This window comes from Chamaea fasciata, unplaced genomic scaffold (assembly GCF_029207755.1).
Source record: "Chamaea fasciata isolate MVZ Bird 193981 ecotype frontalis unplaced genomic scaffold, bChaFas1.0.hap1 SCAF_10, whole genome shotgun sequence".
NCBI classification, from domain to species: domain Eukaryota; kingdom Metazoa; phylum Chordata; class Aves; order Passeriformes; family Sylviidae; genus Chamaea; species Chamaea fasciata.
Genome location: NW_027094095.1, coordinates 11,224,145 through 11,368,323, shown reverse-complemented (window position 1 = coordinate 11,368,323; position 144,179 = coordinate 11,224,145). Strand labels below are relative to the sequence as shown.

Here is a 144,179-nt window from a genome sequence, read left to right as displayed (position 1 = left end):
TTATTACAGAAATTATAACTTTCAGGTATTGCTTTAGAGTTGAGTTTGTGTCATTCAGATATTTTAATATTTAAATAATTCCATTTAATATGTATTTTGTAGAAATTATTACTTAGTTGTAATTTCAACTCTGTTTTTCTCATTCCTCAACTGAAAATGTTAGGGTTTTTTTTTTATTAGTAATTATAGAATGGTTGAAAGGTTGGAAGTGACCTTAAAAATCATTTACTTCCACCCCCCAATTACTTTTTCAGAATGTGCACAGTTTCTGCTCAGGTGTCTGGGGAGAAGCTGAACAGCTCTGGATGTTACAGCTTTCTGCCCTAGGTGAAGGAGAAGGAAATGTGCTCAGTATCTGGAGCAGCTGCAAAATGAACTGCAATGTTTGAAGAAGTGCAACGAACCTGGTAAATTATTGTCTTGATACCACTATATGTAAAGGTGAAGGAAAATCAAGAAAAAGGGGAAGCTCATTTAGCAGGGTGCATCTAAATGTGATTTCCAGCCTGCTGAGTGAAGAACCCCAATAAACCCAAATTGTTCTTAACCTCCCTCTGCTACTGAGGTTAGGAAATTGCAGCGAGGGAGATGTGATGATGGTGCTCATTAATTTTCCAGCAAATGAGCTGTTGCAGATAGGTAGGAAGTAACCCAGGACTTGGTTTTGTGTTTCTTTTTTTATCTTTAATAATGGCATTTGATCTTGTTTCTAGTAGCTATGGATGAAACTCACAAATGGTTCAAAAATTGCTTTTCTTTCTCTGAGCAGTACGATCTTCAAGCAAGGAACTTTTCTCTACTTTTTCTTTAATTTTTGGTTTTCCTTTTCTCTTTTTGACCTGAAGATGTGGGCCAGCTATCTGTTGTTTTGGCCTTCTAAACAATTTACAAAGGTGGTGTAGCTGTGCAATGTAAGTAAGCTGTGTGCCACAAGTTGAGAACAATTTTATTCCTGTATTAATTGGTTTATAATTCCTGCTAACTTCTGTAGAATTTAATTTAAAGTAATTAAAGTAAACGTATTATCATTTCCAAATGCGTCCTGCAGAGATGTGTAATATTGAGTATATATTCCCATGCATGAAAACTCCTGGAATCCTTTCAATCAAAACTGCCATTGGTTACAACATGAAGGTGGGGGGGAGGGCTTGTGGTTTTGTTTTGGTTTTGTTATTTGTTTTGTTTTTCATTTGGTGAAATTTGCAAGTTTCACTCAGCTTAAGAGACTGTTGTGGTGTTAATTTAAAAGGTGTAAATTATAGCCCTGAAAGGACTCATTTGAAAAGACTGTAAGTTAAATCAAATATTTACTATGAAGTTTTATTACTAGATGTTTAATCTTGGACAGATGGAAAAGTGGTGGCTGAGTAACCTGTTTGTCTGGTTTGTTTGATTCCTGAGTTAGGGAGCTGTCTTCCTTTTGCTAATTGTAGTGCTTAACACTTCATAACATTATGTGTTGTACTACTGTTGCAGAAAGCAAAACTGGAAATGGAGGGTAGTGGATCCTTTGCAGCTTCTGAGCAGATGATTCTCTAAATAAACCAGTGGTTAAAATAATTTGAAGCAAGCGCTGCTTCACTTCTACAGCCAAAGGAATGGTGGCTGTTGTCATGAGCATCACTGAAGAAGAGTTGTAATATGCCTGTGTTTGGGAGGTTTTCCAAAGATTCTAGAGCAGAAAATAGAAGTGGCCTAGAAACATTTTGTGTGGAGCCAAGTTTGGGTCCTGAAACACATTCTTTATGCCTGAGAAGTGTTGACATAATTTTCTTTTTTAATATTAAACATTGTTTAGACTAGTATTCAAGAATCATCCTTAATGGTGGTTTCTCTCCCTTTTGGATTATCAGACGTGAGGTAGACAAAATAGCTGCAAACATGTTCTCTGCTGTGCCTTTGCTGTGGATATTTGTGATTCACACACACACAGATCACTGTCTAATGTTTTGGTTTTTTTTTTTTTTCATCCTTTCCTTTTGCTGTAATAGATTTATAATTAGTTAAGAGTAAATGTAGAGATAACCTGTAGTGCCAATGGCAGCCTGTCACAGAGCCATTGCCCCTCACCTTTCCTCCTGGAAAGCTGCCTCCAAAAGCCACTGTCATGCTCTGTGCCTCAGGAAGTGACTCTCCATTCTGAACAAGTTGTATTGGCACTGTATGTGCCCCTGCGTTAAGTTATGCTGGCTCTGAAGTTAGATATTTTGTTAGATTAAGGTTTACTTGTTTCCTTCTTAGTGCCCCTGGCAGTTGTGTTTTATGAGACATGGATAAATCAGCCCCGTTGTGTTCGTGTGCTGTTTCAGGTATGGTTTTGCATCTGTATCAAAGCAGTGGGTAGTGAATCTTTGGATGAGCAAGAGTTTATCTGCTTCAGTAAACTGGAGTACTGGTCTCTTCCTTCGTGTTCTTGTTAAAATACCCATTTGCTTAATGACTGAAGACAAATGCATTAAGGATACTGTGACCTATGTCTGAAATCATTAAATAGGGTTGTGATGATGAAGAAAGAATCAGGAAAATTAGGTACTCTTTCAAGAATTTTTTATCATTATTATTTTTTATGCTGAGACCAGCTTAATTCACTAGTCTAACAGATCTTCTCTGGCTTTTCTTGTCCACAGGTTTTGGAAAAGATGCAAGCTGTTTTTCATTATTAAATATTATCTTTCTCACGTGTATCAGTGTAGTGGTGACCAGAGAAGAACTGACCAAAGCACAGATTATGTTGTTATGCAGTAATTACTTAAGACATGCAGTGATCATCAGCTGTTCCTATGATAGTTCCTATCAGCTGTGTAGCAGGTTCAGTTAACAGATCCACTCCCATGTTTGAAAGTGCCTTGCTTAATACAGGCTTTGGTGGTGCCTGCCCAGCCTGACTCAGAGGAGGCTCGAGGTTCTGGACTGTTTTCCTTGCTGTGAGTCATGCAGGCCAGTGTATTTTTGGTGCTGCAGTGTATTTATGTTCTTAGATTAGCAGCAGCCTCTCCTGGACTGGGCAGTCACACGTGGGCAAAGCTAAACCAGCTGGGAATGCCTGCACAGAAGATGGTGCTGGTGGCTCTTGCTGCTGATATTCTAGAGAGACTCTGAAGGAGTGTTATGTTATCCATCTGATATCTTAATAACCTTCAATGGTTTAGGTGCAAAACATATGAAAAGTTGTGAGTGCAAGGAGCAGTCCCAAAGTACCTTAATCCTTCTATCGATAGCAGCGCTATTGGGTTACACGGTTTTAATCCCAGAGGAGTTGTTGCCTGACATTAAACTGTCCAAATAGTATTTATATCTGCTGCTGCCCTGCAAGATCACTTAACCCTGCACAGCAGTTTAAAAGTAGTTAATGACAGACCCAGCATGACTTGCCCCTTATGAATGATCACATAAGTTCGACCTGTGCTGTCATGGTTTATGGAGGAAGGCAGTTTGTCCATAGCCTGCTTCAGCCACAGCAGGTAATTTGAAATGAAATGAGACAGTTTCTACAAGCAGATTGATTTGGGAATCTTGCCTGTTCTTCCCTTTGACCCTTGACAAGTTGACACTACAAAGATTGTGACTTTAAAAAATGATTGGGTGCAAATACATTTAGGTAGATGATTTACTATGTGTTAAAGCAAGGACAGTGCATTTAGAATGGAGCTGTGAGGGAAGGTAATTGTAAACTTTAACAACTCGTGTTTTATGTTTCTGTATCTTATTAATTATCTGAGTAGGTGAATCTTCTGATAACAGGAGACCAAGTATCTAATAAACTGTGTGTGAGAGTCCGCAGACTCTGCGTGCCAGTATTCGGTATTCTAGTTATGCAGAAATAAGTGTATGGGATTTAGAAATGTAACTGGAATGCTTTCTTTGAGCTGCAAGGGTTAAGTCTGAAAACGAACATCTGGATGTATAGGTTTCCCAATCCAAAGATGTCTTTATTTTGTTGTTTTTTTGTAAATGCAGTCATGCAAATACAAATATTGAAATAGCAAGTTCCAGCATACCATAGATAACTGGCAAATAGTGAAATAATGAAAGGATGCCAGAGAGAGAGAAAATCACAATTATGTGTCTATAAATACTCTGGTTTTGCAAAGCATACACCCTCTTAGTTAAAAAGATTTATGTAGAGTTTATAAGACACTAAATGGAGATTTTATTTGAGTACTTTTTTCTGATTTATGTAATTGGATTTTTCCCAAACTATTACGTGATTAATTATATCGTTTGCAAATAAATAGCTAAAGTGTATTGCTTCTGAAGAGTTACCCTACAATGATGCAGGTCAGTATGTAAAACACAAGTACAAATGTTGTTGAAGTATGTATCCTATGAATTTCATTATAATTTAAAATCGGATGTTTAATTAAATAACAGTCCTAGAAAGCATAAACTAATCTTTGATAAGCCACCTAGCATTAAATGTGCTATGAGTATGTAGTTGTAAAGGAATAATACAAAGTGAGTGTTTGCACAAAATTCATCTCTCTGCAGGTCTTTCTCCTACTGTCTGTTCAAAATGCTTTGTGTGAAGCATTATTTTGAAGATGCTTATAAAAAAATTCTTATTGCTCCAGGTTGAAATTGTTTAATACCTTTTTGACTGTGTCTTTACTGAAGAATATTAGAAGTATTTTGCTGAAATGTTTCTTTATGTTGTCCATTGGGTTTAATAGACGTGCCATTTAATAAGCTCTCTACCTGTAAGGATAGACTATTTGACCTTTGTGACCTGCCAGTGGTAGACATAGTATAAGATTGCTTTGTGAAATAAAGCTGTCGGTAACATCAACAAAATAAAAAATGATCGTATTCCAATACTCTCTGCTCAGTACTATGACAGCACTGAAATATGGAATAAAATTGAAAGTAGATTAGTTTTGGGTCCTAAGTCATGTTTTGACAAGATATAAGAGAGGAGAACATATCTTTGAACTTTTAGTTTTAAAGTTTTTTAATGAAAATATTTATCATTTTGTAAGGTTCCTTCTTTCTTTATCACAACGGGGCTGTATAACCTTAAAACAATCCATTCTCTTATTGTGAGGGATATAAATACTGTACTATCTTTTATATTAAACATCATAAAGGATACATGCACACTATGAGATTGCTTGACACTTGCAAGTAAAGGACTGTCATGTTAATAAAAAGCTTATTGGAGAGGTTGAAAAATCAGTCATTAATAAGCCACATATTTTTAAACTATGTAAAGCATGTAAATACTGCAGACAAGAAGGCAGGCTTTGCCATATTTTCTCCTCTCTTTTTGGAATACTTAAAGGTCTAAAGCAATAGCGTAAATGAAAATTATCCGATTGCCTCTTCTGTGTTTATTGTAAAATTTGTATGATTAGAAGAGAAATTAATACTTTTAGTTGCAGTTATTAATCAAATCAAATGAAGAGTTTGGGGGGAGCAATGATGACATGACTGTGAATGCTAGAATTTAGGCAACTTGCTTTCAGTCTTTTCTGAAGGAGAAAAACACAAACCAAAAGGAGAAACCTTTAAAGAGGGAGTGGGAAAACCCCCTCACCAAAATCCACTTTGTACTATTGCAGTGTGGGAAATGGAAGGGAAGGTATATTAAACAGTGGCCATAATCTGTCTTCATTTCTGTGTATCAAAAATAGAAATAAAATGAATTTTAACTTCTCAGTCCAGGGGTAACATCATTAGCTGTTTCTCCTTGTTTGTTTTTCTAATACTACCTTTTCTGAAAATGCCTTTTAGTTTGGTTGTTCTCATTTGTCTCTTCTATTCCTCTACATGCTCAATTGTTAGTCTTTTTAAAAAATGTTTTTAAGGTAGTGGAGTGGATTGGTTTGTGTGTTTTTTTTTTTTTTCATGGCAAACATATATTTTTGAAGCCAAAGGAATAAAATACCTTTCTTGAAAGAATTCACAGTATTTCTGCAAAGATACTAGTCTCAGCAAATTAGGATATTCTCTGAGGAAGTATGAGCTTTTTTTAAATGGTAACTCATAAACAAAAATATTAACAGAAAATCAGGTAGAAAATTCATATAGAATTTCTCTTACCCAGTGCCTCTAAGAGGACTGCAATGATGTGCTTTTAGCAGAAGTTTATCCTCCTGGAGCATGATGTAACTCCAAAGTTTAGTAGAATAATGTAAACCAGTAACAAAGGAATGTTGCCTATCCTCAAACTGTGCCTCAAGTTGTTTGAAATGCAGAGGAGAAAAGCTTGCAGGAAAATCTACCTGCTCTGCACTGGGCTGTACTGAAGGACAAATGCATCTGACTGTGCTATGCCTTGGTGGTTTTGCCCTTTCAGATGATGTGAAAGCAATGTGATTGGATTATCCTCAGCCCCACAGATGGCTGAGGTGCTGTGTTGCTGAGATCTTTGGTGGAAACTGTTCTCTCTGTCTTTGAATGAGGTTAATCCCCATTACTGTTGGTTTCTGTGACTGTGAGCCAGGAGTTCTGGTCCCAGTGGCATCTTTGCTGTTTGGAGTTCTCAGCACTGCAGGATCATTTCAATGCCAGTGGCCAGCGCTGCCCAGAAAGTGGGGCAGAGCTGGAGAGCATGGACTGTCAGTCCCAGCAAACCCTGAGGAGGAGTCTCCTGCTGCAAGTACCATGTGCCCCTTTTGCAGTGGTGAAAAGCTCCTGGAGAGAGTAAAAGCTTCCCGGCACACTGAGGTGTGGTTTCCACGTGTACTTGGCTGGGGTTGTCAGCAGCAAGAGGACGTGGCTTTTTTGTGGATTCACTTAAGCAAAAGGAAAACGCTTCCCTGCTTCCCCAGATTTTGCATCAGTAGTGTTTCTTGTGTCAGGAGTAGTTATTTTTTTTTCCTTTCAGACTTATGTGCATATTTAAAAATACAGTTTATGATGCTATTTTTCCTGCTTTGTGGTGATTCTGCAGAAGCCTGTTGTGTTGGAGGTGGGCTGTAAGGCAGTGAATGGCACAGTGATGAAGCACATGGTTTTGTCTGTAGCTATTCATTTACTGTTTCACTTCACCATGTGTCTTCTTTATCCTACCCTACCATTCCTTGCCCAAATCACAGTGATAGATAGAATTGCTCAGAAGATGGGTGAGAAAAAGTGGTGTCTAGCTGTCCAGGATTTGCCAGCAGTTCTTTTGGATTTGCACTCTTTGTCTATCTATGCCAGGCAATTTTTAAGTCATTACATTGCTGACTCCCTGAGATGAGCCATGTGGAGTCACAAATGGACTAATCCTAAATGAGTTTTTTATAAATCACTATTTGTCAGTGCTGAGAACTGTTACAAAGATGATCAGAAATTTGTTACTTTAAACTCAGATTTTTGGAAACCTTTACCTCAGTGTATTAAATGGAGACTGAGAACATTGAAACAATCAAGCAGGTTTTCTTCCCTTTCAACAGGAAATTTGGGATCTTATGCCTATTTGACATGGTATGTGTTTCTTAAAGCCTCTGACTTGTTTAAACAGCTGTGTAATCACATATCTTTTAATTTAATTGCTTTGCATCAAAAATCATAAAGATTTAAGCAGAAGCTCCAGATTCTCCATAATTGACCTGAATAATTGGCTTAAAAATGAAGTTGTAGAAAGTAACATCCTAAAACTTGATAGTAAACCAAAGGTAGAGGGGAGGACTGGGAAGGATCAAGAAAGGAGGAAGAGGCTAGCCCAGGAGGTGATGGTGTAACATACTCTGGCGCACAGATCCAGGTCACTCATAATGCTGCATTTTACATGGACAGTTGTGGGTGATTTTGAAATTAGTCTCAGTGTAGTCCGGACAGACTTGTGGAAGGCAGCTGTCTGTCGCTGTTGTGCTTGGTCTTGGAAGAGACTGAATGAAGTATGGGTAGATGGAAATTTTTGAGTATGGACCTATGAACCCTAAACAGGGAAGCTGCCAATTAGCCCATTATATCCTTTCTGAAAAGAAACCTCGCCTTTTAAGAATGCTAAGTTGCCTGTGAATCAACACTTGAAAAAGAAGTTATCCCACGGATCATATGGTGGGCTCTGACCTGGATTCCTTGGCTCAAGCGTGTTATGACTGGCATCGTGCAAAAAGCCTTTCTTGTAAGTTCAAACTCACTGCACACTGGCACTAGAAATTTACCCGAGATTTGCCCTTTTGAACAGACATGCAGGAGAGTGCAGATAGAAATGGTGAGCACGCTATAAAATACGTACAAATACAGAGTGTAAAATATATAAAAATTATTCACCACTAAGTATATTTCTTTGGAAACTCTCCCAGACTTTCTTTAAGCAATTGATCAACGTGTCTTTTCTTTCCCTTCCAACCCCATCTGTGAACATTCTCATTCCTTTTTAAGAAATGCATATTAGTTGCATTAAATAATGAATTTACTACTCATTGCTTGTTTTTGAACTTAGAGCTCAATTCTTTAGAACCTTTATTCAAAAATCCTCAAAAGATTTAAATTGCTCGAATAGGACTAATTCGAGAAGCAGTACAAACAGAGGACTTTTATATTTTTTTATTTCATAATATCCGTAGTCACGGGGGCCCCGGGGCGTTGTGTCGGTGTCGCGCTCGGGGTTTCGGGCGCAGCGGCGCCGATGGTTTTGTCGCGCAGTTCTCCGAGTGGCCGAGAGGTGGCAGCACCAGCCGCGCTGTCCGCTCGCCGTGCGGGGACAGGTGCGGGGGCCTGGTAAAGCGGAGATGCCGTGTGTTAACGCGGGAGGACTTCGTTAGAATGAAAACGTTTATTGTTGGAGCCGTGCTTTGCTGCCTGCTCTGTGCCAGTAGAGGCACCGAAAGTCGTGCTAATGATTCTGAGTGTCACATGCGGGCTCCGTGCTTGAATTTTCAGTGACTGAGCGAATGTCCGACTGTGTAAACCCAAATATTCTCTTCCCCAGGGCAGGGAGTAGCAGTTGATAACACAAGTCTCGGTCAGCTGCCTGAGGCCCTGGCACGCACTGCATCTGTGAGCTGCTGCTCCTGTCAGCCAGGGCTGCAGCAGAATCTGCGTGATCCATAACTGGTCGTCTGCTGTTCGCTGTAGGTTTTGATTAATAACTTCCAAGGGATGAAAACTAAAAGAATTTGCAATGGTGGTTTGTCTTCAGTTATTCTTGTAATTATTTTTATGAGTAGGACGCGCTAAAGAAATGTTCTGGATTTTGACTGGGACGGTTTGTTTTGGAGACCAACCTTTATAGCAGCTATTGCTGCTGCATGTCACTTTTATGATCAGAGTGAAATCATCTGAAATACAGCTTATTTGGGTTGTACTGAGGTTTTCTTCTTTTTGAAGATATATGTTGTTTTTTGTTTGTTTGGGATTTTTTTTTTGCCATATTGAGTTACAGTCAGTGATACTGTTTAAAAGCTGCACATTTTTTCCTTCTTTCTGCCTCTGCCAAATGCTTTTCCACTCACTCTTTCTTGACATTGTCTGCATGGTGCTTTTGGAGGAAGAGGACTTGATGTTATTCCCTTCAAGGGTTTCACCAACTGATTTTCAGTTTCTCTTGGTAATCTGTGATAGGTGAAATGCACCTCATTGTGTGTGTAATTCCATTCTGTCAGGCTCCAGAGTTTGTTTTGAAGTTAAATTTGCAAATAGAAGGCACATGCTGGAGCTTGTGGAGGTCTGTTAGCAGACTGTATTGCTCTTTCATTGTGTTCCTAATATGAACAAATGTTAAAGGGGCTTATAAAATACCTCCTATTTTCTCAGACACCAGAAAATGGTAATAGACTTGGGCACTGAGACACCCAGGAAAGCCCTTAGCAATGGGAGGCATGCTGCTTTCCCCGTGGATGAATGAGCTGTTCTCCACAGCAGTTCCAGTCCCAATTGACTTTGGGGAGAGAGACGGGAGACCATAATGATGAATGAAGCTGGGTGTCCCAGCTGACAGTGTTGTTCACTTATAAAGTACTCTAAGTTATTTAGTGATTTTTTCCCCCCCAAGGTTACACTGCTGTACATAACACAGGTCAGATCTGTATAAGAAATACTACAGTCTAAGGTGTTTCTGGTAGTTCTTTTTCTGCCCTTTCATCTCCTCACACTCTTCCTTCCTCCTCTTCTCCCCACCCCCTTCTGTTGGAGGTAGAGTTTAGATGATGACAAACCCCATCTATCTGACCAGCCCTGGGTCTGCCTGTACAGCTTTGTGTTCCTGCAGTGCACTGTGTAGCAATTGCGTGTCAGCTCTAAAACAAAGTTTATGATGTTTTTGAAGACTCTGTTAGTTTCTGTCAATGTTAACCTGGAAACAGCAACAGCAATTCACTACTCTACGAAGTTATTTTATGGATCTGGTGGTGCTTGCCAAGAGGACTGTAACCCAGAAATGGTGGCATCCTGCAGAGGAGAAATCAAAAAGGAGTGGGATGGATATTCAAGTGATTAAAGAGCTGGGATATTGCATGGCTTTGTCACTGCCACTATGGTCAAGCCTCCTGTGGAACTGCTCTTTCGTGCCACCAGTTAGCCAGGGGAGCTAAGATACAAATGCAGCATGAATAATAGTGGTTTCCTTGCCACATCTGTTTACCTGGGACTCATATCTCCTTAATTCTGAAAGGGGCTTTCATTGGTTGAATTACAAAAAACAGGCCAAAATATCAGTATTATGGAGCCTTATGATGTGTGCCAGCAAGGTTTTTTTCTTGTTTGTATTTTGAATATGACTCTTTTTTTTGGTAATTATGACTCTGTGTGTTACTTCTGCATTATCCCAGCTGCTGAAAAAACCCCCTGAGAAACATGATGTAATCCTCTCCTTGAATGTGTTATTTTTCTTTCTGCCTCATATGGCAACCCCATAATATGTGAGCACTATCAGTCATGCATAGGCTAATCTACAGTCCTTTGTGGAGGCAGGGAATACTATAGAATGACACCTAAAGTACAGGGTCTTTGGGGACTTCTGTGGCATCACATAGGGTGGTTGACCCTGGAGTTTCTGGCTGCAAGACCTATGCCCCATAAATCATCTTACTTCTCTAATATATAATAGAGGTAGAGGACTAAAACTGAAAAAAGAAACCCCAAATGCGTATCTTGAGTGTTGCTAAAGAACTCTGGATATTCACAATTTGAATAAATAACACACAAAAAAGATCATGTGCACAACAGTCTGTGCACGTAACAAAGAGCTGTTTTTACATGGAACTGTAACACCCTTCAAATGCTCCTCTGTGATATTTTAGCATAGTGCTTTCATAAGAAGATAAGACTTGACCAGTGTGCTATTAATTCTCTGTATTCAGAAGAAATGTAGTTAAGTGTTACTAGACTCGTTCCAGCTATTTCTGTGCAGGGAAGCTGGATGCAGCATTCTCCCTTGTCTCTCTCTGTGCCTTGTTGTAAATGCCTTTTTTGTAGTTTCTGCCACAAAATTCTGTGTTATATATATTTTTTTTTCTCTGAAAATTAGCACTGTGTTGTGGTAGCATGAGATCAGCTTCAACTATTTTGTTGCTCAGATTTATTTTGGACTCTCAGGCAAAGTTTCTGTCATGGGCATTGTGCTGCTGCAGGTGGCATCTCCTTGGCTTCTTATGGGGTGTATGATAAAATGTCGATCAGCCATTCATTTGTTCCTGCTTGTAGCTGAGAGGTTTTAGAGGTGAGGTGGGATGAGTGGGAGCTGTTCTGCGCTGACAGCTTTCTGGAGCTGCCATAGGGTACTGGTGACCTTTGGGAATTGGTCTAGGGATGGTGTTTGTTGGATGGTTGTTGCTGGTAGCAGGTCACAGTAAGCAATGACCTCATTCCATCATTGAGAGCACTGCCATGTGCTGTGCTGAGAGAAAGCCCATGTCCACTTCAGTGCCTCAAATGTCATGTGGCTGAATTTCTGCCATTTAGTGATCACTGTGGATCAAATCCTCTTGTCCTCAGGTAAATAAAGCTCCTCTGCAAGCTTTGGTGGATGTTTTGTGTTCCTTAATTTAGCTGGTGTGGGTTTTGAGGGACAAACTATGTCAGTGCACTGTAATTCCTGCTTGTCCTTCCTGTTTCGGGATAGCCCCATTGTGGGGGTATTTGGTGAGCTTAGAGTTGTCGTAGTGATTTGTGCCAAGATTGTGTGGTGCTGGGAATGTTTTATTGCTGTAATCCTTGTGTTGCAAGTTTTCAGGAGACCAGCAAAGGCTTGATCTTTGGTGAAAAGGTATCTCTGAAAAAAGTGTCCTTTCATGTGTGGTAATGAAACTCTTCTTTCCCAGAGGACCATGCCATTTTAGAAGTCCTGAATTACATGGCATTTTGATAGGGAGGTGATGATTTGGTTAAATCACAGACTATCTTAACCCTTTCTGAGGGGCATCATGTCCAGTTGGAGGATTTTTTTGGAAAACAAGTATATGTCTTTGTCAGCTGGCCTGTCCTGCAGGGTTCATACAAGCTGCTGCTGTCCTCATGTCCCCAAAACAAGGCTGAGGTGTTCTCTGCAGAGACACTGACTATCTTTGCTGATGCTCTGGACACACTGACAGTCACCTGCTTTGGAGTAGGGCAGAGCTACAAGCATTTCCTTCTAAACCTCTGTTTCTCTGCTGAGCCAGAATTTATTTTATGCATATAAAATGTTTCTAATAAAATGGAAAATCTATAATAATGTAAATGTAATACCACTGAAACTAAATTTATAAATATACAAGGTCTGTTCCTCATCCTGTACTGAGCAAATGTAATATTGAGATGGCCCTTTGTATTTCTTCCAAAAATACAACAAAAACAATTATGGAGTTGGCTCAGAAAAAAAAAATGTTTTATTTTTAAGCTATAAAGTAATATTCAGCTTCTTTGTCAGGGTTTAGAACCTACATGGTACATTTACGTTTTTTCAAACGTGTACTTTATTTTATTTTTAGATTGGATTTTCCTGTAATCTTGTCTCTCCATGAGCCTGATGTTAAAGTGCAAAATGAAATACTCTGCAGTTTGCAGTAATACTCTGTAGTCTGCTGTAGAAAGCAAGTGCATTATGTGATCCTAAATAAGAATTAGCTGATATTTTTCATGTCTTCTGTCTGAATTGTTTGCAGGCTCACTGTGGGGGTGTCCTTGCTCACACAGAATTAAACCACAACCCTATCTATTCTGTAGAAAATTGAATACAAAATAGCCTTTAATTCATGCTTGCTTTTTTTCTGGCAGAAGGAAAATGTAAGGATTTCAAGTTGGCATAACATTTGACTTAGTAGAAAAAGATTGGGCCAGTGGATCCCTGTACAAATACGTTATTAGAAGTATTTTTTTTGAAGTGAACTTCTGTATTTGGATTTTTTTTCAAATTTCCAAAGACATGGTGTAGGCCTGTAATATTTATTTATTGAATGAATGTGTTGAATGGCTCAAGAAGTACCATGTCTTGTTCTTGAGAATATTCATCTTAAGTTTGTTACCAGTGTGGGAAAGCTGGAAAATACTTAAGGCAATGCTTGAAATTGTAGGTGAAGGATGTAATTATATTCTGTAGGGTTATAAATGCTATGAAAAGACATCACAGAAAAATATGCAACTATTTAATGTCTGTTTAGTGTAGAAAAGGAGAAGCTTTTAAGAGAAAGATTTTAGGGCAGCTGCCTTGCTTTTCTGAGTGAGAAGAGAGGAAGCCCCTGGAGGCAGGAATGGGTATAGATTTTGGGAATTTGGGTTTGGGTTTTGTGTAAACATTGCTGCTGATCATGTAATGTATGTTATATGTTTTGCTAGAGCAAGCTTTGAAGTGTTTGGTGAGGCCAGAACTTCAGTGTAGTGATAGCTTTGAAGTGATGGGGATAAACAGGCCTCTCCTTGAGCACAAATGATGTGACTAGCTTCAGTGGAAGGAAAAAGCCTTATTTTTACAATAAAGCATTAATAGCACACATACATGCCACTAGCTATGGCTTAGGGATGCTGATATTGACAGGGGAGAGGAAAATTGCTTTGACAGTGGCCATGTTTGAGAGGACCTCTCTTTTATCTCCATCTGAAAAGGTTTTGCCAGGATAATGCCCTTTGGTTTTGCTTGAAGTGATGTCAGTATTTTCCATTGTAACAGGAGACCGTGCTCAATATTTAGGTGGCCTCCTTGTTGTTCATCTGTGCTGTGCTCATGCTGGCTGGCCACAGTGCTGTCCCCTCCTTTTGTTCCCTGCATGACTCTTTGAGACAGAGGACAGAGCAGTGTCCCATGCCTCTTTCCAGGAGAGCAGCTTCTCTCTGTCTGGGACATCCTTCCTCCCTTGCCCAGCGTACTGCAGCATGCTGCCTGACAAGCAGAGCGCCATGGGGGCCACACGTCTCCCTCTGAATCAAGGCTCAGACATGGTTAAGAGGTATTGACTAGCCAGCACTAGAAATCCCTTTGGGGTGTGTTTTGGGGAAAAGCAGGCAGCAGGTTGCCAGCATAAGTTCTTTTTTTTTTTTTCATAGTCTAACTAATCTGTCCTTCTGTCAGTGCTGCCGTGAGGGATTGCCTTGACCAGCTGAGTGCTGTGTGTCCCTGTGGCAGTGCGGGGCTGTAAGGAAGCTGGGAGGGTAGGAGTGCCTGTTTGCTTCCATCTGATGGTAGAGCTGTGCATCCTCCTCTGTGCTCCTGGCTACCCTGAAGTCCCGTTGAGGCAGTGCAGACTCCTCCTCTGGTCCACAGCCCCTGTAATGTTGTCCATGAATCCCAAGTGCAAAGGCTTTAATAGCTTTGCAGTAACGGGAGGTACAAATGCAGTGTCTGTTGCATTGCACAATCCTTGACAGCAAGACCCGGGCTGGGAATTGTAATTGAGGTCCTGTAGTGGGAGCAAGTTTCTGGATCGTGTCATGCAGGGGTAATAGGCTGATTCTGCAGCCCAAAGGGAGCAAACTCTGGAGGAAGGGGTTCCAGATGGCTGAACATGGTTCATTTGGCTCACTTTGTTGGAATTGCAGTGAGCAAATGACTCAACTCTACTCTAATAAAGCTTTGTGGATACCAGAACAAAGGAGTTGAGGAGACTATAAGGTATGACAAGACAATTGAGCCAGGCTACTTAGCTGCTTATAGACCCCAAGAGAATTGCTTCTTTTGCTGTGTCTGAAGGTATATCACTTACAAATTTATCGGGTGCTTATGCTTTAAATAAGGAGGTTCAAATATATTATTTTAGATGTTTTGTCTAGGTATATAAAATATACAATTATACATAATATCTATTTATATATAATGATATATATATATATATATGTATATGTATATAATGATACATATATTCTTTTTCTGGTGGGAAGCTGTATTAAAATTTGAAGTTGTAATAATCTCTATATATGTAGTCAGGTTTCAGATAATGACTCCATCCGTCAGGCTGAGAGACTGATCTTCATTTTCTCTTTGAAAATGGAGATCAGCTAGGCAATTTAAAATGTGTTGCTTTCTTGCAGGTCCTGATTCTGCCATCCTTATGTGGAACAGTATTTACCTGAATGAATAGTACCATTGTACTAATTTGCAGGAATAATTGCTCTTTGGTTTAGTAAGGGTGACAAAGTTGAGCTTTAATTTGCAACAGCTAAGACATGTGCTAGTGATTTTCTCTTTGCTGCATATAAACAAAGAGTCAGCACAGAAGTATACAGTTTAAGGTTTTTCCATGTTGGTATTTTCTGTTTGGTTCTGAGGTATTAAAGGAAAAATCTTAAGACAGCATTTTTTCATTGTAAGAGAATGTTTGTCTAGATTTGCTAAAACAGGGATATATTCCTTCCTTCTCTTTTAAAGAAGCAAAACATCGATGTCCAAAAAGTTTTGACACTTAAAACTGCTTCCCCTCTTGGGAAAAAGAAATGGGAATAACCAAGTACAGATTTAAAAGAAAAAATGTTGATAGAAGCTTAGAATGAAATGAATGCTTGTGAAGAAATAGTGAAGTCAAGGCTTTTTGTGGAGATTTTGCAGTAACTATACTTGAGCACACACATGATATAATCCTTTATCACACCTTTATCACACCTCTTGGCTATAGCTGGTCCATTTATTCAGGCCAGTGGAACCCCAGTCACTCCTTCCTCTCCATCTTTCCTGACAGTATCAGGTAATGATGTAAAGACAAAAAACCCTTCAAACAACACCCCTCGACCCCCACCCCCCCCCAAAAAAAAAAAAAATCAAACCCCAAAGCAAACAAAAATGGATTTTCCAAACAGTTTCACTTTCCTCTGGCAGCTTCCATATTTTTTTCTATTTCCTCTAAGAAGAAACTTCTGTCTCTGAAGAAGTAATGAGGTAGAAAAATACAGGGGCTTATTTACCTTGGGTGAAACCAGAAAAAAGTCAAGAAACAGGGTCACTGAGGCTGCAAGAATTCCTATTAACATTTGAATAAATGACAAAGAAAATGAAGTGTCAAGCCTTTTAGTCTCATGATGAGTGATGGAGGCTTTTCTTTTTTAGTAAATCAGAAATCCTTATTCTCACCTCCTGGTTTTGTATTTCTGTGGATGAAAAGAGTAGAGGCTAGTGAGAGAACAGCATGTTGAACTTCGGGGTTCTTGCTGTTGGGTGCTCAGGACTGAGACACCTAATGATACATAACTAAAGATGTTGAGTTCTGCTTGAAACCACCTGATCTTTTTTGGTTTTGCTTGGGATTTTTGTTTGGTTTGGTTGGTTGGTTGCTTGCTTGGTTGGTTTTTTGAGGATGGCGTGGAATTTCTTTCATTTTTCTTCTAGTGAAATGCAGTTCTGGGTAAAAATTCTTTGTTTTGGTGGCACAGTCCCATTCTAGTCTGGCTCAGTGAAAGCCACTCATGAAAGAAAAGACCCGACATTTGGAAATCTTGTGCTATCACAATAAAAAAGTCCTTCTTCCCCCCCCCCCCCCCCCAGATTCTGCATACTTATTTTGAGGAATAAGTCAACTTCAAATAGTTTTCCCATTGTGAAAGAAAAAATGTAAAATACAGAAGTAACTGTGTCCCTTGTTCTATTGTAACATCTGTTAAATATCACCCCTTAGTTTATTTTTTTAAGGAAATGTCTAAAGTAGTGCTACAGCAAGGTATATGTAGGCCTGTTTCTCAAAAAATGCTTTATTTGACATTCTGCTTGCCATATCAGCTGTCCTTTGTCACTGAGTTTCCTCCAGTCTCTTCCTGTAACTTTAGCAAGCTGGACAACAACCTCTTTTGATTAGTATTTGTTTAATTTTATGTAATTTCTTTTTTTTCCCCCCAAGTTAGATACTTTTGCAAGTGTTAGAGCGTTTGGAGAGATTGGAATCCAGTGCCATACTTGTGACATCATTGTAGTCTGGCCACCTATGAGAAGATGCAATGCGCCTGGGAGGGGTTAGGTCCCCTGAGGCCGCAGCAGCTGAGGGAGTGGCAGTGGCACACAGAGTTGATAGCTCGAGTTCACTGTGTGCCTTGCTCTTTGGATACAGACAAATGTGGCAATGCTTCACGTTGGAAGAAAGAGGAATGGAGCAGCTCACAGCATTCCAAACACCCTGCTGGGAACCATTTGGGCTCCTGCTTGCTTGAGAGAAGGAACCTGCTGAACTCATGCTTGAAGGGACCAGGCGATTTTAGGTGTTTTCCTAAACATTTCAGCCACATTATCTAAATATCTCTTTAATTCTGCATGCGCATGTAATGCTCTGACACAATGTATGCATCTCGAAACTTAGACTGGAGAGAGTCTTCACTTGGGTTTTCTTTTCCAATTGCAGAGAAAATTTAATTTTAATTCTTAGTTCAGGCAAGTTAATATTTCATGACCTTTAAACAGAACTTTTTCTGTTTAAAGGTATGTATAAAGTGTATTATCTTAGTGGGCTTTCATGTGGGAGGAACTTAAGCAACAATTTTATAACAGGTAATAAAATTTCAACTTCAGATGGTCCCTTAAGGGACTTTCAGTTGTACTGCACTGACTTGGTCATGGGCAGCCTTTTACTGGTGAGAATTCAGGACAAATGCATGGAGGACACTGAGGGATGGTGAACACTAAGGCTGCAAAAATGAAACCCAATCCTCTAGCTATGAAATTATTAAATAAATCTCTGTGGCATTTCTTGTAAGTGGACTTTCATGTGTATTAAACTGGTTTGTAGGAATAGCGGTTTGTTTTCTGCTCCATGTTTGCTTGCTTCCTTCTGCTGAGACAGTGGTGTACCTGCTCTGATGGGAACATTTATTCATCTGGACTGAAACCATCAATTCATTTTTGCAGAGGTCACCAAAAATCCATCAGGTGGTAATGACACTCAGTCACTACTGATGTGGGCTGGATGCGAGCCAGTGATCTAGAGGGGAAAGGCAGTCTAACCCATTACCAATCCCCTGGAGCCACTGAGTCCCCCACTTTTTGCTCATCTTTCTGCTTCTACAGTTCTCATAGGTTAATCTTTCTTTCTCTATGTCTAATGTGATAATCTTTCTTCTCTTACATATCTGCTTTTGACTTTCATGACAGTATGGCTGACAAACATCCTCAGCATTTTTCCTTCTGATGCAGAAGGTATTAGTCAGTAGTGCAATGGTCAATAGGGGTTATTAAAAAAGGAGAAAAAAATCCAACCAAAAAAAAAAAAAGGGGCCAGAGAGAGAAGGAAAAAAAGCCGGTAGATAAAGGGAAATCTTTATTTCAGACTTTCACAGTAGGAATAACTACTCAATGTTTTAAAAATTGTATCTCCTAATCAGAATATGACTGTGAAGGCTTACCGTCTATATACTGTGCCTGTGGTGGAGTGTCCTGTAATTCAGAGCAAAATAGGGAAGGAGGAATAGCCACCTCAGCTACTAGAGGTGATTACACTGGGAATTTTTACTTTTTGTGCTCTAATATCCTTGGTAGTGACATGGAGATGTCTGGAGTAATGTGAGTGTTGAGAACAGTCCTACTGTGCTAGACAGCAGCAGGGTTTCAGCATCTCAGCCTGCAGGCACTCAGGTACAGGGCTGTGCTTGGGTGGCTGTGCTGCTTCTGATGTCTGGGTTGGTTTGAAAACCTGTGTATCTATGGGCAAAGTGATGAGAATCCAGATTCAAAATAGGACACTGCTGAAGATTTGTCTGGACCATATTTATTTTGAGAGAACAAAACCCGTGAGTTATTCTTGACTTTTTGGAATTGTTCCTCCTTACTGCTATACTGTATAAATGCACCCAAATGACCCAAATGAGTATTTCCAGTAAGAAATTAAAAATGAGCTATAAAATCTTAAGTTGTGTAGTACATATTTATTCTGGAACAGGACTCGCAGACATTCTGAGAATACTGCTGGAGTGTACCTAGTTAGGGAGAAGAAATATCCTGTGACAAATTAATAACTTGCAGGAGTTGCTGTGAATACTTTGGGAGGAGGATATGTGCTGAGGTGATTTTCCCTAGCAAACCAGAGTCTATTTTTATGAACTTTTGTCAACCTAAAAAAAGCTTTGTTACTCAATTAAGTCTTGTTGCATCATCTCAGATTAAAATGGATCTTTTGCCCTTTATTGTGCGATATTCTGATGAACTGGGAGTTATAATAGGAACATCTCCTCTTGTATCCTGTGCTGTTTTCCTCCCCTCCTCCCCTTCCAAATTAAAGAACCCGGGGCCTACTGTTTCCATTTAGCAGAAATTGTTTTAAATTAGCCTGGAGGTGTGGTTACTCCTGTAATCCTGTGCTTGTAAACATATGATCCTGCCAATAGAACTGCACAGGGTATTTTAAGCTGATACAAAGTGGACCTATGCCAAGAAATTTTTTTGTAGGAATAATTAAGTCTATTTTTCAATGTCACGCTTTGCTCTATTCAGCCTCAGTTATAAAATAGTCTTGAAAATAATCTTGAACCTTCTGTGAGGAAATAAGTTGAAAGTGCTGAAAATTACACGGCAGCAAACACAGCAAGCCTCCTTTCCCTGTTACTGGAAATTTCCTTTAATTTACAAATATGAAATCTGAAATTACTGGAAATGAATTGGTGCAAAGCTAATATTGCCGCCCCTTCCCTTTTGCATTTTATTACACCTTGTATCTTTTCAGGAACAGTTTGCACTTATCAGTGGAGCTTTAAATATGGCCCTAGTGAATAAACATTTCATTTTAGTAAACAATCCCCAGAAATAGATTTTTACCGCAAGTAGTTTGTTTTTAATAACACATGCTGCCTCTTGGAGTTAGATTCCTAAAGGAACTGTAAAAAGAATTTCTATCACAGCATCTGACTTCCCTTCTTTGTCAACCTTCTCACAGATGTGTTGGGTTCCCTGTAGTTACAGGTCAGCTTCTGTTTATGAAAAACGAAATCAAAACAAACCAAAAGAAAAAAACCCAAAAAACCAAGTGGGGAGATAGAAAAGGAGTGTATATACACCGAGATAAGTATTTAGATGCAAAATTGAAAACTTTGGGTCCAAAGCAATTTTTTTCAAGTAAAAGAGGCTGACTTCTAGAACACCCATTTCAAATTTTTGAGTGTGATATGAAGGTTGCTGTTAGGAAGTCAGCATTATAATTCTTCATGGTCCCTGTTTTAGTCAGAGAGTTTTCACTGTCGTTTTGAGGTTGCCAGTATTTTTCAAAGTTAATCTAATTTCTGGGGAACTGATTTTGATTCTCTTTAAAAGTAGCATAAACAAAGCAAGATTTGCCTAAGCAGAACCCTTGGAAGCAATGACCACATATTCAAATCAGGTTCTGCAGCAGAAAGCTCCCCTACAACTTGTATTTTACAAATGGTCTTTGGAAAACACCTTGGTCTGTCATGAATTTTCAGGAAAAAAAATTCAGCTGTGGATTTTTGTGGACCAGAGGAAAAAAAAAAATCAATCCCTTGTGAATTCATCGTGCTTGTATATGAGGATTAGGCTAATGCAGATTCACAGGCAAAAATCAATATAGATTTCAGAAATCCCTTCTGCTAACGATGGAACTGATCATGCAGTTCACAGGCTTAATTATGTATCTTCTTTATGAGACAACAGTAATATTTCTTCATGTGGTCATACAAGTTGAATTTAACCTTCACCCTACACTAATATTTTTCTTACTGGAAAAGTGTAAGTAAAGTGCTAAATATTACTTACTTGATCATAGAGTAATAAAAAAGGATAGACCATTGTATAATTTGTTAAAAATAACTGTAAGGAATAGATTAACTTCTCCCATCTGTCCACCGAAACATCAAATATAAAGACTATTTCCAAAGTAATATTGTCTACAGAAGTTGCAGCATTAGGCAGAGGTTTTATGGAAATTAGTGTAGCTATCACACAGATTTTATGCTTTTATGGAGTAATATTACAGAGATCTTGTAACCTGAGGGTAACAATATTCCTCAAGGGGAAAAAAAGGACCCAGTCCTTTTAAAGGGCTTCATGTTTCATGTGAAATCTCCCAGTTTGTTCTGAGAGCTACTGAAGAGGTGAAACAGTGAAATCACTAGTGATTTTTGTGTAGGGATTGCAGAACAGTGCGCCAGGATGGAGTTGTGTGAAGGCAGGGAGGATGCAGGGATGGTTCACACCCCAGTAAAATTGTCGTTCACCGGAAGCGTATTGGTGGTTGTGACAGGAGGGGCAGGTCCTGGCAGGTTCTTGCAGTGCCTGCCATGCTTCATTTTGAGACGTGCCAGCCCTGTTGGGGTTAGGCAGGTGGCTTTCCCCAAAAAGGGTTTGCATTCTTTCTCTCCCTTTCTCAGAGTTATCTATCCTTAGTTTCACTGCATACACTGTTAAATATCAAATAACATATGTAGCCACATTTTCTGCCTTCTGACCCCTTTGATCTGCCTCACTTCTCTCTGCCATCCACCCACCACAGTTACAATTACTTCAGCTGGTTCTGCAGTGCTAAGGGGTTCAGAATTAAGGTGAAACTCTTCCTGTGATCTTGAACAAGGGGGATATATTTAAAACTACTGTCTCTTGTGATGCTTACAGAATAAGCGGAGAGTTTATGTTACCATCCTTTGTGCTGTGATGCATGTGGAAAGAACAAGAACTAGTTTTATTTGGTGCGCTCTAAGGTACAAGTAAGGTTCCCAACAAGCACACATAAAAGAAAAAAAAATATTGCCATCTATTAAAGACATTATGGGGTATTTTTTAGATTAAAAAAAAGTGAAAACAAACACTTGGGTTAATATGATGTGTTGCTGAACTTGAGATGCATCCCTTCTTTGTTGCTTCTAGAATAATGCAGCATATGGTGATTATTGTTGGATTAAAGAAGAGGCCCAATTTTAATTCCAGCGGTAATCATGTGCTTTTTTTGGTGGCTTACAAAGGCTGATGAGAAATGGATTTAGAATATGGGATTTGGATTTTATTACCTTGATATTCTCTTAAAAGGGAGCTTTAAATTATCAGTTCTTTATAAATGTGGGTGTGCTGGAGCTGTAATGTTAATGGCAGCTGGGCATAGCTGGGGTTGGTTAGGATCGTCTACTCAGGGAGACTCCACCATGTGACTGCAGAACAGAGAGCAATGTAATTTGTTAGGTGTTTAGAGTCGTTGAAATTAATCAATTAGGCCTGAGATGTAACTTTGAGATGTAATGTATTTCTAATATTGAATGTATAAAAGATATTTTAGTTCATCATTAAGAACTAAAATGAGGAGGGAAACCCCAGAGGTGGTGATAATTAAGCCCAAATGGAAGAAAACTGTCTAGATGGGAGAAATAGAGACCTCTACAACCTTCCAAAAGTGTACTTTGAGTTTGTCTTGTATCCTGCCATAAAGTGGCTGAAGACTCAGTGTTCAGAGGGAGATTTTGCTGTTTTCTAAGGTTTTGTTAATTTCATTTTGTTATTTTGGGTTTTTTTGTTATGCTAAAGTGATATAGAAGGGGATTTACAAGGAGAATAAAATTCATGGATGGGAATTTCCATGCTCTTTCAAGTATGCTTGGTGTTTTCCAAAAGAATAAAATCTCTTGACCCCATGAATGCTTTCAGATACTTTTCCTATTTCCTTCCTACACCTTTCAAACATAAACAAGCCTCTTCTGTACTTGACTTTGCTTCTCCTCTTGGTTATTTTTGCATGGTGAATAGTCAGATTCTCTCTTCAACACCATCACATTTTTCTTGAATAAAGTCAATAACAGGTTCCTCAAGGCAAAATCTGCTTGGTCTGTTGAGGTTGTGGTTTTGGGGTTTTTTTAAAATGCAAACAGTACTCTCTCTTTTTAAACTTTCATCCTTGGCTTCCAGGTTTCAGTCAATGTTTTTCTATTGTGCTTTGCACATTTTCCTTAATTTTTGGTTACTTGTTCCTGTTCAGTCTTCTCTGCAATAATTGTTCTAAATTCTCAGCCTTTCTTCCTGTGCTTTCTCTGTGACTGCCTTCTGCGTTTGAAGATCTGAATTGTATTTTCATGTTGATGACATCTAAATTTCCTTTCAAATCTTTTCATATTTCTCTTGCCTTTTCTTTCCTTGTTCTGGTTACCGCCAGCTCAGTCCCAGTCAGTGTTAACTTCCCCAGCTAGGTTGCCATTCTCTGGACATGCTGCAGCCCCTCAATGTCTTTCTTGTCATGAGTAGCCCAAAGCAGGATTTGAGGTGAGTACAGAGGGGCAATCAGTGCCCTGGTCCTGCTGGCCATACAGGCCAGGATGTTGTTGGTCTTCATGACCCCTTGGACAATGTCCAGTAGTTCTCATCCCAAGCCATCTACAGTCACTGCCTTGACTCCAATTCCTTTTCTGCTCTAGTAATAACTCACTTGCTCCTACTTCTCATGGAGTACAGGAGAGAGAAAGGAAGTGAAAACAGCAGCACCTTCCCTGTTCAACTACCTTGCTTATGGTGAAATATAGAAGGTAGGAGCTTGTCCTCTAAAAATTGTTAAGGGGAAGCAAATACCTTCTTTCCTTGGCCTTGATGAAAAAAGAAAGGAAAAAGGGGTGGGAAAAAAAGGCAGGGAGACAGCAAACAGGTACTTGAGAAGCTCTGCCCAGAGAATGACAGCTCTCTGCCCAGATGTGTTGAGTGCTGCTGTAGCAGGACTTCCACTCTGCAGTTTTGCCTGGATCACTAATGCTGATGCTGTGAGCAATAGCTGTGTGTATCAAGCACCACCTCTTGCCAAACATAATGTTTTTGGCTGTAGCCTAATGAGAGAAGTGTCTGACCAGAGAACGTAATGCAGATCAGAGCCAAGCCCTCCACTATTGGGCAGCTGTTGAGGCTCAAGATCTGTTCATATTGCTGAGCATGTGAAGTGTAAGAGGAACTAAAGCAGCCATCTATACAGTCATCTTATAGATAGTTTACAATTAAAAGTTCGTTTACTGGTGGAGTAAAATGATGCATGCAAAATGCTGATGTATAGGTTTGTGTTGTGGGATGACAGGCAGCACACAAAGCCAGTCACAACCATCTCATGCTGCCTCTCCCCTGCACATTTTATGTAGCAGTCGTGAATGTGGATTGAAGGGGAGCAGTAAAAAATTAAGCTGTAGTTTGTTAAAACAGTATTGAAGGAACTGCTAAACTTGCTTAAGTCCATCTCACTAACTGTTCTGTATCCTTTGGGCCTCTCTGATCCCACCCAGTTTATACAATATTTCTATTGCAGTCATAAATAATGTCAGATACTACTCTAGCTGTTTCTGAGCTCAGATTCAAAGTGTACGTGGCACACAGTGCCTCCTGAATCCCTGCGTGCTTTGCAGTAGACATTACTCTCTTATATTTACTCAAATAGAAGTGGATATAGGGTTTTCTTCTCAAATTTTTGGTCTGACTCCTGTGACTCTGACTCCAGTAAGTAATGCCAGTAGCATGGGTAGATGGATCTGACAGGGCTGAAAACTAACAGCATGTCAGACGCTTTTCTCCAATGAAGGCTATAGATCAGAGCCAGGAATCTGCTGGAGCTGGAGAGGGTGACAGGGGAATAACATCCCTTTCTCTTCCATCGACAGGGGTAATAACTCCTGGCTCCCTAGGGACAGATTGTAAAAGCCAATAGCCAGAAGCTGTGAAGCAGGGAGGGTAGAAGAATTGAAAATTAAAGAGGGAGTGAAAATTTTGTGTAAGGCTTTAGTGAGATGTTGGAATAAACCATCAAGTGTCGTTCTTTTAATTGCCTCATTGTTGACAGGGTTTTTGCAATGTTGGGTTTTATTAGTTTATAAAGTTAAAATACCAGTAAAATACTAGTTTAAATGATTAAGGTGTACCATTCATGTTTTTATATGTAGCTAGGCATTGTGTATTCTATGCTGTTAATATTGAAAGTATGTGGAAAAAATGTTTGGCAAATACCACTTTAAAATTAAAGAAAACAATTTTGTTAATATCATTACTATACATAAATGTATTTTGAGCATGGTGATGCTGTACACTGTTTTAAAATCTGATCATTAATTTAAATGACTGTGTGATTAATAGGTGTTATCTCCATGTATAAAATTCCATGTTGTTGAATCTTTCATAGTTCACAAGCATTTAAACTTTGGCTTCCTTTGTGTCCAGAAGGAGTGTTCCAGTCCTGATAGATTTTACTAATGTTATACTTGCATTATACAGTGGGTCTTTAATTCATTTCTTTGTGGAACAGTAGCTTTTAACAGGTTAATGACAAACACTTGAAAAAGCAGAACCATAATAAAAAGGTACAGCTCCTGCACTTTTAAGAAATAGAAGCACTTAAAAGTGTTATTTTTATATGAGTTGTTCTTGCTTAGTTTTTAAAGTGTGACTGGTGTTTAGTTAAATCTTTTACAGACTCAGTTCACTGAAGGTGACAGAAGTACTCACTTGAGCTCAATGAAAAGTAGACATGACAGTAAATTTTTCAGTCAGAGACAGGAGATCTTGTTATAGGAGTCAGTATGGGGGTCAGGGCAGAGCCTGTTGATGATTGAGGAAAAGAGAAGTAAATTCATTCTGCTTCATGCACTTTGTCAAGTGCCAGTAGCTTACCATTGAGAACTAGTCACCCGTTCTAGTCTTACGGCCCTAGAGGTCACTCATTTGATATAAATCATAGCACTGCATAGGCTCAGCAACCTATTGCCATTCCAGATGAAATAAAAAGAGAGGAATGCTTCATTCTGAATTAAAATGGCTGTGAATATCCCACCACATGTTGCTGTTCAATGCAATATGTGGTTAGATATTGATCTCCAAAATCAAGTCATTAAAATGTGCAGTTTTTGTTTATTGGAATGAAGCAATTAAATGGTTCAGTTATGCCAGACCTTACCTTTTCTGATGAAAACTATTGATTTCTTGCCACAGCTTTATAAGCGACAATGTTTTTGATTACTCTTGACAAACCTCCTTGGAGTGTTAATTAAAATTGTACCAGATGAGCAGGTGTGGGAGATCATTAGATCGCCCGGATCACACACTGTACTTCATATTCTGCAGCCTTGCATAATGAATAGGGCACAAGAGGGGAAAAACAATATCTTCATCAGCAGAATTAGCATCTTCTCTCTCTTTTCTTTTTTAACTAGGTGACATTACATTTTACGGTACATCCATTTCTCATTTATCGAATAACTTCTTCTGAATCTGATTAAATTAAATTTCTTTTGAAATATTACATTGCTACAAAAATGCAAAAAATTAAATACTCAAGTAGTTTGTGTGTGAATGCTGATAAACTTGCAATACCCACCTCATTCTTTCAAAAACAAAGCAGAAACTTTGACATTTTCTGAGAAGACATTTTAATAATGTCTGCATTTTTCTTTTGCTTAACTACATGATTGTATAAAATAGCATGAGAGCTATTGATTATATTGTTTTCAAAGAGCAAATTATTTCATGATTTATTAATTTACCATAGATTTCTTGTCTGATATAATGATATAACGGTTAAGAATTTTTTAAAACCATAATATTATGCTAAGAAAAGAACAGTGTGTTTTAGTTGTGTTGTACAGTACAAGGATGGCCTATGGCACTGATTATGAATCCTTTGCAGGGCTGTTCTGTTGACTATGCAGTGTAAGGGAAAAAAATAGGAGTAAAAAGACCTAAGAAAAGGATGTAATGTAATTAAGGATGGGATATTTGTTTGGAACAACAGAGGGAAATGGGCAGAATATGTGATCATAAGCTTCTTGGCCTGTAAATAAATAGCTGCCATTAACATCACAGGTGAGTTGAGTTGTCACTAACTGGAAGCTTGTGTGATGTGTTTGTAGCTCAGGCCAGGTCTTATTGAATTGTCAGTTTAGAGGCTTTAAACTGAAAAAAGCAGGGATATGAAAGAACAGAAATACTTGAGATAATACTTGGAAAAAGGCAGTGCACGAGCAGTGTCTGGGATAGGTCTCTGGAAGGGAGCCAGGTAGACATCATATGCCCTTTGACTCAGTTGCTTTCTCTGTTCCTATCTATCTTTCTGGAAATTAGATAAAACTTACTGTTTGCAGTTGCAGTTTGTAGTATTGCAGCACTTATTTAATGTTAATAAAATTATTTGAATCTTAGCATAACTGTACATTCAAATCACAAAGAGATAGGAATTTCTTAATGATTAATTAGCTGTACATTATGCTTTTGAAAATCTGCCCCAAATGGAAATAATACTGAAAACAGGCAATGCTGTGTTAACTGTTCCTATTGCAGAATTGTAAAAGCTGGCACATTGCACCAATGGAAGAGAAGGTTCAGAAGTTCCCTGCACATTGGAAATGTGGGTGTATTGTTGTCTTCTGGCAGAAATCAGCTGGATGAGTGGAGTTGTCCCATTGATTTGGGTGAGCAATATAAATGAGCTGGATATTATTAACTCCATCTGTAGTGACTCCTTTGCAGTAGTGGGGGTCTATATTTGGGTGTTGTAATTTGATCATGTTTTGGGGCTTGAATGCAGAATGTGTTGATCACATATATTTTTGACCTGATTCTGGAAGACGTGGATATTTTTGAAGTTCTGTAAAGCATTCCTTAAATAATGAGTCTGTTACTTGCTGACTTCATTCACAGACATTGCTTCTTTTTTGTTACTTTTGAAAAGGATGACATTAATTCACATGCATATAATTTGCAGGACAATTTTCTGTAGATTTCAAATATAATTTGGAGGGTTTCTCAGTAACCTATAGAAGAAAGTATTCCTATTACTATGATTTCTTTTGGGTTAGACTGAAAGAAAGGGAAGATGATGTTATTTGCGGAGTGACAGAAATTGCCATGCACACAGTGTTTGCTTGGTAGCTTCAAAGAGGTGAAACAAGATTCATCCTTGCAGGATGGTTTAACATGGATACCTCTAACAGCCAGTGTTGCTTGTATCCTTTGGAATAGCCTTCGGGAGGCTGTTAAAGCAGAATGGAAACTAATCTGTGCTCTCAGCCCCTGTCAGAGCTGAGGTATAATGTGGAAACCTTGGAGTGTTGCTGCTTGTGTGCGACCTTTCCGGTGGATAAATAGGATACTGCAGCAGCTTGTAAGAGTCAAACGTGTAACAGCTAAACTTGCTGTTACAAAAAGCCAGTGACAAGAGAGATGACATAATGTTACAGTATAAGTGAAGGAGAAGGAAGAGAAGATCATATCCTATGAGCATTTAGGGTGGGTTTTCCCCCACGATTTTCAATATGTTTGTGCCTGTTGATTTGAGATCTAAAAATCAAATTAGATTTTAACTGGTGTTCTAAATGTCTTATGTGATTTAGTCAATAATAATACTTCCACAGGTGGAAAACCAGTTCTGCACTATATGATCAGCACCTTAAAAAAACGCTGAGTGCAACAATTTCAGTTTTTTACCCAAGATTTGAAAATACTTTTTTTTGGTATGTGAATGCATCCAAAGAAGCTTTCAGGTTCCGGCCTCTTCTGCTTTCCAAAACTATTAGTTGTATGAAACTGAACTGAAGGAGTGCTTATGTAAAGATGCAGAACAGTAGTAATAATAATAATAATAATAATGATAATAAAAAAATAATTTCTACTTTACATAGTTTCTTTAATTTCAGGAGTCAGAGCATTTCACAGCCACAATTTCATCACAGTCAGTGATTAAATGTGAAATGGCCAGGGTACCTGAAGTACAGCTTTGATTGCCAACTATCCAAAATGTAGGCAGCATATAATGCAGTATATTATTGGATAGGCATGGGAAAATTTCCATGCTTCTAACTGTTGATTTCCTATCTTTTCTTTAGAACAATTACATCAGTGCGTTTCTAAGTTATTTTTTTCTTTTGTGGCATTCGCATGGCTGTTAGCCACATTGCATGTAAAATGAGTGAAACCTGGAATCTCTCAGGATTAGTGGTTCTCTTTATTCTTTGCTCCATATTGAAAATCGTTCCTGTCAGCTGGTGCTCTCCAAGCTGCCTGGAAGAACTTTGGCATAGTTTTCCTAACCTTTCAAACAGTAAAAGCAAAACCCTGCTTTGATTAAAAAAAAAAAAGAAAAAAAAAAAGAAAAAAAAAAAAAAAAAAAGAAAAAAAAAGCCAGAGGACTTTGGCCCCGAGCCATTAAGGATGCAGGCGGCTGCGCTGCGGGCTGACAGCGTATTCCACAAACCCTGCAAAGTTCTCCTCGGGGTCCCTGGAGTGGCCGAGGCACTTTGCTTGTACTTAACATATATCAACTGTCACCCGACAGCAGTCGGTGCTGCACTGAACACAATGGAACATCCAGATGGTCTAAACAAAGCCAACAAATGTTCACTGCTATTAAAAGCTGTTTACATCAACTTCCAGTATTTCATGTGCTGAAGTTTATATTGTGTCACTACTGGGGTGCTTAGCTCCATCCTCAGTTCAGAGCAGGGATTTCTAAACTATTGTTGCCTATGTGTTAAAATAACATTCGGAATATGCCTTAAATACATGCCACTGAACTTTTTTTTCCCTTTTAAATAGGAAATTGGTCATTGTATGCTAATCGCAGGCTTTCAAATATTGTAATTGATCGTCCCATCTAATTTCCCCTTGCTTTTCCCCCAGTAGCCTCCTTGCAGCGCCTCCCCCTGCACATGGATGTCCCACCCGTGCTGTGTGGGGCGCACGGCTGTGGCTGCCAGGCTGGGCTGGGTCACTGCCCCAGCACTGGGTGCCCCCATTGCTCCCTGGCCAACTGATGGAGGGGCTGGTGCCTGCTGTGGTTTGCTTTCATCCCTGAAACACTCGAAGGCATCTCCTGCTGTCCTGTTAGTGATTAACATGTGAAGGTGACAAACGGACATTTTACACCTCCTTCCTCTGACCCTTGTTCCTGCTGTCCGCTTTACTGGAAGTCCACATCCCTGCCTTCTGCTTGCTGAAATAAGTTAATTGCTGGGACACAAGCTTACCTCAGTCTATTGTTTTTCATGAGGCTGCAATAAAATTCTTAGGGAGACTGTGAATGAGGAAATCATTCCAAAACAGTGCTATATTCTGCAAGTGTGATTTCTGATTAATCATTAGATTATCTGATTAACCAAGAAGTGCTTAAAGCACTAAAAATATCCTTTAATTTCAGTGATTTAAAGAATTGAGAGATATAATATTCTTTCAAATATATGAGTGAAAGATCACATGCAAGCTGTTATCCATCTGTGGAGTATTTGTTTGCAAAATAAAAAATAACTGTTTTTTCAATAATTTTAAAATGAAACCTGACTAGCTTTCCTTCTACCTCACGACTACCAGATTAAGGCTTTAGAGAAGAACAAATTCAATTCCTAGCCTTTCCAGGTAAGAAATTTTTCTTTGGTTTGCACCCTGTACATCTAAATATTACTGGTCACCATGCTAAAAATAATAAAATAGACAAAAAGGAACCTGAAAAACATTTTTAGACCACAAGAATCTAATACTGGAATTCACTACCTCTTTATAGTATCTGTGGTGTTTATCCCAGCATTCGTCACTCACCTGCGTGCTAGTTGTAGCACTAACTTTTACAAAATGGATAAAAACATGCTTATTTCTTCTGAGAGAGAAATCCCCTCACACTTCATGGGTTTTAAATTAATAGAGCTCTGCAGCACCATAACAGGGTTACTGCAAACGTGTTCTGAAGGTCTATATGGGGTATGTTAGCAATATTCTTTCTAAGATGTTTATAGTTTGGAGAAGATTTTTGAAGATATAAATGTATGAATGAATGATTGAAACTGTCTGAATCTTGCTTGGTGCTTTAAAAATCTTACAAAATAGAGGTACTTCAAATAGAATGTAATGTGTTACAGAACTATTTTCCTTTCTGACAACAGCACGTGACCATAGCGTAACTAAAAAATATTAAATTTTACTATCTGTTTTCACTATTAGTTGCAAAGGGGATATGGCAAATAGTGCATTTTCCTGTTGTGTTCTAGCTGATACAAGACTAATTCCTGTTCTCAGAAGCTTTGAACGTGAGATTCCCTGATTCAAATTTGATTTGCAAAGTTTTTTAAAGTTAGTTCCATTTCATTCTGAGCTTTATTAAATATTTAACTTTCAGCTATTTATTTGAAAATCTTGTTTGTAGGATTTTCCCCTACACTCCTCAAAGCGTTGCAGAGAACCAGAACAAACTCCCCTGCTTTTCATGTTCCTCTCATTATTTTCTTGTTGCGTAGTATTTTTTTGTTACTTGTATGGAAAGTAGAACTTTCCATACTCTGTTGTACTAAGACCAAATCCTTGTCTTGGCTAACATCCTTAGGAATAAAGTTACTGCTGTTGCTGAATTTCCTTTCAGTTCCACAATGCTCAAGTTGTTTTCAGAGATGAAGGGACTCCTTACAGACATCATTATCTGGAATGTAATGGAAGGGGCCCGAACATCTCTCTGTCATAAAAGGTCTGTGATTCACCTTGTTGTCCTGAGTGGTTTTGGTCATTTTCCTGTCCTGGTACATGAACAGCACTCTCTGCACGGAGAGCAGCTCCTGGCATTGCGGTGAGCTTTGTGTGCAGGCCACATGCTCTGAAAACACCAGGGTAAAGGTTTTGCATAATGAGGCTGCATAGTGCTCAGTTTTTATGGGGTCTGTGCATCAGAAATGTGAAATATATATATTTCAGTAGGTTTAAGTCCTGGTGGCACTGAAGGCATAGCATTTGAGGTTTCTTTTCTGGAAAGTCAAGCTAGTTCCTATGTTCTGTTGGAACATGACAATAAAAGAACCGAATATTATTCTGCATTACAAAATGATTAATCTCTGATGTTTCCATCCCAGGGAGTTTATTGCCAAAACTGTAGGAAGTGCATGCATAAGGAAATGTTTTACAATAAAGATGACATCATTAATCTTCGGTATTTCTCTAAGCAAGACCTTTCCTGACCATGCAAAATGATAGAGAAAGCAAAATTTTACTTTATATGAGGGAAACCTGAGAGGTATTAGGACAGAAAACTCTTGCACAGGCATGGTTTTCATGTTTGACAGAGGTCAAGCCTTGTGCCCGGTGTAGATGAGCCTTTTGGAGCCAGATTGTCAATCCAAAGGCAAGCTGCTCCATTTCCTGTTTATGCCTGTGCAGAGTTACACATCCTGACTCGCTTGCCTTCAGCTGCAGGTTTTTCCGCACTCCCTAGGAGATTTCTTCATTAAAATGGTTTGTTATTTATCATTTAAGTAAGCCGCTGGAATTTTGTTAATTCCTGTTTTATTTAACACGTGCAAGACGGTATCATTAGCTAAAGGAAGATAATGTTAAGGTAGTAAGAGTTACTGATGCTGTTAATTAAATGGCCTTTGCAAAACAAAATCTGATCAGCTTATGCCTGAATGTAGAGAACTGATGCCAAGTTTACTGCTTCACAGAGGCCTGGCCTATTGTATATCTGACCTGAGCTTATCAGCAATTGAAACCTGGTCTGGTCATTTAAAAATAAGCTTTTTGTATATTACACATTTCCATTTTTCCATCTGTCATAAGATTAATTAAACATGTTTCAGCATAAAGGGACATTCTTAGAAGAGCAGTTTGCTTGGTATGTTTATGAAGCTCCTCTATGCACAGAGACTGTAAGAATTTTTTATTCAGCAGTATAGCTTGTAAGCAGTCACCTTTTTTACTTTAGTTCCCCCAGCCAATAAAGTGGACTGAAAACCAAAGAGATCTGACAGTTCATGGTGCTTTGTCCTTTCCCTTTAAATTGGAGCACAATGAGAAAAAAATTTGATTATAGCAGTCAGAGTTGTTCTGCATGGCTAAGTCATGCTTTTCTTTAAAGTTTTACTAAATTTAATGAGCTTTCTTAATAGGTACCAAAGAGTTTTTGTTAATGGCCTGTATACCTGGCTTAAAAGCTAAAGAAGGGTAGTTACTGAGGAAGGAGATTGCTAATTAGGCCTTACTTCCAAGCAAATGTGGATGCTATTTGATAAAATGACTGACAATGAACTACATATTCCTCCCTCCACCCCTTTTGTTGCTTTACTGTAGCTAGAAATTAGAGCCTTAACACATGCTACACTGATTGATATAAAAGGACCATGTTGAACTTCGAAGAGATTTTATTACTTTAACAGTGGACTTTGCCATAAAATAATTAATATATGGCATGAGCAGAGTGAGTGTGTAATAAAAAAGTCATAGTATGTTGAACCAGCATAATTGCAAGGAAAAGGAGGGCATTTTGCAGCTTTTCTGGAAATTTGACAGAATTAGGAGGAGCCAAATTTTCACTGTGCTCAGTAGGAGCAGAATTGTACATGATTTTCAGCTGGAGTCAATTGGCGTCATTTCAAAGTTAATGGTCCTTTTGGCCTTTACACTATCAAATAATATAACTTGTGACATACTGATAAAGACTGGCAAAAATAGCAGCTGTAATGAAAATGAAGAATTTCTTCCTTTGATTGCTTTTTCCTAGTTTGTGCCTAAACTCCATTAAACTTGGTATGGCTACCTATGCTTATTAATATGGTTTCTATTGGTATGGTTAATTCCTAGGGCTTATTGGATTTTAATTTAGTGATATCACTATGAGGCACAAAAATCTCATTGTTCCCATTTTAGGAGACTGAAACTAAGCAACATCATGCATTGATTTGTATAACTTAGTGTAAGACTCTTGGAGACATCTTAATTCCTTGATGTTTCCACTCCCCGCTCTGAGGCGGGCTCACTCCTCCTAGAAGCTTAAGTACCAAAGATTCACACCTGAAATCTTCATTCTGAACTTTGTGCCCATTCAAAACTCCCCCTCTCCACAAAAAGGATACCCAAGGCAAACAAAAAACTCCATATAAACCATCCCAATCCACAAGCCAGCTTTGGAAAGGTCTTTACACAAAAAAAATCTTTCATTTGCACATGAAATGTGCAAATGAATTCCTTTTCTCCCAAAGGTTGATTATGTTTAATGATAGAGTAGAGCTGAGGTTAAGAAATTTGGTTTTAATAGATGTTAAACTAATCATTAAATGCAATCAGGTTTGTTTCCTATGTTGTTTGAAGTCAAAAGGGCGGTCAGAGGCTCTTTCCAGACATTCCCTGTTGTCCTGATAAATTTTCTTAAATAATGGCTGATGAGAATATTTATATCTTGCATAATGTGAGTATTGTTTGACTATCTTTTTCTATTTTTATCATCATTTATTGTTTGGTGGTTACGTTGTAAATGTACCTGATGTAAATTGCAGAAAATAGCATTTTAAACGCTTTTCCTTGATTGTCTTCTAAGTACCTGTAAGATCATGAAAACACCCTGCAGTACCCAAGTTAACTTTAGAAGGGTTAAGCAGCAATTCCCTTGGTGACCATGTTCACATTGTGAGATGCACCAACACATGTTTTGTCTATCAGGCCAAAGAATATCCCATTTAGGGCTTTTCCCCACAGTAATCAAGGCTGAAGACAGCAAAACAGTGTTCCCTTCAGAGAATGCAACAACAACGTGAACTCAACCTTTGTTAAAGACTAAGCTCTGCTAACAGTTCCTTTTGCAATATATTGTAGTGTGACTTGGTTCCCTGCAGTAAAGGCAGCCAATGTAAAAAATACAAGACTGAAGAATAATGTAACAAAAATGTGCTGCTCTGCATAAAACTCCTGAGTTTCAGACTTGCTGCTGGTCAAAGCTGGCTTCTTGACCCCTGTCCACTCTAGCTGAGTAAACCTGCAGGTCGTTGATGAGGTACTTTTGCAGCAGGAAAGGTCTTGGGCTCTAATTAAATGCAGAAGTTATGCAAATAGGCTTTCCAGATTTTTTAGTTAGTCGAATTAATATAAATCTGAGCCTAATGCCTTCCTCTATTTTAGAGGTGAAAGTGGCGTTGTGAAATACTTGAATCTTTAAAAATGACATTAAAAATGGCATTTGTTTTTCTCTTTTGTTTTGCACTGTTTTTTTTTCTTTTACTTACAACAAAATTAATTTCTGCCTACAAGAAACGTTTTGGCTGCCTCTTTCTGGAAGAAAAAATTGGCTGACATAAAAGCAAACAGCCTGTGGATTTGGCAAGATGATAAACACGAAGATTTCTCTTCCATTTGCGGTAGAATATTGCATTATGAGAAACATGAATAGTAATCTCACTTTTATGCACCTTGGGATTGCTTGCTGGAGACTACTCAATTTTACTTCAAAAACCAACCAAATAATACCAAGGCAAACAAAACGATGTATGTTCACAGATTGATTTTTGTTTTAAAATGTCATAGGCATATTTTTACTACGGACATAGTTTTGACAGTCTCTTCTTTGCAGAATTCTTATCTGCTCTGATCATTTGATAAAGGCTAATTTTTCCAGGTTGCTTTGCTTTTGTTTAGTTTATTTTTTTTTTCAGAATTCTTAACCTTTTCATACTTTCAGTGTATTTTTAAATTATTGCAAAAATTCCCCTTCCTTCTCCTGTGGCTAAGCAGGAAGCCAGCAGGATACCAATACTGCTTACTCACGGAAATTAAAAACAAAACAATAGGTAAGAAAAATAAAGAAATAGAACAAACAAGAGACACTATCTTTTCTGTTAAAGCTTAATGTGTTGTGCACTCGCTATTCAATATACTGGAGCTTAAAGTATTGAAACTTCTGCAGGAGAGTTTCTGCAGAATTTGGCTCTTTACTTATTTTGGTGCCTGCAACTGAAACATGGAGTTGAGCTACTAGTCTGTCTGTGTGCCCAAACTCCAGGAAGAAAAAGCATTAAGTCAGCAGTGGTAGCCTTGCAGTCCAGAGTCCAAGTTATGGGGTGATCATTTTTGGAGAGGCATTCTATTTATTCATTTATTTTTGTCAGAGCCCTGCAGATGCTGGTGTTTATGGGGCTCCCCAGGAAGGCACAGGTGATGCCAGGCTGTCTGGACATGTGTGATCCTCCTACCCTCAATGTGTGAGATGTCTCACTCTTGTCAAGTCTTTCCTGAGGTGCCTGGACTCCTTTTTCCAAGCAGAACTGCAGTGTGTGCCAGGAGACCACTGTACTTTGACTGAACCAGCCCAGACAAGGGCACAAACATGTCCCCTGCTTGTGCAGTTAAAGATTGCCTTAGGGAGAAAGACAAGGGGAAAGTATGCTTCCACCTTCTTTTCCCTTTATTCCAGTGATGTGACCAAGTTGCCTATTTCCCTTTGAATCAAAATACACCTCGTTAGAGTGGCTATTTGAAATATCTTCTAATGCAGTTATTTAATTTCATTTATGTAACTTGTAACTCGCCTCTCCTTCAAAATCACTGATTCTGAATTCTCAGTCTCCTGTTTTTCTCCAATATTGCCTATCTTTTATTCTTTTAAATTTTCATTTGTAAGTTCATATGAATGGAGACTTGTATCCAATTCAACATCTTCTCTCCAGACTTTGGGATAAATAGACTTCCCCATTTGCCACTGACATGTGTGTGAAGAACAGCTCATAACATGATTGAACTCCATTGATTTTTCATAAAAGTTTAATGAGCTCATACAGGTCAAAAGCATTGCAAAATTTTTTTATAAATTCCTGTGGTGATCTAAACAAGACAGTGGGGAGAGCTGGCACCAGATACACGTTGAGTTACATGGAGGATAAATACATGCATAAATACGTGTTGAATTACATGGAGGATAACAAGGACTTAACATTTTTTGGTTAATTATTTTGAATATTGTGCTTCAGATTATGAGATTTATAACATTGCATGGGTCTCCTTTATGTTTTGTATTTGTTTACAGGTGATTTGCTCATAACTGCTTTAGTAGGAAATGGATCTTGGAAAAATACTTTAACTGCTTCCCAAAAAGAAAACCTCAGATTTACATGTGAGCCCACTGAAACAGTTGACTAACATTGCATGAATCCATTCAAATCAGTGGAGGTTCCAGTTGTGCTACAACTTTTAATCTTTTAACCAAGTCTGGGCAGAATTGTCTGATAAGTTCCCTGAGCTGGTTGCAGTATGAGTTAGGTCATGTTTGAAAATTGCCTGGACAAAACGCAGAGCCGGTGGTACATCAGTTACAGATGCCCTTTGGCCTTACAATACAGAAAACACCCATGCAGAAAACCCAGCAGCTTCTCCAGGAGCTTGGGGATTGCCCCCAGGCCCCATCCTCTTCTCTCTGTTGGTCTGGACCCGTGACTGTGGGGGGAGAAGCCTTGCATGGCCCATGGCCACTGCTGAGCTTGTGGCCACAGGGCAGAGTCACAATCTGACCAGTGGCCACGTCAGTCTGGTGTGTCATCCCTCAGGACATGAATCTTTCATGAGCAGCAAAACCTTTTTATGGCTTAACTTTGTTCCTTGAGCGTGCAGACTGCAGAGGAACAGGATGTTTATTGTGTGTACAGTGACCATTCCCACTGAAGAGGGGCTGCCTATAGGATGGGCACAGCTCCTGTGCAGGAATTGCCTCCTGTATCTTGGCACAGTGATGTAGGTGTGGATCCTGACAACCTCTAATGTGTGCTGTGTGCCTCCCAAATGCACTAGGAATAGGATTTATTACAAGTAAGGCATCATGTTTAACACAGTCCTCAGCTCAGCATTATCAGATGAGGTCTCACAGGGTATGGTAAAATTCTTCGTATCACTAGCTGATGTTTTTGTGTCACATGTACCATATAGATGGCTTCATTAACTGGTGTAGAATATTCTTTAAAATTCAGAATCACAAAATATAGTTTGTTGAGAACATTAGTAAGTTTTGGCCACAGGTTTTGTGGCATAGTGCAAGTATCCTTTTAAGATAACCAAGAATGCCAACTTTCATATGGATCTAACACACTGTAAAATGAGCCTCATGCTCCCTTGCTAGCTGGCCAATATAAGAGGGGAGAATTCAGTGCATGAATCCAAAACCCTCTGGAAAGTATTTTTTATAGCTCCAATAAAGTCCTCTAGCTAGTTCAGTGTTTGCTATTGACACCAAAGACACCTGAATATTCCTTAATATACTGGAATGTCCCAGGTGGTCACTAGTAAGAATTGTGCATGTTCTGGTGTGGCACACAGTTTTTAAAGGTTCCTCTCTATTATCATCTTCATTGCTGTCCTACAGATGAAAAAACAGGCAATTTCCTCTTTGCTTTATGCGCTGCATCAGTGCAACGGCCGTGCTCCAGCGTGATGCACTCAAAGTGTCAAGTATGAACCCGAAACTGGGGGGAGGATTCTGCAGGAGCTATAAATTCCCTCTTTTCCAGAGGTTATTTCTGCACTCACCCTTGATGTGCAGAACTTATTTCTGTGCTTGGGTTAATGTTTAGGTTTTCTTTATAGGTCCTCTTTTATTCTAAAACTAAATAGAAATCCTTCTGTTCATCTATTAGATTTGTGGGTTCTGTGTACTGTACAATATGTTTAAGGGAGGGGGATATTCTTTTTTGAATTATAGTTCTTCAAGTGAATTGGTTATTTTCTCTATAACCTTTCCTGTCAGTGTGTTCAGAAAGGCAGTCCAGCAATCACTTAGCTGTTTATATTTTATGGTTAGTATCTTATAATTAAAATATAATTAAAATAAAAATATAATTAAAATAATTAAAAGTATCTTATAATTAAAATACGTATTTCGTATAATTTTAATTTATCCAGTGTTTATGTCAGATTCAAGATCTTTTCACAGTGTCTGTTGCTCCTAAGGCACAGTAATTTGTTAGCAGCTCAGCATCTGATCTGTTCCTCATTTCTTTCACACAAATGGGTCTTGAGTGTGTTGCCATTAGTATTTATTCTGATAGAAAGCGTTTATAGCAAGATTGGGACCTGCAGACAGTTAGCAGGTTTCAGAAGTCAGTGTAGAAGTGATCTTTTAGCCAAGGTGGCTCACCAAGGAAAAAACATCTTCTGAGTTGGGGATGGACCCAGGAAAGGGGTGTTGAGGACAGGACTTACTTGCGCACGGGTGGGTGGATGGCACAGGTCTCAACTTCAGCCTCCTGCCTTTGCTCCAGCCCTGCTCTCAGGTGTAGCTGGAAGGGTAGGGTCCTATGGGCCACCCAGTCTTGTGATTTATGCTGAATGCTGAACAAGGGAGGATACAGAAGCAGTTTATTTTCAATTTCTGTTCCGCAATGCCCAAATTGCGTTGAAATGTTCCTGAAACTCACTTAAGTTGGGTAAGTTTTGTGTGTCGTGTGTCCCTCTGCCTTAGCTGTAAAGGGGACTCACCTAGGTAAAATATTTTTGGACCTGCTGGGAAAAGAGACTGTATTTATGTGAACCTGGTTTTGTCTTTTATTTTTTTCCTGTTATGTGGCCATTGATTTTAGACATAAGAAAAGTTATTTTATGAATCCTTTCCTGCCCTTTGAACATTAAGCACCTTTTTACTGTTGTCTTGGTTATATTTTCGTATGAATCTCTTACTCTGCTAATGTGTGGTGGTTTTTTTCCTTCTCTGCAAAGACTTTTGTGACTTTTCAAATGCATGTGAGTAGCATTTATCCCCCTCCCTTCCAGTAATGTTTTGACTATTTATGTTTTATGCTTCTGAAGGATTCTGCACTGTGGGAAAACACAGAATAGAAGGATTCAGCACTGTGTAGAAAATAAATCAAAGAATATTAATGGATTGAAATGAAGGGAAACGAAAATTGAATCCAGACTCACATTTGCCTGTAAATTATTAGAATGAACACAAGTATAATTTAATAGAGAATAACTTAACTGTGGCTTAATAATGCTGTACTTTATCCTGCATGTGAACAGTAAGAAATGTGGTGTGCTAGGCAGGGGAAACAGTTTGCATCAGACCACTGGAAAGCAGTAGTGTAGGGAATCTTAGTGATAAATCCAGAAAGAACAAGTTGACATTCATAGAATTGGCTTATTTACCTATAAATGATACCGGAGCTGCAATTAACTCCAAACCCTCAAGAAATTTTAAACATGAATTTCAGTCAGAGGCCTCTGAATTTTCTTCTTGTCTCTTTTTTGTCTTTTCTGCCCTCCCTGCCATGTTCCTCTTGTTTTTCACCTCCCTACTTGGCAGCTCCTGCTCCCCTTGCATTGTCTCAGGTCTGCTCAGCTGCCCAGGATGGTGAGCACTAATGGCAGCACGTGGTGCTGACTTGCACAAGTCTGTCTGAAGGTGGAGGCACTCCAGGAGCTACTAGGTTGGGAACTGCCAACACCGGCAGTGTTGAGCTCTTGCATTCTCACAGTGCCTTTGTGGCCACATGTAACCTGCGCCACCAGAAGCAGGGACGAAGGACACCCAGGGAGGCTGCAAGAGATCCCAGCACATCAGCACACACCACACAGGCTGTGGGAATAACCACAGAGAGCTGTTGAGGAGCAGTGACCTGTGTGTCAAATGCAGCCACCTCTCACAGCAGGAGCTACAGGAGCACTGAGAGTTTATGGAAGGCAGTGGGTGTGTAGGAATAGGCTGTGTCTTCCCCAGTGGGACAAATGTGCTGCCTTGGACATGCCATGGTGTTGAGGAGGCAAGGGGAATCTCTGAGGATGGGCCTTGTCTCAGCCGTGGTGATGGTCATGGGGACTTCGGCCAAGTGCTTTAAAGTGAAATGTATGCTTGTTTCCTGTATGGGAAGAGCTGTGCCCTGAGGAAATGGGCAGTGCTTTGGGTGTAGAGGGCTGGTGTCTAAGCGAACTTTCCTGGTGCCAGAAAAGGAGGAGCGTGGGGCTGAGGAAAGGGAATGTAGCTGAAGGATTTGTGTATCTTACCATTGTTTTCAGCAATAATAGTCTTTGAAGTACTTGCAGCAAAATCAGTAAAAAATGTGTGAATAAATAATAGGAGGAAAGATTTACATTCTGGCCATATAAATATTTTTGGACTAAGCTTTCACCAAAGTGTGTTAGGCTCTGTAGTCCCAAAGAACAACTAAGTAGCTGTTATTAATTTTTATTTCCCTTTTACCGTGTAATTTTCATGGTTTGGCAGGGTTTGGGGCAGTCATCTGTGAAGTGACATGTGCCTCTCCTCATACAACCCCTGTGGCAAATTCCTTTCTGCCACCAGGCTCTGAGCCTGGGTGACAGGTGCTCTTGGTCTGCTCTGCTGCCTCCAGTGACAATCTTGATGTCTTGCAAGGTGTGTCAGGAGAGAGGGAGAAAAACTTTGTCGCTCAAAACAGGGGCAAGCAAATAGCGAAATACTTGAAAGCTTGTAAGGCTTTATGTGAAAGAGGGAGGTTCAGATACACCATTCAGTGTTACTGATGTGTCTGAGAGCCCCTGTCCACGCTCTGATTTCTGCTTTTCTTTGTGCTACAGGAGTGACAACAACAGAAGCACAGGGGCTAAAGTTTTCCTTTGTGGATGTTGCTTTACAGTTTTTCTGAAAGGTTTTTGAGGAAGGCACCTCCTTCTTGTTTTTCTTCAGTTTGTTTGTGAGGATTTTTTTTTCTTTTCTCTCTCTTTTTTTAAAAACTTATTCTGTTTGCTTCTCAGATTATAATTGTTTTCTTCTTTCTGTCTTTATTTTGCTGCAGGTACTTTGTTTTAAATTTTTTGTACTTTCTCTTCTGTTGTGTTCCAATGTGTAGGCTGGTTTTGACCTTTGAACTTTCACAAAATATCCTTCCCAAAGCAAGCATGCCTTCATACCCTGCTTTACTTTGTAGATACGTGGACTCATTGATCAAACTGGTTTTGGTGTGGTTTTGGCATGGTTTTGGTAATCATGCAAGTAAACAGCAAGAGCAGATCTACATGTTCTATGTGAACAGTGGAATGCAACTGCATTTTATCAGAGAAATAAAGAGTGATTTATCTGTACCAGCATTACTTGTTTTGCCAGGTGATTGGTGTTACTGTCTGCACTGACTAAAGCCTCTGAATCTCATGGAAAGGCATGATACAGAAGATCAGTTTAAGGGTTTTTCTAAAGGATTTGAAACAGGGTGGAAGTCCTCTCTTTTTAAGAAGTTCCCCCCCCCCCCCCCATCTTTCTGTAAATAGTCTCTATTAGTAATATAACACATAGGTCACTAGTATGGTCTGTGTTCTGTGTCATGAAATGAGTAACTAAAAAGATTAAATTTTCATTTTGTTAAGTTTCTCCATAGGTTGCCAGGAGAGAAGAGAGATTGGTGGGTAGTGCTGGGTGCATAAGTGATATGATGAGTGCACACCTCACTGTTTTGGTTGACTTTTTGATACATCACTGCAAATGTGAGCACAGAGTTAAATTAGTGAAGTCTTTTTAAATTAATTCCACCCCTTTTCTGGCAATGCTTTTTTGAGTGAGGTTGTCTGAAAGAAACCCTTCATTTCGCAGAGCCATTGCTGGTGGCTTTAAGGAGGAGCTGGTTGTTTGCAGCATTTGGGTGTGACTGCGGAGGGGTGATGCCCAAGCACTGTGAGCGGGGCACAGGGCAGAACACGGGCATGACCAGCACTCCCCTCCTCCCCAGCTATGTGTTCTCTGGCACAGTGATCCACACTGTGGGTTAGGATGTTTCAGGTACTGGACTGTGAAACAGATTCTTAGCTATATCAATATTTATGACCTTCTGTTCCTGGTGAACGCTTATTTCTGAGAAATTAAAAAGAAAGAAGCAAACAACCAACCTCCCCCCAACCAGCGAAAAACTCTATCCAAAGTCAGAGGATGTAACTAAGTTGAAAACCCCACAAAACTTCTATTGAGAGCTTTCTGTCTGTCGCTGTGTTTTGGAGTAATACATTGTCTGAGATACAGCACTGCTATGATGTATTAGACTAATGTATCATAAGAGTGTCATAGCTTTGATGATGTATTAATGGAATACATTGTTAAGGTGCCATGGCTCTTATGATGCATTACTCCAAATATGACCAACTGGGTGGGTTAGCATACAAGCATGTTGTGTGTGTGTCAAGTAGTGTTTCTCTGCCTAAAAGTTCTTGTGCAAGAGAAGTTAGGAAGAGCTAAAAGTCAGGAGCTTCTGAAGAGAGGAGTTGAGCGGTGTGGGACCACAACTGAGGCTGGAGCTGTGTGCTTGCAAAATCTCTGAATGTACAGAAAATGCAGGGAGGGAAGAAGAAATTGCCTTTACTGAAGCAATGATGAATTTTCATTCCCTTTCAAAGAGTACAGTGATATGTGCTGTATTACCTGAACAAGTTCAACATTTTTCAAAAATGTCTTGACAGGTTTTTTTTCAGGGTATTTTTTTTCAATTTGCTGCCATATTTTCTGAGAAAATTAGGTTGAATAGGTTTTATGCAGATATAAACACTTCTGTCGTAGCTGTTATTCATCAATTTTTTGTTGTATATGTCAGCTATTTCTGGTTTCAGAAAAGGTAAATTTTAATGAGTAGTCTTGTGACAAAGTTTGTTTTTACCACCCTTCCAGATATAGCCAGCTTTGGACAAGCTTTGGAGAAGCAAACTGATATCAAACTTGAAGAAAAGGCATTATAAAGCACATGAATTACTGATGATGATACTCACCTCCTTGTTCCCTAACAAAAAGACTTTATGTGTTGTGTGTATTTATCCTTACAGACTTTCTATCCCTTGCCTTTTTAAAATGCCCTGTATTGTCATGTTATGGATGTTATGGACTGTATGTATGTCCTTGAATAGAGTCTATTTTTTGCCTGGTTTTGCTGTAAATCTAGCACACAATTGTTCTGGTCTTGCAATGGCATGTATTTACTAAATTTGAATATTGCTATTTAATCTAATGAATCTCTTGGGGATTTTTATTTCCATTCATAGAACTGGGTGCAAGATTTTCCCATTATTGATCTCTTTTATTCCCTCTGCCGTGCTTAGAAAGAGAAGGATGCAGAGGTAAATGTAAAATACCACTTTTTGCTGAATCTGTAGAGAGGAAGTTGTGGGAACATTTCCAGGTACTGAAAATCAACCTTTCCAGTATAAATTGCTCTTTTGCTCTTTATGATGAGAGGCATGAAGTATCCAGTGAAAAGGTTTCATTTTTCAGGTTTCATGACACCCAATATTTGCATAACTTTGCCCACTTTTTACATCACAGTATCTTGAACACTAGACGGCATTGGCATTGTTAATGTAAGTGGGGAGGAGATGGAAGATACTCAAACCTCCTCCCTTCAATGGCCCCCATTTTTCTTCCTGCCATATGAGAAACGCAATCAGACAAGAAAATCCTCAAGTTCCCAGAGTTAGGACCATACCAAGTGCTGGATTGTCAGGTAACCTTCACTGATTGCTGCATGGTCAGTGCAGAAATGACCCAACCTACATAGCAGATTCCTGCTCCTGGGGGGTTTTGCACTGACTGTGCAGAGCTGAGATTGCACCTGCAGCAACCCCAGACATAACCTGTGGAAGACACTGTGCATGGACTTGCCATCTACTGTGTTAGGATGCATTCAAAGTGATTAGCAGACTGCATTTTGTCTTGGCTGGGCTCTTGAGGTTCTTGTGGGTTTTTTTGTTTGTTTGTTTTTGTTTGCTTGGTTTTGGTTTGTTGGTTTGTTGGTTTGTTGGTTTATTGGTTTGTTGGTTTGTTGGTTTGTTGGTTTGTTGGTTTGTTTTTTTAAATTCTGATAAGCTCTGTAATAGTTACCACAATGGTTAATTTCTTCTGGTCCTGTCACCACTCTTGCCCATAAGCACAGGAAATTATTACGTTAGTAAGTATTCTAGGGGTCTCTCATGAAAAGCAGCAGTTAACTAGGGATGTTAAAAGCAATCTGCATATATAGATTTGTATCTTTTTCAGGCCAGCAGAACAGTGTTTGCAGCATGTAGGCTGATATTAGAAACTGAGTTGCTGTTCTTTAATAGTGCTGGTATGACCTTGGCTTTGTGTTACATTTTGTCATAGGCGTATTTATGAAAGCCTAGATGCAGAGCTTGGAGAAAATCTTGGGAAGCTGATTGTGAGAAGTAATTTCTGTGTTGTTTCTGCTTCAAACTTGGTGTGAACTGTTATCAAGTAACTAAGTCTGGGATTAGATGGCATCCCTGCATGATATGGAAATTTGGCATCTCCTCAGTGATGCCCCAGACCTTCTTTAAAGATCTGTTCTGACCCAAACCATTCTGTGATGGTAGAAGTTTTACTCTGTTGGCCGAACCTGTTTCTTTAGGGATGCCTGTGTAAAAAAGGGCTGTGAAAGCCATTTGTTCTTGGTGATACCACAGGATAAGATCAGTAGTAGACCCACAATTCTCTTCTTTCAGAAATACGTTGTTTAAAACACCGTGGGTGGGTTCCATCCCTTAAATTTGCTTTATTTGTAGAATTCGTATATCATAAGTAGTAAAAGAATTGTTTGAGAAGCAATGCCTTGTTCCTGCAATATAGCAGTGTATTTCATGCAAGTTGCTGTAACCTTTGACTGGGGAGTCATGTATAACCTAGTATTAGAAGCAATTATTTTAATGGCAGTTTAGTGACATGTCATCAGACTCGGAGCAGATGGGTAAATGGATTCCCAGAAAACTGTGCATTTTTTTCTCTTCCGTGATTATTATCTAATTTTTGCTGATTAAAATTAAGGCAGGAGGTGGCAAAATAATAAAAGTAGTGGAGCCTGAAAAACTGAGTCAAGAAAGACTGAACAGTTTCATAAGGGTAATAGCAGAGAGAAGCATGAAAGCAGTGCTGTCTCTTGCCTGCTATTCCTTTATTAAGCAGAAAATCTTTTCAAATGCCTGTTGTGGTAGTAGCTAGCTAGGGACTCAGCCCCACGTCAGGGCTTTGTCATGCTAGTGATTTACATGTACAATGGATGAAATTAGGGTGTTGTTGTCTTTAATTAGGGTTGGGGGTTTTTAATGTTGTCGAAGAGGTAATATCAGTGATATTAGAGAGCAGTACCTTTCAGTTGTAGACATGCTGTATTTCAACTGCTCTGAACACAAAAACACTCACTGCTAAGGCAAAGTGATAGGAAAACTCATTCTTAACATACTTCCTATGTGTTGCATCAGGCAGAGCTGGAGTGTAATCCAGTGTTCTCAGTGTTTGGAATGCATTGTTTGGAAGAGCTGTAATAGCTGTGCTCTGTGGCTTTACCTTTTACAAATCATGTGACACCAGTCACATCGTCCTATGGTCGATCCAGTCCTTATGGGGTGTTTGAAATGCTAAGTGTCCCTCTGGAACAGAAGTTCCTCTCTGAGGAAGCTGTGAACATGAAGCACTTGGGGACACTTCCCAGGAATTCTGTAGTTTGAACCCTTGGCAGAGTCAAAGAAGGGAGACTTATTCTTACCTGTTGTTGAACTACGAGGTCCAAAGCAGAATTTTCTGATGGATGTGTGTCCAGATTTGTCTCCTTTCTTCAAAGCAAGTTGGAATTTGTGTTCCAGGACCCTGTCTCCTCTTCTACAGATGATTTTAGTTACTACATTGTTGACACATTTGCTTCAATATTGTAAAATAATACAATATTTTTACTCTCTTTTCACAGGCTTAATGCTTCCAAAATGTTTGCTGTGTGGTAACTTCCTCCCATGGGGAAGGACAGCTGGGCACAGTCCTGCTCTGCTTTCTGTCCTCACCAGCTCTGGCAAGGGACAGCCAGGCAGTCTCCTGAGGGGACATTTCACAGCAGAGGAGGTGGGGTAGGGAGAAGACTCTGATGGCCTCTGTGGCTGCTGCCTTGGAGATGGACCTTAGTAATGAAGCAAAAACTCTTAGGAATTTTTAAGGGATATTGTCTTGGTTTTGGAAGTGAAACATTTCAATGCATTTCTCTGGCTGCACTGCAAGGTTGCAGTGGATTTGGAGAGTGAATTCTTAACAATCAGTGGAACTCTCAGAACTCTGATCAATAGTATGATGTGGGATCCCAGCAAGTGTTGTAGCATAATTTATTGTTGTCAGTGCTGGTTGTGCATGCAAATGTGATCTTCCTGAAAATGTGCATTACTAGAAACTGCCATGTGTATCTCTTTGACAAGAGGGGCTGGTTTGGATGATGCCTTGGGAAGGTTGACATGGAACAAAGACTAGACAGAGCTAAGAGAATAAAGTAGGTATTTATTAAAAGACCTTTAAAGATACAACTTGGACAGTGCAAGAGCCTGCCCAGGGCTACACCCAAGATGGACCCCAAATGGTCACAAAACGGACGACCGGTCACGAGGTCTCACTTTTATAAGTTTTGGTCCATTTGCATATTGGGTTTAGTTGTCCAATTACAGCTTCAGATTAGGAAGTCCCATCCTTCTTTTTCCTCATCCTTCTTGTTTTCTCTCTTCAGTCCACCCTTATTTATGCTTTTGGGCCTGAAAACTTGTACCTGTTTTCCTTGTTCTCAAACTGGAAAATGATTTGTTTTGTCTCCCTACTCTGTGAGGAGAGCTTGCTAACACTTAATATGAGGCTCAGAACTACCCTCCTAGGGAGCACAGAATCTGAAAAACATAGAGCTAAAACTTAAGGCGTCATGGGAAATTGAAGTAGATTTTCTATCTGTTAGCTTCACAAGAAGTTTCTTGTAACTGTAACCACTGGCCCAATGAGCCAAGTTCCCCCATTAACTGTTTCACTTAATGATGTCTTTTATTACAGTTCAGCAACCTGGTTGAGTGAGCAGCTGCATGGTGAACTAAGTGCCTCTGAAAGCTCAGCAGTAAAATTTTTGCACATCAAGTGCTGTGAAAATGTTCTCCCATGGCTTGAGTAGGCATTTTTTAGTGTGGTTTAGGAGAAATTACACACTAGGAAAACAAATCAGAAGAATCAGTATCCATCAAGCTACAGGTAATGACCAAAGATCAGTGTGGTTGAGAGAGGTTTTACAGTGTGTTGATATCACCAAAGACATCTCTGTGCTCAGAACTTCAACAGCATATATAGAATGAGACACATTCCTATCCCAGTTTTTAAAAAATTTCCTTTTTTTTTAAACAACCCCATGCATTCCTCCCTCCTGGATCTTCCTTGCAGAAAAGTGCACTCTTGTGTGGATTAGCCTGTGGAGTTTCCAATTTGCAATGTGTCAGGGAACAGAAACCAAATAAATTCTGTTATGTGAATGGGCTGTGGAAATAAACTTCTGTATAAGAGAGTGAATTGACTGCCCTGAGTCATTCTCAACTTCTTTGTTTGCTTTAATTGGTTTGCTTTAATTAATTACATTGTTTGCACTTCTGTTGTGATTTTGCAGGGCTGCTCATTAAGCCTTGCCTTTAATCTTTTCCACTCTTACTGATCTGTGCAACAGGTGTGCTAACTGCCTTTTAGCATCCTGGCTGTAAAATGAGAAAGATTTCCAGCAGCCAAGTCTTGGTGGTTGTACCCATTCTACACGTGCCATGTAAGTGCTGCTTGTAAACAGCCTGGGCTGGGGTATAGAGATCCATTTGTAGTTCCCAAGGTAGATGGTGCCTAGGGAATGAGGCATGGCAAAGGTCTGAAATTCAAGGGTTTAATTTCTGAGGAAATTCACATCCTTAAGATCAGTTTTGTAATGCAAACTCAGTTCCTTGGAAAAGGCCCTGCTTAGTTTTACGTTAATAAAAGATGTGTATTTGGCTTCATGTCAGAAACAGGAATTCAGAGACTTTGAAAAACCTTTGAAGACTGTTACAGCTGTAATTGGTGTGTTTTGTCTTGGGTGGAGAATTTGAAAGGTTTATTTCGAGAATATACACTCTTAAGGGCAGGAACTGTTACTCATCTGTGTTTGGAAAGCAGCACCAACACAGTCTGGATAACAATGATACTACAGAAGGTTAAAAGAACAATTAAAGTGTGGAAATAATGACCTAAGGGAGGAACACTTAACTTAGCATGCCGACAACTGCACATCATGTGTTTGGGGAAATCCGAGGGGAGAGAGAGAGAGAGAGAGTTGTCAGAGAGACTAATACTCTCAGAAGAAATATGTTGAAATCACTGCTTACATTTCGTAGAAATTATATCAAATAACTTGAAGAAAAATCCTTTGAAACGGAAAGAGGGAATTTGTCCTCGTTTGTGTTTTCTCCCAGGAGAGCTTGCCTCGTTTTTTGGTTCTTTCTCTTTCCTTTCTGAGTACCTTGGGAGAGGGGGAGTCTGTCAATAAAACCGCATCTCCAAAGCCCCACTTTACTGTGTGCAGGGAGATGCACACAAAAACTGCTGGGCAAATCCAGCTTCCCAAGGCCACTCTTCCAGAGCAGCCTGGGTGCATACATCAGAGGTGCCACGTCCTGACACCACTAAGCAGCTATTTTTTGTGTTTGTTGCAAGTTTGAAACATTACTGGGACAGTCATGTTTCTGGAACAGCACAGGATGTAGGTCAGCCTTGGCTGTGTCCTACAGGTGGGAGGATCAAGGCAACGCATCCTGGGCATTTTCAGGGATTACAGGCAGGTTTGTGACTGAAGAGAACGATGAACTCCTGGGTTGTGTGCTCTAGATCTCCAGAAAACAACTCCCATACAAGCTGAACTGCAAACCTGCCCTTCAAATACTTCATGATTGAAAGACCTATTGAAACAGAACAGAATTTTATTCATACACAATTATATATATAAAATCATCATCATAATAATAAATATAAAAAAATTTTAAAAGGAGAGAATTTTTACTCTTTTATCCATATTCTGGAACACGTAAATTATATGTCTGTATATACAATTTTTTCTAAAATAGTTCTTTAAACTAGAAACAAATCATCATTTTCTTCCTGGCTACTTTGGTTTGTATTGTATTACTTACAGCTTTCATGAGAAGGCATTAAAACAAAGCAGAACAACTACAAAGTAACTGCCAGGAAGAAAACAGGGTTTTTCTTGTGTTCTTGGCCTCGATTTTATCACCCTGAAGTGATCACTTCCTTTCTGGAGCTTTTTTCTTGTTTTGTGTATATTATTTCTGTGTGTAGTTGGTCACATGAAATCAACCTCCTAACAGAGCCAAAATGTAAATTTAAAAGTTTGGTGAGGAGAGAAGCTAACAGCATCAGTAAAGTGATCCTTTAATAAATCAATTATAGTCTAAATATCTGAAAATACCTGTTATTAAAATTCTGTTATATTTTTCACATCTCCTGCAGGCAAGAAACAAACAGTGATTTTGTGTTATTAATTACTTCCAAGTATATAAATGGAGAAACACAGTTCTAGAGCTGCAGATAATCTCCCTAAATCTCCCTCCTGTCTGTGTTTCCAGGCTGGCAGCTGCTGACACCGATGTGTTGTGCTGTCGCACGGGGAGCAGTTGGGCTGTGCAGTGTTTGCTTCCAGTGAGTGCCCCTGTTGTCTCCTTGGAGTTGCTGCTCCATTCTGAGCAAAACATTCCTGAGACACCATTGATGCTGCTCTGCAGGGTGTTCTCAGGACTCTGGCACACCAGGTGAGGTACCAGCCAGCTTTTCTGACAGCAAGGAAAAGTGTCTTGAGTGTTTCAGTTCGGAAAGTACAGTGGATTTTCTTTTAAATTTTTTTCTCTGTCAGATGCCCAAAAAGTTGTGTCAAAGTTTGATGAATAATAATTTATCCCGCTCCCCCCTCCCCCCAAAAAAAACCCCAAACAAAACAAACAAGCAAACAAAAACCCACAACAAAAAAGCAAAATTTTGTTCCCTTTCCTCTTTTTGCCAATGGCTTTTCCTTGGTTATGTTGAATATTGCTAAGCATGTTGTTAGTGAAAAAAAGGCAGTCTTCAAATAATTTAACCCTTGCACAGATGCCACTGCTCTGTTTAGATTTGTCTATTATTATTTCTGTGCAGTTCTTTAATTAAAATTCTGGGATGTTTCCTCTTTCCTCTCTGAAAGCAATGTTTGGTAAGGACTGTAGATTGTTAGGTCTGTGGAACTGGTCATTGTAAGCCAAGACACAAAGGGCTGATTGGTGACCTTGTCTTGCTTTTGGCTGGAGTTTCTTCAGCTTGGTGTGACCAGGCCCAGCAGTTGCTTTCCTGTTTTGACATTGGTGGTCACTTTGCTGCTTCACACATGTAGACAATATTATGTCCTTGACTTTTTCCACTCCTTGACATATAAAGACTCTCCTGAAAATCTTGATATGTTGGTAAAGTTTACTTATGAGTTTTGGTTTTGATACAAAGAAAAGGAAAATTAAAGTAGAAATGGGGCAGAGGGAACTGGCGTGGTACAAAAGGAGTGGGAACACGACAGAAGGGTCCCGTGAAGAACGAGGGCTCTCACTGGGAGGTGTGGGGAACATCAGCTGGGCTTTCAGTAACACAAGTGAGCAGAGGAGGGACGCTGACACAAAGAAAGAAACAAAAACTGTGAGATGTGTCCCAGCCCCACCTTCTCAGGTTCAGCACCAGTGATCTTCAGTATCTGGGGTTCTCTGTGTGTAATAGCATGCTGGACTTGGGAGGAATTTGCAACTGCAAATCCAGGAATTGTGGGACTCATAGGAAAGTGATCTTAGGAAGAGTAGAATATTGCTGTGGAATACTTCAACTCAATTTGTGAATTGAAAAAACAATTTGACACAGTTTGTTAGGCAGCTGTAGTGTTTGATTCTAAAGAAAAGCATACTCCAATAATAAGCTTCTGTTTTCACAGCATGAGTTGAATGAATTGATTAAATAAATTCAATCAATTATTCCATGTCATGTTTTTTATCTGAAATTTATATACAATGAAAAATAAAACAAAGTTTATTAAATGAAAATTAAAACCAATATGGTTTACTGTGGCAGGTCCTTAAAATACACAGATGATAATTTATTCAGGCCTTGTTAATACTTCAAAGCAATTATAATAATCCAGCATTTTTTTCTCCTTTAGATTAAAAGTGAATCAAGATTAAATTTTTATGAAACGTGAATATCCTCGTGTCTCCTCCATATCTATGTGCTTCCTTTTCTATTTTACTTTTTGAACTATTCCTCCCCCTTTATCTCTTTTGCTCTCTACTATAGATTATGTACTGATCATAATAGACGTTTACAATACTTTATATTTTTTACTGTTGAGTTCAAACACTGGCAGTCCCACAGACCTTCCCTTAATGTACAGTTCTAGTGTGCTGCCTTGATATAGGAAGCGGAGCTCTTTGCAGAATTCCCTTCTTTGATACATGTTGATCAGGATCAAGTTGTAAAGAGCAGGACAGCTGTTGTGATGTAGTGCAAGGTATAAACACAAGGGTATTGATTTGAAATGTCTGCCTCACTTCTCTGCTATTCTGCACCAACACTCTTTTCTGCTTAAATGAGTGGGAGGACACCACTGCGAAACAGGAATGGAGCTGTGCGTATGACTGAAACTCCACGTCCCCCAGGGAGCTGTCCCTCATAAAATATTTGATACAGGAACAGAAGTACTGGATGTTTGAGCATGCTTTAGGAATTCCCAGAGGTGGCATGAGGGGTGTGTGCACACATCTGTAGGCATGCCAGCAGCTACGGAATGGCTGTCAGCATTTTCTGTTGTACAAACAGGAGCTTGTTTGGGGTCCTTCCCACAAACACGCTTTATTCCCTCTGCTGCAGAGTCCCTGTTTTGCTCAGTAATTGCAACTGACAGCCTGGATTGGTGGTATCCAGCAAACGTTCAGCAGCATCAGTGGCAGGGTGATTGACGTGAGCACCGCACAGGGAGGCTCTTGCTCTGTGAATGTTCTGCTCTGCAGCAGCGTGATAAGCAATCAGTGTTACTGGAAGCGTTCTGACATGCTGCACCTCAGCCTGAGAGGCATTTCACCCATTTACACCCTGATCCCGAACACAGGGAGGGCAAGATGTCAATGGATACAATTGTGACTCTAGTGCTGTTTGTTTTGGCCTCTGTTTTATTAGCAACTAATGGTAAACCCTGCAGTCCTTGCTGAGGCAGGGCAGCAGTGGTTGAGGCCTCCATGAATACAGACAGCATCAGGAGCTTGTGCTCTACCACCTTGCTTTACCTCAAGTCTGAATTATACTCTGGGGGCACGCACAGGGTGTTCTCAGCAGTTAATGTAGGACTCAGAGAAGTTACAGTGAAATGGAAATGGATCAGGACCTTCCTGGGGCACTGGTGAAAACTCACCTAGTATTGCAAGTCCAAGCTTGCATGCCAGACTTCAAAACTGTCAGTAAAATCGACAGTGTTTTGTTATGTATTGGAGCAAACCCAAAGGTTTGCAAAGCGTGTTTGATGCAGAGCATCTACATCTTGTCCCACCAGTGTGTGCCAGACCAGACTGTATCTATCAAGTAGCTTCTAGTGCTGCTGCCTTCTGCTGAGATCCACTGGCATCAGAGTAGACATCAGTTCTGTACTGCAGTCAGGTCCCCTTTTATCTTTATCATTTAGAAAAGATTTTTTTGTGGACTAGTTGCCCTTAGAAAATGAATCTTTCTTCTACTCATGTGCAACTGAATTTGCTCAACTGTCACAGAAGTATTTGGGCTCATGCCAGTATCATAGTATAATACAGCTCTAGGATCTGCCCCTAAAAGTTTATCTGCAACTTTCTTGGTTTGCTGTTAGTTTACTGCTGTTTACCATTCCAAATTCTGATAGATGTAGCTACATAGGATTTCCCTGGAAAAAAAACAGCAACTCTGTCAGAGAAGGTAAAAATACTGTTAAAACTCTTGTGATGTATTTAGACTATGGGCTTCAATGTAGGGGTTAATAGAGTGTTATTCAGTATTCCAGGAAATTGTCAAGATCACCAAGTATTGTACTGACTTGACCTGTGTTACATTGAACTCACTCTTTCCATGTTTCCAATAAAAACATACAGCAGATTGTTCCAGAAGCAGTGTCAAACTCAGTTAAAAATAAATCCCCTCATACTTTAAACGTGTAGTGTGTATACTAAATATATTGCACCAAAATACATCTCTTGTAAGGAAAACTATCTAAAATATATCAACCCTGAAATCTCCCCTGGGTCTTCTGCAAAACCATGGGTTTCAGTTATGATTCCTAAAAGTTAAAATAATCCTCATTTGTAAGCCACCAAATCCTCTGTGTCTTACTCTGCTTTTATTGCAACACTAAACCAGCTTTGTTTCATTCAAGTGCAGGATTTGTAAATAACTAATTACAACCCTGCTTTTTTCCCTTGAAGCATTAACATTTGGCACCTGAGAGAACAGCCCCGTTTCAACTACCAGACAGTAGAGGCGAAGCACTGGACTCAGTCTCAAAACAGTAGGGTACAGCTGACAAGCTCTCTTGGACCACTTCACCTCCTGCTCTCAGAACAGCAATCAAATGAGCCAGAGGGCAACTTTAGGAAAATATTTTTCTCTAGTAGCAGTAACATCTGTCTCCTTGGCAGCCTGCACTGGCAGTTGTGTTGGAAGCTGTGGGTTTGCCCCTGGCCCTGCCATGTATTTACATTGCTGAGAGGTTATCCTGAGCTCTGCTGGATCCTGTTACCTGATTTTCTTTTGTTCTGTCATTTTCCCTCCCTGATGCTTTGGCTGCTTAACTCTTTATGGGTACATGTAAAGTGAAAATTACGTGTGCAGTATGAGATCAAAGGTATTAATTTGAAAGTATTAAGTGGTAAATTTCTTTCTGATTAGAGATTCAGCTTTTCTGATCTGTTTTCGCTGTATTTACTTGGCTTCAGCCTAGGCAATGCCACCATTGCTGTCTGAGCTTTTGAAGGTGCGACACTTGTGTCTTCCACTTGTATCAATATGAGCTCTTTGGTCCTCATATTTCTCCTGCATTTCACTCTCCTCTTCTGATTAAATGATTTTTGACTGATGCTTCGTTTCAGTGGAATGATGGCATTATAAAGACAATTATAAAGTAATCAGCACGGGCATATCAATATTTATTGAAATACTGAAAAAAAATAATTCCATTGGTGATGAGAAACTCTTGGCAAGAACTGACATGACAATATGTATTTCACTGATACAGTAAGAGAACTTCAACTTCAACAAGTAACTCACTGCACATTCTAAGAGTTGCATGGATTTAAATCCAAGGCAGCTGCAGAACATCTGTAATACAAATAGTCAGACTTTACAGATTGTCTGTTTACAAACACAGAACAACTATAATAAACCAGCCAAAGCCAAACCATCTGAATTTTAGTCTGCTTTTACTAATATATCCTGTAATCAATAAGGCAGTCAGAAGAAAATGCTTGGTTACAAAGTGGTTAACAATTAACGTACACGGGTTCTTTTTGTGATTTTGTGTTTTCTTTTGTTCGTGTACTTTGGGTAATACCATGGGATTCTTGGAACCCCGGACATGGGCAAATATATGTTCGATTATCTGAAACCATTTCCATTAACCTAAATTGTTCCTTTCTTCTACATTCTTATTTCAATTCTTCTGTCCTGTATAAGGATAATGGTGCTGTGAAGAGTTAGCAATATTTTTTCAGCTTTTTCCTTAATATTCAGTGAGGTTCACTGTAGCATTTCAAGAGGAAAAAAAGGAGAAAATACAGAATGCAAACACTTGAATTAATGCTTTGCTTTTTTTCAAAAAGGGAAGAATGACCACACTTATCTTGTTTGTGTATTTCACAGCCACTGTCAATTGGCACCGCACTTTACGGTTAATTTCCTTTGTTTGAGGGAGAACACTGGTATTTAAATAATGCTTCTGTCTGCCCTGGGGGATGCTGAGGGGCTGTGCTTGGTGGGCTTGGTGTGCTCGAGGTCTGTGCGTGTGTGCTGTGGTACAAGACAGGCATGTAGGAGTTGCAGACACTTGGCTTTGCTGTGTTGGTACCCTATGCATGGACAGAATATTAGAGCTGATTAATACAGGCAATTAAAATAGTGTGCTTCGTACTAATGCAGATGTAATAACTGATGTCTTTGGTATACAATGTATGAATGGTTGGACAAAAGTGAGAGAAATGCACCTTTTCAAGTTCACATGAAACAGAAAAAGTTATAACTCACATAATTTACAATAGATTTAAATAAACTACATTTAGGATTATGAAGATTTACAGACATTTAATCAAGTGAGTGATTTTAATTTGTAAAGACCCTTCTGTGTCCCTGAACTATGTTCCACTAACTTGAAGACATGCTACAGTAAACACATATATTTGGCTTCTTCATTCTGGCTATATCTTATATAAAGATGAAACCAAAGAACAATAAATTAGCATCATAATTGTCTACAGTGAAAACTATCATATACAATATAAATAAACTATTCAAAAGCCAGCAATCTTCATGAAAAAAATTAAAGTATTAGGATTTTATACAGTTTCTACAAGTGATTGTGCAGCCGATAATCTCAAAAATTAAAGTCAAAATGAAATACCCCTATTGATTTTAGTGTCTCACGACATACAGTAATTAAGTACTGGTAAAATAATTACCAATTTAAAAGAAATAATAAGGAAATCACTGCTCTGCAATTTTATCACAGTTTTTTCCCCACAGGACCTAAAGAATGTAAACACTATGTTTTTGTTAATGTTAGAGATTAATACTTTATTTTGAAATGTATGTTGATCTACACCTGCGCAGTTACCTTTAAGGGTAATGAAATAAGGCAAGACTTATAAATGTGGCACTACATGTTAATACTGATATCTTCATTTGGACAGAGAGAGAAGTGTTTGTTCTTTTCTAATATTTGTTCTGCAGCAGACTTTGGCCTACATAGACACAGCAGTATCACTCTTCTTTCATTGCAAAAAGTCGGTGTATTACCTAACTTTAAAAACAGGAAGTTTCGTTAGATAAAGGATGTTTGAGTTGAAATTTAGTTTACAAATTACTGGCGATTTTAAAGATGATTTCCCAATTAGCTCCACGGCATCATCCGGTTGTAAAATTCACTCGTCACTTCTTTTATCACAAAATCATTTTAAAAATTCTTTTAGTTATTTAATATCAGTATCTGGTGTCCTTATGTCTGTTTTCTTGTCAAAGAAAGTGTTGTCTGGGATAGCTAAAGTATTTCCATTTCCTTTATTTGGAAACAGCCATGAATATATAGTGGAGCCATCTTTTAGCTGCTGCCCTGGTTGAGTATGCAGTTGAATTGGCTAATTTACTTTAGAGTATTTCCTTAGCTACTTAACAGCTATCTGATAAGAGTAGTAGAAGAGGGATACTGCCTGATAGAACAACATGAACACGTGACAAAACAAACTTCAGAAGACAGTTAGGAATGCCAAGCTAACTGGATACCAGACTCTTCCTAGGAGTGGTTTGCAGGCCCAGCTCTGAGGGTTTGGTGGCCACAGCACACAGCGCGTGGCCTAGGCCAGCTCTCTCTTACAGCTTGTTCAATGGATGCCACATCATTTAGCACAGAAGAAGTAAGTGTTGGGTCCTTGTAAGGATGACAGAAGATGCTGTAGATGCAGTTTTGCATCTGTTGTAACTGTTTTACGAGTCCTTCTATGCAGTGAAGGAATTTAGTGCACTCAAATTCCCCACTTCTTAGCTCAAGAATACGGATCAGGTTTTTTTTTTTTCACATAGGTTTCTTCATGTTGGCAATCAGTAGAGTTAAATATACAAGGATCATTCTGTCCTTTTTCATGTTGACATTGGTGATGGTATCCACTTGGTAAGTTCACTCCAGTATAAAGTCCTATATAGATTCCTTTGGGGATGTGTAGCATATGATTCACAGTTTGCAATACAAATACCCTGATACATCACTTATTTACTATTAGTATTTGATTATTACACCATTTTGCAAAGTCTTAAAACCATGTTTTAATTGGTGTTGCTTGGAGCAGTTCAGAATAATTTCTTTTCCTTGAAAGCAGAAGCTCTAATGGGTATAATTTATGCTCTCTTTGCATGCAGCATCTCAATGAGAAGGTTATTACATGGCACATCCCCGTTCAGGTGTTTGTAATAGAGGTATTCTTCGGCCTGCATACTGATGGCCCGGATTTCTGGTAGTCGCAGGAGAAGCTGCCCAAATTTGTCTGTTTGCTGTGGGTAATTACACATTGTGTAGTCCAGCAGAGCAGCATTCACTTGTTCCTGAACACCTTCCACAAGCTGGAAGTTCTCGAGATTTTTGACATCTGAATGACAATAAAAAAAAAAAGGTAACAATTCAGTTGCATTTTAATTCCTGTTTAGGAAGTCAGTGTTTCACTTAATGGATGTATTTTTTTGCCTCCTGACAAAAGCATACTTTACAAGCTGCTGAATATTCAGTGAACCCTTCTGCCAACTTTCCTGGGAAAATGATCACAAAAGAGCTTTAGTGGAGTGTCTTGTTGAAATTCTGCATATACCTCAAATCAATTAGACACCAATGGAGTCTGAGCAAGGTCAGCTCTTTTCATAGCTAACAAAAAGAAAGGTTGAGGATTCCTGAAGTAGAAGACCATAATATATTGCTAGCAAATGAGTCCCAAGAGGAAGCCCTATCTTTAACCTACTATGTTACACAATTCATATAATTCTGTATTAATTTTTCTGACCCAAGGTGAAATCTGTGTCCAGGGTATGATGTAGTTAATTCTAATAAAAAGTGACAGCGTTCTTGTTTCTGTTTGACATTTTCTAAATGATTCTGAAAGCCTTTGACTTGTCTAGCCTATGTTAATGAACCATCTGGTACACTCCAGTGACTGCCAAAATAATATTCCCTACTAGAAACTCTCTAAAATATATATTTCACTGACTAATGATCTTTATAAAATGAAATCATTGTCCTTTGGGTGGCATACTAGATAAGAATGGTGCCCTTTAACCTGCATATGGTTTCTGAAATCCAACACTGATTTTTTTTTTGGTATTGGACAACGGGGCATTTACATCAGCACGGCAGGTACAGTTTGTTCACTCTGCCTCTGTTTGATTATCTCCTGTTCCTATACAGCAAGTTCAAGCTCTGGAAATACTGCTCAGAGATAAATGCCAGCATATTATCTCCTCATTGTTTGCTCCCCTGTGTAAAAACCGCTCGGATGGAATTGTCTTTTAACATGTCTGGTGAATGCAGAAGTTATTCTAAAGCTTGCAAATTAGAGTGCTGCTCTAATGCAGGAAGAGGGAACTGATTAAAGTGCACTTGCTGGGAGAGCTTGTTTTGGTTGTGTTTGATCATTTTTACCACCAGTAGAGTACTTTAGCACTTTCTTGTAAGGCTGAAACATGGTGCTACTGGGCACAACTATGCTGCAAATTCACTTTGTATAAAGACAAATCCGTTCATCTGTGGATATTCTTGGAGCCTAGGAGATTGAGAATTTGGTAGAATTTGGTTCACTGTAAATGCCAGCCTTTGATTGTGGGGAAATGAGTGTTTTCCTTTGCAAAATAGGAACACACATGCGTCACCTGATCCATGAGGAGCCTGTGTAAACTGAGTCTCACTGCAGCTTTTCCTAGAAGTGCTTTAAACAGAGACAGTTCTGGTTCCTGTACGTAACTTTGTGCTGGAACATGAGGGAAATGGTTGCAGGAGGCTAACGTGTTTGGAGCAAGAGGATAGGAACGATGCCATGGGTCCCAGTGGCAGCCGGTGGCAGCACACTCAGCCTCCAGAGCCCGAGCTGCAGGCTTTGGGCAGGAGCCCCTCTGGAATGTGCTGGCTGCCAGCTGCACCTTGGGTTCCCTCTTGCATGAGCCGGGGCCAGTGTTTCCTGCTGGGGTTGTTATTGCCTGCCTCTTTCCTGTCCCAGTTTCACTGTGGAAATGAAGCCAGTGACTCCTGGATTTGTGCTGCTTGTTTGGGAACTGAGGACATAACATCCTCCAGAATTTTGCTACTTGACTTAAGGAACTCACCAGTAATATTTAAATTGTGATGGCTGTCCAACAAGAATCATCTGAACTTTACATTATCCCAAGTGAAGAGGAGTGGAAACTTCAAAGCTGCTGTCTGGTCCCTTAGCTATTCAAACTCATTTATCCAGTCTTTTTGCCAGTATCTCTGGAGATCTTTGGATAATCATGTTTTTCTGTATTACACTGGACATTTTCTCACCAAAAAAATATAGCTATTTATTATTTTATGTACCTACAGAAAACTCCCAAGGTATTTTGTAGCTAGTGTAACCTGGTTTAAAAAATTGGGTGTTCTAAGCATATTTTTATAAAGTTAAGAAAGAAACAGTACCAGCTATCACAATTAATTTAAATAGGTTGTTTCAGATGCAGAATATAAGCATGAATGAATTGCTAGAACATAAAAGCTCCTGCAGAAAACAGGGACTAGGCTGGACTTCGAACTGTTCTACAGCAAGCTAAAATGAATGATGATTTCAGAATCAGTATTTAGAACTTTTTTCCTCTGTAAAAATAGCTTTAAAAGACAGGAAGTTTTACAAATCGTTAGCTGATTCAACCGCCTTTAAATTCAAAGGGCATCTTTCTGTTGCTCTCTGTCTGTTTTGAGCCATACAGTGAATGTGATTGTGCTGGCTTCTTGCAAAACCAGGTTCATTCTTATTTTTAGTCCCTGTTTAAATGCTATTGCATGGATTATATATCTATTGAAAAATCACGAGGGAAATTTTTACAGACATTAAGAAGAAACAAAGAGAATTGCAATTTTAAAATATTTTTCTACAAAAGCAGCAAGTTTAATGTGCTTTAGAGACACATATTCTTCTGTTTTTTGCTGTATTGATGCCATACTCCAAGTCAAGAGGAGGCAGGATATATTATGTATTGCCCCCAAGGACAGGATCAGTGGCTTCTGGCAGTGGGTGCACCAGTGCAGTGTGAGGTGCTCACGTACACCCGTCAGCTCAGTGGCCTCAGGGAGTCCCATGGGCACTGCTGAGCTGCAGGGGAAGGTCTGTGCTCTTCTCCTTCCTCATCTCAGTGGACAGTTCCTTCAATACTCACATGTGGCAGCATAAGCACTGCAGCAAAGATGTAAAAACAAGTCCAATTGATACTAACAGCAAACCAAAAGTAGCTCTCGGCTCCTAAGCCACATTCAGCCTGGGGAAATACTTTTAATGTCTTTCCTCTAAACAAATTCTTGCAATTTGTGGTGAGGTTCAGTGCTTGTAAACAAGATGTTCTTAGTTAACCAGTGAAAATATTTAGATTTTCCCTGACTTTCTGTACTCAATCAAAGACACTCCAAGTAATCATAGTTTAGGACATCACTACACAATTCATCTGTGTGTAGATCTCTCCAGGACTGCAATTACAACAGTAGGGAGATAGAGGCAACCTGATTTGGGGTGAGTCTCCACGAAGTGACTGAGATCTCTGCTTATGACTTTTGATATGTGTTCTTATCTCATATACATTAACAGTGAATGTTGCAGTAAAGGAAATGAGACAATCTAAACAGAGAGAAGTCAAAGGATATGTGCTGAGAGCTCTGTGGAAAGCTTCACTGTCATCTCTCAAGCTTTCCTGGGATATTTATATATTGTCAAAAATAGGTTTGCTGAACCCATAATTGCCATAAAAATTATGGGTTTTTTTGAGAGAGAATCATGAACTCTAGCTCTGCTAAAGATGAGTAATTACAAAGGAAAATGTGAATATTAAGTTATTTCCAGTAACTCGAAGTTATGCAGGTAGAACAAGAAATGGTACAGTTTTCACTGGTGGTACTTAGTGTAAGCTGGTAGTGATACAAATGAGATTAAATAATAAATCTGGGGTTTAAAGTAGATGGTTTTTCTATGGCTTGAGTTTGGCTTTGTGCTTGTTCTTTATCATGTAACTCTGGTTAAACAGATTTAGTTTTCCAAGTATTTCCTTTGACTGCCAAGGAGTTAACTTGGTGAGACACCAAGCAGTGCTGGGGTAACTGCTGAAGGCAGTCGAGGAAAATGAGCATGAAATCTGCTGCTGATGTGTACAGCACGACACATGCTTCTGCTTTCACATAATTCCTCATTCCTGGGTTGTTTTTTTTTTTTACTAGGATGTCTCATCAATCTTTACATCAGTTAGTAACAATTTAAAGTACACATGTTTAAGCGTAATGCAAGAAATCATTTTCTGAAGTTTAGATAGTTGTAAATTAAATGAGTAGGAGTAGGTTCCCCCCTCCCACCCACACACCCTTTAAATCCTAGCAGCTAGAAAAAGTGTTTTGTGTTGCTACAGTAAGTATCAGTCTCTTAGCTCTTCTACTTTATTCACTCAGGGACTAATTACCAACTTTTTACATGAAACAGCCTTACTGTGAGCTCACAGTGGGGCGCGCATCTTTTTCTATCCTTATTGAAAAGTAAACCCTTAGGTCTTCTGGAATATATTATATGTTTTACAAGAAATAGCAATTGCTTTTCTGTCAAACAAAGAATTTTTGTTCTCTATAGCTTACTTTTGACGATTAAGACAAAAACAGTATTATAGTGTGTCAGGATCTGCTCTGCAGTCACAGTAAAGATCTGCCGGTATTCCCAGATATCCCCCCATTTTGATTATTTTCTACATCTGCCATAAAACCGTGCGTTAAGCTGAAACTGCATACAACATTCAGCCCAAGGAGAACACTTTTGCATATTTTCCCCCAAAATGGGTCTGGTCTTTAGAGGGGAAAAATATTTAGGTTTCAGAGAGATTTTCTCCCTCTCATATTCCAAACATGAAATACTGAAAATTTGGGGATGTACTAATCTATAGAGAGTTTCCTTTGGTCGGGGAATTTTGAAGAGAAAAATGAAACAGAATGAGAGATTTAACTTTGAAAAACAGTAACTCCTTGGGAGCACTAAATATTTCCCAGAGAAAGCTGGTTACATTTTACTGCTTATGTCTTTTATTCAATGCTGTTTCTACAGGAAGCAGTGAAGAGGTGTGAACACAGCTCAGCTGCCTCTCTACGTTTTGCACCACTGCAAGGACAAAATAAGATTTTGGGGCTCTCCATGGGAAAGAGGATTTCTCCCTTTCACAAGGCTGCTTCCAGTCTCATGGAAACTCCAGGCACTAGGGCTTGTTAGCAGCCCTGGCCCGAGCTTCCTCACCCCGAGGGGGCTGGTGAGCCCCATCATTTAAGGACCTCATTGAAGCCCAACGCCTCTAACTCTTAGCAGCTCTTTGGAACAACTGGTTAGCTCGCAGATAAACTGTTGTATCTTCCAGACTCTGCTGAGGGTGGTTTTGGCCAGGATGGCCTTCAGACTTGCCCTCTGAGAGGTTTGCCTGGTTCTTTCCAGCCATGCTGTAGGGCTTAAGAAGCAGCATCGCCTCTGCCTAGAAACACTCTGTTTTATCAGGGAAAGTGACAACGTGCCTCCTCACATGGCCGAGGTTCTCAGCAGCGGCTTTAGTGTGAGGCCAATTCCCATCTGAGCTTGAAGATGGAACATGTTAGTTCTGATGAAGGTTTTTAGCCCAAAATTGTTCAAAGAAGGGGAATTAACCAGGACTGAGGTGATGTTACCGAACCTCCCTCCATTTGAACAGGTCTGTACTAATTTTTTTCCTACTCTATGCTAGCCCTGCAAAATCTCTGTGTTACAGGACTTAAAACACAGGTAAGATTTTCAACATGTGCTAAAAATTTTTTTGAAGGCAAGGGTAGTAATGGTTGATAAAGTGCCAATCTCTGAAAATTACCCACAATTCTCCTTCATTGAAACTAAGGGCAACAGCAGCAGTTCCATATAGCACATCTGTCACCAGGGCAGATGCATGCCATTCTATAGCTAAGCCTTCTTGACAGACAAAATGCTGTAATGAAGGAAGATTTATGGTAAAGATAAGCTCCTTACTGCAAATTTCTCCTCAATTTTATTACAGCAGGACTGTGCTGAATATTATTCACTTAGAAGTCATGGGAAACAATTCTTGATAGATGTTTGTTAATCAGTGATAAGCTGCATATATTTAGCACTTTCCAAACCTTGAAAAACCTCAACACCGTAAGAACAAAAAGCACTTTTCTTAAGAATCCCAAGTCCAAACTGAATGTGTAGAAAACTTTTCCTGTCTTTAGGATTCTTTTTTTGGCAGTGGCTAAGCTGTCTGTAACAGTGCAACAGTCGATCTCTGACTATTTATTAGGGTCATAAAGTAATTTTCATTTTCAGTTGAACACAACATCTGATAAAGGGCACATTGTTTTGAAAATCTTAATTAAATTCTTCCATAGCAGAATGTTTCATTCATGCCCAAGTATTGGGCAAGATTGTATATATTTTAAAGTGAGAATAAGATACTTATGAGAACAAGCTGTATTTCTTAGTCTGGATCTTATTTCACTCCCTCAGTTTTCAATCTTGATGGACTTTTGGTTTCTTTCAGAACAACTCAGACTCAATTAAAACATTTTCATAGTGCTTTATAGTGGTAGGCTTCTTTCTAACGTTATTTAAAATATTGAAGTCTATTTTCCTGTACTAAAAGGATCGTAAAATGATGGATTCTTACTGAGAAGTTCCTGATGTCTGTTAAAAATCATGCTTATTGATTTTGTGAGTAATTTTATAATTGCTTTTGCCACTGTTAGCTCTGCAGTGGGAAGAGAGTCATGGGGAAATAAGGTGGATTCCTCTCCTTGTGCAACTGTGGAAGTAGGTTACTATATTTCAGTTGTTTCTTTTCTTACAGTCCCAGTAAAGACAAAGGGCAAATCTCAATTTGATTTCTTGAATCTTTATGGCTGGTGTAATTACTGAGTCATCATTCAGGAGAATAAAACAGCTTGACTTTCAGCAGCTCAGGCTGCATTTGCTCTCTTGGAAGTCAAACAAACAAAATCTCCCCTCACTTCTTGTCCTGACACCCCAGGAACCAACATCCTTATTACTTGCACATGAGGCATACGTGATATGGTGGTCATTGAAACACAATAAAACAAGATCCTGCCAGGCCTCTGATGGAAGGGTTGCTCACAGATCCTGTCCCAAAGTCCACAGCCAGCTACACCCTTGAATACAAAGTTCAGTGTTTCTCACTGCAGCTTGGGAGGGAAAAATACATCCAGGTACAGCCACAAAGCCAGGGGTGGTAGATCCACACAGCCAGGGGTGTGGGCAGCCAGTGGGGGTGAAACTATGGCCCAGCCCAGAAGATGTGGGCCACAGACAGACCCCAAGCAGTGGTTCCACTGTCGGCACTTCCTCTTTGCCGGGCTTAAACTCCACTACCACCTCACTTTCTTTCACTTTCTAAAGCTCTCTCCCTGCCTGCAGTTCTGTCCCTCCTGAAGTCCCAGCCTGGCTCTTGCCCTGTGCTCAGCAGTGAAATGTGTTGCTTGTCTCTTGCTCATCTGGGACCGAGGGCAGTCTATCCATGGCCCAGAGGTTTATTCTGTAGGTATTTTAATCCATGCTTAAGCATTCACTGATAGGATTATGTTCCACATAAAAGAGTAGCTGCTGCTTTCTTTGAAGACATGACAGAGGAATGGGAATTTGGAGCGCAGTTGCTCTGTTGTGTCTTCAAGGAAATTCCTCGAACAATTGGAGTCTCTCACCACGGTCAATGGGTGGTCTCTGCTATTGCTTGCTACAGGCTGTTCTCAGTGAAAGTGTGCTCCAGTCTTCAGGATGAAGCTCTGCTGGTGCACTGAAAAAGTAAACCCTATGTGATTAAGCCCAAATTTACTGCCTGCCTTTGTAGGCTGGTGGAAAGGGAACCTGCCTGGGCTGATGTGGCTTTCTGGTTCCTGCTTCTAGGCTTGTTTGTGTATTTGATCTAGTGACCACTTAAGGTAAATGACAGATGAATCCTAGAAAACACGTCTCAATCTATGTCTCTCTTTTCTAGGAAAAAAAAGTGTAACCATTGTCTTGTGGACGCATGGTCATATTTGTATTGCAAGCACATGTTGCTAAACTAGGGCAGAAATGATTTAGTGAAGGTCTCACAGATAAACTGAGAAAGAAATCGAGTCAAAACTCTTTTTTTTCTGAACTCCTCACCTCATCCCAGGGTCATATTGTATGTTTGGGCTATAAATGTTTGTCCTTGAATATTCAGTTGGAATGACCATTGATAACAAAACTACTGTTCTAATTATCATGCTATCACCAAGCATATATATATACATATACATATACATATACACATACATATACATGTATGTATATGCTTACATGCAGGCAAATCTATAGCCAGAGCAGTAGTATCACAGTATCAAATTTCATAAAAGCAGAAATTAGGCTTCTGATAAGTTAAAAAATTAGACTAAATAGGAAATTTCTTGAACCAAGGAGTTTCCCCAGTTAATTTCTGCAACATCATTTTCATCTTCAATAGCACACTGAATTGTTGGTGTTTTAAGAGAATTATCTGTCAATGCCTGCAATTTGTAGGGTGTGAATAGTTTAAGATTTCATAAATATTTATGAAGTTCCTGGGAATGGTGATAGGACATCATACAAAGTCCTTGAAGTTAGGAACTGAGGCAGAAAGGGTGTTATATGCAAATTGCAATAATAGTGTGGTATAGTTTTAAGAGGAGCAAAAAACAATCTATTATTTAGTGAGAAGAAGCTGAATATTTAGAAAATAAGGAATGAAAATTTTCAAGAGATTTGCCATTACCTAGAAAAATTTTGCTCTGCTTTTGCCTAGACATTTGTAACTTTTTTGAATGTTTGCCTTTATTACTCTCATGAGAAGCTTGCACGTTATCTACCCTGTCTCTTTCTATCCCTCTCTTGCTACTCAAGTACTGTTTAAAGTAGGAATAATGGAACAGATTAATCTCAGAGGTATTTCTACTGCTGCCACTGGAGCTTGACCAAGGGGTGATATAATCCAAAAAGAAGAAATACAGATATTTTCTAGAAAAATACAGGATATAAATTTCTACTAAGGTTAAAACACAGAAACGCAGCTGCCAATGAAACCCTTTTGAGTATCAGGCTCTATCCTTTATAAAGCCCATCTGTCTCTGCAGAGTATAAAAAATACATGATCATAAAAAGCAGTACTCCTTAGGGGGAAAAATCTCGCTGTACTAATCTTGTAGTCACTTCACAAAACAGTTTTTAATCCCAAATTTGCATTTGATTTTCAGTCAGGAACTTTTGTGGTTTTTGCAAAGTTTTCTTATTCCATTAGAATAAGATATGAGGTACAGTTTGTTCAGGTGGCAAGTCCAGACTATGAATAAACCAACGTTATCATATGAAAGAGAATTAAACAGGCAGATCCAAGTGGGGATATATTAAGCCAAATTTAAGCTCCAGTAGTTGAATTTAGCCTGTACTAGATGTCTGGTTTGCCTCAGGATATATTCAGCTTTCCAGCTAATCGACTGAGGAAAACTGCCTCAGGTATGATAAAATTTACAAGAGAGCTCAGTCGAATAGCTCTTGTTATAAATACTAGCTTAAAGGCATTCTTCTGGTCTTTGGGATCAGAACTGTATTTGCATTTAATTATTATATTTCAAACTTTTTCAGCTTGGTTAAAAATATTAGACCAGCCAGTTTGGATTATATCATTATAGTGCTTCCCAGATAATGGTTGAAGTTCATACCAGGTTTTTATTACTGGGTGAATACTGTTTGGCTTTATTCTTTTGTTTAGATCCAAATTCTCACAGGACCAAAAATTATTATAATACATTCTCATTGAGAGAAGGAGAATTAAGCAAAGGTGTTTTAGTGATGTGCCAATCTAAGAGGCACAGCACTCTACTATGATTTCCTGTCAACATAATTGACAAATAATTCAGAGTTTTAAGCCTCTTGCACTACTTTCAGACAAGGCTTAGTGTGAGAACTAATTGTCTTTTAGTCATTGATTTCAAAAACCTGTTTTTACCCTTTTCTGAGACTTTTCAAGACATGGTTTTACTAGTTCTATGTGCCAGTATTTGCACTAACAGTTTGGAGGTTTTTTTCACTGAACCAAGCTGCATCAGTGGAAGCAGATTCTAGTTCAGAAAGAACATGAAAAAGACAATCACTTCTGCCTGTGTAACATATGAGAAGTGGAAATCAGTAACAGAACTATTTTCTTATATAGTTGTGCTGAAATAACATAAAGTGAAATGCTTTCATTTATTTGCTCAGTACTGAAAGCACAACAGTAGAAACAAATACATGATGCCTGTTATCCAAACACATTCTTAAGAGGTGGACTCTACTTTGGGCAGTTATAGTTATTTTCTATGTAAATGCAGATGCAGACAGCTCACAAGACATTGATGGTACACTGAAACTGGTGTTTTTTCAATCCCCTATCAAGTTAGCACTGCCAAAAAACCATGCTGGCTTAGATGAAAAGAGCCAACAAGTATGGTAATGTCATATACAGGAGTGTACCAGTCACCAGATCACTACCACACCTGACTGCAGCAGCTCATGAATTTGCTTAAATGTGCAAACGAGTACTGCCAGTATTGCCTTCATGGACAATAAACACAACTAAGGGAGATCATTTTCTGCTGCAGTATTTCAGAACATATTGTTTCTGACATTTGATCTGAGTGGAAGTTGCAAATTTCACTTTTTACTGTCCCAGATGTCTGGGCTTAGTTGTGGAAATGACTTGGCAAATGGGATGACAGAAGCCCAAATAGGGACACCTTTTGGTGCAACTACAAGTGTCAGTGCTGCCTGTAGAACACTGGAGAGACACCCAGTGTATGTCAATAGAGCCTTTGGACTATTTTTCCAAAGACTTGGATGTGTTCTTCATGCTTATTCCTTAAACTTTTAAACACACAGATATGAAAGCTAAAGAAAAGCTCACCTGAAAGTCCCTCTGGCAGCATGGTTACTCATCAATCAAACAGGGTAGGCAAGTGAGGAATAGAGCAAATACTCTTACACCTGGTTTCAAACATGCAGCTCTTAGGAGAGAGTTTTATTTTTCAGCTGCCTCTTGATTTCTTGACAGGAAGTCCTAGTCAGAAAGGACTGGAGACTCTCAGTAAGGTACTGCCTCAGCACATTTTTAACATTTCAATTGCTCAGTATGGAAAGCAGCAGAAAAACTCCAGATTTGTGCTCACTGCTCGGCTCAGACTGAAATGTTTTGGTCAGATATGGACGAGATGTTTCCATACACAACACAGTCACAGGCTTAACAGGAGGAGCATGAATTATGGGGCTCCGGGTCCCCACTAGCCAAGAAATTGTGCTTTCCTGTAGCCTTGGAGCCACAGCAGGCAGTGGGATATGCATTTGGCAGGATACAATTAATGTGCATGCACATGTGCATGCTTTAGTTTCATGGAAATCCACAGGATTTCATATCTAAGGTATTGAGCATCAGTCACAGCATTTGCCGCTGAAAATCACCACAGTCTCAAAATGCCAAAGTTCCCACTAACTCCTGCAGCAGAGCTGCCCACCTGCCCTGCAGGGACTCCTGCCCAATTGCTGGGGAAATGACCTGAAACACGAAATGGCCCGGGCTCCTTCAAGGCAATGCACTCACATACTTACTCTTCTTGCCTTTCTTCATTTACATTCACTAATTGGATGTTAATTTGTTCCCAGACGCAGGCAAATATTTTTAAAATAAAAATTACACTTTTTTTCCCCCAGACTTTGTGTTGAAAAGCAACTCAGTGCTTTTCCTAGTGCACAGTCCTAGGAGCACCTCAGAGTGTGTGGTAACACTGTGCTGCCGCTTTCAGCTCTATCCTGTTTGTGTTTAACACAGGGATTGCTGGTCTGTTCACCAGTCAGCTTGCTTTCAGTAATAAGATAGACTAGTTCAACAAAGACTGACACAATTCTTAGCACTTCTGCCCAACCAAGTTAAGCACAGCCCAGCAACTTATTTGGGTATTAATTTCCTCTGTCAGCCTTATATAAAAAAACCACACAGATAACAGTACAGAAAATACAAATCATGCCTGACAATTCAGGAAAAAAAATCACATACTGGAAAACTTGACATAGATCCAGTGGTGTCAAAAAATCTTAAATATTTGTTGTTTCCAATTCAGACATTCTTCATTTAGACCAAAATACCAGACATCCGTAGTGTACCTTACTGCTGGTGACTATTGAAGAGCTAGGTGCTCTCACAGCATGGTACTCTTTATGTGCACAGTAATGAAAGTTCACTATTGATTTTTCTGTAGCTGCTTGTAACTATTATAGTTGATACATCAATAGAAAAGGAAAGCACAATGTTTCACAGGAGGCAGAAGATCAGAGAATACATGATGCTGTGACAGTAAATCATGGCATAATCTCAAGAATTGATAGATGGTTACTGCTAACTTGAAACCCATGGCTTTCTCTTGTAAGACTAACCTATAATCGTCCAATATGTTCTAACAGACTGACTGCCCATAATAGTGGGAAAGGACACAACACAATGTTTCGTCTCCAGAATAATGGTTTCCACAAACCAGGTCGTTGTGGTGGAATTCGTTTTGTGTGTTACCACAAAGGAGGGAGAAAGAGTGGTGGGAATGCCATTTAGACTAATAGTTACAGGTTGTAGGAAAAAGACTTTTTTTTTTTTTTTTTTTTTTTTTTTTTTTTTTTTTTCCCCAGAAAAGAGCACAGAAGGGTTTTGTTAAAAAAAAAAAGAGGAAGAGAAGTTGTCATTAATTTTTAACTTGCAAAAGTCTGCAGTTAGTTGAAAGAGAAATGCAAAAGAGCTGATTATTCTTGAGATCAAAATATTAGAGGTGTTGTGTCAAGAAAGGCAAATGCAGAGAAAATACATTTACTGTAGCTCTTTCCAGTTCTACAACATCCTGAAAGGGAGCCAAAGGCACGCAAGTAATGAAAGATCTTTTAAGTGTCTGTGTCTCTCTGCTGCATTTTTGAGAGGCACAACGATCTCTGAATTTTACAGTATACCCAGTGAATTTTTAACAGGAAAGTTTTAATTGCTTTGTTCCTTCTGTATTCCCTGGCTCATCTGGTAGCTTCATCTATGGTTTTAATTAATTGTGAGGGTCTTTTTTTCCTGTCTCAAAACAGAAAGGGAGGAAGTACTGCCGGTAAGAGGTGGCCAGCTTGAGCACAGGGTGCAGGCTGGATGACAATGCTCCCACAGTAACCTCTCACAATGTTCCTCTCTGGAAGATATTTCCATTGTGCAGCACTGTTTTCCAGCACTTCTTCAGGGCACATGAGTTTGATACCTGCCCTTTTCAGCTTTGACTGGTGACTCCATTTTCTAAAGACAAATGTGTCCCAAATAGGATGGTCCTAGACAAGAGGAAAGGACTTTCTCAAGCTGCCACCCCTCCAACCTGCCTCAACCAGGCTTGAAGAACATTTGTCCTGCTTAAGCTGTAGGTTTTCCCCTGGTGAAAGTCTGGATAGTGTCGTCTATCTTGCTTCAAGCAGTTTGGGTTTGCTGATCTCTGTTACAATTTTTGGTCTTGGGGAGGAAAGATGCTGTTGTAGTCTCCATCCCCATTCTGATGTTGAAATATTTCTCTGCTATGAGACTTTCCTTCACTTGTGCTACTTCACATAACACCAAGCTGATGTGTTATGTACTATTTTTATATTACACATCAAACCCTCCCAGTACTGAAGATGATAATAAATGTAGGATTTTCCTTATTATATTTCAATAACTTTATAAAGAAGACTCTTAAACTGCCCTTAGGATGATGTGTAAATTAAATTTTTGCAAGCTACATGGACTGTTTTGGGGCTTACTCTTTCAGTTTTTTCCATACTAAATGACTCTGCACAGGACCAGGGCAATACTAGGACCTCCTGCTCTGAAAGGTGCATCCAGTCTTGCTAGCAGCATTGCCAGAACCTAAGGAATTGCAATTTTTATACTCCACCACTTTCCTGCCAGCATAAATCATTTGGGACATACTCCAAGCCACAAACTTGGGAAAGACTGTTTCTGCACAGTCCCCTTCTGTCTCCCAATTCAAGATTCCAGCTGGAATTCCAGCTGGCCCAAGGCTGGGCCATAAAGTTGGTTTCTGAATTTTCCTTCATTGTTTCACTACTATTTGCCTCTGTTTCCTCCCTGTCCACTGCCAGCTTGACTTTGATCACAGTTCCATGGTTTCTCTTTCCTTCCTGGCCTTTTCCCTCTATTTTCTTGTCTCCTATCTCAAGCTCTCCAGTCTCTCTCTGTTCCTCTGAGCCACACCACTGCTGCCCCTTGTTTTCATCAATCACTCCTGGTTCCTGATCTGCCCAGATATGCTCTTCTCTGCCACTCCTCTCTCATCCCTCTTGCAGATCTTTTTTTTCACTCGTGATTTCTTTTCATTGTTCCTTTACAGCATTTCCCGTCTCTATTTTAATTCCTTTGTTCTTTTAGAGTATTTCACCTCTCTATTTTAATTCCCTCAGAGACAGACATTGCTTTTGTTTCTCATTCACTGCTCAATCTTGCACAAGCAGCAAAGGGGTATGAGAAAGAGGGAAATTTGGCATAGTCTACAGTGCATCTCCAGTAAATGGCCAACATCGCCCATGTATAAACTTTCAGGTAAGAGCCTCTGCAATGTGTTTCCTTAACTGGAAATACATGAGGAACTGTTCAGTCTATGTATTCTCATTTTAAAAGTATTTAATAAGTTGTCTGTTACTACTGCAAAGTTAATCTCCTTCAGTGAAACATTTAAGAATATGCTCAAGTTAAGACTATAGGGTAGTGTTACTGGCTCCAAGATTTAGGATATTCATTTACTTATCTCTATTTTAATATATAGCCATTTATTCCCGTGTTATGCTGAGTAGTTGACTAACAAAAGTAGTCACTGATGTTAAAGATTTTTGCCAACAGTAGCTAAAAAGGTTCTATGTAATACTCTATTTCCTTTGTTACCTATATAATTCATTTAAACTTGCAACTTAAACATCTAAACATGGTAAGAAATTGTAAAAGTATTCTAAAAGTAGAGACACCTATAAATGTGGGTTACGTGCAGGTAATTTTTCCCCCTTACAGGAGGTGTTTAAAGCCATCCTTACTAGTATGCTATAAACATAATAGGGGAAAAGTGCAGAGCACACTGATTGGTTTATTCTGAAATCCCCACTGTCTCCACACAAAGGCAACAGTACAGAATACAAATATTGCTTGATACCCATGTTTCTAATTACTTGCAAGATTTGTATCTAACAAATATATGACCTAATTTTCTCTCAAGCATCTAATCCTATTGTTATTTCAAAACCTTGTTAAATATGCATTTTAGGGAAAAAAAAGGACATGAAAAGGAAAAGTACTTGCTGAAGATGGTTAATCTTTTTTCCATGGCTTGCAGCTGTCAGACAAGCAGACAACATAACCAAGTAATGAACAGATTGAATCAAATTCATGCCTCGAATAATGCCATTGTACTCAACAGTTACATGAGGTATGAATTTGCAGCATTCATTGCATTTAATGAAATAAAATCAGGACAAATCAGCAGCAATTATTAACTTTCCTCAGTAATTTAGTGTATTTTATTCAAAAAACTCAATCAGCCATGAAACAGAAGGCTTTCTCTGGGATTCCTGGAAGAATTTTATCATTCACTACTACATGCAGGGCTGAAATGAATGATTAAAATTTTATTTATTAAAAAATATTGGTTTAATTCTGAATTGTTCCTCATAACCCCAGCATTTCTATTTTATTCCTTTTATATTACATGCTTTTTTCCCCCAAATCCATTGATTGTAGATTTCATTAAGGCAGATACCTGGAAGATAGACACTGTCCTACTTTCTTTCATATTGCCTGCACTTGTGTGCAACCTGCATAGGAAGGTGGACTAAAACCTGTCAGCTCACTGAAATAGTATTCTCAGGAGCAAAACATTGTTTATCAAAGTCATCACTCTATATATCATTTAGAGTCTATTAGAAATTTAAGGACCAATTTTTAATTATTTGGCTTTGGTATGGGTTTTGACAGGTAAGTGAAATGAATATGTCTTTGTTTATCCATAAAGAAATAAAACCCAGGGCAAAAAACTCCCACTTTTTCCTGCATGTGCTAAATACACTTCTGAAATAGTCCCTCATGTGATGAATTGTCAAAATTTTTTGCCAAGTTTTAGACCCTGAAAATGCAGCAAGGAACTACTTTCATGCTAAGTGATTTATAAAGGAAAGGATCAAAATTTCTCAAAATTTAATCAAGATATTTTAAGTCAGATTCCTTTTAAAATGGTGTTTGGTATAAAATCTGTAGATTTCAAACAGTGTTGTTCCAATCTGCCTCTACTATTCAAAGTATCCCTAGATTTCACCACTATTTATGAAGATAGATAACTACTGCTTTTGTTTACCAGATGGTATAGTTGAGATATTATTTTAGACTTCAAAGTAATGGAGCGAGAAGCAAAATTAGAGACAAAAGGGTTGATTTCTCTGTTGAGCAATGCTGCATCCATGAAAGGAGAACGTCCCTCATGAGATTATTCTGAAATGAGGTTTTGTCCATATTCATTTGCTTTACTTTCCCAGAGGGTTAAAGCAGAAAAGTGGAATAGCTCTTCTAGTGGCAGAGTGGAGTAGCCTGGCAGCTTTGCCTGAGATCCAGAGAAGGGTTTGATGTTCCAGGAGCAGACTGGCTTTTAACTGTTTTGCTGGCCCTCATAATCTCTAGTAAGAAGTGGATCCCTGGTTTCCAAGGCAGTGTGGAACATACAGCACTGAGGGACTGTGTAAGATTGCTGGTAACTCTTCACATTAAAAGTTACCAAATTTGAATTTTTCGAATGCAGAAATATTTGTAAAACCTGAAATTAGAAGGCATGATAAATTCCAACTTCTTGACAATTTAGGGACAAGAAAGGACCTCTATAATCATAATTTTTACCTCTTTCAGTCTTCTGCTCACTGCAGGCCATAAGTTTCCATCCAGCATTTGGGCATCAAGTCTGTAACTTTTGATTGAGCTCTGTCATATTAATTTAGAGAAGAGCCATCTTGACTTCAGAAGCCGAGCTTTCATTCTATCCAGAGATGCGGTCTTCCAAAAGACAGTGATCCTCACCTTTAAATTGTGTATTTCTAGTGCACTTTATCCCAAATATCTCTGATATTACAGAACTAATTCTGCAAATGCATTGTCACTGACTTCCAAGGGATGTGCACAGGGGACATTGTTTAGTTGATTAAAATTTTAACAGATACCACGTTGCTTCAGCAGATCACATCTCAGTGATCACAGCATTTCACCCCTTGGCAGTGGCAAACAGTGCTGCCAAGGTAGCCTTCCTATCTTGTTGCTTCCTTGTCTTGGCAACTTCTCTTTCCTCACTGCATTTTCTTTCAGGGCCTTGTGGCTGTTCCTGCCTTACCTGTCATCATTCAGTGTCACAAGGTCATCTCCTGCCCCGGAATGCCATCTCCATCTCCCACCCACCACCTTTCCAGACCAAGTCCTTTTCCACTTTCTCCATTCTGCCTCTCATGCTTAATATACCAGATCTATTTATCCACCTTCTGCATTCTCTTCCAAAACTTTTTGTAGTGACATCTGAGGGAAGCCTGGGCTGGGTATGCTGGGACTGTCCCTGTGATCCCTGCATTGTCTGCCAGTCAACACCTGTTCATCAGCACATACGGAGATTGTGTGCTTTAAAGGAGCATTTAAAAATGTCACCTGCCATTAAGGATTCCTCATCACAAAATCAGGAAATGTTCCTATTGATAAGTTTGTCACAGTGAAAGGATCATCCTAGCTAGATGTCTCATTCCTCATTTTTTGGGTTCACTCCCAGGCACTCTGCATATGAGACAGTCATTTCAAAAAGTCTATTTGAAATGCTGCAAAACAACCAATCAAGAATCCAAGGGTGCAATTTTTTTGGTCAGAAATTGGTATGTGGAAAAAGGTACTTAAATAAATCTTGATTTTATCTATTAGTTAGCTGTCAGCTAATAATAAATTATATTTAGTTCCTCCCTTGTTATAAATACATATTGATTAGTTTTAAGCTCTGAACTTCAGAATGAGTTATATCTGGTCATTGCTAAACTGCTCTCTTCACTAAGAAAAATATCCCCAACACCTATTATACTGCACTTAATTAAGACAAGCATCAGCTTTATGTACCTTTATTTGCTTCTGCCAAGTCTCTCTGGTATAAATATTGAGCAGTCACGTCTCTTGAATACTAATCGATCCTTCCTGAATTCCAAATGATTACATAAAGTTTAGGAAGTGTTTCTTTGCCAGTATTAGCCTCCAGTGCATACTCTGGTTGGACATTAGGGTTGAGACAGGCTGAATTGGACCGGTGTACAGTAAGTATTTTTCTAAATTCAGGTATAATGTGGGGAAGCCTGAAAGCTGTGCCAGAGTGATCTCCAGAACCCCTCGACTGCTGGTTTACTGGTGTTTGCCAGGTGCAGTACAGGCATCCTTGGGTAACAGAATGGATGAATCTAAGAAAACTGCCAAGGGTTAAAATAAAACCACCTGTTATGACAGCCCAACTAAACACACGCATTATGAATAACACATAGATAAAAAGACCTATAAAAATAGTCATATATTTACAGACTCCCAAAAGTAACAACAGCCAGAGTGACCACTTTGAAAAAGGCAGTAAACCCTGAGTACTCTTTATCCCCATCAGAAGTGGACATATTTTAATGACAAGTCCATGCCTGGATAAGCACTCCAGTAGTGACTTGCACTGGCTTTCCAAGGAAGACTGTCAAGTAATACTCCTCACTTCAAATTCATAGCACCTACTTCGTCTTTATCTGTAATCAAGATCTACATGCAGAATTTCCTAGGTTATGTCTTTATATCTGTAGTGCACTTAGTTATCTATAATCCTGCATGAATTGATTCTTATCTAATTTTCTAGTCTTCTTTCTTATTTTCCTTTTGGTTTGATAAAACCTCCTGCTTCGCTAATTCCTTCATTTCGTTCTCCATTATATTTGTTTGTGTGCTCTTTACTATCATAATTAGTACAAAAATTTAGTCAACATTCCCTGTTATATTACCTCCAGCTGATCCTTATACTCTTATTTTCCTGTGTGCATATGTATGATATTAAACCCTCAGCAAAAGTTATGGAAGTGAAAGTATTGACAGCCTCATGTTTCATCATAGTTTGCTGCTGCATCTTTAAACTCTTTTGTGTTTTTATACTGCAAGCTCCCTGAGGCAGAGATTCAGCTGGTCTGTAAATCTAATAGAACAATGCCCAGAACAACAGTGTTACATAAAGTACATTAAAAAGTGCAATAGCTGTATTTTCAGTTGCAGATTGTTGTGTAACTGCACTGATGTGAGTTACTGCACCGGGTGAGACAGAGCACAGGCAGGCTTTGTGCTGCTGCTCCCTGAGAACATGTTTGAAGGGAACACCTTCTAGTCTTCTGAGTGCTGGGGTCAGAGTCTGCCTCGAATATGCTTCATTTCAGCCTTTCTCATCTGCATTAGGATCTAAACAAACACATTTATTTTTCATTTGTGCAAATGGTGGGGCCTAGGACTTCAAATACCTCCTCCCATCTCAGCTCTGACACTTTACAGAGGCTAAAAGCAAGGCAAGATTCCTTTTCTAACATTTCCTCTTAACTTGCTAATATTCCTCTCATTTTAACAGAAATGAGAATGGAGTGTTGCTGATCTAGATGAATTTCTGCTGAATTTTCTGCTCAAGTAAGACTGTGCTTTATTTAAAAACAGTTGTTTTTTTGCTGGGGTATATTTCTGTTGCTTAACCAAGAGCCCGTTGTTTGATGTCCACCACAATTAAATGTTTATTATTGTAACTGGACATCCTTGTCTCATGTTAAGTAGGATGTGAGAGCAATAGTGGCCCTGCAATTATTTGTCAATTGCATTGATAAAGCCTTCATTTCTCAGCTGAAGTACATTTGTCTGTGTCCTGACAGTGATAAGGGAGCGGTACCAGTCAGCTGCTGCCTAGTCCAGCATTCAGCTCCACAGCCGGACAAGTGCCTGGACACGGCTCAAATGATGTCTAACTTTCTCCTAGTGGCATTCCACTTTACAAACTGCTCTGGTGGGAGTTTGAAAAATCATCCTTGCTGAGTTCACATAACAAAAAACTAGCAGGACAAATGGGAAGTTTTTGTAAAGAGAAAACAAAGGCTGATTTCAGGTTAAATGACCAGTCCATAAAGCTACTGGATGGTGAAATGAACATGACAGAAAATATCCCCTTTAAAGCACTCATTTGGTTTTTCAAGCATCATTTAAATGTAGTCATTTGTCAAATTTAATTGATGAAAATTTCTTTTGAATTTTGTTTTGTGATAGGAAGCAAATTTTGACTCCAATAAAAAAGAGTGAAATCCTCTTTGCTTGAGTGAGGTCAAAATTGCATCTCCCAGTGGAGCATATGAATCTATTTCAGCCCCAGAATTAGACAATTCAGCAGCATATGTGGGCTGATTTGTTTGCTTTTGTTTATTTTATTTCTAATTCTGATTAGAAATAAATCAGAGAGGAGATTTAATATTGATTCAAGCCAGCAGTTATTAAAGATCAATGATTTGTATTTAATTTTTGGCCTACTTTTTGATAATGTGTACTGTGGGCTGTACTGGTTATATGTTATAGAAAAATTAGGTGTATTTTTACTCTGGGATTAGGATAACGAATTCACAGTATCCTCAATTTAGTCAACTTTTAGAAAGCTAGAGATATTTATTGCATTTGGTGGTAAATCTGATAAACAGTTACAGAGCTGTGTGATCAGCACCTTTCTCAAATGTTTACATTCCATGTGTTGGACATGAGCTCATCGAGTAGTGTTTAAAGTCAGTTTAACGCTCAAGTCAGTCAAAGATTTGTTTATTCTTTCCCCTTTTTGCAATTTGTGCCTGGCCACTAACTTTCCTTCAATGGTGTGACTACAGTTGCTGCATTATCGTATCCATGTTAGTTCTTCTTCATTGGAGGAAACCTGTCAAATGCAACTAAGAAGTTGAGAAATCCATACTTGCATATCTCTTGAGATGCTAGGGTTTTGGTTTTTTTTATCCACCTGTTTTTAGATTGGAAAAAACCTGGCCAACATACCTGACTTAAATTGTGGTTTGACATATTGATTATCTTCACTCCCTAAGGTGGAATTAAGGGGAGAATATCTCTGTATGTGAAATCACAGAAATGATGCCCCAGAAAACAGACATGTTTGGGGGTTTGCAAATAGAATGTAAACATCAATCAAAGAAGGGTTGGCAAGGGGAACTGCGATGAAAGACTTTTATGTACAGAGAGGTAAGAACTATCTATCTCTAAAGACATTTGCTTTTTACAGCTGAGAGAGGGAATTTAAAAAATATGGAGCTCTACATATTTAAATATTCTATAGCACTGAACTAAAGAGAAATCACACTTAGAAGACTATTTACCAAACTATTTTGGCTTATTGAAGTATTGTTGAGTCCACTGTTCCATTATGGAGTTGGCAGTATTGGTCAGAGGGTCCCAGGCAGAGCAGGTGGCCCTGGAGACAGGACTGAGCTCCTGTGCCTGGAGTCCCACTCACCGAGGTGGGGCCACGCAGCCGGACTGCAGGGGCAGTTGTGCACTGCCAGCCACAACAGCTACACTGAATATGCATCTGGCTAAGCCTCAGCAGCATCTTCTTTAATGCTACCAAAAATCAAAAGGATTTTCTTGTATAAACCCTTTGGAACTCCTTACGAGTAGATAACGAACAATTACCTCATTCATTTAAGATCTAGCAAGCAAAACTGATAAAATTTAATTATATTTTGAAAAATTCTTCCAAGTGCTTTGGGTTTTGAACATGGTTTTACTGTTAGTTTACTAAGATAATCACTTCTGAAATGTTAAGGAAAAAGGCAGAGACCAAATTCTTTGCCCTAAAGGAGATTGCTGTCTTGTGGAGAGACAGACAGGATGGTACAGCCATGAATAACAAATAGCTTTACAAGGCAGTCTCATATCTATACAGTTATTAAAAAAAACAAACAACTTCTTCTCAATAAATTAATTCTGTGGATTATTGACTTCATATTGCCTTTGAGAGCCTTTATAATAGACATTCATTTTTCAATCAAACACTGGACTAAAGAACAAGAGTAAAAGGTTTCATTGCCTCGGTTAACACTCATATAAGCATCCTCAGAAATGTAAAAAGGCTATGTCTGAAAGCACTTTTTATTCCATTAAACATTACAGGGCCAGCTTGTCAACAGTTGAGGTTTCTGAAATATTTTTTTTTATTAGATACATTATTGGCATTAGGACCAGTTTTCTGTAGAGATGCCTAAGAGATGTAGGTATGTGCTAAATGCACCTACATACATAGGTACAATAATTGCTCCCAGTTATTTATGTAGAATTTGATGCTTAGCTAGTTCTGACAGCCCTGCTGAATGCCTACCAGCATAGTTAGACACTTCAATGTCTTCTGAACCTGACTTGCTCTTAGGCTGTGAGGTGTCTTATTAATTTCAGCTACATGATTCATTTGCTCTTTTGGGCACAAACTTAAGTGCTTAGCTGGAAAGGGTATCTGTGTTTTTCATTTCAATCTTGTCTTCATTCTCGTTAAATATTTGCCTCTCTCCTGTGGGTCAGGTGGTAACATCTTTACATTTTGCTCTTTGTATTGTAACATCTAGCAGTGACTCTTAGCAAATGGAATTCTGCAGCATGCTAAATACTGAACTAATCGATTTCAAAGGCGTCAGACCTGTCTTAGCTACATCACTTTTCCATGCAAGTGATGTGACTACAAGGTTCCTATTAGCAGCAAAATTTACTTGTTTTATAGTAGCATAAATGAGAGAAAAATTGGGTGACCTGGCTGGGTACAAGTCTGCAGGTTATTCCTGCCCAAGTGCTTCGGAAGTTGAGCACAGTACCTGGCAGAATTAGAAGAGCTAGAGGTGTGAGAATGATTCCTAAATCAGTGCAAAGTACCAGAACACCTGATGAAAATCATTAAATTAAAAGCCACCTAAATGTGAGAATTTTCCAAATGCACTACATTTATTCAGCTAATTTAAAATGTTTCTGAACTGACATGAACTCTCTAAATATTTTATCAGAAGAAAGCTACAGGCTTTATTTGTGTCACTGTATAATGACTGAAAAACCTACTTATTAGGAATTAGGAAATATGAATTCTTGTTATCTATCAGATTAATTCATAAAACATAATTTCTGCAACAGATGGTTTGCTTTTGCTTCTCTGAATCTAAGATATTCAAGCAATGAAGTCCTGAATACAGAATGTTAATAGTTACCAAGGAAATCCATCATCTCTTCCTAGGCTTCAAAACGGACATACTTCAGAATGATCCATTCTGTTAGCTTCATTCTAATTTGTAAAATAATTCTTTTCTATCTTCTGCACGTTCTGTCCCCTGTACCTCTGAAGTATTGGTCTTTTATGTTCCCTGCATTTAAAGGGAGCTTTATCTAAAATTTTTTCAAGCAGGTTCAAATTCTGTAACACCTAGAAGGGCCATATTTAAGATTGTAATTGAGATCTAAAGTGTGATCAAGAGTGTCTCTTTTAGTCTACTTGCAACTGTATTACGATAATTTATTTCTAGAATTTTATTCCTTTACAGATTTTTTTTAAAACTGAAAATGAAAAGAAAGTATTAGTAAATGTCACCACTGCTGATATCTTTCACTGTGTCCTTGGCTTACCTCCTCACTCTCTTTGTAGACAAAAACACCTTTTCAGTAAAACAGGAGGTTTTGCTATGGAGGTATGGCTGGGTCTGACCTTATTTATGTTTTTACGTCTCTCCTTTCAACTGTCTGCCAGGAAAAACCCATTCACTTGGGCAAAGTTCATTTAGACCAGCTTTACAATAAAGTGCAAACCTGAAACAGAGGACAGGCAGAAAAATCTCTTCTCATGAAGTCAATAGGAATCCATCTCCCTAAGATCTTTTTTATTCTTGGCACCAGTGATTTTTCTCAACTGATTTATTGGACGGCACTGGTTTAACTAATTTGTCTTGCATAGGTATCTTTCCCATTCTGTCCTCTTCACTAGTAGAAAACAATCTTCCTTTTAAAGGTCTAGCCAGATCTGTCCTAAAGCTATTATCATTAATTTGCACTTTAATTATCATTATTTGCACTTTGTTCCTTTCACTTTTGAAAAACTGCGAGATACATTCCTGATTTATGGGCTACAGTGTGACAGCCATCATATTCAAAGAAGATTGTTTATACTTACTACAGACGCCTTTGAATAAGAGGGAAATTTCAACCATATCCCCACTCCATGTGCTTTGCAGAACTGTATTCAGTATCATAGAAGAACATGGCAATCTGTATTTTCTACTGTTCTCTAGGATGTCTAATAGAATTTTATATTTGTTCTGGAAAATTCAGTATTCACATACCAAAATACAGAAATTTTATAATACTCCATTCAATTCCGTAGGTTTTAGGAGTTATTTCCTTGGAAACACACTTTTAATCCTTATACATAATTTCCCTGCAACTGATAATTAAAAAATTATCCTCAGATTACTGTGAACCTCATTAAACATATTTCAAAATCATTAGTTTCATGAAAAATTGAAGAAAAACAAAACATTTTCAATGTTTTTTTTTAAAAACCAATAAGTATGAAGATTAGTGTACCTACCTAAACTAAACAGCACCAGGAATTTGAGACAGACAAATTCTCGCAGGTCAAACTGCAGCGAACGAAGCTTTGCTACCAGTTCTTGTGCATGGCTCATAAGATTGTTGAGGGTGGCTCCAGCTTGGGATACTATTACAGAATAATCCACCTGTAAAAGAGAATTGTGTTCCTATTTAGTTGTCACACCCACACTTTAGGATGTTCCGAGCAATAATATACAACCAGGATACGCCTGGATATAGAAATCATTCTTAATTTAATGATGTTATCGAGATGATTTTACATGTAAACCAATTTTAACCCAATGGTATATATTGAAAATAACATTAAACCATATCTCTTAATGGTACGTGACATCACTGTGAGTACTGTTTTGTCTCTGTTAGCTTTTTTAGAAGCTTTAAATACTAGAGCTACTTATGACACTGGTAGCTGTCCACATCTCCATTTGTTTTGTTCATTTAGTGTCTCCTGTTCTCCTTGCAATCGTATGACCGTGTGAAGAATGACTGATGGAGCGAGCTTCGTGCCTACCCTGGCTGTCTTGCACCAGAGGGACACAGCAATATTCATGGGAAACAGTCCTGTGTCCAGAACTTGGCCAGAAACATCTATTCAGGCCCAGAAATGTCGGTGTGTTCCCACAGGAAACAAAGGTATTGTGTGGGTGGTTGCTGTTCTCCTCAGCTACACAAAATCTCCACATTTGTTGGAGTTGGTTGGAACTCACTTGTTGTGACAAGTGCTGCCCTGCAGGGGAAGGAGGGGTGGCAGGTGTGTGACAGCGCAGCTGCCCGCGCATTGTCCCCAGCAGTGACCGCAGTGCACAGAGCTCCTTCCCCTGGGCTGGAGAGACAACTGGTGCTGCTCTGGGGTCTGCTGCCCTGGTCGTGCTGCCCTGCCCTTGTTCTCGGGGCAGGCTGACCTGCCTGGCAGCTCTCCTTGTGTACAGGGATCCAATGGAAAGCTGGAGTTAACACACTTACTAGAAAGGAATATTCACAAGCACAGGACACTAAGGCCTGTAATTGCTGACTCATCCTTGGGTGATCCTTGAACCTTGGGCAGCCTCCCCAGGCCCAGCATGCTGCAGCTGTTCTGGCTGATGCCAGTCCCATTGTGGGGATGTTTCCATGCAGGACACTGCCCCAGCCCTGGGGGTCTGCGGGTGTCACTTTTTCATGGGATGGTACCAGTGGGGAAGGGCACAGCCTGTGGGAATACTTGATGGAAAGGGGAAGGGAGGGGCTGGGGTAGGCTAGTCCAGGACAGGGCAATAGCTTGGTGTGGAGCAGGGTGTTACTGCTGTATCAGAACTGGCGTGGCCTGAGCAGCAGCTTCAGCTTCAATGCCCAGCCCACTTTCCATCAGAGTGCTCCACATGCCCTGCAAGTGCCACTGTGGAAACGGCCTGCTGTGCCGCTTGCTTCACAAAAACCGTCCTGGCCAACTGGCTGAGACCTAAATGGGTCAGTGACACACCTTCCAAGTGCTCTGGTATTACCAACTCCTCTCTCTTGTAGGAGCCTCCAGAACAACAGGGAAATTGCTAATCATACTTCATCTAAGTCAAGTCTGGCTGTAAATTAAGACTAAACACAATGGTCAGTGCTTGCTTTGGGTTAGTCATTTGTTTGATGGTATCAGTGCTCTTAGCCCATCTCTCAGGTTTCCCAGAATAAAGTATTTAATAAAGAATGGAGAGGTATCACCACAGAAAACAAACAAATACTGCAAAATTGTGTTTTTCCAGGCTCTGATCCCTTAAAATCTAGGTTTTTTTTAAAAAATGTTAAGGAACACATATTTTGATTTTTTGGAAAAAAAAAAATTTAAAACTATTGAATTGATTTTGCTCAAGTATAAACAGCAGTGAAACAAGAAAAAACAAACAAACAAACAAAAACAAACAAACAAAAAACCCACCAAAAACCCTTTAAATACTTTTAACCTGACAGAATTTCAGCAAGGAAAGATAGAAGGATGACTAAAAGAAACTAAAATTAACTTTTCCTGGTAATGACCTTAATATAATCAATAAGGTACTGATTTTAATAAAATATTTCATTTATATGTACTCTTATTGCTCCTTATAAACTGACTAGAGGCAACTGCACATGAAAAGTGAAGTTACACTTTTTGAATGGAGGTTAAGAATAACAACTCTTTGCAGGGTCGGAGCAGTTAGAGTTCATGCTTCAATTAAATCAATGGATTATGCTGAAGTATCCTGTGAAGCAGGTTTTATTGCTCTCTTTTACACCTGGGGAAACCTGAAGTAGTGACATTAAATTGCTTACTCAGGGCCAAAGAAATCTGTGCAAAACTATGCTCTGATCTTTGGAAACCCCAGCCTATCCATCTTTCAAAAACTGCTTTCCAGTTCATCTCTTATTTATCATTCTTTCTATAGATGCATTTGCGCATATTTCTTTATGTATATATACTTATATAAATAATAAGAAAGAAAGAAAGTAACATACCTCAAATAATTTTTACTCAAAGATCAGTTTAAGGTAGTGACATGGTTCAACTGCTTTGTATTGAGAAACCAGTCACATACAAATATGAAATTTCATAACTTAATTTCCCTTTTGTAATTGTTAAGAGGGGGGGGAAAAAGCTCAAAATCCCTTCCTGAGCTTCCAATTTGTGGGGAAAATATGCTACTCACTTCGTAATAAGAAGTTAAGATGTCTGAATGTCAAGAATATCAGTGGCCTTAGTGCAGCGATTATGCCATAATGGAAAAACCCAGTAGATGCCTGGATCTCCCAGCATCCCTCTACTGGAGAGCTCTCAGGCAACCTGCTCCTCTTTCAGGTGCATTTAATATTTGCAGCACCAGCAAATTTGTCTGGGAGGCAAGTCCTCATCTGCCACTCACCAGGAACAGGCTGTATTAAATTTTTATATTTATTGACATTTCATTACCATAATTGACTGCAGTTGGTTTTCTAGTAGAAGGCACAGGGCTGCCTCCTAAGCAGGAGAATTGGTCCCTTGAGTAGGATTTGCAATTAAAAACAAGGCAGAATGGATTTTTTTTTTAATTGTGTAAATATGATGAGTTGAATTTTCAGCTTTAACTAGAGAATAGTAGGTGTGCAGAAGGCTTTTTTCAAGAGTGAGCAAAATTATGAGTCAGTGGAAAGACGACCCCCAAAGGTGTCAATCAGTTTATACAAAAGCAACTGTGCATGAAAAAGCCTCAGTTAATGTCTATTCTGAAAAAATGGTCACATTAAAGACTACACTGTTCTGCCTGCTTGGTCCCTTATGCAAAAATTGATACTAAAATGTGTATTCATTCTTTTATCTTTTCCAATTCATTATTAAAACCACTTTTAAGAGACAAAGATTAAACCAGCTTGGATTTTGTGCAAAATGCTTAATTGCACAGTGAAGTCAGCATTTACTTTATGTGGTATATTTTACTTCAAATTGTATATTGATGCAAATATTCTTGCATCCCAATTAATACTACATTTCACATTGATTTTGATGTTGAGGATGTTGTCTGGCATTTTTGAAAACAGCAGCTTTGTCAAGCTTCCACATAACCTGATTTGTAAGTAAAACAATGGGCTGAAGTTATGGCTGCACAAACAGAAGTATGAATTCCTTCTGTACCCCTGGGCTAAATAAATGCCGTGGCTGAAGGCCAAAAATAAAGGGAGCACCTGTGTTTTTCTGTATTGCAAATGGTGTTTAATGGTAATTAAAGATTTTGGAAGGCAAATCCCTGGTTTTACTGGGCTGAGATAGTAATTTTTCTGGTGGAATCAGGTAGTGGCTTCTGGTATCAACTCTTCTCTATGCTCACAAAACAGTCTAACATTTAATGGTGGAATTAAGTTCCCTTTTTCTTCTAAAATTAAGGAATGTTTGATTTCTAGAATATGACTGTGGTATCATAGGGAAATACTGTATGGAACTGCATCATCCCTTTCAATGCTTCAGTAAGCTTGAAATAGTCTCCAGAATATGATTAGAGTGATTTTACTTGTTGATGGCGCTGCCATTCCTTTCAGCCCGACAGGAACTACGCAAGTAAGGAATAAAGCCCCTGCTGTGGCTCTGTTCAGTATAATCTAGCAGACCAAGGCAGTTCGAGTTAATAAAAGATTGATTTCATATTAGATTTAGTAAATCAGGCTACTGTGAGTTTGGGGTCTGAAGGCAGAGGCAGTGGGTGCCCAGGGGCAGCAAAGGGAGTGCCCTGCTCCTTCTGCTCTACGGGGTACAACCCTGGCCAGCACCTCTGGCTGCTGCTCCCCCAGCACCCCCTCCTCAGCTAGAGCCAGCACTGAAAGCCTGGGCTGGCCCACACTGACCTGCCCTGCTCTCTGAGCCCTGACTCTGCTCCAGTAGATGCTCCGTGGGTGGATGAGTCTCATCTCAGAGGCAGGCATTCAGTGTATAGCAAACAAGCTCATTTACTATTGCAACCTTTCTACTGTTTCCTGAAACAGAGATTTCAGTGGAAACTGCAGTGGTTATTGAACTCATTTTGAGCTTTTAATATAATTATTTCATTAAAAATAGCACTTCTGTTACATTTCTAAGCAAATAAATGTGGAAAACACTTTGAAGAGGTGCCTACCTATAAAAATTGAGGATGTTTCAGAATGGACAAAACCCACAGATATGCTTGTATCTGCTGGTTATCAGGTTTGGATCTATTAATTAAAATTGTGTTGACTTATGCAGCATAAGATGCTTGTCATTTTAATGTGAGACACAATAATAGAAGATAATGAATTAAGTTGCCAGTGGCCCTTTCCCACAGGATGATGTTATGGTGCTTGATAATTAACTATAATATGCAAATATTAACACTCCAAAGTACTGCAGAGTACAATAGAATCCATGTCTTTATCAAAGTATTATAATGTACCTTTGTGGGTTTTTTTTTCTATCAGGATGAGATGATACAAAATCACTGCTGAGTTTGATGTTCAGTAAAGTCCATCAGAAGGCAGAGAATCACTGGAAAAATTTTTGTGAATGTCTGGGTAACATCTCAAAAGGCTGTGCTAACTCAAACTGCTTCTTCAGGAGCTTTGAACCGTGTAAATTCGTTCTCCCTTAAGACCCTCTTACGTTACACAAATTTCAGCTCTGCTGTTTTAAGTCCTTTCCCACCAATGAGCAGTCAAGGCCGGATGTGCTCACCTTGAATCCCATCACTATCACTACTCCAAGAGGCAGCTGGGACAGACTCATGTGGTGCTTTCTTCAAATTGAGTTTCTGAACAACTTGTCTTTCATGCTGGGCAAGCTTAAAATCAGCTATGGGATTTTACATGAGTTTAAGTTGACAGATTAGTTCACTAGCACGGGACTGATTTGGAGGACTAACAGGCTTGAAGAAATGCTGCCAGATTCCAGGCAAATAACTTTTGTTTTCTTTATGGGAGCCATGTGTATGAAGTACAAAAGAAATGTGTTTCCCATGAAGACAACAGAGTTAGCATGTGGAAAATGAAAAAGTTCTGGTGTGCAAGGATTCATGTCGGGTGCTCTCTCCATGAACTTTAACTGGAACTGGGATTTTAGACTTAAAAGCCTAGTGCTATGATGGTTTCATGGCACCACAGCAAAACACATGTGAATTGGGATCAGGTTGTTCATAGGCATGTCCATAGCTACTTGCAAGGCTCAAAATAGAGAACAAATATTTGGACAAACCTAAATTCAGGGCCCTCCATGGTTCTAACTGCATTTGGATGCATTTTACCCAATTTAACTGGGCGCAGTTAGTTCATCTCCATGGAGTGGCCAGCATAATATCTTCATATCTTCGTAAGGCATGAGGCCCTTTTAACACAACCTTACTTTCCTTCAGGCAGAAACCACTAGAGTAAGGAACGGTGCAAAAAAGCAAATACTGTAATGAATAGCGAAATCATGATTGCTTGACCTCATTTGTATCCACCTTGAATCAAATCCTGTGTTTATTTGCTGAGGTAAGGACTTCTAGATTTGGCCCTCAAACGCCTATAACCTCTTTTGTGCCCACTACAACTATGAAACCTCACTGACTACAACACAAATCTAATGGGAAAAAGATACTTACTAATTTCCAAATACCAAAAGTAATAGGTTTCCACTATATATCCATGAGTTTTCTATACCTATGACTTGTGGATGTCCTTTGCAGTCACTCCTCTGACACTCTTGTGTTTTTGTACTTCAGTGATACTTCTGCAAGGGTGATCTTTCTTGACAATGCCCTCAAGATCTCATGCTCTTTCTCTGGTGCTGTGCTTTAGAATACAAATCCAGGTGTAAAGGTGCATTTGTGTGATGACTTCAACTAAATCAATAGTTTCAACAATCCCAAAAAATCTGAGTCTTAGACACATTTATGGATGGTCTTTTTAATGGGAAAGGCTTTGGCCAATCTCAGCAGAGGAAATATTTGGCAACAATGAGTAGAGTGTAGGTATGAACAAAAGGAGCAGATGAGGCTACAACTCACGTGTTGTGCATTGACCATTGCAGGAACAACAATATTCTGTGCAGAGCTTTAGCATCTACCTTATATTGTGCTGGGTCTTGGAAGCTGGCACTGTATTGTTTATGTAGAAGATACAAGAGGAAAGGGCTCAAGTTGGAGGAATTAAAATTCTATAATTAGAAATGGTCTGTTAAAATTACATGCCACATGGCAAGCCAACAAAACTCAGCATGTGGAGAGCATATTGGCAATGATTTACAATTAACCACCACATTGCAAATCACTCCTTAGCTGTTTTCTATTATGAAATTTTGAGAGTTGTAAAATGCATTTGTGCTACTTTATTTCCTTTTGAAATGGTAATTGCTACTGCTGAGGGGCAGTACTTAGTGCAGAAAATGAAGTGTGCAGCACAGGGAGGAACTTGTTTCTGAGGAACTGCTGAGGAATTGTAATGATCTGAAAAAAGTGCTTTCTTGAAACACATGCACACAAAAGAGCTTCGTTTATGAAACCCCAAATAAATAACAAAATAAAATAAATCACAGTCTCTTTTTGTACAAGGGCCAAAGCTTACTAGTTTGTTGCTGACTGCACTTTTTCCCTGTCAAAGTGGGAACAGTGGATTGACACTGAGTAAAACCCATAAGCCAGTGTCTTGAGGGAAATGCAGATATATGGAAATGTGAAAGGAGTGCCCTAAAGTAATGGGGTTTGAGCCAGTGTGTTTGAAAATTATCAAGTGTTCTTCTAACTACTAGCCCATTTTAGATACCTAGTACAGAACTGACAGTGGTACCACCCTGGGGACCTGGATGAAGTTTGGCTTTTGTGTGTGAGGAACAGAGGCTGTGCAGTCTAAGTGGAGAGAGCAGGTATGTTCTAATTAAGAGATGGTAAGTTCCCCCCTTACAGCTTCCACCTTGATGGTGATTGTAAAAAGGACTGTGTTTATGAGTAGCTTTTATGGAGGGATATATTAAGGAAAGTGGGCAGTGAGGCTTCTCAGGTCTTAAATTTGCTAACCTGTGACAATAAGCTTGATCTCTCAGGTAATAAAGTTGGCAATCTAGCTCAGGTCCTCAGTTTAAAGTTATTATCTTTGAAAGCCAGATGATTGACTGTAATTTCACTCACAGTGCTTTGTTGCTAGCAGAAATGAAAACATCTACAGCACTTTTCATCAGAAGTGTCAGAGTGCTTTCCACACCTTCATCAACTAATTTTTATGAAATGGTGGCATGGTTTTCCCCTGTCTCTTCTGTGGGAAAGATCAGGACAGTAATCAGAAAGTATGCAGGAATGGTGCACTAGCAAAAACTCATAATGCCCAGGTCTAGAAGTGTGGCTTCCCAGAATTATTTTACAGATTTAACAGAGGATACAGACACAGTTGTAATTGTCCTTTCATAAATACATTTGAACAGATGTTGTGTCTAAGAGTGCAACAGTCTGAGTCAATGCTTCCAAGATGATCCATCTTGACACTTAGGAGAAGAGACAGTTGAATTAGATCAACTTGTTTAAAAAATAACTCATTACTGAGCAGAGATGTGCAAAAGCAGTGCAGAGCAGCTGAAGCCAGGAATGGCTCAGGATGGGTAATGTAGAAATACCATCCATGTCCATGTCCACTGCCACAGAGTGATAATGTTAAAAAGGGGTTCAGCTGTAGTTGAAACTTGCAAGGGATGTCAAATTGCTAGTCTGGGATAAACCAGGAAAACGTGGGACTGCAGCTGGATTCAGATGGTGATTTTTGTGGCAGCAAGCACAGACCAGGCTGAGGCTCTCAGTGCCACCTTTGCCTCAGTGTTTTCTAAGATCTCCTGGGCTCTGTGCATTGCATCAGGGCTCCAGGAAAAGGAGACTGATGAGCACTGGGCGTAAGTTGGAAAAAAAAAAAAAAAAAGACTTCAGAGGAGAACTAAGGAAAAACTTTCTCCTTGTGGAGATTGCCAGTCAGTGCTACTGGCTGCACATGGATGTTTGGTAGTTTCTATCCTTGGATGTTTTCAAAGCCCAACTGGACAAAGCTCCAAGGAACCTGGTTGGAGCAGGGGGTTGGACTGGTGACTCCTTAAAATTCCTTCCAGCCTGGATTACCCTGTGATTTTAAGATTTGGAGTTCTGGCAATTCTAAATATTTTAAAACTTCTGCTTAACTCACCCAGCCTTGCCCATCTAAATAAAAGAGTTTCTTCAAGGAATGATTTAAAAAGATGCTGGTTTAAAGTAAATGCTTTTGATGCAGAAATTGCATACAAGTCATGCAGTGGCACAGCACTGGCACTGCTGCAACACCTCGACTTCCAGCAGCTTTGTATGAAACCTGTGCCATGCACAGCCCAGCGGGGGCAGGCACCCGCTCCTGGAAGCAATCTGGCTTTTCACCGAGGATCCAGTAGGGCCAGAGCTGAGTGAAACTGGGACAAAATGCAAGGGCATTACGGGGAGAGTTCAGAAACAGCAGCCAGAGACTGTAATTCAGGTCTAGTGTCTCCCTGTTTCTCAAAGAGGATCTGTGATACATCCATGGGAGTATGCTCTGCAGTTGTTAGGGACTCTGAAATGGGAAAAAGGACTGACTGTAGAGTTCTTGTTGCTGTTGTAGTGATATTGCTCCTGCTCTCAGCCTAAGTGCAAAGAGGCAAGTAAACAAGGTGATGGGAGACTCTGGGGGTGCTTGCACCAATTTCAAAATGACAAATTTTGGTGTAGGAAAGGGAAATTGGATTTAAGGAAGGTTGTATTAAAACTAGTTTCCAATCATAGGCAAAAATGATTGCAGTCATTCCAATATAGCCAGGTTTTAACCTAGTTGGAGACTGCCTGGAAATGCTTCCCAGTCCAGCTGCTGATTTGCAAGCAGTACATTTAATAAGCATGCTGCTACCTGTTATCCAACAGTGAAGAAACGTTCCGCTTTGCCTTGAGATCATGTACAGCTGGGGGTTTTATTTTCAAGAAAAGATAAAAGTGACTAATGAGATAAAAATTATTACTGTGGGAAAATGGGGACAATGGCTAGAATTTAAGGGTAGTTAGATGCCTTTAATGATTTCAGTGGGACTTAGGCACTCAGTACCTTTAAAACAGTGCTAATCACATAACAAAGGAGACACTAATTTAGCAGTTCTCTCAGGAACAGAAACCTGTCAATATACTTATAGCTTTATAAACAAGCATCCTGTGTGGTAAATGAAACAACTTCCAGTAAAATTGTCTGTCTTGCAGAGCATGAAATGGAAAGGGAATCAGTCATTTTCTCAATGGCACCAATATAAATCAAGAGTAATGCAACTAAACTAACTTTTGCTAAGGTAATTAGGAAGTACAGTGATATCTGAGATAGGTTAGTGACTTCCCATGAAGTGCAGGAGTCAGTTCAATAGCTAGAACCTGAGTTTTCCCAGTTCCTTTCTTGAACAAGTCAATCATTTCTCCCTTCTATTGTAGACCTCTTAATCATAAATGCAAGCAGAAGAGTCAGAATACTTCCGATTCTTATAAACATTTTTTTCTTAGTGTTAAGAAATGGCTGTAACTTAGGGTTACCCTAATTATAGCTAAAGATGTAAGCAGATTCCACAACATGCAGACACAAATGGTGTAGCACAGGAAAAGGAGCTCTTTCCAATGTGTGTATAAATTGAGGCAGTTCAGTTTGGAGCTACTTAAATACCAAAGAGCCATCATTTGTTTTCACTTCAAGTCAGAAATACAATGTACAGGCACACTTTGCTTTTCTTTGATATTCTCTCCCTTTTTTCTTTTTTTTTTTTTTTTTATTCTCAAGATCGTTGTGCTTTCAAAAGTGTAGTGGAGACAAAACTTTCTATTTCTTTTGTGTTTTCTCACAGTTTTCCTAATATTTACTACATTATAGCTCTTGCATTTTGGGAGATCCATGTATCTGACACATGAAGAAAATTACCCCTGGATAGCTGTGCAGCAACTGCAGGGTGCATACCCTGAGACACTTTCTGAGACAGTACCTGCTTCTGTAGCCTATGGACAGAATAATTTTCCTCTGACAAGATGTCTCAGCTGCTCAGTTTCTCACACATATCTCTAAAAGCAAGGTATTTCTGAGGTAGTAAGCAGCAGGTTCTCTAGAATTCTGGCCCAGCCAGTGCTTCTTTTCAGTAAATCACAGTTCTGAAGGGAAAAAAGCTATACTTGCTTAAACCTAAAGCATTAGGTTTGGGAGTGTTGTCAGAAACCATTTTAGCCCCAAGGAAATACTACTTCATGAGAAACACTTCTCCTCTGCTATTTTTCAATTACTAAAGTATTTGGAAAGCAAAGTGCTTATGATTATATCTGCTTTTTTAGGTTTATCTGTAATCAGCAGACTAGAAACAGAGTGCACAACTGATTTAACCTACAGTACTTGTGGAGGATCTCTGAGAACACAGGAGTGCTTCTGACCTAGTTAAATTTAGTGGTATTTTAAAAATTATTATAAAAACAAGACATGACTATTTCTCTCAGACCACATACTCACTTGTTGCCCAGTAACCAGGAGGATGGAGCCTTCTTTCCCATGTACCACTTGCCGGTAAATGTGATCTAGAATTAAGAGTTCACTCCAGCAGTTCTGAAGCAACTTCATTTGGTCATCAACCTGTAAAGGAAACACAGACATTGGTGACATCACTCTGGGAGTAAGTCTGACATCACACTAGGGAAGCAGTCCTCCTTCACACAGCTGGCTGACATCAGGACAACAGAGATGATGTCCAGAATTATTCATGCCCAAAATTGCTGTTTGCAGTTGAATAAACAGAACACTGCTGTAGCCTTTATCTGTAAAATGTATAGAATATTTACTCCTGATTAGATTCTAGGAAAGCAGAACTATGGCATTGTTATGCAAAGTAGTAATAATTGTATATTTATGGCAATGGGATTTTATTTTTACCCAAAACAAGAAGAGCAGGAAATAATGGTGATGTGAACTATATTTGTTGGCTCAAGAGAGGACAGTAAATCACCGCATTGATACACTTGCGCCGGGTTTAAATTGATTATTTGAAAAGGATATTTGAAATGTACAGATTCTGTTACTCTTGCTTTTTACGTGAAACTATTCTTTGATCATTTTCTCCTCTGAACAAAAAGGGGTTGAAAAATCACAAAAATCAAAGACATCATGTTAACATGATAATGTAATCCAAATTACCATTTCACGCAAAGCTATCACAACTTACATCTGAAGCAAACAATTTTTGAGAGAGTTTAAACCTTCAGCATCCATGTCGTAACACCTAATTCCTGAATAAGAGGTCAAGCTGTACTATAAAAGACTGTACTATAAATATCTGTATAGTTCCAGTGTAAGCCAGCTGTCTCAGCCAAAGGCTTTTGAAAAAAACCCACACTTTACAGGTCTGGCTTTCTGAAGATCCCAACAGCAGCTAGTCCACAATCAAAGCTTACCTCCCAAGCTTTATCCTATCATTACCTAGCCAGTGCTGTGAGAACAGTGTGAGATGGCAAAATCACAAAAAATTGTTTTGTACATAGTCTGTTCCTGCTGTTTTACAAGACTCACAAAACTAGCACAGCGAACATCTGCTAGTTGCACTCCTCTTTATTCGCTGTAATTTAACCAGTGAAAGCCAATAAAATGGATAGCATAACCAGCTCTACACACATCCCAAACACCATGTTGCCTGCAGGAGACTATTAGATCCAGCTGCTTTTGACGTTTTAAGAAAGATGGGGCAGCAGATGCGTCCCAGTTTGCACTAGGAAGAAAGAAAAATGGCTTTAATGAGAATTGTGTATTACTAAAAGGTAGGCCAAATGACCAGTTCCAGCCTACTCTGAAAGACATGTAGATGAGGAAGAGCATTTAGATCACGTTGAACAAAACCAGTAATGCACCACTTTTTATGTCAGAAGGAGCTGGTAAAGTTTATGATGTGTGTAAGTGCAGCCAGAACACAAACACCTTTGTGTTTCCATGGCAAGTCGATAAATGAGTTGCAGAAGCATATTATCTGTCAAAATGAGAAAATCAGCCTTTGACCAAAACAATTATGTGCCTTAAACTGAATGTGCCTGAAACTGATCCTGAAGGCAAAAAGACTCAAGTTTCATTTGAAGAGGAAGGTTCTCCACAGGAAAATCCTCTTGTGGACTTCAGTCGTCTGACTCCAAAGCTGGAGAAGGCTGCTCCCCTGTCTAAGCAGGAGAAAAGGTAAGATTCTGTCATCAAGATACTCAAGTCCAGTCTGGGACTAGACATAATCAACAACATTTTCAATTGTGGTATGCAACAAATTAAAACAAGCTCACAAGTTTTTACTGCTGGATAAATTTTGAGGGTTTTTTTTTCAGTTTGTGGAGACTTTTAAGAGTATTACCAATGTTTTAACATCAACAAGAAAAGAGCTCGTGTTGTCCTAACTACTAGGAATGCTTATAAATAAAAGTTAAGCATCATGTGGCCAACACCTGCCTGCTGCAAGAACATTTCCCAAATCTGCAGCTGCTCCTGCCATAACAGAACACTGGCATGAGGATAATGGAACCTGGGTCTTACCTAAGCAAGTTGTCAAATGAGATGCCCATTTGACAGCTGTCGAGCCTCAAGCAAAAGTGTGAGTGAATACTGTGCCCAGACGGTTAAATTGAGGCCCTCTCTGGCCAGTGGCATTCAGATGAAGACACACCATTGGGGACACCATAACTAGAAATTGTTGCTGAAGAAATGGCTTTTAAAGGAAGTTGTGGAAGAAGGTAATGAAAAGTCTGTGACTCAAAAGAAGTGGGAGATCATTTCCAGCAGGCAGGGTGGCATGAAAGAGGAATAATGTTAGATATGAAATGAGTAAAAACATCACACATGTAAAACTGCTCTTAAGTGACAAGGGAAGCAAAGGGAGTGCTTAGGAGGCTGCTTTACAGGAAGAGAGAAGGTGGTGGGAGAAGACAAAGGGGAGATGAATATTGGGTAAAACCTTGAAGGTGAGGAGGACGAGATGTAGACTTTAAGGGTTTGTGTGACTGCAAGTGATGCTGCTGGGGCAGAAAAGGAGCAAGTACTATTTGTTAGAAAAGCAGAGGATGGTGACTGACAACAGTACAGGTGTGGTATTGTTCATCTGCACAGTGAACTTGATTCTGTCAAGTGTCTGAGTACAGGTTTGAACACAGAATTCTCTGGTGGCATGTCTGAGTTCCTACACTGCCAGCTGCAATTATGACTTTGAAGAATTTTTTTCCTGAGTTTTCCACTAAAAAGGATTGGAAAACAGGCATGCGTGAGTATACATTTAGATGCATCCATTAGTTTGCATAATTTATCTTGCCAATATAAGACAAGCCACAAATAGAGTATTTCCAGGAGTGGACGAAATAGATTCTCAACTTGGAGAGGAAAGGTCTAACCCTGAGCACTGTGGTGACAGAATATCTTTTGGCAGAAGAAAAAGATAGGAATGGGAATGTCACATCTGCCTGCTAAACCCTGGCCTCCCCTCAGCCCTCAGCTGGACCCTGAGCTTTTGATATGGGATTCAGTGGAAGTTTGCAAGTCTCGGTGAGGCCTCTATTGACACTGAAATACACAATCACACCTTATCAATTAAAGTTAAAGGGAGGACTTATCTCAGAAATGCTGGTTACTCATCTGAGGACTTATCTCAGAAATGCTGGTTACTTACTTTTTCATCTGAAAAACTATTTGTGCTGATGTTATAGATGAGGAAGGCTAGTGTGACACAAGAGTAGTATTGTTTTAGAGTGTACGCTTCCCACAGCAGAGAACGTTAATCATTATAAACTTTTGTTTTTTCTGAAGAACAACAATGAAATTGCCAAACAGTAAAATGAAGAATAATGTGTATGCTTTGCTGAAATTCAGCTCAGTCTTATCAAAACCACACTGTGTCTTTCTTTTAGGAAAGTGTTTCACAATATTTCGTACTGTAACCAACAACTGCAGATTTATTGCAATTTTTCTTCTGAAGAGGTTTTTTCAGCCTGACATTTGATGAATTACCTGTTAAAAATTTCAGGGTCATGGGTTTTTTGTGTTTCTCTAAGTTAAATATTTTCCTTATAATTATTGCTGCAGATTCAGTTAAATAATGCGCTCACCTTTTACCCAGTTTATACCTCCTTTTCTCAGAAGCTGGAGAATCCTTTTTCATCTCTGTTCATTTACATCAACTTGCCACTGTAGCTTTGGGCTTTTCTGCTACTAAAAATTTTAAAGGGTATCTAATGATTTTAAAAAACCACAATAATTGAAATTTATGTGATAAAAACTGTGCTGGATTCAGCTGAATTATTTTTACTTATGCTTCTAAGAGGGAATGCAAATATGAAATAAAATGAAGCATTCATCTCATAGTGCCACTTTTAAATTCTACGGCCATTGAATAGCCATTTCCTAGTGAATATGAAGTGATTAAACATCTGTCTGAACTGTTCAGCCTGAAGCACATAGGTTCAAGGAATGGTTGAACTTTCTTTCAGACGCAGTTAGGAGATCACTCACAAGTCATTGCAGACATATCGTTTGAGTTGTTACTCCATTTTCTTATGCTATAGTGGTGCAAATCACCCCAAATCAAAGTTTTATAAGACAAGTGCACTCCAGAGACTATTTTTTACTCCTGAATGCATGCATGGTTTCCAAATCATTATATAAGTAGGGAAGGATTTGGCCTCTCCAGATGGGTTGCTGCTAACAGTGGGAAACCTCCTGTGCAAGGTTGCTGTCAAAACGCAGCACGTAACAGCCAACGCAGTTTTAGAAGTGAATGCACATAACTTTCAGAATCAGTGAATGCCCTAATAAAATGTGATTACTACCTATAACCTCAGTAATAAAATGCTACAAAGTTCAAGAAGAAATGATTTAATATTAACTTTGATTGTTCCAGCTCTTTACTAGAAACCCGTGTGTTATAAAAATTTTTAGGTGAAGGCAGGGAGCGATCTTTACAAGTCTGTGTTTGGTTAAATGACTATCCTGTTTCCATCTAGCTCTAGTGTGAAGGGAGTATAAATCTATCCAAGTTTGGTAGCGTTTTATATTTGTCTTGATTTAAAAATGAAAAGAAATACAGAAATACTTCAGTGTGTGCCTTTCCCTGCTCCTTTACAGCCTCTACAGAAGCTGTTACATACGTGCAGTGTTACTTGGAATATGCCCCTGTGTGTATGTGTAACTCTTCCTTTAGTAACTTCTGAATCCACCAGTCAGAACCAGAATATTTCAACAGGAGGTTTTTCCATCCAAGTTATTAAGTTCCTATATGCTTTGTGTGAATCAGTGTCTACTCAGAGGAAAGTAACTGCTGAATACTGTTCTGAAAGAAAGATTAAAGTGCTCATCCTTTATTCAGCATCAGGGAACTGAGAAAGAGGAATGGAGAAGGACAAAAATGCTTCATTAACTCCCTGCTTATGGAACCATTATTATTTGGAATATCAAACTACTTTGGAATTTTTTTAAAGGACATAGACAAGGAATTTATAGCACAAAGCAACATTTGAAGAGTCCCACACTTTTTTACCCTTCCAAACTGTGGAGGGGTGCATGTGTGGTGCCCATGCTCTGAAAGGAGTGCCGTGTTTCCTGCTTAGGAAATGCAGGCAGGGAGAGTGATGGCTTTGCCACAGCTTCTCCACTCACATGCCCCTGGACAGCACCGTGAGAGAGCACTGGGAAAGATCACTGGCATCAAAGCAGCACTGCCCAGCCATTTCCCAGTTTCAGTGCTGATCTTTCAGAGAGTCAAAATAATTTAACAAAGCAGCCTTGAGCATCAGCTCACACTCCTCCTGTTTTCTTGCAGGAACAGAACACAAGGTGCCTGAGTCTGGGGGCCTCAGATTGCTGAAGGAGTAGGGGCAGGCAGCAGATGGTGATTCTACTAAAGAATAAGATCTCTCTTATGGATCTTTGGACTCCATTTAGAAAGTATTCCCATCTATTAAGGAGAAGCTAAATGACCAATCTCATTTCTGCAAGCATCAGATGAAAGGGCTGTTACGATAAACTTTCTGTGTATATAAATCTATTATGTAGGGCATCAAATGCGACACATAGCACTCCTATTTCTTTTCTTTTTCCTCACATTTATCTCTGTGCAAACTGCATGAAAATGACTTGGTATTTCACAGTCAGCATTATTTCTGATGAATTATAAATGTGTTTTTCTTAGGTTCTTTTTCGGGTGGTTGTGGGTTTGTGTTTTTTATTTTATTTAACTGAAAATAAGAGAAGTATTTCTTTTTAGTCCCAACTGAAAATTTTGCTTACAATGCAGTGTTTCTTGCTTCTCAAAGTGAATACAAAGATAAGGAAAAGGGAAAATTAATTATTCTTGCCATCTATTTTACAGAATGAAGGAGGTACCTTCTTTAGCACTGGACCCATAGAATTTACCTTCAATATCCTACTCCTGTGAGTATTTCAGATACAGATGTTAGTACAGCCTAAGCTTATGCATAGTTGGGTCTAGAATTTTAAAAGAATTAGATAAAGCTATGTAGTTTATGTAGCAATTTTGGTACTAGAGCTGTGTCGATCCCTTGAATTTCTCTGGAAATACACCTGTTTTTTCTGATGCCAACAAACTAACTGCAAACTTGTGTTGGACCATATTCTTAACTCTTGACTTGTGTGAATACCAGTCTTTTGACTTGCAATAAAATCTGAATTAGTCCCAACTGATTAATTGTGAGTCTTGTGGGTCTGATCTGCTTTTTAGGCTGCACTACGACGTCCCTCAGGCAATCACAAGACACGACTGAGTCCAGTAAACTTCATGGTACTGCTTGTGAGTTTATTCTTAATACATTCAATCAGCAGTTTCACTCTATTGTAGGGCAGCTTGTGACTAAAGTCTCCGTGGTCTTCTCCAAGTGACATGTATTTTAGCACTATCTGAAAGGATTTCTAATGTCTATATCATTTTCTATATCTAATTTCTATACAATGCACCGTTCCTGTTTGGCGATTAATTGGAGAAATTATTATTTAATTTTTCTTACAGTTACTGTATTGCTCCAGCTGAAACTTAATCTAAGAGTCTACAGGTAAACTCCAACATTAGCTCTCATTCGTAAAATTTCTTAGATACCAGCAACATCAAATCTCAACAGAGATCAATACAACATATGGGGTAGATTTTTAATATTAAAGATGAAGTTCTAGTATGAAATAAAGTTTTTTTTGACAAAATAAATACTCTATTAAAACTCAAGTAGGCATCATATGGAAAATATTTTTAACTTGTGACAAAAGTGCTAATTTCAGAAAGCAAACTATAATAGGTAACAGGCAAGCAGAGTAATTTCCACACACACTTAGGGTCCCATTCTTTCAAGTGGTGCATGCCCCAGAACACCTTTTTTTGCTAATGAGTTTAAAACAAGAGTTTTTAAAGTAATGAGTTTTTAACACGAGTTAAATCAGCTCTTATTTAAATTACACTCTGTGGTTACTGTTCTGTTTAACAGGGTTAGTGTTTATTTCCAGTACAGCTGTTAAGTGGGTGTGGAGTATGGGAAAAAGGCGAGTCATAACTGAAGAATAATCTTACTCCCTTTTAACAAGTGTACACAGCGTGGGACTGTATTCACGATTACACCAATGGGAGTATGCAAATAATCTTCTGAAGTCATGACTAAAAAGAAGTTACTTTAATGTTAGAGCACTGTAAATGAGAGAAGAGCAGTTCTCCAGGTGAGTATTAGCGACAGTCAGGGTTGGACACTGACAAACCACACAAAGAATCCAATACATTAAATGTTTCATACCATTTGTAGTTATCAGCATATCAGTAGTTTTTTTTATTTTAAATGTTGTTTATCTTTTGATTGCCTGGCACTGCAATGTTTTTCAGGAATTAAAATACATTGGTTTATATTTTACTTTTCATAGTCCTCTTAAAACTTTTGACAGACATCCAATTATGGTAAGGCAAGTGTTTCCTTCTGCCCATACTTGAATCAGGGATATGTAAGGATGTAGAGTTTCCAGACTGAGGGCTGCACACAGAGTCACCTGTAATACACTTTGGCAAGAGAGGCTGGTGTTACTGTGGAACACTGCACTTGCCATACAAATGTATTCTACTGTGTTTTCCTCTGATTTGTAGTAGAACAGCCAGAAAAAGCCACAGCAAAAGCAGTAAGAAATCATGAGAAACAGTATCTTCAGTCAAGATGTGAAAGGAGATGGTATACTGATGAAGAAAAAATACAGAAATGTTGTCTTACATCCCGAGGGCTGCAGCAGTAACAGTAAGTCACTGGGGCAGAGATTAAATGAGAAAGAAGACCCAATGCTAACGGAGAAAATGAAAGAAAAATCAGCCTTATGAATGGGTGTTGTCATGTATTAAATCAGTATCCATCTGACTTGATAGAAAAAATTGCTTAAAAAAACCACCAAAGGAAGCTGAAGTCATGCAAGAAGGTTGTGGAGGTGTAGTGATGCATGATCCAACAAGGTACACAGGAATGATCCAAAACACTTACTACTTCTCTTTTTATCTTAAAAGTATTGCAGGAGGCTCTCAGCATGCAGCTACTATCACCTAACTAAATCCTTTAAACTAGGAACATTGTCTTCAAAAAAATTACCTCCTTTCCCAACACAGCCAAGTGTGAAGGAGCAGACAGAACCATGCTATTAAAAATCACAGGAAGTCCTGATTGAATGAATGTTTAAGGAACAGGCAAGTGTGTATTAAAATGGGTTTTCCCATTCATCCTTTCATTTGGCTTTGTTTAATTTATTCCTACTTCCTGTTTCCTGTAGTCTAATTTGGAAATCTCTGAAGTACCATTAAAATAAGATGGTCACAACTCTGCTCAGGTCCCATATTCTCATTAGCTCTGCAATTAGGATTAATACTAATTTTAAAAAATATCTTTGAAGATACTGGCTTTATTTGGGTTGTTTAGTATGTCGATGAGAGGAATTTTTGCAGTCCAGAACATAGAATGAGTAGGAACCTTATAGACAAAAATGACAGTAGACTGTGACACAAATCAGCCTCTGACTCTCTCTGCTGTCACAGCTGGGCACAGGTACCCAACCTGCGAGTCTCTAAATTGGGTTCCTACATGTCTGCATGCAATAGAAGATTAGCTGTGTGTTTAGGAAAAATGGAGAGAGTGTGTACATCTAATTTATTGGGTTTTTCTTAGCTTGTTTCTGAATGACAGTAGGGATGATGAACAACAAAATCAGGGTGCTCTAATTACTTCCTGTTCACTCATGAGTGGACCACACACCACAACTGCAGGAGCTAAGTTTCAGTCAGGCTGGGAGAGGCTTGGTCAATGGGCAACAGCTTGCAATAAAATGGCAACATTTTCTTTTTAAAAAATCATTTTTTGCACTGCTTATGGGCAAGTATCTGGCATTCTACTATTAATCTAGGTCCAAGAACCAGTTACTTTGGTTTGTAATTAGGTTTAATATGAGTTTTATTACTGAGGGTATGACATGACTTAAAGATTACTCTAACACCCAAACATAAGTTTTGTTATTTAGTCCCAGGTTAATCCCAGTATTACCATAGTAGAGTGCACAACGACTCTGCCTCTAATAAGTTTGTCTGAGTTGTATCAGAACTTTTAAAAATATGGCTACTTAAATCTATGTCAGGACAATTTTCCTGGTACATAGAATTGCGTGAATGATTTAAAAGTATAAATGAATGCAAGATTATGCAAATATTCAGCGTAGTGTCACTGACAGGTAATGGACTGAATTCTCTCTTTGGCTAATCTGCCTGAGGGTGTGTTTCTTTTAGAGCATAAGGTCTTTAGGGAAGGGACTGACTATTACTGTCTTTAGGCGGTATCTGTTTATGTTACCATAAATCAAATAGCAGGAAAGGGTTGCCTGACTGCATGGAGCATACATGGACTCTTCTCTGTAAATAAAATTATCAGTCTTTCAATCTAAACTGCCAGCCTGCAAAACAAACCCAAAATGTCCAGTTAAATAATACAACAAGATATTGCTGGTGAAACTCACTGTCTCCTTACATAAATATAACCATCACCTTAACAACACCACAAGAATATTTTGCTCAAATTTTATACTGTGGCATAATCATATAACTTGACATCCTATAAACCTGACATCCAGTGAAACACCAATAGTTGTACCATTATACAGTATTCTGAGCTTGGATGGTGCACAAGAAATTCTTACATTATGAATGTCTTCAAGATTGATTCTACAATTCATATGCAGACAGAAATACAGAAATACAAAAATGTCTGGGTTCAGCATCAGGCTACAAGGAGCCGGTCCATACTTTTATTGCTTTGTATCTGTAAAGCCTTTGATAATGCACACATTTTTAAAGTACACCCTAAGATAAGCCAACTTCTAAATTCAGCTTCTTGAGACAGCTCCTTTTATATTTCCTCTTGCATGAGTACACACTGCACCAAAATCCAGTATACTGTATCAAATACATGCATTTTGCAAATACATGACTATTTGATAAATGGAGTTGAATGTGGGGGGTTTTTCAGTTACTTTTAGCAAATGAAGAATGTGCATAGTTTAGTTTGTAGCTCACGTGTTGCATTCAAATTACCTCTTTCTACAGTACAATGTACATATGAAGTTCTCTGAAATGCCTGAACTAGATTCACTGTAAGTGCTTATCCAGAGTATGCAATTAAAATGTAATTAATTTCTAGATATCATCAATATTCTGTCAGTGCATAAGGGGAATGGACTAGGTGACCCATGAAGTCTATTCCTACCCTCATATCTATTATGATTACCTTATATTAGTAAAATTGCTTTTTAAGGTCACTTATATGTCATGGTTCCCTTTACACAAATATTTGGTACATTTGGCCATTTATGTGTATTTTTTTCAGTTCTGCTTAGACTGGATTCAGTACAGCTAGAGCACCAAATGAAGGAAAGATGTGATATTTTGTTGTAAATAATTCATAAAACAACGTTATGACCCTTATTCCCCATGAGGCACCCAGATAATGAGCCACCCAAATGAAGCAGCGAAAACATGCACTTCCCCTGCCATGGGTGTGCCCCTGACAGACTCCTCAGGGTCACAAACCCATCAATCTCTTTTCACACATGAGCTAATCAATTCAAAGAGGGAAGTGCCAATGAGCTATTAGATCAATATGGTGAAGTATGGAGATTGATCTTATCCCAGAGTGACTACATTAACAGACTCGTCAGTGTGACCTCTGCCCTGCGGCGCACATTACACACGATTGGCAAGTCTGAGATCTGAATGAAGACCTCAGGTCATTGCTTTTAATAATCTGCTTTGCTGAAAGAATTAAAAGTAAATCTGTAAAGGGATGACTAATGAAAATATGAAGTGCTTTCTGCTCCTCTAGTCTTGGAATGCTTGCAGAAATCACGCCAGGTTTTCACAGCAGCCGACAGCATCGACTGTCTCACACAGGCACCTGCTCAGCTGTGCCGGGCTATCGGCGTGTGAGGGAACAGTTTAATACAGCCACTGAGAGAGAGTGTGCTCTCCTCGCACAGAAATTAATAAATTAAACCAAATACAAAATGATAAGAAGTACTAGCTGTGTCAAAATCACTTAAAGGCTTGGCTGAACTGCCAGACTGAGAGCTGGACTGGAGTCCTGGTGGTCTGAATTATTTAGCTGGTTTAAGTGCGATGGCAGGAGCTGCCACTGCTGTGGAAGTTGCTCAGAGTGCTGCATGCACTGAGTGTTCCTTCACCAAGCAAAATGTTCCCAATACTTGCATTAACTCAAGGTGCAGCCCTGGGAGTCAGTCCGCTTTCACTTAGGCCAGAGGCCAGTGACTTTGGGGAGAATTGATCTGATCGGAGGAGCTTGGTTCACAGAATTTACAAGCAATGTGTGCATACATCCTATAATGCTCTGCTGTGCCTCAGTCAACCTGTGCTGGTAAATGTCACCAACTCTACAAGAAGTCTGTACATGAAGCGACCACGTGGAATAATATAAGTAACCATTTTGGGCATCTCATTTTAAAGACTCATTCTTTTCATATATAATTTCAGAGATGCTGAAAAAAAGTACACTTTTTTTTTTTTGTCTCAGAGCATGATATTAATATTGTTAATATTTTTAAACTCTGAATAATTTCATTGCAATGAAACATTTATGTATATAACACACTTTTAATACTGTATTTTTATTATGCTGAACATTTTTATTGTTCGTTGTATAATTGAATCAATGAATTAGGAAAAGGTTACTAAAAAAGGATTAATGCATTTTTAATGAAACTAAATTACGTAACTTCTGTTAGTCACTGAGAATAATGGCAGATCTATCAGGTTTATACAGATAAGAGCTCTGTGAGTTTATGCGAAAGCCCACATAATGGCCCTCATTTAGCTGTAACCTAGAAAAACAGCCCTAGCAATCCTATTCAGGATTTTAATTCATTGTTTATGTATATGAGCTCTCTTCCGCCTTGTGATCAGATCACCTGTCTAATGATGCAAATATGAATCTCTTTAGCAGACACATCTATTTCCAGTTGTAAAACATTTACTGAAAACAATGCTCTTTCAAAGTCTAAATGGAAGAACCAAGCAATGCAATACCACTGGGAAATGTTTCTGAACTCAGGGTAACAGATAGGGAAACCAGTGAGAACTCTGCCCATTAATAGTGAGAATGTGAACATTTCAATGCTCGCACAGCTCAAATCCTTAATTAGCACACCAGCGTAAATTATAACCACTTTTCAGGTAGAAACTACTGGGCTTGAAGATATCCTAGTAGAAAATTCTTAGATTGGTATAATACTGACTGAAATGTTAACACTGTACAAATGTCATATAGAAAACTGTAACAGCAGTTGCAAACTTGGTTCTGAACCCCACAGAGATATTGTGGTCTTTCCAGCCTAAAAAGCTTTAATTTTTGAAAATTTTGGAATGGATGTAAAAATAGATAACAGAAGGTTATATTAGTACAGGATATATTGGGGACGAGGGACTTTATAATGACACCCTTAGAAACATATTTGCATTTCTTCAATTGGAGATATGTTACCAAACTTCAAGAGAGTGATTCTAGTACTTTTCCTGCCTTCCAATCGAAACTCAGAGTATGCAGAACATGTGTGGTACACAAGATGCTGCAGTATTGCTCAAGAACTTGTCTGAATTCTGTGAGACCGCACAATTCATGGTGGTGAACCACAGTTAAATAAATCTCACCACCAAAATGGGCATACTTTTTCCTGCCACTAAACTGTGGTTTTCACGTCATGTCCTTTCCAAACCAACTAAAAAGCTATTCTATAATAGAAGTGCTTTAGATCTAGAAGGGGTTTAAAATCCCGATATTATATTTGTATCTTTCCACTTACAAAACAAGGAACCTAATACATATCCAACAGTACAGGTCTCAGAAGGACTTGCATTCAGGAGAGTTCTTGTCCTGACCTCATTGATGGGAAGCTGGTACTTATATATTTACACTAAAATGAGGGTGATTCTCCTGAGCAAGGTCAAGGGTAAGTAAAATTACAGCATACACTGAACTAAATCACCTTTTCCAGAAATAATAATAACACTTAAAAAAAAATGCAGTGCCTCACACTCAACAAGTGCTAGAAGTAAATGCTGCCTCCCAATGGAAACATAAAGTTTGTTTCCCAATACAACAAACCACAGAATTTCTAGCGCAATTGTTTTAACGTACATCTAGTAAGAAAAGAACAATTTTCATCCTGGATTTCACAATCAAATGTACTGGTTTATGAATTTCATACCAGTGGGCTCACAATGTACTTCTGGAGTAAGGTGGATATGTTTTCCCTTTAAAAACAACCACTTGAAAACTGGTCAGAAATATGAGAAAGCAAAACTGGAATAGTGGTAGAGTTCAAACAAGGTCATGAAGTTCATGAGAAATACAATTTATCTTACAATTCTGCAATTTACCATACAGCTTCACAACTCATAATTGCAATATCACTGTCACACGTGCTACCAACAGATGCATCTGTCTGGTCACAGAATCTGTGGCTGCATTAGGGATATCTGCTAGTGGCATCTATTTAGATGCTTGTTATGTATCTGAGTGCAAATAAGTCATACACATTATTTTCTAGTCAGTGAGACATGTCACTAACTTCTTTGTAACACAGGAATGGACTAAAAAAAAATCACTCAAATTTCCACTGTAAGCAAGAGCTTATAGGCAGAGAACATTTCTGAGAACTTTCAGAACAAAGAAATAATCTTCTGGGAAAGTTACAATAGATTCAAAATACATGTCTAGAATCTAAATGCTTCCTCAGCCTCAACAGAATAAATAATGCTTTCTAGGTAACTACTGCAGCTCTTTTGATAACATATATGTTAATAAATTAAAAATGTCTGTAGATTGACAAGTGTTTTGTGGGCTTATACTGGAAAGCCAATAACTAATTATGAAAGCCTGACTTGACTAATCAATTATTCAGATGAACATTAGGTGCCTATTATATGTGTAAACATGGGAATTATATTTCCCCTAAGTAACTTTCTAAAATAACAAACCCAAAACATGTAAATTTGAAACAGACAGAAATGGCACTATTATGCCCTTATTGCACATGCAGAACTCCCACTGAATTATTCAGGGAACAGTGAATCGGGAGCCTCGGTCTTCTGACTCTGAGCAGTACAGCAATAGCAGCACATGCCATGTAGTATTTGTTATGCATGTAATATTGATTTAGCTCATTCTTGCTGGTCATGTTTCAAATTCATTTCATATTTAGGAGATAGGGAAAAGGAGTAGTGTCTCTGAATTGATATTTGCAATGTATTTTTATGCCTGTTGAACACAAGATTATCTGATAAATTAATAAGACCGTGTCTTTTGATTGCAGGAAGAACAAGCCTTTGAAAATGAGCACCAGTGAGGTAATGAATTATGTTTTGAAAAGGTTTATACTTGCTACATTCCCCACCTCCTGTACGTAAAGACTGGGAGAACGCTTGTATTACAGAGCGGATTCACTTACGCTTCTTTAAGGCACAAACCACAACAAGGTAACAGAATTGTCCTTTGCATTTAGAAAAGACCACGCTCTCAAACAGCATACAGCAACAGGGAAACCAGAAATAGATGTGACCAGACACCTGCTGACAAACAGTGACAAATCCCACTGACACTGCAGTGACCCCCAGTTAGTCAAGATTTAATTAAGGAGTATAATTAAGTCAGTGGAACAGAACACTAATGAGTGGTGGTTTTTTATATGGGTAATTACACATAAGAATACAAAGTAAGCTACACCCCCACATATATCATTAAAATGAACAGTACAGAATGACAGCCAGGGCTTAAATATTTTTGTTTTTTCTCCTCAATAATGCAGGTTGAAACACCCCATCTTGTCAAGCACGTGTAACATGCTCACAAATGCTCCTGGCCCAGCCATGCATGTGTCTAAGCATGTTGGTAACATGACCTTGGTGGCACAATGCACATCACCACGGCTATGCATGCATGGGTCTGCCAGGCTCTGCCTGTCACCGTGTTCGCCTGTGTTTGTACTGGGCAGGGGTCACTTGGGCTCCCTTCCTAACAAATGACATTCTGTGGCTATTCTCTTACAAGTAACACAGCCTCTGGATTTCATTTATCACAAGTGTTGATTATGAGGAAGACATAGGTTACAAATTGTTCCTATGATTATCTGCACGTTGGGCACAATTTTCCTTTACAATCAAATGACAGAGATTTCTTACAGCAGATCCAGATCCAGTTCTCTGGAATTTATTTTGGGAATCTTCAGGCACTTGAATGAAATAGCTGAAATATCTCTGACTACGTGGTATTTGCTTATATTTCAAACAGAAAAGTATTGAAAGGTAGATTTACTAGACCAACATTTAAAACTAGGGTGGAAAACATCATCATGAATAATGATGACAATGGTAGGGGAAAAACAACTTTCCTATGGTCCTGAAGATTTAAAAGAATGCCTGTGTAGTTTGGGGCTAACCCTCTGCTGGGATTACTCTATCTGCTCCCAGCTGGTAGCCTGCAGTTCATGACAGCCTTTTATCCGTTATCAAAGCAACAAGTGGAAAAGCAGATCCTCCTGCCTGCTAACACTCTGTTCTGTTCTCTCTGTAGAATTTCTGCTTCTAAATCTTGCCTTTTAACAAGTCCTCAGATTTCCTTCCTACGGCTGCAGGAGACACTAAATATCTCTCAAGTTTCCAGCTCACTTGTCTAACTTAAACTCTGTAGAACACTAAAGGAAGAAAGAATAATTGCACTGCACCAGCACATTTTCTACAGGAACTACAGGAAATGCAGAATGAGCCTGATCTTGCTCACACTGGAGCGCTGAGAGTTTAGCAACTGAGTTCAGTGACGGCAAAAGAAGAACCCAATTACTCAAACAACATGGTGCCAATATAATGCTTTTACAATTTATCTAAGTATAAGTTTTACTGTTGCAAAAACAAAGCAAAAAAATATCATTGAAACTTATGTCATTTATCCTGCATTTACTTTGCTTTTTAGGAGAAATAAAAAAGGTAGACCTAGGAGATATTAAAGTATAATTAATGAAAATTCTTCCGAGCAAAATCTATCCACTGAAACTGAACAATTATTTGTTATTAAAACAAATACAAATGAATATATTTTATGTAGCAAAAATACACATCGCACTTTCCTTAAAGTCATGCTGTCACGGAGTAATATGTCCTGGATACACAATCCTGTAACAGTAACTACAATCATTTAAGATACACAATCCTATAACAGTAACTACAATCATCTTAGGTACACAATCCTGTAACAGTAACTACAATCAGGTAAAAATCAAGAGAATTTAACAAGCTGTTATGTGGGCTACATTAAACAAAAATATATATTAAGGTTTTGGGGGTTTTTGTTAAACACTTTGTTTTTAAACAGATTTTCCCACAATTTTTGATAGTCATGCAATGACAGAAGAAGCCATGGGAATGCCATCGTGGCATTGAATCTGGGACTTGCTCCCTCTCTGAACCAAGGCCTTTGCTGCCAGATTCCTTTGTGCATGCCAAGGTGCCCCTCTGAGCTGGCCACAAGAGATGGGGCAGGGCCAGGTCCTGCCAGCGCCTTGCCCTGCCCACAGCACTGTCCTGTCACACTGAGCAGAACCAGCTCTGGGGCCTCTGGTGCTTTGCTGAGACACGAGCAGCAGCATCTCATTTTCATGAGGTGAAGGAGAAGGACACAAAAATTTCAAGATATGAAGTTTCTATTTAGTTTTTTTTTTTTCCCATAAGCTGAAGCACGTGCAAAAACCCTAACAGAACTGTAATGCAATAAACCAAGACAGCTCATAAAACTTACGCAAATTACTTCCCCATTTTCATTTTTCTGCAGGCATGTGCCAGTATAAAATATGGGGTCAGCAGGAGTGACTTCTGCATGGGCTGCAGACACACGAGTGCATAATGGGTCCCTGACATCTTCTTCTGCCCCATGTTCGTCCCCGCGAGGCTGCCCCTGCCCGGCCGTGTATGAATGAACAGAAGTGCCTTTCATCCCCCACTTGCCTGGCGCTTCAAAAGGAACTACCAAAATAGCAGCAACAAAAATCCAGCCGCCTGCCAAAAGGCCCGCACACGTCCCATTCTCACAGGCATGCGAAAGGTTGGAGAGCTCAGCAAAATTTTTATGTACGGGAGCAGGCCCAAGGAAAACTCACACGCCATAACCAATTGTGGACAGAGGATCATCTATCAGCAGACAAATGCAGGAACTCCAGAATGTCTCTCCTCAAATGAAATAATATATCTTTGAAAGCCAATGCCCGTTTTAGGCCTGAGGCCCATATATCAAGCCTGAGAGGCTTGTGGATACGCTCCAGGGCCATTAACCTTCCACCTGTTTCCCCTTGTCCTTCAGGATGAGACCCTGCCCTTGATTTTACTCCCTTCCCCTGTTCATCTTCCGACAGAGTGTAAATGTAAAGCAGAGGGCCTGTGAAATAATTCAAAGGCAATGGACCAGGGACATGGTTACAAATCTCTGCCACTGGCACTGTGACTTATGCAGGCAGTTTGTCACACATGAGCCAGGTGACCTCTGTGACATAACAGAGAAAAATATCGCCCGAGATCAAAAGATGAGATTCAGAGCACACTAAGTAACTCTGGTGTACACAGCCGTGCTATGCGGTGGCCAAGGGTTTCCTCTCCTCCCTCACTAGCTCTGCTCACTAGCGGGCCAGACACACTCCTGCTAATTTCAGTAATCTCTTTTGCTCTCGTCTCTTTGGAAATCTTTCCTGTAACCGAACATCAGCATTTGTCTCCTTCTGAAGCCTCTCTTTTTCAAAAAAGATAATTAAACTGACGAGAAGAGACAGCAAAGTGTCATTCAGCAGATAAAAATTAATGCATAAAAAGCAGCGTAATTGAAAAAGGTGGATTAGTCACTTTTGCAAACAGGTCTATTTAAATCAAGTAATTTTTGAAATTATAAGTATTACTAAAACTTTTTACGAGCAATGATGTCTCTAGTAGTGCAATAAAAAGTGTTCAAAGTCTAAAACATTTATTGGGGTTCAACTCTCATTATGGTAAAATTGAGAGTAGAGTTAGTATTAAAAATGATGTAATAGACCCAGATAATAGACTTCTGTACCTAGTCATATTTTACAAAGAGATATACTACAGAATCAGAATAACAGCCACTTGAAATAAACCCAATCAGATTGATTTTTCAAAAAAATCTTGAATTCATTTTTCAAGCTGTGTGCTACATAGGAAGTTTCCCAGCTGTTTTGTACATTCAGGACTCTCTGCTGGGTGCAGACAAAAGAGTAAGGCCTAATGCAGTGTTTCTCTTTCACTCCCTGTAACCTAATGGTATGTCTGGTATGGACATTTAATTTTGTCTATTTCATAAATTAAAGAAAACCCACAACTGTCACAGTATCCCTGGCATGATGATGAAATGAGAAATACAACTGTAGCTAGATCAGCTTAAATCCCATTCTAATCCTAAATCACTTTGGCACTTGCCAACATCTAGTTGATGAAAAACTCAGTTTGACCCATGAATGTATATGAAAATACACTTATACAGACATACACACACAGAAATTCAAACACAAGTGTGCTATGTGTTACCTTATCAGCTATTTCATCCTGCTTCATCTCATGCCGACTTGGAAAATTTTGCAATGTTCAACTCTTTCTCAAAATCACCTTGTGTTCCACTATGGAAATATATATAAATTCACTAAATCTAAAAGCATGAAAAAGGTTGGACAATGGATAGGTCTTGAGGCTAAATCATGCAGCAGTTACAAAGAAACACACAGCTGAAAATCATTTCATGTTTCCCGTTGACTAAAACCTGACCTACAGCAGTAAACCACTCTGTTGCAGAATGCTGCAACAGTAAACACAGTAAATGCAAGATTAGTATTATAAAAAGATTACTGTGAAGAGTTACCACATGCATTTGTAAAAATAAGACAGCTGTTTGATTTTATAGTGCTAAAATCTTTTGCTTTTGTTTGGGCTGTATGATTAAACACACATTTTCCTCTTTTTAATATCTCTAAAGAAAGTCTGTCAGAGACACAACAGTCAACAATTACAGGTCAGTTTTGTCACCAGTTTCACTGAACTCCAAGTCAAATCCCAGATGTCTTAATTTTTGAAAATACCTAGTGTTACTTTTTTTTGTGTAAAATATAGGTATTAAAACCAAGTTTTCTGGCAGTCAGGTCTTTAGTTCTTTTACACTCCTACTGAACATATTAATTTGTATTTAGTTTGGGTTTCACTTAGGCTTTCTGCATTTTTTAAATATATTTGATGTATCCCTGAAAAAATTAATATTTAATTTAAAAAGCACCTAACCCAATCCATTGCCTTTTACAGTAAGTATGATCTAGTGCATCTGCTTTTGTAATATTCATGAAATCTGGAAATCAAGGCTAGGCATCATATGCTACCATCATATGCTAATAGAGGGTTTTGCTCATTTGAGTGTTTGATCAGTTTTGAATGCCCAAATGGCCTATTAGAATTTCCAAGCCAGAAACTACTGTAAATGTTATTATATGTATAAAAATACTATTATATGGATATAATAAATTTTACTTTTCCTAGATACACACTCAGATTCACATGAAATAATTTGTCTCATTTACCTCCTTTCATGTGCTTTTTATACAAATAGGTACTGAGCAAATATTTTATAAAACTGAAGGTTAAATTACCCTGATTCTAAAGAAGAGAATATGACTTTCGGTTATAATATAACACAATATCTTGTCTTGAGGAAAAAAGCCTTAAATTAATTGGCTTACATAGTATACCATGCTACAAGCCCAGTTAATTGCATTTTTGAGTCGATGTGCCTCTCTGATTCAGGCATTTGAAACAAAATAAAGCAAGGAGTATTTAACATTAACAGTAATTTAACAAATAATAATAATTTAGGGCATGAATCATTCCTTACATTCCTTTCCAACTACAGACAATTTCTGTTGGGAAAAGTGCCATATAGTATCGACAGTGACAACAAATTGTATTGTCCGGTGAACATCTGTTTCCGACTCCCACACTGATACTGCAGATTGGCTACTTCTGATTTAGTCTTCACAGGCTGCCCAACCACAGAGGAACTGGAAATTACTGGTACATTCAACTTTTATTATTGGAACACAGGAAAACTTTATCATCATGCTGGGAAGTTCTGTGTCTTTTGAAATATTGGAAGGAGGATTATGTGAGCACAGAAACCACATGCGGCAGTTCTTACGAAGAAGGAGAGAAGTGGCTTCTGGTTTTTGTGTCTGTCCATACACATGGGTATGAAAGCCTGAGATTAAAATCTCAAAATGGAACAGTATTTTTGTTTTCAATATGTGATATTGGATGATGAGGGTTTGGTGGGGGGTGTTTATTCTTAATAAAACCAGCAGCATTGCAAAAAAGGACTGGATTCTCCCAGTCTTGCTCAATATGTAGCATAGTGTCCCTATACAAAATATCTCTGAAATTCAAAGCAGTTTCTGTAGGGCAGAGCAGACTGAGGTTTAGCTTGAATTGCAGGCTCTAGCCCCAGAGAAATGAGCTGTGCTAACTCGTATGTACTGCACCAAGTTACTGTGACAGCAATTGAAACAGTAAGGCTGGGTCAACTAGCTGAAATTACTACTGTTAAAAAAAAAATCAAAGCCAATGCTAAGCAAATTTTTCAAAACTAAAGGGGAGCTTGTTAGCATGATCAATGTCATTATTCTCATAGTTACACCACCATTGTTAGAAAAAGGTTAAGTTCCACTTTGGCTGGGAAAAAGAAGAAAAGAAGATACAGTCTTGATAGGCACCACGTACCAGTTTGATGAAGCTCCAACTCCTGATCTGTAAACTATTTTACAGAGAAAGGCGAGCAAGAAACTCCACTGAACTCCTGTTAACACTAATTAGAGTTGCCAGCATGCAGTGGAATCAAAGGCAAAACATGTGGAGCTCCCACTGAAGTCAAGAGGAGAAGGGTGTGACTTAAAGGAGAGGCATGCAAATTAAAAATAAATGCGGTTCAACGTTACCAAATGAGCTGCTCATGTAAATACTCCCTTTGAGATCTAACCCTTCCTACTGGGAACACTCTCCCTGAAAGTTCATTCCTAGTCAGGAGACAGCATTGTCCTTGACCACACTTGCCAAATGAGAACCTATCTTGTGAACGATGGGTCCAAACCATGGACCATGTAAAGCAATTCCCATGTGTTTCTTTCTACTTAAAGTTGTTACTATTGTTGCTGTTGTTAAGATTCTTGTTGTTTATTCACTGTACTATAAGCAAGGACCGTTATTTTCCAAGTCGTGCATCAGAAAGGCAATGCTAGTCCTTACAGCAATTTTGGATTTCTCAAAGACTTGAAAGTCTAAGTAGAATCTTACCAATATGGCCAATATTCCAAATAGGACAATCCATGTCTTGGCCTCAGATGCAGAAAATTGCCTGTCCTTGGTTTTCATGAGTATGACATGTACTAACCCAAACAATACTCAGTAGTGTTTGTTTGTGAGCAGATGGCTTGTGAGCTATGTCCTGCTCTTCTCTCCTTGTGTAGATAAAAGGTACAACTGTGGAGTTGTCAAAAAAGAAACTGAAACTATTTTATGCTATAGCGACCTGGGTACAAGCTACACATTAGTTTTGGCTTCCAGTTGCACAATGGATTATTTGCATCACCACCTAATTTAGTCTCATGTCTCCTAGCAGCCAGTCTACTACATCCCTGCCATCTCCCATAATTCAAAGGACAGGGTTGTGATTGCCCTAAAACCACTGCACAGACAAACAGAAGCAGAAACAGAAACTTTGGGCAATTGTCACTATAACTGTCACTATTCTTTCTACATGTTTTTGCTGTTATCTGAAGGAAAGTTAATACTCAAGATTAAATAACTTTGTGGTTTTATTGTGATTTTTACCCAACTCCAGAAATATCAATATGGTGACTGCTGACCTACATGACCCACACACCATGCAGCTTTTTCTCAAATATTTCTACCTTTTCCACAAAGGGTGCACAAAGATTTTGAGAGCTTGTCACTGAAACCACTGACTGATGGAAGGAAAAGGTTAGTGGAGCCCAAAGCCTCAAATAATTGCAGTTACTGCTGCTGTGGCACTGCCACAATTCCCAAGAAAGAGAAAGGAAAAGAAGATAAAGCAGATAACAAATAAGGCATTTAGAAGTAACATGTAGCAAATGAAACTTAAATGCTTGACACAGGCAGCTTTACAGAAGAAAACAGAAAACTGGCAAATGCTATGAGTGAAAATGGAAATACAGTATTCAAGATCTTGCATTTCTTATTTGGACAAAATTCTCATTGGTTACAGGAAAGCTTTTTCTGACATGCAGTACAAGACTGGGTCCATAAGCACAGCCTGACTTACACTGAAAAATACTACATACAAGGCTGATTTTTTCAGCTCTTTATTTAGGAAAGCAAGCAGTTATGGATACCTATTTATTTCCTTGCACAGTGAATTCTGGCCGTAGTGTGGAGACAAGGAAGGCTCCCATCACTGCCCATACCTTGGTCTTTTCTGCCCATACCTTGAAGAGGGATGAAGCAGATCAGCATGTGACTAGACAGCCCTGTCTCTGCCTCCCCTGAAGTGCTGGATCATCCCTCAGACTAATCAGTTGCCTAAGAGATGCAGAAAGCTGCTTCTTGACTGGTGAGGGATTATGACTCAGCACCACCAGTGTGCTCATTACTCAGGACAAACTGGGAGACTGCAGTAAGTATTCCCCAATAAATACCAAAAGGTATCCAGATGAAACAAAGAGACGGTGTTGACTGTAACACCAGAATAAAGATACAATTCTTCCTCACATTCAGTGTCACTTAGTCAGGGTGATGTTTCCTGTACTCAGCAAACACGCCAGTAAAAGAATTTCCTTGGCATAGAGACAACATGGAAATGTCCTTTTAAAATCAGTTAATACCAACAGAACTCATGAGCTAGCTGGAACCATTTCCTATGCTATGGAAAGAACACTCAAATAAGGTTAACTAAGACATTTCACCCTCCCAGCCTCCCCCCTCCCCATCTATTTCTGGATGTCTTCTTTTGTTCACCCTTTGCTAATTATAGTGGCCCTGCTTAGGTGATATTTATAGTCTTAAAAGAGTTGCCTGACTTTTAGAACACTTTATTCATGTATATTTCCTGTGTTTATTGTTGCCTTAACTAATTTTTTAAAATTAATTTTACTTGATCCAAGATTTTATTTAGCAACAAATATCAAAGTAACTTTTCTTTCAACAAATGTGAGACCTGTATTTAGATGTAAAAAGCATTTTTCTATTTCTGACTTTCCAAAAACAGATTTTCGTTTCTTTCCCTGTCCAAGCGATGAGTATGACAGAAAACTCCAGAATCAGACAAAATGAAATTTCTTTTTTCACTGCAGTATGGTTACTTGGTATTTTATTTTACTAATTTATCCTTTTTTGTCAGTAATGGTTACTCTAATGAGTGGGGTGTTTCCAAGACACAGTGTTAAATATTTTTTTCCCAGACTACCCTGATGTTTTCCTAACCACCTATACCTGAACTTTCACAGGTTACAGAAGTGGAAAAAAGACACTGAGAATATCTACATAAAATTACATCTTCACTTTCCCACCTGCACCGCTTTTCATCACTTTTTAAGTTTTTCTTCATTCCCTCTTAAACCTGCCCTTTTGTTTCTTCTGCGATTGCACTAAAAATGTGCCTGTAGTGATGCCAGTAGTGAAAACTTTCAGTCCCTATTTCAAAACAGCAAATAGAGAACATTTTAGGGAAAAATTTGATGCATGCCTTTCAACTTTATCGAAAGCAGATGGATTTGGGGAAATGTTAGCGCAAAACTAACCGGTGGTTCACCTTTCGGCAGAAAGGCTTTCTCCATCCCTTGATGCTGCCGCGCAGTCAGGCGCGGACACAAGAAATTACGAGGTCTGCGGGAGCGCCTGGCACCCGCGGCTCCCGGCCCGTGTCCCTGTCCCCGTGTCACACAGGAGGAGCCCCCGGCTGGGCTGGCGAAGGACACGCAGCCACTCGAGGGGGGACGCAGGGAAGCGAGCGGCCCCGTCGCTGGGAGGGCCGCTGGCGCCCCTCAGCCCCCGGGGCTGGAGCCCGGGGCCGGGCACGGACCCGCCGCTCGCCCGGGGCTGGAGCCCGGGGCCGGGCACGGACCCGCCGCTCGCCCGGGGCTGGAGCCCGGGGCCGGGCACGGACCCGCCACACGCCCGGGGCTGGAGCCCGGGGCCGGGCACGGACCCGCCACTCGCCCGGGGCTGGAGCCCGGGGCCGGGCACGGACCCGCCGCTCGCCCGGGGCTGGGCACGGACCCGCCGCTCGCCCGGGGCTGGGCACGGACCCGCCGCTCGCCCGGGGCTGGGCACGGACCCGCCGCTCGCCCGGGGCTGGGCACGGACCCGCCGCTCGCCCGGGGCTGGAGCCCGGGGCCGGGCACGGACCCGCCGCACGCCCGGGGCTGGGCACGTACCCGCCGCTCGCCCGGGGCTGGGCACGGACCCGCCGCTCGCCCGGGGCTGGAGCCCGGGGCCGGGCACGGACCCGCCACTCGCCCGGGGCTGGAGCCCGGGGCCGGGCACGGACCCGCCGCTCGCCCGGGGCTGCCCGGCGCTGGAGCCCGGAGCTGCGGGCGGCACCTCGGGCTGCCAGCCCCGAGCCCTTCACTCGGCCCGGAGACAGCCTCCGAGGAGCAGAGCCCTGGCTCGAGTTAGCCGCCTTTTCCGGCCTTTCTCCCACGTTATTTGCTGATGCCTGCGCTGGGCACAGCCCCTCGCCTCACCTGCCAGCCCCAACACCCCTCATGGCCCCACCTGGGCCTCACCCAGGGCGCCATTCAAGCTCCAGCCGAGGCCCTGGGCTCCCTCACTGCCGGTACGTGTCCTTATCTCGTCCTTTGCAATCCTGCCGTGTCCTTGGGGCTCCCAAGGCTCTCAGTGAGGGAGGTGGAGTGGGATAGTCTTGTGGGGGTTGGCAGCCTCTGCCCCTCAGCGAGGCGGAGGCGATGGTGCTGCCGTGCCCAGCGGTTTCTGTGGCACACGGAGAGCAAATGTTTCAAATCCATTTTGTAAGGGGCTAAGATGGGATGTTGTGATTTAGCCAACATTAGCTCTGAATAAAACTGTGCTGGAATGGAAAACATTCAAGTCCTTTAGTATGTTCCTGTGCCTATACAGCTGTATAAGGTGTCCAACCTGTTCTGAGTGGTCCGACAATTTGCAGCACCGTTTGAAAGCTCCCAACTTTAGGCCTTGTGTCCAATGAGTCTGATGACTGAGTGTTGTGGAAAACTTATTTGCGGTGCTACTAGAGGCAGCACCAAGAACATTTGTGGTGAAGAACTACACATTTTCTCACTCTCCTAGGTACATTTTGTTCAGATGTTGTACTACAAGGCTTTCATATGGCTGCATAGAAGAACATCCATTTATATGATGCTGCTTCAGCAGGGCTTAATAGGAAGTCTGTAAGCGATTTCAGTGTGGCTGGGATTTCATCCTTACTGCAGGTGATCCTAAAGGCTATAGGTTAACAGAAGAGCATCCTTAAATCTGACCAGCCTTGATAAATTTATAGAGGCAAACTTCCACTGTAATTGGGAGCCCTCCCATAGAACAGAAATATGATACAGGTATTGTAGACAAGTGCTGGTTCTGAATGATACAGGTACCATACAAAAACTCTGGATCGGAATGATACAAGTTCTCTTCCTGCAGTAAGATCTACAGCCTGGTTTTGTACAAAATGTCATCATTTGCAGATGGAAAAACAGCTCTTTTTGGGAATTTTTTTTTTTTTTTTGGGCAAAACTTGCAAAAACCAGAGATCTTTGCAAGTGAAGGTCTGTCATTCTGGCAGTAAAAATTGGCTTTACTAAGTGTAATCAGGCAATATATCTGATTTTTCCAAGAGACTGGAATTGTTTAATTTTCAATGTGTAAAGCTCTCCATCATTTGGCAAAATGATCAGGCCTTCACAGCAGAAAATAACAGCTAAAAATTGTCTGACAATTGTCTGAAAATACAACAGACTGTCAACATGGCTGAGCATTCCCTGTTCAGTTTCTTAGTACAGCAGTTATTGTTGGAGTTAATTTAACATCCCTTTGGACTACTCACAGCACGCAGGATCTAAAGAGCACTGTTTTTATATCTCATCCTACAGCAACGTGATATACATTTGCTAACACACCTAGCTAATCTTTCTATGTCACTGCTGGCAATTGTCAAACTTAAATTGGAAGCTTACATTTTGAAGGAAAGCAATTAAACTGTAATATTAAACTTCTGTTTTGTGTAACCAATACCTCAAACTCAGATTAACTCAGTGTTTGCTTCAGGACTTGTAGCAGGAGCGACTGTAGCTATGTAATTCCTTGTGTCCATATGTCAGGCTGTTATAGCTCTGCTTAGGGGCTGGCAGCTTTTTGGATTGTTACCTGCTCAAATTTTCTCTCCAAGTAACAGAACTTTGTTACTGCACCACGGCTGTTCACAACAACCTGGGTAACTTTGCTGGTGAACTGCTGGGGGCAGGTGCACTCAGGTGCAAAAACACCTTCATGGAACATGGTTCTGAGTCACAGCATGATGCTTAACTGGGTGTTAGATAGAAAATTACTAAATCCAGGGAGACTACTCAGTCTCCTGCTATCAGGGGTGATAACATCCTACACCACAGTGTATCACATATAACATGCACAGCCTGCATGCTGAAATAGTGTTTACTCACAGCCTTTGTCCAAAGAAGAGCCAGAAGATCATCATGAAGTTTATTCTAACAATGTGTTCCTCTACATTTTTAAATGTTTGAGGAATATTTTTCTTAGATCCAGATACACTGAAGCCAGCAGTTACACATGACTAATCTGATTACTGATATCAAGTGTAGTCCTGCACCTCAGTTTCTGGCAGCTTTCCTGACTGAAAGAACACTGCAGAAATTTTATTTCATCAGCAATGTGAGTTGCATTTCCTGTCCTGATAAACACACACTACAAAGTCCAAAAGCACTTCAAATTGTCAAATTACACTTGATTACTTAAGTCTTAATAATAAGTCACCCTTTCATCATCCTGAAAATTTTTAAGGTATTTCACTGTTGATTTTTTTCCTCGAAAAAAAACACCCCCCCAAAACCCCCCAAAACCAAACCAAACCAAACCCCAAAAAACAACAACAAAAGAAACCAACCAAAAAAAAAAAAAAAAACCAAACCAAAACCCAGCAAAACCCAAACCTATTTTTTGCTATTCTGTGCTAGTTCCATTTAATAATTGTATTTCTGTACTGTAATTCCTTATATTCTGTGCATTTCTTCATACTCAACTACATATGGACTGAAATTTAAAATTAAAGCTGGTATATAGAGTATTACATTATTACATCTATCTAAACTGATTTCACAGAAGAAATGAAGAGCCTTCAGGAGTTCTGTTAATCCTGTTCACATGAAGTTTGCACTTACAGAAGTAAGTTGAAACTCTGATAATATAGTTGCACTTCTGGGGAATATGTAACACAAAGCTAGGCCTTAGTTTATGAACAGCTGAAATATCTGTGATGCCATGTACAGTGCAAGTTCTATAGACAGGGTCCTTTGGAGATATGTGATTAAACCACTGTTTCTTTGAAGGCCACAGCTAATGTAAGCCTGAGCAAATTTATACTTTGAGCAAGAAATCTGGCTTGGGACTGATAAAGTCTGACATCAATGAATGGTCTAAATTTGCAAGCTCAGTGAATAATTATAGGATGAGCTTCTTTACCATGAAGTGCACTGGTTCTTCCTGCAATCATTCACTACAAGGTTTGTGCTCACATGGTACTTTGACCTGTGACATCCTCACTAAAATAGCCAAATAAGGCAAGGTAGGTTTTTTTGTGAGTCACCATTCTTTTAGTGCCTTTTTTTGTAACTATTAACATTTAGTTGATTTTTTTCTGATCCTCAGCCAGAAGAAAATATCCTGAGGCCTGTTTTACAATGCAGGTCCTGTGTTTCTCCTGCTCCAAGGCAGAGACTGCTTTCTTTTATGGGTTCAGGAATAGTTAGCTCTGGAAGCAGTCTTTGAATTTTCCCTGGTGTGGGCTGATGAGGAAAGACCAGTCCAGAGAAGCTGTCTGCATCCTTCCTTGGGGCCAGGCAGCCTTTGGACTCTAGAAACTCTTGCAATATTTTCTTTTTAGCTTTGTACGAAGACCTTTCACCTGACCAAGACAGCTGGCGACAAATCTAGCATCCCCAGGGCACTCCTGAGTTTTCTTAGCTGAGGATAAGATGGATATATCTTACTTTTATATTTACTGAGCTTTCAACAACTCCAGAATAGCAAACAAAGGCCTTCTTTACTATTACTATTACTATTACTATTACTATTACTATTACTATTACTATTACTAATTACTAATTACTATTACTATTACCCTGAGTCACTTGGGATGTTATCTCTGTATTATTTAATCTGTGTATAAAGAACCAAACAGAAATATATCTCATTATGAATAAAAAAGTAATATGTAACATCAAGCCCCAGAATTTTTGACTTAATAATCCCTTACAAAGTATTCTGACTTCACAAGACGTGTAGGGATGATTGAGATTTTAGCAGGTGTTAAATTCAAATGTACTGGATTGCAGTTGGCTGCTTTGGATCTTACTCTGACATTATTATTAATCCTGACTCATTGGCATCTTTAATTTTTTCATTAGTTTCTGATATCCTACATGAAGATGAGAGGACCTGCTCCTCAGTAAGTGTGAACATTACCCTTAAATTACATCCTCAAATCCATACACAGGTCATATTCAAATGCAGTGCATGCTGTGGGTAGTTCTACGAGGTCAATATTTTTCCCTTTTACATCCTTAAATGTCTAACATATTTCAAAAGAGGCAATGAAAATTTGTAGGTCAACAAGTGAGAAGATTGTGATAAGCTTAAACAGGTAAAAGATTCAGAAAATAAAGTTTTAAAACAGATATTTTTTCATTTGAGATTTCTTAAAAGAAAATCAAATCTGCAATCAAAGGAAAGAAATAAGGAAAACTTAAAACCTGTAGCTCAGTGGTGGGTTTTTGTTATTTATCTCTAGGGTAAATGTGGCCTGAAACACTGATGGACTGGGACAACACTTTTTATTGTATCCTCCCCCTGAATTCTGCCAACTACAAATCTCTACATTTAGCAGAAAGAAAAATGATTGCTCCTTTATATTAATTGAAGGGACAAGAGTGTAAGACAAAATTTAGGATGAAGTGAAAAGATACAGTAAGTAATTGCAAACATGCTGCCTAGTAAGTCACAGCCAGTTGTGCGAGGCATCACTCATCATGACCAAGCCAAGATGAATTGCATACAAACCACATTTATAATTTTGTACTGTTTAATTATTTGAGTAATGTAGAATTTTAGTCCCAGAGATCTGCTAATGCACCTGTCTTATCTGAAAGACATCTCAATATTCAGTTGTTTAGACAGGTAGGAATAAGAGTAGAATATCTTTTTGAGCAAATACATACTTCTCAGCTTTGAACAGATAGGGAACAAAGTTAGCTGTTCTGAAAATCTAATTGCATCTTTATCACAATTGCCTCCCCTTTCTTCTGCATTTAATATATGTCATATCCTTTGGTGGCTTTTTTTAAAACCTCTCCCACAGGCATTCATGTCCTGCGGAGCAATCTGAAATAGCTGCTTTTGCTACCTTGATCAGAGGAACATGAAGTCATGGATAGATGGAACTGAGCTGCATTCAGAAAAGGTTTGGAAATCTTTTGTTTAATATTGTTCTTGTCCTCTCAACTGAAAAGAGAGATGTTGTTAACCAGTGCTGTTAAAAAAGTAATGTCTGATCTAAACATTCTTTTGAAATTGAAAAGGTTAAAGTTCTCAGCATGGTGTATGATCCGGTCCCTAAATTTTGGATGTGGATGGATTTCTGAATGAATTGTTATTGTTCTGCAATGCTGTGCAATTTTGTTGATCTTGTCCAGCTAAAAAAATAATCTGGATATCCCATAAAGTATGAAACTGTCTAACCTCGAAGCTTCCAAGATACAAAGGTCATAAACACTAAGGTAAAAGCAATGCCTTCTACAAGTGTGTGAAAATCAGTTCATGAGCCAAAGGCTCTATGTAGCAAATTTTTAGAATATGTGTATTTCCAGAAGTCTGTGTGTACATGGAAATGTATAATACATCCAGAACCAGGAGAAGTTGGTCAGCATTTTCATAAACAAATTTCTGCATCTTTTGTGTCTGTCCTACTAAACATAGGTTGGTTGGAGAGTATAATCCAGGCTGAGGTTGGAGGTGAAGGCCATCTTTAAAACTGTTCCCAGTATAGCATGCTCAATGTTTATAAAATTTGTCACTTTAATCATAAATGGAATTTTAGGGCAGATCGTGACTTAAAAATTTGTACACTGAAAGGTATATGCAAGACAGTAATTTTTAACTCTAGAGTACTTTACTCCAGTCTAACGTACTTTCCAGTGTATGGATAGAAAGATCTGGTCTCAGATATTTACCACATAGTCTATTCAAAATAAAACATGTCCTCAATTTTTAAATTATTTAAAATGAGTAGCATGGCTTATAGATGGATACAAAATTGTGTGCAACTGAAACAGCAAACATGTGACAGTCTTTCCCTCTTTTCAATGCATTTTGGTTTTCCTCTCTGAGTAAACTTCCTCTCTTCTTTCTCTTTAAATAGACTGAGTTTTCAATGATTCCTGCAATCATTCTCACAAAAAAATGGAGAGAAGCTGGAATTGCATATGCAGCATATACAGCTTGCTTTTCTTGTAATCTGGCTTTATGTCATGTGTCCATGTCCTTATGGTCATGACAGACATGCTGTTGTGGCAAGCTCTCTGAGTGAAGCTTTTCAATGGATCTCCCTTTTGTGCTCTTAACTCATGTAGATTCAGTTCTCAGTGAAACCCTACAGTAATTGTTATATTTGGAAGATGAGTTATTTTCTCTTATCTTGAAAGTAGTCAGAAATTATGGGTGGTCACAAAACTTTACAGATTTCAGTAGCAAGTACTTCAGTGGCAAATACTTCTTACAGACACAGTAACTAGCAATGTAACAGTGAAATTCAGATGTGAGTTGAGTTCACCATCTTGAGGGGTTTTTTGAGACTGAAGATTATTCTTTTCAGAGCTAGTTTCTGTATCAAGACAGTGATTAAAAACTGTAGTTCATATCTGTTGTCTGATCTCAAATTTCTGACTGAAAATTTCAGACTTGAAATTTCAGACATGCTCATAACAGACCCCAAAGCTGCTTTAACAATAAGCCTGAAAAATGTAAATGGGGGAATTTCTGTCCACCAGAAAGCTGTGCATGAGGATTTCCTGGGTGCTCCAGCACAAATAAGAGCCTCAAGGTCATTGTAGCAGCCTAGACTGAAGGAATCCCCCATGTGTCAGTGATAAGAACCAAAAGGAGTCCTGGAGGTATCTACTTCCTCCTTGCTTTCTGTTCCATATATATCCTGCTTAGGTTTCAGCCTGCACGGTTAATGAGACACATGAGAATGCATAAATTAATATCCCGTTGAAAAAACTGAATATTCCAAATATGGACTTACATAAAGTGTGAATGGAGATGGACAGAAATGGCATTCCCTGATATGTTAAATAAGGTAATGAAATAATTACATAAATGAATGTGGGTGGTGTAACAGTGTGCTTACAGCCCTGAGTACAAGCCAGACAGGGAGCGATGCCGACAGAGAAGGAGTAGAATTAAGTGAGGCCTTATGGATCTTAACAATAATTGTGATAAATACTGAAGTACAGAAAAGCTGAACTGAATATCGAATCTCTTTGCTGCAGCTAGTTACAGGCTCAGGTGGAAGTCAGCAGCAAGTTTCTCCTTTTAATAGTCTGCCTACTTCAAGCCAAATAAATAAAGAATGAGATGCTTGAGGGGAGAGAAAACAAAACCCAGGCTTTCCTGCTTGAAGTACAAGATTGTAAGAAATAGTATTTTTTTTCTTGATTGAATGACAATACAATGTAAAATTGTTACTTACCTTAAGTTCTCTAAAGAAGATGCTACTCCTAGCCCACTCAACAATGGAGAAGAGGGTTTGGTCAGCCATTTTACACATAAGCCCGAATGTGTTGAGCTTCTCATGTTTGCTTCTGTTGGCTTGCTCTTGCTGCAGATATGCCATGATTTTAGCTTGGACTTGTGGCTCATCAGGCTCACATTTCAGGAGTTCCAATATCAGATGTGGGATACTTGCTGGTGAGCTTGTTTGATAACTATCCATGTATGAGTAGCCCATTATTGACTCTGGTGAGCTAGTGTAAGGGTCAGGGTACTCGGACTTGATAGCACGGCTTGGAAAATGGCCATAGGTTTGGTAGCCTTGCAAACTGCCATGGGGCGGCATTGTCATGCTGATGGGAGAGGTCACAAAGGGACTCCTGTCATAGTCTGTGGGAGGCAAGGCAGTATGGTTCAGAGGTAGGCCTTTAGAAGCTGAATGGATGTTCTGGATTGCAGAGGATATTGTCAGGTCAGTTGGCATTGCTTGGATCACCTGAGTCATGGCTTCCAGTTTCAGTCCATTTGCTCGGATGAGAGCTTTCTTCTGCTGCTTCAATGCCCTGTCTCTCTTGTACATTGGTCCAAACTTGTTTCGACCGCCACGCATTCGGTCAGCTCGCACAGCTGTCAGGGCAAAGGAGGAAGTAAATCATTGTTAACACTTGGAATCGACATCTTTCATCAGACATATATTAGGAAAGAGCAGAAATGTAAAAATGTAACTATTTTTTTTCCCCAAATTCAGAGTTGCACTTTTATTCCTAAGGAAAAAGGATTTCTTTTGACTTAACAAATGCCACTTTTTTTCTAGTGATTTACATGTCACGTGCATATATTACTAACAAAGAAGGACTTCTCTGTACATTGATTAGGACATGGGGACAAACACAATGGATGGCCACAGGAATTTCACACCTGCTATGGGATCATGTGGAAATCTCAATGTACATTTGGGTTTCTATCATGCTACTATGTCATTAAGAAACAAGGGCTGAAGTCCAGAATTTGTCTGAGACGTATCCAGCAGACCACATTGTCTCATTATAATAATTCCATTACTGCCTTCCACCGCAGCAAAACATCTGAAATGTAAATTGTGAAATGTTCAGTAGTCACAAAGAGGAATACATTTCTTTTGGCAAAAAGGAAGCATTTCATTTTGATGATTCTGTCCAGGTTGGTGTAAAACTTTGAGATTTCTAGTTAGCTGAGCTCTATGGAAATGTTTAGCTGCAGTTGGAATGTGCAGAGAGAAAGCTGTCAGCTTGCTGCCTTCTACGTGAAAGATAGAAGTGAAACAGAAACTATTGACACTGTTCTGGCTTATAATGTCTCTGGAATTAGAAATAATTAAAACAAATCCTACTCAGCAGCTGCCTTGGGAGTCATACTGGTGGTCTCTGTCACCGCAGTGTCTGTCACCATGGGATATATGTAATGGACTAGTGAGGAGCTTTCACCAAGCCCACCTTACCCAACGGCAATTAGATTGAAAGAGGAACCTTTGACAGCCTGGTGACACGTTGAGACTGCTGAGATTGCTGGAGGTTAAGTTCTTGAGCTTTTTATCTTAGGGATTAGTAGGACATTAAAAATTTATTATGAATGCTAGATACGCATAAGACTGTACCTTATCGTAAGGACTTTAACGTTTAATGATTTTTTTGGTCTGTGGTAATTTATGAACTAGACTTTTAAGGCTATATATATATATCACTATCAGGGAAATACACATATAAATGTCACAAGTATTTACAATTAAGAGAACACATGTTCTTCCAATTTTCTAAACAAAGGAAAAGAAGTTGTGTGGATGTGTAGGTAAGGAAGCTGAAGTACATTTTCTGCAGTACCTTTAAAACTACAGGTATTTTGCTTGAATTTGTAGGAAAAATGAGCTGCCAATATTACTGCCAAATGTTGACTTTAAACAAAATGCATGCATTAATTATATCACTTGTAAATGTAATGGATTTTAAATCTGTATACACAGTATCCTCACAGGTAGTCTGCAATTAAAAACTGTGAGCCAAATTGGATTAGCAAGTACTTTTGTGTAAATCCTACTTAAAATTTAAGGTGAACTTTGTGTAATGACGGAAGACAAAATTTGGTCTTGTATCATTGTCAGCAAGTGAGAGGAGTTAAAAGTAGGAGTAGGCAAATGTATTTTATACTTCTTCTTAATGCCAACAATGAGAAAAGGATTCCACATGTCCTGTAATTGTACTATTTGAATTTGGAAGCACATGCAATGATTCAGAATGTTTAGTGCAGTGTGTCAGTGCTAGCTCAGTCTTGTGGGCAAATACAACACTATTGAATCAATCAAACTGCAGGAGGCTGATTTTTCTGTTTATCTGCAGTTATATCAACAGCTTCCCTTTGCCAGAGCCTGGTGACTGACTGGCTCTTATCCTTTCTGGTTCCTTTCATGGCTTATGGTTTTCCTCCTTGGCCTGATTTTTTTCTGGGTAAGTGTGTAGGGTGAATGTCATTTCACACAATTGTAACAGTAAGGAGTTTATGAGCTTGTCCTTGGTCAAGGAAAAATGTCATCTGCTGTGAAATCCGAATTTTAATATTTTATAAATCAAAGTTAGAATGAACCATGTATGATTCACAAATTCAAGTTGATGATATTTTTGCATTTGGTTATCTCAAAGGGTATTGTACACTTTTCATTGTTCTCTGCAGATGAGAAAGTGAGATGAAGTCAAAAAGTGTACTTCAAAATGCCTTATCCTCTTTCAATCGCACTAGCCTTGCAGGTATAGCATCACAAAAATATAGGACGCAACTTTAGAGATTATTTGGTTCCTTAATCTCAAAGGCGAGTCAGTGTGAGAAAAACCCTCATTTTATCTGTTTCTTTCTGTTCTGTCTTGTTGTCAGAAGAACATATGTAAAAAATCAAAACAACCCAAACCTAGATAAAATACAAATAAAATCAGATCACTCTCGATAGCAATTGAATAATATTTTTTTCTAATCTGGACACTTGTTACAAATTTTATGTTGAATCTAAATTAAACCTTTTCTAAAACCTGCAAAACTATTCAATCTGCATCCATGAATTCACAAACTTTAAAAGCCTGAAATATCAAAGTATATACTTATATGACAAAATGGATTATGGTTTTGACTGGTTATTAAATGGTAGTGATCACCATTTACTTACTAGATTTTTTTTTTATAAAGCAACAATCTCACTGACCATACAAAGTAACCTTTTATTATAATTTCAAAGCCATAACTATATAACTTTTCAATATAAAATACAATGCATTAACATCTTATCCTATAATTTTATAGTACAGTTGAAGATACCAGCGAGACTATAGCTCTTACCTTCCAATTTCATTCCAACACTTAGACATTTTTGAAATCGACAGTAAGGACATCGTTTTCGCTGTGTTTTGTCAATCTGGCAATTCTGATTTTCTATACATGTGTACCTTTTGTTATTCTGGACTGTTCGCTTAAAGAATCCCTGTATGATAGACACAAAAATTAGCCTGTTTTGCTTGAACGTGTGTTTCAGCATTTTATGGAAATCATTGTAACAGAATTTTCAGATGCCATTCAAGCACTTACAAAGTTACATAGTTTATTTTAAATTAGTCAGCTGAACCCAGGAGAAAGCCACCAGATTCCAGAGGAAGTTTTCTTGTGTTAGTGCTATGTTTTATAGACTTCATGTCAAAGCTTGGTGAGTCTTTAAGGAGGCTGTAGCCTTCTGTGCCTCTAACACCGGTGGCAGAAATAGTGACACTAGCCGCTTCCTTTTGTATTCTTTAATCATTGCACAATAATTAAAGTCTTCCTTTTAAAGTAGTTTTACGTGAAATAAGTAGGAACACTGTTGCAAAGATAAGAGAAGTACAGAGTACCTCTGGCTATTTTACATCCCAGTGGAGCATGCTGGAGGCATAGTAAGTGCTTGTCATTCACTTCTCATTGATTATTTTTTTAGTAAAAATATAGTGGGCTAAGTTAATTTTTCCATGCAACTAAGTGTTTTAAATTGCATTCTTCTGGCAAAGGAGCTTCACTTACAGTGCACTGCTTAAATAACTGTAAAAAGACCTAAAAAAATTTTTACATGAAAAATCTGACCTATCATAAATTCGCAATTATTTAAACCTTATAGCACAATAGACCAACACAGTATATTAATCTTTCTATATGTTAACTGGTTACTTGACTTTGTGTGTCAAGGGAACTCTGACAGTTACAGTTTGCCTGAAAAAAGTGCATGGTCATTACAATAGCAGAAATCTACATTGCAATAGTGAAGGATGAAAATAAAAATCTAAAGAAAACTTCATTAGATTTTTACAAAGCTGATCTGCATTAAGGATAATCTTCCTACTTTGTCCTCCAGACAAAGAAAAATATAAATCAACCAAACCAAATATTTAGCACAGTTAGCAATGAAAGTTGTTCTAGAACTACATCACAACAGCAAAATGCTAAAACAATTACAAAACTACAATGCAAAACAGTCCAAGTTGTTTGCATTGGTGCAGATGTCTCTCAAAGAGACTTCTACATCCTGAAGCTTTTTGGTGGCTAATTATTTTATGTGACTGTATTAAGAAACGTATCAAAAATAACCCAAATTATTATACATCTGGTTTATTTAAGTATCCTTTTTTTTTTTCCTGCCTATATTAGAAACATTTTTGCTGTACTTGTGGTTTTATGGAGTAATTAGTACAGAACCTTGCAGCTTTCACAGGTGAGAAGTCCATAATGGTACCCAGACACTTTGTCTCCACAGACTGGACACAGCTCTTCAAGGTCTTCATCATAAGAGTAATTCACCATTTTAAACTGAGACACTGGGGGAAAGGAGAAATAGCATATTCAATTAGAATTTACATTACTAACTCAAATAATCTGAAACTTTCTTATCTAGAGAGAAAGCTTACTTAAATAAGCACACCACTGAAAATAGGGAGAAAAAAGTTTAATTTAAAAAAAGAATTGCATGGAGACATGCAACTTCCCATCAGCTAATCTGCGTGGTACTTAGCAAGTGTAACAAAAAGCATCAGCTTCTAAGTTATGTTCTAAATATTTATACTTATAGAGTGCCTTTAGCCTAGTCCTTATTTTATGTAATCATAAACTGAAAGAATTCATTTAAATCCGAAAATGATCAGGGGCAAACTTCAAAAAAGCAGAACGAAAAGATTGCCACTTGTACATTGAAAGTAATCATTTTCCCTTAAAGTTTTCTTTCAGTATCATCCCGCAAATTTTCACCTAGACTAAATCTGTATCTCACAGACCCAGCACTTTTGCACCGTGTGAAATCCAAGTCAGTTACTGCCAAACCCAGCTTAAAACGCCGTCCTCCGCGCCTCCCCAGCCCGCCGCCTCGGGGTGCCGTCACCTGCGGGCCGGGGCGAGCGCTGCGTGCCGGCACCCCCGGCTGTCGCCGCCAGCAGCTCCGCGGCCACGGGGCAGACGCCTTTTAGTGTCCACGTGTCGGCAGAGGGACACGAACCGGGACCGCCGCGCTCGGGGATGCGCTCAGGGTCTGCCCGGCCGGCAGAGCCGGCGTCCCCCGCTACCGGAGCCTGGCGTGAAACCTGCGAGCCGGGGCCGCCTGAAGTTTCTGCCGCTCGGGGAAAAGGCGGGGAGGAGCCGCCGGTCAGGAGGGAACGGGGGGCTAAAATAAGCGGGATGAAAGCACGGAGCGTGCCCACTCGAGCCGGGCTCCCCCCACAAGGACCCCAATCAGCCGCTCCGGTTACTCCTGAGAAGAAACCTTGCTGCTCACTCAGTGCAGGGCCGGGTTCCTTCCCCTTCCCTGCCGCTAAACCTCCGACCTGTTAGGCAAGCAGTGTGGCAGCGGAGGACTCCTGAACACGGCGAGAGGCGCTGGGCATCGCCGCTGGACTGCTTAGGATGTCGCCTCTTTGTCTTTAACTCTGCGGCTGCCACGGTCCGGGGGTACCGGGGCGGTCAGACTCCGCCCGAAGCCCCCGACCCGGCTTGCCAAGGCAAGGGGCTGCACCCCGGCGCTCGCAGGAGCTCCCGGGGAGCGCGGGGGCATGATCCCGCCGTCTCACTGCCGACAAACCCTTTCCTGAGCCACCTCGGCACGGCCGGGGATCGCCGCCTGTCAGCGACGTGGGGCGGACGCGGGGCGGCCGCAGGCGGAGGAGGAGGAGGGCCCGGCCCTCCCCTCTGCTCCCGCGGTCGTGGCTCCAGGGTCCGGCGCTGGGACGAAGTTGCCCTCCTCGTAGGAGAACGTGGGAAAGCAGGGGTTTTCCGAGCGCCGCGCCCTTGCACGGAGCCTCCACCACGCGAGAGCAAAGGGGCGGTCGGTTCGCCCCCAGCACCTCCGAAGCCCGCGGCCCACCCTGCCCCTACTTCCCAGCAGGCTCCCGAGAGGAGAGGGGATAGTTTCTGAAGAGCAGCCGGGACGGGAGTTTCTGCCCGGGAGAGTGGCGCGGGGTGGGCATAGCGGGCTGCCAGCTCCAAGGCGGGGAGCCGACCCTCGGCGGGGTCTGCGCCGCCTCCCTCCGCGCATGGCTCCGGCCCCGAGTAGGGCACCGGGAACACCCCGGTCCCGCCACCCCACACAGACATTTCCAGCTCCATCCCAGCTCGGGCATCCCTCTGCCTTCCTGGGTACCCCGCAAATCCGCCACGGAGTCGGAGCTCTCTCCAGCGAAGTTTCGCGACACCGCCTCTGCCACCTGCACGGTACCTGTGGGCGCCGCACCCGCGGGACAGAGCCCTCGGGACCCGTTTCGGGACGGTGTGTGCACACGGGGTGCTCGCCAGAACTTCCACGCGTAACTCCACCTGCCATAAACTTCGAGGCAGTTTTGCGCGAACCGGGGACTAGACCGAGATCCCTTGGATCTGCAGCGGGGCCGGGCAGGGTCCGACGGGACGCCTGCACCCGCGGGGAGGCTCGCGCCGGCCGGATCCTTGGCGGCCCCTCGGCCCCGTTTGCACCTCCTGAGCAGGGCCTTGTCGTCGCCTCGGCCCCGGCACCCCGGCCCCCGGTACCCGCTCGAGCCACCCTGAAAGCTGTCCCGCGAAGGCAGGGGCTCGGCGGGGCGTGGAGCGGGCGGTGACGGGGCAGCTCGCAGGCAACTGCCGCAAACTTTTTTGGCAGGACGAAGGGGCGCTTTGCCGAGGGAAACCCGAGCGTGCGCGGAGGGGGAGCGCCCTGCGTCTCCCCCCTTACCTTGCATGTTTTCCGGCATCTGCCCCTGTTCCCCATTCGACCGGGCGAGTCCCAGGGCCTCCGTTTCCACTTTGGGTAGCATGACAAGGCGGCTGCGGGCCGGGCTGGGGGTTCCGTGTCCGTCCGCGACACCAGCACCTGGACACGGCAGCACAGATTTAGCCGGAGAAAGGGGCGCTCGGCGGCTGCTGCCTCTTCCCCCTCTTCCTGTTTTTCCCTCCCTCTGCTCCACGCCAGCCCTTGCCCAGCTGCAGCGGGAGCGCCGAGCGGCCCCGGCCGCCGGGAGGAGCCGCCGGGTGCCCGCGGCTAGGCGAGCCGCGGAGCGGTAGTCGGGCTGCAGGCGGCGTGGGGCGGAGGAGAGAGAAGGAGGAGGAGGAAGACCGGGGGTGCTGGGGAGGAAGGAGGAACCCCGGGAGCCCGCAGCAGCTCCGCCCGGGGCTCAGCACGGCGGCAGCCCGGCGCCCCGATCCATGCGGAGCGGCGCAGTGCACAGGAGCACTCTGCCGCCGCTGGTGCTGCTGGACAGGGTTCCCACCCCCGTCCCCCTCCTCCTCCTCCTCCTTCCCCTCCCCCTCCTCCTCCCCCTTTTCCCCCCGGTACAAGTGCGGAGGTGCCGAGTCGGGACCTCTAGCCCCGGGCCCGCGGGGAGGCGCTCCCGGAGCCCGGGGGCTGCAAGGGAGCGAGGTCTCCGGCGAAGGGGGGGCCCGACACCGCCGCTGCAGCCAATAAGGCAGAAGCGGGATGAGCAACACCCCCAGCGCACGCACAGAGCACACAGAGTGGCCCAGTGCAGTCACCCCCTACCCGGGTCTTAAACGGGGCTGCGGTGTGAGGGTCTGGGCTGTTGCCTCCCCTCCCCGCCCCAGCAGAGCCCCAAAGGCCGCCAGCCTCGCCAAGCCGGGCTACGCCTGCACTGTCTTCAGCGGCCGTGCCTCTTTGCCAGTGGGCAGCCACGCTCAATCTCTCTTGGGGCCGGTGGGGCAATGCCCTCCGGCCCGGCTAGCGGCGGCTGCGGAGCCACAAGCCCTCGCCTTCCCTCTGGGTGGGTGGGGGTGGACAGTGGAAACCCCTGCCCTTGTGGCCACGTTGCTGCAGCGCAGCCCTGGAGTCTGAAACAAGCAAACGGGAACCGCGTTGGAGCTCGCTGTACCTATTCAGGCTTTTTGTGTCTCCCTCCCCTAAGCTTCTGGCGAAATCGGTCAGTGCCAGTCGAATCATTTGCACAAAAGCCAAAGCCCTGGCAGAGGCCCCCTTCCCCGGCTCACAGTGCAGCAAGCGGCACTATTTTCCAAGTTGTCCCAAAGAACTCGTTTCTCGCAAGTGTGTGCCTCAGCGGCGAGGGTCCCGGGGCGCGGCGTTGCGGGGGCTCCGGGGGCGACTGGGTGCCGACCGCTAGGCGAGCCGGGCCGGAGGTCTGCCTGCCCTCGTTGGCCTTTCCGCCCCTCTCTCCGGGAGGGTCCGGGGGATTCCGCGCCGTTCCTACCGCGCCGCATAGGTTTGATGGTGTGGGATGAGCGATATTTGCACCTTGGAAAGCATCCGAGCCTCCCGTCCGAGCGTTCAGTTGCCCGTACTCCTCCGACTGTTTAAACTGTATAAAGTATTGTATATACTAAGAGCTGAAAATGTTTGGCGGTGAGAACTGCTTCCGATGGCAAGTGGGGCGCGGAAGTGTCTCCATCGCGGAGTATGGCATTTCCCACCGGCTGGAGAGCGATAGGGAAAACTGGCGGTGGTTGTAACTTACTCCGTAGTGCTGATGATCGTAGGGTGAACCCGCGCTGGGACAAGCGCTCCACATGCAGAGAGCGACTCGGCTGTGCACTTAACTTTTTGCATCCAACAGCTGGGAGACCTTTGCTAACTCGACGCAGATTCCTAGCCAACCCAACACCAGCACCACCGGAGTAGGAAAAGTCTTTTTTCCCTTCTCTCTGCAGCGTTCGATATTTGGGGGATGGATCCAACGCTCAAAGAGGCCCGGACCTCTCTGTCTCCTTCCATTCTCACCTTTCGCCATTCCCCTTCGGGCGCGAAGGCGAGCGGGCCAACAATACCAACATGTTATTTCTCAAGTTGTAATTTCACAATTAAATAGGTCGTCTGCGAGTAAGTTTTAGGACAGTAATATGGCGAGATGCGGGAGCGAGCAGCTCGATGGCTAAGACGGGTTGGCTGGAAACCATCTAGAGAGAATGACTCCGTTTCTAGGCAGAAGTAGCTCGGGTTGAGACCTCGTCTCGGCCCTTGGGAAGTTATTCCCAGGTGCATTAGTTACAAGCAATCCCTCTGTCAGGCGCCACCGTGTAGCATCCCCTTCCGCTGAGCCCGGGCGGCTCAGCCCTGGAGGCGACAACAGCACAGCGCCGATTCCGCTCCCTCCCCCGAGCGCCCGCCGTGGGGGCTGTGGGTCGGGGGTCTCCGCGGCGGGGCCGGGGCCCTCCGGTCTCCCGAGCCTGTGGCCGTGCCGCCTGGCCCCGACGGGCGGCCGGAGCGCTCCGGGGGCGGCTCGCAGAGGAGCGGCGCCTCCCCGCAGCCCTTCCCCGCAGGAGAAGAGTCGTCAGAGCACAGCTCCAAGCGCGTTTACAACAGACCATCAGGACACCTGCGGACCTGGGTCCTGCAGCCCGCTGGGCTCCATCGGGGACAACCTGTCCCCTCCCTCCCGCTCGCCGCCGGGTGGGTCACGCCGCTTAGCTACGCCCCGACGGGGCGCTCCGTGCTGCCGCTCTCGTTACTGCTGCTCCGGGAAGGCAGTCGCGTTTTTGGGAAAAATCGGGAAAGGAAAAGCCGCATCCGGACAAGGCAGGCGAAAGCAGCCCGAGTGCTGCGGGGTCAGGCGGGCTGCGGGCCCCGCGGGCGCCGCGGCCAAGTGCCCCAGCAGGCGCGGGGCCCGCGCAGGGCCGGCTCTCCCCGGACAGCGCTCTCCCGCAGGCACGACCCTAGCACCGGTCCCCTTCCCTCCTGCTCGGGGCTTAATGTCATTCTGCCAGGGAATTATTTGGAGCGAGTTCCAACTGTACATGGCAAAGTCACTCTGCGAGTTATCGCTATGGGTGAAAATACTTTGGAGTGGTTATTACACAGCCACATTTCTTCGAAGTAACAGTTTAGGGCAGTACATATTATAAATGATACCTGGTCCCTCGTGGCTACATTTAATTTAACATGGAGTTCTAGCTCTCACGATTGCCTTGAGCAACCTTAATTACCCTTTCTTCTAATCTCTTCTCCATTCCTTACCAAGTTCTCCAAACTTTTTTTTTTTTTTTTTAAATGCGATTTCTCTCCTGAGTTTGCCTGCCTAGTTCTGACTTTGCCTGAAGGTCTTGATTGACGCGTGTAATTATAATTATAAAAGATGATGGCTCAGGGAGCTTCCAGCAGCCTTGATTAGTACAAGGAGCAAGACCTGGAATACTTTATACTTCCCTATTTAAATGTATGCACATTTACATTAAAAAAACCCCCCCACTCTGTAATGTTAAATAATCTGAAGCTTTTCACCTCTTTGTTTCCAAGGTAGAGGCTTCTGTGTGATGATATTTCAAGGCAAGTTCCAATTGCTTACAGCTTCCGAAAGGCCACAGAACCTGAGCTAATTTCAAAGCCTTTTTCCATAAGCAGAGTCATTTCCAACTTGGAGTGGTCTGCTCGATGAGAAACAAATAGCCTGCTCTCTTCGAGCTTTGTGTCCCGGAGAGGGTTTGATTTACCTTCCCAGCAAAGTAGCGAAAGTGAACGTTTGTGGGGTGAGATGGGGTGGGGGGAGGTAGATGTTCAAGAAAAACTTCCCAGAAGCAAATGAAATAAATAAATCATCGGAGGACTGAAACTCTTCCGCTGTATAGTCTAAGTTCAAAACCGATCAAAAAGACTTAAAGGGAAGTATTTAAGGAGAGAATTTCGCATCCTGTCTCCCTTTCTCTCCCGCTGAACATTCCCGTTTGCCGCCAGGGCAGAGCCGCTCTGAGCCATCACTCGGTGAAAACTGACTTCAGCCAGGCTCGGGGCGGGGGGGGGGGGGGGGGAGTCAGCATCACGCATCCTTGTCCTCGGCACAGCGATGGAGCCTCTGGCTGCCACTGCCACGGACACGCAGCGGCACTGCCCCGGGAAGTGCCCCGGAGAAGGCGGCGAGGGGCAGCGCGGCAGGCACGGGATCCCTGTACAGCTGGGAAAGTTCAGAACGCGATTTTGCTGCTTGACCTCACACACCTGTCACGCCAAACTTTACGAGACTGTTTACACCAGGAAAAGCATGGGCAATATAGCTCCTCTCTCCTCTCCTCTCCTCTCCTCTCCTCTCCTCTCCTCTCCTCTCCTCTCCTCTCCTCTCCTCTCCTCTCCTCTCCTCTCCTCTCCTCTCCTCTCCTCTCCTCTCCTCTCCTCTCCTCTCCTCTCCTCTCCTCTCCTCTCCTCTCCTCTCCTCTCCTCTCCTCTCCTCTCCTCTCCTCTCCTCTCCTCTCCTTTCCTCTCCTCTCCTCTCCGCAGAGTACCTCGAAACCTTCCAAACCCCGTAGCCAACGGTCTCCTCTTATCATTTTGCTGAGGGGATATGACGTTAAATTCAAAGGGATTCATTAAATGGAGATGGCTAGTGCCTCCAACTCAGGCTTTGTGAAAGAAACTGTCCCCTCTAGAAAAAAACCAACAAAAATCCCTAATTTACAAAATTAATCCACCTCAAACACAAAAATACACTTCCCTCCATTTCTTCTTCTTTTTGTTTGTTTGGTTTGGTTTGTTTTTGATCCACTGTCAGCAAAACAGAGTGGATGCCTCAGACTGAAATACCTGTGTAGTAAAACGCACGCCACAGAGGATCACGTCTGTGCCTGTTGCCTTTCTTTTATGCAACTAATCATTCATTTTTGCTTTACGGAGACGTCGTTCCTCTCTGGTCCGGCATAGAGAGCAATTTCCAAACCGTCAATTATTGACCGAGAAGCTATTTTTCAAGCTCGGCCAAGCTCCTGCTGCCCGCCGGAATGCACTGCTCTCTTACAAGCAACCTGGCAGCAGCGTGATGCGGAATGACAGGAGACTCCGCAGAGAGGAGTGAGCAGGGCCAAGTGGGTGGTAAAGCATCGCTCTGATTGCCTTTCTTTTATTGGTGAGTCATCAGTGAGTGTCGAAACACTTCACCGCGTCCCGCCGCCGTCTGCTCCGGCCCGCCCGGGCCGGGGCGCGGGGCTCCGCCGTGCCCCCTGAGCATCGCCCGCTCGGGCCGCGCTCCCGCCGCGGGGCCGCCCGCACGCCTGTGGGCAGGGTCGGCCGGATACTCCCTGCGCCGAGGCGGCTTTCCCACCGCCACTCTGCTAAACTAACTGGAAGGCGAGGAAGGGCTAAGGCATGCCCGGGAGCCCTTGGGGACGGGCTGAGCCGTGCCCAGACCTGGCGGCAGGGCTTCACTGGATCGATCCCATCAGCAGCAAACCGTAGTCTGTTTCACTCGACATTTAAAGATCCAGTTTTGCAAGCATGGGCTCTGTTAGAAATTCCCCCCTCCCCTTCCCGTCCCGAAATTACACGAATTCTATATGGAAAACGCCTTCTAGTTCAGCACTGCCTGGACCTGTTGCCGCTAATGGTGCGACGGAGAAACGCGCTCGCTCTGATCGCTGCCGTCTGCCGCGGGAGCGGCGGCTTCTCCCGCGGCCGGAGGCGGGAGGCGAAGCCATCGGCGGGGCTCCTTCCCGGGAGCGGAGCCGCTGCCCCGCGGCGGCCGAGGGACTGCCCGGACCATCCCCTCCGCCGCCATCCCATCGCCCCTTCCCAGCACTGATAATTACTTTTCTGTTGAGGCTATTTTGTTTCTGTCTGTGCTGCCCTTTAGGAGCCGAGTGTGGAACCTCTAGTTAAAAAGCTAGAGCTTAGTCTGGAAATAGAACTCCAAATATATTTGTATATACCGCAAGGCTCCTGTCAGGGCTGAGCGCCGGTCTCTGTATCGTAAGAGATAATTGATTTCTATCCTGCACAGACAGGCTTAAAAATGAAATTTCTTTTGCTGAGGCAACTGACCTTGATCTGCTTGTGGATAAAAGAGATGGTTTAGGTCTGCTTCTTCCCTCCTCCACCCCTCATGTTTCAAAGCTTGGAAAACTTTATTTAAAAATAATTTTTATATCTGATCTTTATAATGAAAAAAAGTTTAATCTCATACATATCTATCTGTCCCAAGATTTATCCACATATAATGTAAAATCATAAACTATGAGAAGATAAACTAGGCATAGTTTACACTGAGAAATCTTGATAAGGATTGTGTACATATGCGTGTCTGTTCATTGCACATAAGAATGCATTAATATATATTAATATATAAGGCTGCATATCTATGTAATATATATATGTATGCATGTAATACGTGAGTAAACTCTAGATACTCATAATGATCTGTCATGAGGAGTTTTAATGGGTTTCCCCACAAGACACACACAACTCCTCCTGCAGACAATTCTTCATTTTCACCCTGTATATATAAGACAAGTTTGAGAGCTGACCTTTAAATTACCCACACAGACAAGTACCTTGAGGCGTTTTGTCAGTAGTAGAGATCTTCCTCAGAAGACCACAGGCATCATCTTTTCTTTGCTTCATGTATTTTGTTATTAAAAATCAGACTAACAGAAAAAACTGGATGTAAATGTAAATACTGCCCCTTTTGTAGATAGCTCACTTGTAGTATAAGCAAATGAGGACAGAAAAAGTGGGAAGAAAATTAATAAAAGTAAAGAGTAATAGCAGAAGGCCAGTGATAAAAGGAAATAACCTATGGCATGTCTTACAGTCCTCACACAGCTCAAACTGTTCACTTCTGTGAAAGCTTTGCCTGCATAAATGCTGCCCAAAATCCTGATCCAAACTTTTAAAGGTATGCCGCCTTTGTTAATCATATGAAAATGCTACTATTCCTATTACTACCAAACATAAAAACTAACTTTGCCGAATTCATGAGCCCTAATTTTAATACTGTTAATTGCCTAAGGGCATACATTAAAATTAAGATGCTGTAAGTATTCTACAAGCTGAAAAATGTCACAGTTGGAAACGACAAGTAGATTATTTTTCCTCTTATATAACCAACATTTTTTGTTAATGAAACAGTTATTTCTGTTAAATAATCATAGCTAATCCTTATAAAAATTGCATAGCGTCCCTGATGACACTAAGACAAGAGGCTGATTAGAGGAAAAATAAAACTCGTCAAGTATCTTTGTATTGCTTCAGGATCTGGTAGAAGAAAAAAGTCACGGCACTTCCATAAAAATATTTCTAAGTTCATATGGTGTTTGTCATCTGGAAGATAGGATGCGCTATTAAGATTTTGTGACTTCTAGTTGCCTCTTTGATCCTATGACTGTAAACCTAAAAGCAGGTGTCAACAACCGGTAGTGCCCACTCGCACTCCAGCTCCAGGCTGATTGTGTTTGCTCTCCAAGGGGGAGATCCACTGCTATTTATATCAGTGGAGTCTGATTTGCACTCATGGGAGCTGGAAGATGCCCTCCTTGCTGGGAGGAAGCTGTGACATGTCAGTGGTTTATAACAAACACTAACTTATTGCCAGATGGGGGAATGCACAGAGTGCATCCAGCAAAGCAGGTGCTCCCTGACAAGGACAACTCAGCCTCTGTGGTGGGAAGCAGCAAGTGTCCCTGGGTTTGTGTGACAGCCTCTCAAAAACCCATGCACTCTGCCTTGGTTAGAAAGGAAAAAAAGTGAAGGAGATGCCAGGAGGGGCTGGACAAAAGCAAAAGTCTAGGGATAGGATTTACTCTTATGAGCACGACTCTGCTTCTGATTGTACTTATGCCCTGGGAGGACAGTTTTTTCTCCTAAAGGATTAATCTCCAGTGCCAGTAAGAACAGAATCTGGCTCCTTCCTATTTGGTTCCCCCAGCTCCAAGCAGAGGGCTTCAGGTTGGTGCGGGTTCCATTTATCCCTTATAGGTACGTGGTGATCAGTTCACAAGGCTGAGTTAGGTGAGCTTTTTAGGGATGCTACCATGAGTTCTGACTGAGCAGTGTCATGGAAGGACAGAATCCGTCCCCTGACTCAGAGTGCACAAGATTTTGGAAAGTTTCACAAGATTTAGGGCTGCTTATTTCTGGGCCGTGCTTTGTGAATCTGTCCTGGTATATTTGTGATACAGCACAAGTATAAGTGATGTGGTGACAAGAGTCTTGGCTACTCCCTGTAACAATCTGTTTTCTCATATCCGCATGATTTTGGGAACAGAGACCTGCTAGTCTTCTGAAAACCATGAAAATGGCATTTAATTGGTTTAAATATCACAGATGAGTGTCTTATGTCCCCTTCTCCTAGGGTTTTATCCTTTCACCTTAAGAAACCTTATCTGAGTGACCACTCTTCAGATACATGAGATGTGTAATTATTTTACTATCCCTCAGGGGACAGAACCAGAGGGTTCCTCGGTGGCAAACAGAAAGAGCAACAGTTAGAGAAAGGTCTGGAGGGGAAGCTGGTCTACACCTTTTCCACGTATTTCTGGGGGCAGAGCTGTGCAGAGAAGTACCCCCACCTGTAGGGAAGCACAGGGACTCTGAAGGGACATCTGGCTGAAACACATTTGGGTCCAAGGTGGGAGCCCTTCCCTGGGAGAAGCAGCAGCTCCACCCAGAAGATAAAGATCAGCTATGTTTGAGGCTATTTCCTGCAGCTGTTGCTGCACCCTCCATCTCCATGGTCCCAAAGCTTCCCTTGATGGCAAAGTGCCCACATCACACCCAGCATCAGGGTGAACTGTGATGACGCACTTGGGGGCAAGAGGAGGAAAGCGTGCCCTGATTCCGCTTGTGGGCCAAAGATCCCTTCTTTCATCCCTGCCAGGAACTGCTGTGCTGAGGCACAACCTTGCACAACCCTGGGCTGTGGAACCTGCAGCGCTGCTGTGCTGGCTGGTGAAGAGCCTTCTGCTCCATGAAGGAGAGGTTTCCCTTGGTAAGCCTTCTGCAGCCTTGCCAGTTTCAGCCTGGGCACAGCCTGGTGGGACAGGGGATGTTCGCCCTGGCAAAGGAAAGACACCTCACTCCAGCGGTGTGGTGAAACACAGAATGGCCTGAGATAGGAAATGTGTGGAGAAGGGCATGGAGGTGGTGGGGATGTGCACCCACTGGGGCTCAGCCACAGCCTGGGACAGCCTGGGACAGCTGGCTGTGCAGTACCTCTTGTGCCTGCAAGGCAGAGCAACCTGTGCCTGATGGCTTTCTGACAGGGAGCGGGTGCTGTTTCCATATGCTACTGAAAGTATTCGCTTCTTTGCTGCTCTGAAGTCTTAACTGACTTCTGTTATCCAGCCCACTCCCACTGAATGACATATCTTAATTTTTAGCTGTAAGAAAGAATCTGCATTTGACAGAAACTACAGTATTACTGAAAAGACACAAAACCATCCCTGAGGTTTTCTTCAATATGAATTATCAGGCCAGAAGCAATTTAAATCTAATTTTTGCAAACATTTCTATATGCACACACACAATTTCACAGTTATTATCAATTGTAATAGAAAAAGATACTGTTAATTATCCAATGATATATATTTGATAATTGCATTATCTCTTGAGAAAATTTTTACTCTCTGGCTCATCCTCTGTTTTCTTGTATTTTTACATGGTATTGTAAAATTCTCGCTAGCCTAAATATATGTGCAAATTAATCATGGGCTCACCCAATTGTAGTGATTTTTTTCAGTTTGGATGCCCACAAATCTAATATATTTATTCAGAATCTTCAAAACAGTGAGAAAACTGCTACTTACCTGCTGATGTAAGTCCATGTTTTATAGATTCCTGTATGATGGCTGCGTGGGAACCAGAAGACATTATTAGGTGTAAATATACCGTACCCTTGGGTACAAGGGGTACAGCATTGAGTACAGGAGAGGTGCAGCCTGTAAACTTTTCTGGCCTTGAGACCCAGGCTATAATAGCCTTCAGTGAAAGTCGGCGTGATGAACAACAACAACAAAAAAATTATCCAAGAATCCAGAAAGTAACAAGCATGTCTTTGAGTGGACTCTGTACTTTTTCCAGCATTAGTGACCTGCTGTAAACCATGTATCCCATTTCATGATAGTCTCTAATCAGAAGAATTGCAACTTGTGATAGGTTTGGCACCATCACGTGATTTAGTACAGCTTGATAAGAGACCCTGTTATAAAGTGACAGCAAAAGAGATAAGAACTGTTGGCAGATAATGGCAGAGAAATTATTAACCTAGAGTGGAGAGGTGCTATGAAGCCCAGAGAGGGGAAGGTTGTAAAGTTGTGGGGTCATAAGATCATACTGAGTGGATGAAAAGCCATACTAACATGAGTGTAATGTCTATAAACTGAGACTTGTGACCCGTCTTCTTGATGTCATCACTTCTTTGCACAGTGGACAGCAAGCATGGTTGTTTTGGCTTCTGTAAACACTCTTTGGATGGCAAAACAATCAAGCATTAATTCCTCAAGGGAGGCTTCTGAATGTGTTGGGGAGTCTACTCTCTGACTAACAGCACCAGCAAATCTCTGCTGATAGTTTGTCAGACAAAACCATTTTATTGCCCCAGTCCTCAGGCTGGAGAGTAGCTCCAGGTTGTAGGCATTTAGTTGAAAGCATATACTACTTTCTCACTAAAGAGCTTTACAACATGGTTAAACATTGATATCCCAGGATTATGATACGTAGAGTATTGCACTCACCTCTAAGGCTGTGAGGCACAGACCCTACCCACAGCATGTCAAATGGCTGTCAAGAGTTTGGCTTTAGACAATTTTTACGAAAGCTGGCAGCTGTGCAGATGACTGGGTGATGTTTCAGCTCAGCTGTGAGTGGGTCAGGTTCTGCTTTCAGCCTGTCCAGAGGAAGGGCAGGGGCACAGCAGCTCCCAGCCTGAGCAGTGTGCCTTGCTCTGCAGTGCCACCGACAGCCTCAGCAGCTCCAGCCCAACAAAGCCTGCATGCACTTTGTGAGGTCAGACTCAAGCCTGAATAATCAGATGGTATTTTATATTTCATGTTTCTTGAAAAAGAGAGTGAAGCTGTTCCACGGTGGGCTAGATCTGAAGCCTCTTTAAGTCAGTGAGAGTTGTTTTTTTTTCTCTTTAAACTTGCAGAGGGCTGTAAAGCAGCACATGCCTTTTGTCATGATGGTTAGATTTTGGTGATACAGTGGCAAATAGATTAGTTCATGCACAAACTGAACTGCTTCTGTTGGCTAGCATGAGAGCTGGAGAGCTGGTCTGAAAATGGGGCTGGTGTGGCAAACCAAGCAGTGACTGGGCCTTACAGCCAGGAACTCTCCATTATCTGTG

General features: G+C 40.5%; 1 protein-coding gene across 4 annotated transcripts; it reads right to left on the bottom strand.

Moving 5' to 3' along the window:
* Window positions 1–57,845: 57,845 nt before the first annotated feature.
* NR5A2 (nuclear receptor subfamily 5 group A member 2) lies at window positions 57,846–142,992 on the bottom strand. 4 transcript variants are annotated; one of them, XM_066192288.1, is made up of 8 exons: window positions 142,642–142,992; window positions 132,854–132,991; window positions 130,363–130,481; window positions 128,986–129,127; window positions 125,612–126,258; window positions 93,474–93,593; window positions 82,498–82,645; window positions 57,846–58,132 (listed from the first exon to the last, which is right to left on the bottom strand). In XM_066192288.1, exons 1-8 carry the CDS (start codon window positions 142,703–142,705, stop codon window positions 57,885–57,887), a joined length of 1,626 nt encoding a protein of 541 aa, XP_066048385.1. In that variant the 5' UTR covers window positions 142,706–142,992; the 3' UTR covers window positions 57,846–57,884. The 4 variants fall into 4 exon arrangements, with proteins under 4 accessions (XP_066048385.1, XP_066048388.1, XP_066048386.1 ...); XM_066192291.1 differs by lacking the exon at window positions 142,642–142,992 and adding an exon at window positions 137,651–137,692; XM_066192289.1 differs by lacking the exon at window positions 142,642–142,992 and adding an exon at window positions 134,004–134,022.
* Between the last annotated feature and the right edge of the window lie 1,187 nt (window positions 142,993–144,179).

Coding starts and splice junctions, on each gene's coding strand:
- NR5A2 (XM_066192288.1), bottom strand. CDS start 142,705: ATGTCTTCTGGTTCCCACGCAGCCATCATACAGGAATCTATAAAACAT. Junction 130,482..132,853: donor GATGCCGGAAAACATGCAAG/GTAAGGGGGGAG, acceptor CCTTTCCCCCAG/TGTCTCAGTTTAAAATGGTG. Junction 129,128..130,362: donor TCACCTGTGAAAGCTGCAAG/GTTCTGTACTAA, acceptor TCTATCATACAG/GGATTCTTTAAGCGAACAGT.